This window comes from Hylobates moloch, unplaced genomic scaffold, assembly GCF_009828535.3.
Source record: "Hylobates moloch isolate HMO894 unplaced genomic scaffold, HMol_V3 SCAFFOLD_7, whole genome shotgun sequence".
Taxonomy (NCBI): Eukaryota; Metazoa; Chordata; class Mammalia; order Primates; family Hylobatidae; genus Hylobates; species Hylobates moloch.
Genome location: NW_026652282.1, coordinates 49,073,276 through 49,201,331, shown reverse-complemented (window position 1 = coordinate 49,201,331; position 128,056 = coordinate 49,073,276). Strand labels below are relative to the sequence as shown.

The following is a 128,056-nucleotide window of genomic DNA, read 5'->3' as shown; positions in this document are numbered from 1 at the left end:
GTCATTTTCAGGTACACTAGTCAGACGTAGGTTTGGTCTCTTCACATAGTCCCAAATTTCTTGGAGGCTTTGTTCATTTCTTTTTATTCTTTTTTCTCTAAACTTCCCTTCTTGCTTCATTTCATCTTCCATCAGTGTTACCCTTTCTTCCAGTTGATCGCATCGGCTACCAAGGCTTCTGTAATCTTCGAGTAGTTCTCGATACTTGGCTTTCAGCTCCATCAGCTCCTTTAAGTCCTTCTCTCCATTGGTTATTCTAGTTATCCATTCTTCTAATTTTTTTTCAAAGTTTTTAACTTCTTTGCTATTGTTTTGAATTTCCTCCCGTAGCTCAGAGTAGTTTGATCGTCTAAAGCCTTCTTCTCTCAGCTCATCAAAGTCATTCTCTGTCCAGGTTTTTCCGTTGCTGTTGAGGAACTTTGTTCCTTTGGAGGAAGAGAGGCACTTTGCTTTTTAGAGTTTCCAGTTTTTCTGCTCTGTTTCTTCCCCATCTTTGTGGTTTTATCTACTTTCGGTCTTTGATGGTGGTGATGTACAGATGGGTTTTTGGTGTGGATGTCCTTTCTGTTTGTTAGTTTTCCTTCTACCAGACAGGACCCTCAGCTGCAGATCTGTTGGAGTTTGCTGGAGGTCCACTCCAGACCCTGTTTGGCTAGGTGTCAGCAGCGGTGGCTGCAGAACAGCAGATGTTCATGAGACCACAAGTTCAGCTGTCTGATAGTTCCTCTGGAAGTTTTGTCTCAGAGGAGTGCCCGGCCGAGTGAGGTGTCAGTCTGTCCCTACTGGGGGGTGCCTCCCAGTTAGGCTGCTTGGGGGTCAGGGACCCACTTTAGGAGGCAGTCTGTCAGTTCTAAGATCTCCAGCTGTGTGCTGGGAGAACCACTACTCTCTTCAAAGCTGTCAGTCAGACAGGGACATTTAAGTCTGCAGAGGTTCCTGCTGAGTTTTTCTTTGTCTGTGCCCTGCCTCCAGAGGTGGAGCCTACAGAGGCAGGCAGGCCTCCTTGAGCTGTGGTGGGCTCCACCCAGTTCGAGCTTCCTGTCTGCTTTGTTTACCTAAGCAAGCCTGGGCAATGGCAGGCGCCCCTCCCCCAGCCTTGCTGCCGCCTTGCAGTTTGATCTCAGACTGCTATGCTAGCAGTCAGTGAGACTCTGTGGGCATAGGACCCTCTGAGCCAGGTGTGGGACACAATTTCCTGGTGTGCCGTTTTCCAGGCCCATTGGAAAAGCGCAGTATTAGGGTGGGACGGACCCGATTTTCCAGGTGCCATCTGTTACCCCTTTCTTTGACTAGGAAAGGGAACTCCCTGACCCCTTGCACTTCCCGAGTGAGGCAATGCCTCGCCCTGCTTCAGCTCATGCACAGTGCGCTGCGCCGACTGAACTGCACCCACTGTTTGGCGCTCCCTAGTGAGATGAACCCAGTACCTCAAGCAGAAATGCAGAAATCACCCGTCTTCTGTGTCGCTAAGGCTGAGAACTGTAGACCAGAGCTGTTCCTATTCGGCCATCTTGGCTCCACCATTTTTTGACTTTTCTAATTATAGCCATTCTTACTGGTATAAATGATTTTGTGGTTTAAATTTGCATTTCTGTGATGTTTAGTGACGTTGACCATTTTGCATATGTTCATGGGCCATTTGTATGTTTTCTTTGAAAAAATGCCTACTCATGTCCTTTGCTCACTGTTTAATGGGGTTGTTTTTGTTGTTGGGTTCTTTATAAATTGTAAATATTAGTCCCCTGTTGGATGGATATTTGCAAATATTTTATCTCATTTTGCAGGGTATCTGTTCACTCCATTGATTATTTCTTAGGCTATGAAGAAGCATATTAGTATAATTAAATCCCATTTGTCTGTTTTTCTTTTTCTTGCATTTGATTTTGGCATCTCCATTATAAATTCTTCACCTAGGCCAATGTCCAGAAGTTTTTCCTGGGTTTTCTTCTAGGACTTTTATAGTTTCAGGTCTTATATTTATGTCTTTAATCTATCTTCGTTAATTTTTGTATATGGTGAGAGATAGGGATCCAGCTTCATCCTTCTGCATATGGATATCCAATTTTCCCAGGAGCATTTATTGAAAGGATGTCCTTTACCCAGTATGTTTTTGTCAACTTTGTGAAAGGTCAGTTGGTTGTATATATGTGGCTTTATTTCTGGGTTCTCTATTCTGTTCCATTGACCTATATGTCTATTTTTATACCAGTACTAGGCTGTTTGGGTTACTATAGCCTTGTAGTATAATTTGAGGTCAGGTAATGTGATGCCTCCAGCTTTGTTCTTTTGCTTAGTTTACTTTGGTTTCAGCCTCCTTTCTGGTTCTATGAAAATTTTAGGATTTTTTTTCAATCCTGTGGAAAATGATATTGACATTTTTATAGAGATTGCATTGAATCTGTAGATTGTGTTGGACAGTGTGATCATTTTAACAATATTAATTCTTCTAATTCATGAGCATGGGATGTTTTTGCATCTTTTTTGTGTTATCTACAGTTTCTTTCATCTGTGTTTTGTAGTTTTCCTTGTAGAGATCCTTCCCCTCCTTAGTTAAATATATTCTTAGGGTTTTTTTTTTTTGGCAGCTATTGAAAATAGTATTGCCTTCTTGAATTGGTTCTCAGCTTCATCATTATTGGTATATAGAAATGCTAGTAACTTTTGTACATAGATTTTCTATTCTGAAACTTTACTGAATTAATTTGTTAAATATAAATGGTTTTTGGTATAGCATTTAGGGTTTTTTAGATATAAGATCATGTCATCAGTGGACAGCAATAATTTGAATTCCTCTTTTCCAATTTGGATGCCTATTATTTATCTTGTCTGATTTCTCTGGCTAGAGTTTCCAGTACTATCTTGAATAGAAGTGGTGAGAGTGGGCATCTTCTTGTCCAGTTCTTCAGATGAACTTTTCCCCATTCAGTGTGATATTGGCTGTGGGTTTGTTCTATATACCCTTTATTATTTTGAGGTCTGTTCCTTCTATACCTAGTTTGTTGAGAGTTTTTATCATGAAGGATGTGAAATTTTATCAAAGGCTTTTTTTGCATCCATTAAGATGATATGTTTGGTTGAGACAGGAACTGGCTCTGTCACCCAGACTGGAGTACAATGGTGCAATCTCAGCTCCCTGCAACCTCCTCCTCCGAGGCTCAAACCATCCTCCCAACTCAGCCTCCCAAGTAGCTGGGACTATGGGCATGGGACACTATGCCCAGCTAATTTTTGTGTTTTTTTTTTTTTTTGTGGAGACGGGGTTTCACCATGTTGCCCAGGCTGGTCTCAAACTCCTGGGCTCAAGTGATCCTCCCACCTCAGCCTCCCAAAGTGCTGGGATTACAGGCATGAGCCACCACACCTGGACAATTATATGGTTTTTTGTCTTTTATTCTGTTTATGTTTAATTACATTTATTGATTTGAGTTTTTTTTTCTTTCTTTAAGAGACAAGGTCTCACTATGTTGCCCAGGCTGGTCTTCAACTCCTGAGCTCAAGTGATCCTCCTGCCATGGCCTCCCAAAGTGCTAGGATAACAGGTGTGAGCCACCACGCCTGGCCTGATATGAGTATGTTGAGCCATCCTTGCTTCCCTGGAATACAATCCATTTGATCATGGTGTATTATCTTTTTGATGTGCAGTTGGACTCAGTTTGCTAGTACTTCAATTGAGAAGCCAGGTCACATGGGTTCCAACTAAGGAAGACACTGAGAAGACATTGGTGCAAACCTAGAAGGATTATAACATCTATGACTGCATCAATAACCTTGCTTGGGCTTGGGATGATGTGACCAAGGAGTGTATGTATGGTATCTAGAAGAAGACACTCAAGAGATTCACCTATGACTTCAAAGGATTTTCCAAGAATGGGGAGGCTGTAAAAATCAATAAGGCTATAGTTGAGATAGCAAGAAACTTTAACTTGGATGAGGATGAGGATGAGGATGACTCTGAGCAGCTCCTAGAGTGGTTCCTGAAAAACTGACTAATGAGGAGTTATTAGAACTGGAACAGAAATGCATAGCTTCAGAAGAGGCAACAGAAAAGGAAACTGCAGGAGAATAAAAAGAAAAAGAACCCTCAAGAAAATCCACAGTGAAAGGTTTATCATAAGCTCTTGCAAACCTCAACAAACTCATTAAAGATTTTGACAAGACAGAGAAAAATGTCCATGGTGCTCTATCTGCTTACAAATTTATGATGGAAAAAAAAGAAACAAACCAAGCAAATAATCACAGACATATTTCTGAAGAGTGACAACTTCTCAAGAGCCTTGGGCAAGTACTTCAGGAGACATTCTAGAAGAAGCATTATTGTCATCGACGATGACATCTCCATGCATGTTTTTGATCCTGAAGATCTTCCAATGGACAAGATGTGGTGGTGGAAGACAGTGATATTGATGACCCTAATCCTGTGTAGACCTAGGCTAATGTGTGTGTTTGTGTCTTCGTTTTAAACAAAAAAGTTTTTAAAGTTAAAAAAATAAAATAACAAAAGCTTATAGAATAAGGGTATAAAGAAAGCAAGTATTTTTGGACAGCTATACAGTGTTTTGTGTTTTAAGCTAAGTGTTGTTACAGGAGAGTCAAAAAGTTTAAAAAATTAAACAGTTTATAAAGTAAAAATGTTACAGAGAGCTAAAGTTAATTTATTATTGAAGAGAAAAATATTTTTTCATAAATTTAGTGTAGCCTAAATGTATAGTATTTACAAAGTCTACTGTAGTGTGTAGAATGTCCTAAGCCTTCATGTTTACTCACCACTCACTCACTGACTCACCCAGAGCAACTTTCAGTTCTTTCAGTTCAATTTCCAGATTGCTAATACCACACATGGTAAGTGCCCTACACAGGTGTACCATTTTTTAACTTTTATACCATATTTTTACTATGTTTAGATATGTTTAAATGCACAAATACTTACCATGGCATTACAATTGCCTACCGTATTCAGTACCATAACATGCAGGTTTGTAGCATAGAACAATAGGCTGTACCATAAAGCCTAGATGTGTAGTAGGCTATTGTATCTAGATTTGTGTAAGTACACTTTATGAGGGTCACATAACATAATTGCCTACTGACACATTTCTCAGAATGCATCCCTGTTGTTAAGCAACATGTGACTGTATAGATGAACAATGAGGGAAAATTTGCCCCACCAGATATTAAAACATATCAAGAAGATATAATATTTATTTTTGGTGATAACACTTAAAATCTACTCTTTTTATAATTTTCAACTATACAATACATTGTTTTTAACTATAGTTACCATGTTGTACCATGATGGATCTCTTGAATTTATTCTTCCTGTCTAACTGAAATTTTGTATGCTTTGATCAATATCTCCCCAGTATCACTCCCTAGTCCCTGGTAACCACCATTCTACTCTCTACTTCTATCAGTTGGACTTTCTTAGATTCCGCATATAAGTGAGATTGTATGGTATTTATCTTGAAAAGGTATAATATTTAAGAGAATTAGAAATGAATGCATAATCAAAGAAAAAAGCTCATCATAATTCCCACTCTATGTGGTCAGTAACTTTTCCCAGTTTTACTGTTGAATTCTCATCCCCTAGATTAGATATCAACCTCACACTATAAGCACACATGAATTCCAAAGTTTTAAAGAACTGAACATAAAAAACAAAACTATAAAAAATTAGGAGAAAATAAAGGATAACTTTCTAATAATCTGATAAACCTTGGCATAAGGACAGCCAGCCTAAGGAAGATGTAAGATATAGACACCATGATGAAAAGATTTATACATTTGACAACTTTAAAGTTAACTTGTATACACCCATACATACAAATGCCACATGCCACAGACTCATTGAAAATATTTGTGACATGTACTACAGCCAAATATTGATATCAAAAACACAAAGAAAGACTACATTAAATAAGAAAAAGACAATCTCATAGAAATAGGTAAAGTATATGAACAGACAATTCATAAAAGAAATATAGATAGCCAAATAGGAAAATTTAAAAATTCCACCTTAGTAGAGACCAGAGAAAAGCAAATCAAAAGTACAATGAAATACCACTTTTCTCTCATAAGACCGACAAAAATTACGTAATTAGTGAAATGTAATATTGGTAGAGTAGGAAAAACAGTTACTGTCGTCTGTTATTGGCACATATCCAATTCGGTTAAGCATTTTTGGAAGTTAATTTGGTAGAAATCAAATAAGATTGTTCACTTTCTTTAATCCAACAACTCCACCTTTATGTATCTATTTTAGAAAAAAAATGAAAAATAAATGAGTTAGGTGGAAAAACTGAGAAGAGGGGCATTACAAGCAGATTGAAACAGCATGAACAGAAGCCCACATTGAGTGCACAGAAACTTAGAAATGCTCTGTGATGGTTGGGTGCGGTGGTTCATGCCTGTAATCCCAGCACTTTGGGAGGCTGAGGCAGGCAGATTGCCTGAGCTCAGGAGTTTGCAACCAGCCTCGGCAACACAGTGAAAACCCGTCTCTACTAAAATATAAAAAATTAGCCAGGCATGGTGGCGTGTGCCTGTAGTCCCAGCTACTTGGGAGGCTGAGGCAGGAGAGTTGCTTGAACCCAGGAGGCGGAGGTTGCAATGAGCCGAGATTGCACCACTGCACTCCAGCCTGGGCAACAGAGTGAGTCTCTGTCTCAAAATAAAAAAGAAAGAAAGAAATGCTCTGTGATACAGAATGTAAAACTCAAGGCAAGGGTATTGCATTAGAGGAAACTGGTATGAGGCAGGAAGCAGATATGAGGGCCTTATATTCCATTCACAAGTACTGTAGGCAATGAGACATGTGTAATTATGAGGGTGAGAGAACTTTCACAAAGGAACCATGACAATAGGGACTTCACCAAGCTGGGTAGAAAAGGCATCAAACTAATGGTGTTCAGCTGGGCAACCCCTGACAATGTTTCCACTTCAATGATGACACCGTTCTCCTCCTTCATTCAGTACTGAGATTGCTAATTCAAATTACTGACAGTATATTGGATTAAAACAAAGAAGGGCAGAGTGTAGTCAGAAAAACATAATGAGGCAAAATAGAATTCACAGATCCAAAAAGGAAGCCCATTTTTCACAAGGTCTAGCAATCTGATGATATGACATTAGTGTTTAAGTACCAAGACTTCTTCTGTTTACATGGGAGATTCTTTCAAAAATAACAACAGTCCTTGTGGAGATGGCAGGGATTCCTGTGGTCCTAGACCCCTTGGTGACACTTCATCATCCTCAAGTTCAAGATCCCATCCTAACCGGATAAGCCAACATTTCCCAGGAGGGATGTGAGAAAGCATAAGTAACAAGAACCACTGAGATCTCAGCTTGGGGGAGGCACATGAACTCGTGTTTAGGAGATCAGAGTAGGAGTATCTCAAGGAAAACTGAATAAGCACTTATTGAGAGCCTGTTATATAACATTTCATTTGAAGAACGTGTTCTGCTAAAAAAAATATATAAACAAAATAAGGCTATTACATAAACCACTGTGGTATAACATTCTGACAGTTGGAACAACTATTTTTTTTCCCAAATTCTGACATGGTCTATGAGCTAACCAGGAAAGGCAGTATAGCTGCAGGTAAATGCACGGACTTGGGCCAAACAGATCTGGTTTCAGTTTCCAGTCATCCTAGCCACGTGATCTTGCCCAAGTCACTGTAAGCCTCTTTTTCATCATCTGTATAATGCAGGGGGTGGGAGGATAGATAATACTTAACTCACTAGTGTGACTGTGAGGATTATAAGATATATGTAGTGTCTGGCACACATTAGACACCCAATAAATGTTAACTGTTAATACAAATATTTATGACACAATTAATGCAAATTATTTTAGAGAAACTAGAACATAAGTATATGTAAATGTTAGAGGAAACAATATTCATAATCCCACAGCCTTTAAATATTTATCGTGTATCCATCTACACTACTTTTATGTATATATGTATAAACTTATAAATAGATGTGAATATACGATATATACACTTACATAATCTGACTTTTCCTTTAATAATTTACATACTGAACACTACTTCATATTAAGAAATGTGTGGGCTGACTCCTTTTTTGGACTCAGCCCGCCTGCACCGAGGTGAAATAAACAGCCTTGTTGCTCACACAAAGCCTGTTTGGTGTTCTCTGCAGATGGATGTGCGTGATATTTGGTGCCGAAGACCCAGGACAGGAGGACTTCTTCAGGAGACCAGTCCCCTGTCCTCACCCTCACTCCGTGAGGAGATCCACCTATGACCTTGGGTCCTCAGACCAACCAGCCCAAGGAACATCTCACCAATTTCAAATCGGGTAAGCGGTCTTTTCACTCTCTTCTCCAGCCTCAATCTCCCCGTCCTTCCAATTCCAGTTATTTTCCTCTCTAGTAGAGACAAAGGAGACACATTTTATCCGTGGACCCAAAACTCTGGCACCGGTCACGAACTCGGGAAGACAGTCTTCCCCTGGTGTTTAATCACTGCAGGGATGCCTGCCTGATTATTCACCCACATTCCATTGGTGTCTGATCACCGCGGGGACACCTGCCTTGGTCATTTACCCACATTCCATTGGTGTCTGATCACCGCGGGGACACCTGCCTTGGTCATTCACCCACATTCCCTTGGTGGCAAGTCAATTGCGGGGACACCTGCTTTGGCTGCTCACCACCCCCTTCTCCGCGTCTCTACCTTTCTCTTTAAACTTACCTCCTTCACTATGGGCAACCTTCCACCCTCCATTCCTCCTTCTCCCTTAGCCTGTGTTCTCAAAAACTTAAAACCTCTTCAACTCACACCTGACCTAAAACCTAAGTGTCTTATTTTCTTCTGCAACACCGCTTGGCCCCAATACAAACTCGATGATGATTCCAAATAGCCAGAAAATGGCACTTTCAATTTCTCCATCCTACAAGATCTAGATAATTCTTGTCATAAAATGGGCAAATGGTCTGAGGTACCTGACGTCCAGGCATTCTTTTACACATCGGTCCCTTCCTAATCTCTGCTCCCTATGAGACTCATCCCAAATCTTTCTTCTTACTCTCCTGTCTATTCCTTCAGTCTCCACCCCAAGCTCTGAGTCCTGTGAATCCTCCTTTTCTAGAGACCCATCTGACCTCTCCCCTCCTCCCCAGGTTGCTCCTTGCCAGGCCAAACCAGGTCCCAACTCTTCAGCCTCCACTCCCCCACCCTATAATGCTTCTATCACCTCCCCTCCTCACACCCGGTCTGGCTTACAGTTTTGTTCCGCAACTAGCCCTCCCCTACCTGCCTAACAATTTCCTCTTAAAGAGGTGGCTGAAGCTGAAGGCATAGCCAAGGTTAATGACCCTTTTTCTTTAGCCAACCTCTCCCAAATCAGTTAGCATTTAGGCTCTTTTTCATCAAATATACAAACCCATCCCAGTTCATGGCCCATTTGGCAACAACTCTTAGACGTTTTGCCACCCTAGACCCAGAGGAGCCAGAAGGCCATCTTATTCTCAATATGCATTTTATTACCCAACCTGCTCCCGACATTAGAAAAACTTCCAAAAATTAGATTCTGACTCTCAACCCCACAACAGAACTTGATTGACATCACTTTCAAGGTGTACAATAATAGAGAAGAGTTGCAATTACTTGCCTCTGCTGTGAGAGAAACCCCAGCCACATCTCCAGCACACAAGAACTTCAAAACGCCTAAACCGCAGGAGCCAGGCATTCCTCCAGGACCGCCTCCCCAGGATCTTGCTTCAAGCGCCAGAAATCTGGCCACTGGGCTAAGGAATGCCCACAGCCCGGATTCCTCCTAAGCCATGTCCCATCTGTGCAGGACCCCAATGGAAATTGGACTGTCCAACTCGCCTGGCAGCCACTCCCAGAGCCCCTGGAACTCTGGCCCAAGGCTCTCTGATTCCTTCCCAGATCTTCTCGGCTTAGCGGCTGAAGACTGACACTGCCCGATCGCCTCGGAAGCCTACAGGACCATCACAGACGCTTTGGGTAAACTTTGTAGTGGAGGGTAAGTCCGTCCCCTTCTTAATCAATATGGAGGCTATCTACTCCACATTACCTTCTTTTCAAGGGCGTGTTTCCCTTGCCTCCATAACTGTTGCGGGTATTGATGGCCAAGCTTCTAAACCTCTTAAAACTCCCCAACTCTAATGCCAACTTGGACAACATTCTTTTATGCACTCTTTTAGTTATCCCCACCTGCCCAGCTCCCTTACTAGATCAAGACATTTTAACTAAATTATCTGCTTCCCTGACTATTCCTAGGCTACAGCCACACCTCATTGCCACCCTTTTCCCCTAGCTCAAAGCCTCATTCACATCCTCCCCTTGTGTCTCCCCACCTTAATCCACAAGTATAGGACACCTCTACTCCCTCCTTGGTGACCGATCATGTACCCCTTACCATCCCATTAAAACCTAATCACCCTTACCCTGCCATGCTTTAAAAGGATTAAAGCCCGTTATCACTCACCTGTTACAGCATGGCCTTTTAAAGCCTATAAACTCTCCTTACGATTCCCCATTTTACCTGTCCAAAAACCAGACAAGTCTTACAAGTTAGTTCAGGATCTGTACCTTATCAACCAAATTGTTTTGCCTACCCACCCGGTGGTGCCAAACCCATATACTCTCCTATCCTCAATACCTTCCTCCACAACCCATTATTCTGTTCTAGATATACCTAGCTGACCCCATAAATCCTAAATCCTTTCCCCACTCCCCTTTCCATTCCTTAAAATACAGCCCTAAAATCTACTCCCACACTAGCTTTCCCTAACTCATCCCAACCCTTTTCATTACACACAGCCAAAGTACAGGGCTGCGCGGTCAGAATTCTTACACAAGAGCCAGGACCGTGCCCTGTAGCCTTTCTGTACAAACAACTTGACCTTACTGCTTTAGCCTAGCCCTCATGTCTGCATGCAGTGACTACCACTGTTTTAATACTTTTAGAGGCCCTCAAAATCACAAGCTATGCTCCACTTACTCTCTACAGTTCCCATGACTTTCAAAATCTATTTTCCTCCTCATACTTGATGCATATACTTTCTGCCCCCCAGCTCCTTCAGCTATACTCACTCTTTATTGAGTCTCCCACAATTACCGTTGTTCCTGGCCCAGACTTCAATCTGGCCTCCCACATTATTCTGGATACCTCACCTGACCCCCATGACTATCTCTCTGATCCACCTGACATTCACTCCATTTCCCCATATTTCCCTCTTTCCTGTTCCTCACCCTGGTCACACTTGGTTTAATGATGGCAGTTCCATCAGGCCTAATCACCACTCACTAGCAAAGGCAGGCCATGCTATAGTATCTTCCACATCTATCATTGAGGCTACTGCTCTGCCCCACTCCACTACCTCTCAGCAAGCCGAACTCATTGCCTTAACTTGGGCCCTCACTCTTGCAAAGGGACTACATGTCAATATTTATACTGACTCTAAATATGCCTTCCATATCCTGCACCACCATGCTGTTATATGGACAGAAAGACATTTCCTCACCATTCAAGAGTCCTATCATTAATGCCTCTGTAATAAAAACTCTTCTTAAAGCCACTTTACTTCCAAAGGAAGCTGCAGTCATTCACCACAAGGGCCATCAAAAGGCATCAGATCCCATCGTTTAGGGTAACGCTTAGGCTGATAAGGTAGCTAAAGAAGCAGCTAGCATTCCAACTTCTGTCCCTCATGGCCAGTTTTTCTCCTTCTCATTGGTCACTCCTATTTTACTCTCCAAATGAAGTTTCCACCTATCAATCCCTCTCCACTCAAGGCAGATGGTTCTTAGACCAAAAAAAAAAAAATATATATGTATCTCCCTCCAGCCTCACAGCCTATTCTATTCTGTTGTCATTTCATAACCTCTTCCATGTAGGTTACAAGCCGTTTAGCCCGCCTCTTAAAGCCTCTCATTTCTTTTCCATCGTGAAAATCTATCCCCAGTCTGCCACTCTTGACTCCCTCTTGGAGTGGATAGATAATCTTTGCTGACAGGACACATTCCAATACTTTCACCCGATTGAAGTCCTATTCTTTACTTTCATACTCATTCTTATTCTCGTTCCCATTCTTATGCCACCCTCTACCTCTCCCCAGCTATCTCCACAACACTATCAATCTCATTCACTCTCTCCTAGCCGTTTCTAATCCTTCTTTAACAAACAATTGCTGGCTTTGCATTTCTCTTTCCTCCAAAATAGCCGAGGCCTCGATTTACTCACTGCTGAAAAAGGAGGACTTTGTATATTTTTAAATGAAGAGTGTTGTTTTTATCTAAATCAATCTGGCTTAGTATATGACAACATAAAAAAAACTCAAGGATAGAGCCCAAAAACTCACCAACCAAAATAATTATGTTGAACCCCCTTGGACACTGTCTAATTGGATGTCCTGGGTACTCCCAATTCTTAGTCCTTTAATACCTATTTTTCTCCTTGTTTTATTCGGACCTTGTGTCTTCCGTTTAGTTTCTCAATTCATACAAAACTGCATCCAGGCCATCACCAATAATTCTATATGACAAGTGCTCCTTCTAACAACCCCACAATATCACCCCTTACCCCAAAATCTTTCTTCAGTTTAATCTCTCCCACCGTAGGTTCCCACGCTGCCCCTAATCCCACTTGAAGCAGCCCTGAGAAACATCGCCCATTATCTCTCCATACCACCCCCCCAAAATTTTCGCTGCCCCAACACTTCACCACTATTTTGTTTTGTTTTTCTTATTAATATAAGAAGAGAGCAATGTCAGGCCTCTGAGCCCAAGCTAAGCCATCATATCCCCTGTGACCTGCACGTATACATCCAGATGTCCCGAAGCAACTGAACATCAACAAAAGAAGTGAAAATAGCCTTAACTGATGACATTCCACCATTGTGATTTGTTCCTGCCCCACCCTAACTGATACAATATAGTTTCCCCTGCCCTTAAGAAGGTACTTGGTAATATTCTCCCCCACCCTTAAGAATGTACTTTGTACACCTATCCCAAACTTGTAAGAACTAATGATAATCCCATCACCCTTTGCTGACTCCTTTTTCGGACTCAGCCCACCTGCACAGAGGTGAAATAAACAGCCTTGTTGCTCACACACATACACACACACAAAGAAATGTGTATACATTACTGTTCCTACAGGTGTGAAGGATAATTTAATAAATTCTACAGTTGAACTTCTATATTGCTTCCAACACTTTACCATCATAATCAGCACCTGAAATAAACATATTTGTACACATTTTAATTAATATTTTATTATCAATAAAATACATTCTTTACAATGAGAAAGACTAAGAAATATTTCTTACTAGCTCTTTTGCTCATTCTAGGTAAATTTTGCAGGCCTTTAATTCCAGTCTATTTTTACATGTCCATTAAAAATAATCTGCTCTCTCATTGTCTTATTTTGTGCCTCCCTGCTACATAGGCTCCCAGAAAAGCTTATTTCTCTCCTATTCCTAACCTACTCCTTTTTCAGTCTATTTCTCACTCCTTACTCCTTGTTACCCTTGCTTGGTCAATTTCTGGTTATTGCATCTATCAGAAGCCCCCCTGAGGAAGTGAAAAAGGTCGAATCAGACCTCAAAGGCAAATTCTTTCCAAATATTGCCATCAGGGGAAAAGTTGTTCTACGTAAGATCTAAGATTAACACAAAATAAACACTTCTTTATGCCATAGATGATGAGCATGAGGATGATAATAAAAGAAGCAAGCATTTATTACACATTTGCTATGTGCCGAATGCTGGTGTGAAACACTTTATATGCCTCATTTTGTTTAATCCATACAACAACTCTGTGAGGTAGATACCAATTCAACAGACTAGGAAACTGAGGTGTCTAGAGGGTTAAGGAACTTGTCTAAATTCAATTAAGGCAGAGCCAGGATTAGAAAATAAATATTTATTTGATGCAAAGCCTATTATCTTAACCTTTACCTCACACAGTCTTCCTGGATTTGTCCACAAGTCATGGTGAACAGCTTTCAGGAAAATTGTCTTTGTAGAGAGAGCTTTAGTGCAGTGGTTTTCTAATTATTTTCCCCCTTTTTGTCATCAGAACTATTTTTATCTAATGAAAATCTTATTCTTAACTGCTGAATCCATGACCATTATTTATTTTATGTTCATTAGCTCAAATAGCACCATTTGGACACTAAGTGTAGAGAGGGCACATAAATGAGTCACACATACCTCTCTCTCAAGGAGCTGCACTCCAGTGGGAAATACCAAAGTGAAAATGAAAATCATTCTAATAATGTAGGGTAGGAGTTATGTTAAATATAAGTATAGGATGCTAAAGGAATAAGGGTGGAACAGGGGCAAAGCCTGATTCTCTGTGGCAGTGTCATTCAAACTGAGTCTTAAACAGCAGTAGGTGTGAGTCAAGCAGAAAATTGGAGGGCATGTCTTTTCACTATCTCACTTTGCTCCAATCATATTGTTGTTTCTTAAAGCAACATGATGTCTCACACCTCCAGAACTCTTCTTACCAGTGTGCTGGTCTCTTTGCTTGGAATGCCCTTATTTTCTCATTTTTTGAGGTGTCACTGACCTAGTCCTCAGTATGTAACTCAGAAGCCCCCCATCTTGGAGGCCTTCCTCAATGCCTCCAAGCTGCATTAAAGGTCCCTCCTCTGAGCTTTCTGTTTCCTTCTAGCACAGTGCTGCTCACTCCCTGGTCTAATGTCTGCCTTTCTTGTAAAACCACAGAAATTTCAAAGTCCATGTCCTATCCAATCTGTGTACTCCCAGTATCTGGCATGGCATGTAGAAAGTGTTGAATAAATGTTTGTGGGGTTTGCTCATTCATTAAACAAGTATTTACTGAGTCCTTTACTGTATGTCAGATTTTGTTCTAGATGCTGTGGATATAGTGGTGAACAAGGTCCCTGCCCTCATGTGGACCTACAATTCTAGTGAGGGCCAACAGAAAATTATCAAATAAATAAAATAATAATTTCGAGTAATGATAAGTTTTATAAAGAAATTAAAACAGGATACTATGTTAGAGCATAACAGGGGGTGAGATAGGAGTAGTTATGATGAGGTGTTCATGGAGAAGATATCTGATGTGGTAATGTGAACAGGGACTTGAATAATGAGAATGAACAAGTCATGGGAAGAACATTACAAGTAAGAACAGCTAGAACAAAGATCCTAAAGTAAGAATAAGCTTGATATGTTAAAATTAGCAAGGCCAGTTATGGCAGGAGCAGAATGAAGAGAGAAGTAAATGGTAAGAGATGATGTTGAAGAAGTAGATAGAAGGCAGATCACATAAGATCTTGTAGGCCATGGTCAGGAGACTGCTTGGTGTAAGGGAAAAACATCTGTGGATTTGAGAAGTAGTATCAAGACGTGGTTAAGTACACAGGCTCCAGTATAAATTTCTTAGATTCAAATAACATCTCTGCCATTTTATTGGCTACCAAATAAAAGACGCTTAGTCTCTGTGATGGTTAATATTAGGTGTCAACTTGATTGGATTGAGGGATGCCTAGATGGTTGGTAAGGCTTTGTTTCTGGGTGTGTCCGTGAGGGTATTGCCAGAGAAGATCAACATTTATGTCGTTGGACTGGGAGAGGAAGACCGTCAATGTAAGTGGGCACCATGCAATCAGCTGCCAGCATGGCTAGAACAAAGCAGGTGGAAGAAGGTGGGATAAGCTTGCTTGCTGCATTTTCTGGCTTCTCGTGCTGGACGCTTGCTTCTGTTCCTCCTGCCTTTGGACATTAGACTCCAGGTTCTTCAGCCTTTGTACTGTGGGAGTTGTACCAATGGCTTGCAGTGTCTCTCAGACCTTCAGCTGCAGACTAAAGGCTAAAATGTTGGCTTCCCTGGCTTTGAGGCTTTTTTACTCAGACTGAGCCACTACTGGCTTCTTTCTTCCCCCGCTTGCAGGTGGCCTATTGTGGGACTTTACCTTGTAATCATGTGAACCAATTCTCCCTAATAACCTTCCTTTCATGTACATATACATCCTATTTGGCTCTGTCACTCTGGAACCCTGAATATAGCCTCTTCGTATCTCATATAGAAATAGAGGATAATAGTAGCATCAACAGCAAAGGTTTCCTGGGGCAGATTAGATGACACAGTCCAGATAAAGTGCTTAACCAAATGCCTGGCAGAGTGAATGCTCAATAAGTATTAACTATTATTTTAAGCAGAGAAGTGAACACAGCCACCAGACCATTGAATGCACTGAGAACCAGACTAAGGTTGTGGATGCCTCTCCCACATTCCATTTCCTCCTGGTAGATACAACACAGAATACACACACGGAGAGTATATCAACACAGAGAAGAATGACTCAGAGTAAGTGCCCATCTCTCAGACAGCATGACTGTGACCTCAGCCAATTAGTAGAAGCTGCTCTTTCTCAATAACACTGATCTCTGTCAACTTAACAATGAGGTAAGTTTTGCCTCCTGATACGCTCACTGAAAGCAAACCAAAGGCCCATCCTAGTGCAGCAGATACCTCGGGGGAATGATGAAGGGATCCTTGGTCACTTCCAACAGATTTCTCCTCTACACAGTGGCCCTCCTGTTGGCCTTTCATTCTGGTTCAGTATGCCAATGTATCTACACTGACGCCAGTGCCTGATGTGTCATAGGTATTAAATAATCACTTACTAAATTAATAATTCATATTTCCTCTATGTGATGGTGTATTGCTAACATCCTGTGTAGAAGAGCATGGTTGGGAGGGAGACCACTAGGGAAGACAACCGCTATGGTAATATTAGTAACAATTTAGTAAGTATTATGCCCACTAAATCTCCAACTTTTCCCCAGGTGGTTCTCTCCCACTCTGAACAATGGCTATTTAAACCTTTTCTACCCATCTTAAACCTCAATCTCACCTTTAGGTAGAAACTCAATTCCTTGCAATAAAACTTTCAAATATATCTGCAGACTAAGGATTCCAATCTCAGGATTACACATTTATGTTGGCTTACTACATACTGTTTTCTTGCCTCTTTGCTCCTGATTAAGGTCTGAGTGGAGCCAGACCCTCTCAGTTCAAATCCTGGTTCTACCACTTACTTGCTGTTGCAAAGTAAAGGCAATTTACTTGTTTTCTGCCTTAATTTTCCCATCTGTGAAATGGAATTTAACAAAACTCAGCTCACATAGCTACATATGCAAAAAAAAGACATAATGACATGCAAATTATTTAGCATAGGACCTGGCACAGAGAAAACAGTCAAACACATAGCTGTTAATAAAGAGAAAAAATAGAGCAATTAGAAGTTCACTTGTGTGAAGAGGTCAACAACTAAGCCACAAGAGAGGGACAGGAAAATAGTTCTTGAAAATCTGCTTCAGAATACTACAGGTCTCAGTCTCATTCTCCTTCTTCATACAGCTGAATCAGGTGTGGGGCCACATGTACCACAGCACAACACCAGAGATGCAGCATAGTATAAACTCACTTCACGTTGAGCCAGACACAAAAAGCCACTTATTGCAGGGTTTCATTTCGCATTGTTTGGCCTTAGGCATTAGACAGAGAAGCTAACCATTAAACTGGATCGTGAAGAGGTGAGAAGTACAAAAGAGACCTGAGCTAATATGCTAAGATCCATATAAGAAACTAAGATGACTATTGCGGATATGAAACTATCCATAAGGTGCAGGGAAGTGTGTATGGTGTGATATTATTTGTGCAAAAATAAAAACTAAAGTTGAAAAAGGACACTTATACATAATTAAATGTAAATGTATGAAATGTCTCTGGAAGGGTACATAAGAAACCATTAATAGGAGTTGCCTCCTGGAAGAAGAAATGGGCTGCTAGGAACAGATGTGTGAGGGCAATTTAGTTTTATTATATTTTCATTCTTATGGCATGGGCATATAAGACATTTTTGGCAAAGAAGTTTTAATTTAAATTAAACTAAAAAATCCCATTTCTTTTGGGAGAATCCAGGGAAATATAAGGATATATTCAACGCCAGTTACTGTACAAAGCCCATGATTGAGGATAGGTAGTAGGTGATGTGTTAGAAAAAGAAATAAAAGACAGTCCTCTGCTTGAGGGAAGGATTCTGTCTTAAGATCTTGGAAAGTTAATGGCCCAGATGATGACCTTCTTTGATGCTTCTCTTCAGAACAAAAGGCAGTACTATGAGAAAACCCTAGTCCAGGGGCTCAAGAATTATGTTCGGGAGTACCTGAAGCACCTGGAGACGGAAACTGCAGCGGACTAATGAGGCCAGGATCTTGACATTGAGTGACTGCCTCCAGGAATGGGGTTGGGATGAGAAGCGACAAAAAGGCATTTCTGTAAAATATGGCCTTTACAAATTTTTGCTCACATACCTACCCTAATACCAGAGCTCTCTACTTTAGCTATTAGATTTACCTGGGGAGCTCTAAAAACTTCTGGTGCTCAGCCTGTACCACATACCAATTCCGTCAGAAACTCTGGAAGTGGGACCCAGTCATTCATGTTTCAAAGTTCCCCAGGAAACTCCAATGTGAAGCCAAGGATGAGAACCATTACAAAAAAAGTTTGCAAACTATATAGGCCCTCATATACTTTTAGGTTGACATCTAAAAATGTTTAAGATAATTTTAAATACTTGCAAAAGATATAATTTTGGGTGTGTTATAAATGCTGACATTTTAAAATTGTTACTTCACGCTTTTGACTTTCACTAAGAGAACTAAATACCACAGAATATTTTTTTCCCATAAGTTATTGGGGTACAAGTGCTATTTGGTTACATGAGTAAGTTCTTCAGTGGTAATTTGTGAGATTTTGGTGCACCTATCACCCGAGCAGTAAACACTGCACCATATTTGTAGTCTTTTATCCCTCACCCCACTATCACTCTTCCCTCCAAGTCCCCAAAGTCCATTGTATCATTCTTATGCCTTTGTGTCCTCATAGCTTAGCTCCCACATTTCAGTGAGAACATACGATGTTTGGTTTTCCATTCCTGAGTTACTTCACTTAGAATAATAGTCTCCAATCTCATCCAGGTCACTGCAAATGCTGTTAATTCATTCCTTTTTATGATTGAGTAGTATTCCATCATACATATATATATCACATATACATATATGTGTATATATACATATATGTGTGTATATATGTATATGTACACATATAGATATGTGTACATATAAATATATATATATATATCTATATATATATATATATCTATATATATATATATATCATGGTTTCTTTATCCACTTGTTGATTGATGGGCATTTGGGTTGGTTCCATGATCTTGCAATTGTGAATTGTGCTGCTATAAACATATGTATGCAAGTATCTTTTTCGAATAATGACTTCTTTTCCTCTGGGTAGATACCCAGTATTGGGATTGCTGGATCAAATGGTAGTTCTACTTTTAGTTCTTTAGGGAATCTCCACACTATTTTCCATAGTGGCTGTACTAGTTTACGTTCCCACCAGCAGTGTAGAAATGTTCCCTGATTACCACATCCATGCCAACATCTAGTGTTATTTTGAGTTTTTGATTATGGCCATTCTTGCAGGAGCAAGGTGGTATCACACTGTGGTTTTGATTTGCATTTCCCTGATCATTAGTGATGTTGAGCATTTTTCCATATGTTTGTTGGCCATTTCTGTATCTTCTTTCGATAATTGTCTATTCATGTTCTTAGCCCACTTTTTGACGGGATTGTTTTTTTCTTACTGACTTGAGTTTGTTGTAGATTCTGGATATGAGTCCTTTGTCAGATGTATAGATTGTGAAGATTTTCTCCCACTCTGTGAGTTGTCTGTTTACTTTGCTGACTGTTCCTTTTGCCATGCAAATGCTTTTTAGTTTAATTAGATCCCAGCTATTTATCTTTGTTTTTATTGCATTTGCGTTTGGGTTCTTGGTCATTAAATCCTTGCCTAGGCCAATGTCTTGAAGGGTTTTTCCAATGTTATCTTCTAGAATTTTTATAGTTTCCGGTCTTAGGTTTGACTACTTAATCCATCTTGAGTTGGTTTTTGCATAAGGTGAGAGATGAGCATCCAGTTTCATCCTCCTGTGTGTTGCTAGCCAATTATCCCAGCACCATTTGTTGAAAAGGGTGTCCTTTCCCCACTTTACGTTTTTGTTTGCTTTGTCAAAGATCAGTTGGCTGTAAGTATTTGGGTTTATTTCTGGATTCTCTATTCTGTTCCATTGGTCTATGTGCCTATTTTTATACCAGTACCATGCTGTTTTGGTGACTATAGCCTTATAGTATAGTTTGAAATCAGGTAGTGTGATGCCTCCAGATTTGTTCTTTTTGCTTAGTCTTGCTTTGGCTATGTGGGCTCTTTTTTGGTTCCATATGAATTTTAGAAATTTTTTTTCTAATTTTGTGAGGAATGATGGTGGTATTTTGATGGAGATTGCACTGAATTTGTAGATTGCTTTTGGCAGTATGGTCATTTTCACAATATTGATTCTACTGATCCATGAGTATGGGATGTGTTTCCATTTGTTTGTGCCATCTATGATTTCTTTCAGAAGAAACATTTTAAGTAACACTATGGCTTATGGAGGTATCATTGAATAGGCAGGTTCATGACCATCTTATGTGTTGGTGTGGATATTATTTGCCTGGAAAAAGCAATTCAATACTCAATTTAAAGAGCTTTAAAAATGTTTCTATCCTTTGATCCAGCCATTTCACTTCAAGAAATCTTCACTAAGAAGGTACAGTTAGATAGACAAAGATTTTTGTTCAAGGAATGTTCATTTCTGTGTATTAAATTTCTGTGGTGGAACTGGAGGCCATCACCCTTAGCAAACTAATGCAGGAACAGAAAACCAAATACCACATGTTCTCACTCATAAGTGGGAGCTAAATGATGACAACACATGGACACAAAGAGGGGAACAACAGACACTGGGGCCTACTTGAGGGTGGAGGGTTGGGGGAGGGAGAGGATCAGAAAACATTAACTATTGAGGACTAGGCTTAGTACCTGGGTGATGAAATAATCTGTACAACCAACCCCTGTGACACAAGTTTACTCATAAAACAAACCCACACGTGTACCCCTGAACCTAAAATAAAAGTAAAAAAAAAATTAAGCTGCTTTTATGTCCAAATTGTCCATTTACCATGCCCCTCCTGCACTAAAAACTCCTTCTCTTGAGAAGCTGAACTGAGTAATACTAAAAGCCAATTAGAGCTAGTTCACTGCACGCTACCAGGAAAATGCCTTATTTCTTTTAGCAGTAGGCAATCCCTGCTAAAGAGGCCCCAGGCTATAGATGTGAGGGCAAGAGCCAGGAATGTGAGAGCCCTGTGCTACCAGTATACTCTGAGGGCTGGAGTTCCAAAGCACTGTGGGATGAAAACAGATAGCTTGCATATTTTACTCTAGGCACTGGAGGTACTTTTCTTGTGTTAACTCTTTTAATCTTCAAATTACCCTAGGAAGTAGGTACTGTTACTGTCCCCATTTTAAGATAATGAGGGTAAAACCAAGAGATGGGAAGTGACTTGCCAACATCACACATCTATTCAGCCTTAGACAATCCATCCCCAGAGTCCTTGTTCTTAACCACTTTCCTGCCTGCATTTTTATGCCAAATAGCATAAGAGAAATAACACAGGTTTTGGATTTGGAAGGATGTGGTTTGGAATTTCACTTTCTGGCTCTGTGACCTGGGGAAAGTTACTTTGCCTCTCTGGGCTTCTATTTTCTCATCTTTAAAATGGGAGATATTTAATATCCCTATATCATAGGATTGTTGTGAAGATAAAATGAAATCACATAATATTTGCTTATGAAATAAATGTTAATTCTCCTTCCCATCACTGCTCCTACTGAAATTATCCAGCACAGCCCCATTGAAGCAACCTATCAAGGTTTCCAGACAGGAGCCTTGTATTGTTTGCCCAGGGGAGTGAGGCTAAGGCCAGATCACCATTCTCCACACATAAGGCATAATCCATAGAATTTGTGTCTGGAATGAGAAGTGTTACGTGGCAATCACACTGACTCTTGACTGATCACCACCCTCTCAGCCCACACTCCAGTTGCTTTTCTAGATCTTCCTGTTTGGCAGTGAGAAGCTGGTCCCTTGTTCCAAGACAGTGGGAATGGAATAGAGGAAATCACTTCCTTGGTCAATTAGATGACAGCCTTTTAAAACACTTTGCCTCAGGATATTACTAAACATACTATAGTAATTCTATAATTACTATGCAATTATTACAAACGTGTGTATGTGTGTGTTTGTGTGCATTTGCTAAAGGGATTATAGACCTCACTTACATGCAGACACACACATACACACCAAATATTGGTCCCTATATACCTTGCCAGACACACTGAAAAGTACCTAAAAGAGAGTGGAACATGGTCATTAGGGATCCAGAAAAAAATATTCACATATTACAGAAAAGTGTTTCACTGAACTGCAGAGCGATCTAAAGATTTAGGCAGAATCCCATAGCATATAAGTAGCAATGTTGGAATTTGAAACCATGATGCCTTGGCCCTCCATGTGGCACACTGAGCTTGGGAACTGACACAGAAATGCATTTTCTTAGGTTCTCAGGTGATATTTCCCTGTCCCTTGAATGGCCGCAAGGTTTCTCCATTCATGCTGAAAGGACTTAAAGGACAATCCTCAGTGGAAGCTGTGAAAGGATAATATCTTGCACCCCCCAAATCACTAAGGAAAATTCAAGCTGGAAACTGCTTAGGGCAAACCTGCCTCCCATTCTATCCAAAGTCATTCCTCTACTCACTGAGATAGATGCATATCTGATTGCCTTCTTTGGAAAGGCTAATCAGAAACTCAAAAGAATGCAACCATTTGTGTCTCACCTGTGATCTGGAAGCGCCCACCCAGCTTCCAGTCTTTCTACCATTGCTTCAAGATGTCCCGCCTTTCCAGGCCAAATTAATGTACTTCTTACATATATTGATTGATGTTTCATGTCTTTCTAAAATGTAGAAAACCAAGCTGTGTCCCAACCACCTTGGGCATATGCCTCAGGACTACCTGAGGCTGTGTCATGGGTGCATCCTCAACCTTGGCAAAATAAACTTTCTAAATTAACTGACACCTGTCTCAGATTTTCTGGGTTCACAAAGCAAAAGCACTTGGTCAGAATGTCCAGGACTGCACAACCTCCAAGAGCTGGGACCATAAGCACCTCCCTGTCTGAGCAAACCCAAAGGGATAGCACAGAACCAAAAGAAGGCTCAGATCAGAACAAGTGACTACTTATCTGTAAGATCAGTTGGAAGCCTTGAAGTGTAAAGTAAAGTTAACATAGAGAGATCCTGGTGCTTTTTTTTAAAAAAGAGTAAGCCATGGTCTACTCCAAAAGACATAAAGAGTCAGTCTATCACAACACATTTCCTGGCCCCAGCCCTTTCCTGACTGCTGTCCATTGTGACAGCTGTTTCTAACAGGTACTCAGTCTAGTCTCTGCCTTCCTCCTGTACTTCGTAAGTGCCTCCAGTTTTTCTAGTCACTTTGCTGAGGTTATCCATGAGTAAACGATATAATCCTTGCTTTTAGTAACCCTCCAATCCTCACACAGTCAAATGTTTATGCATTCCTAGGGCCCTGCCTCGACAACTTCCATCTGTCATGTTTTTTGTTCTGATTTTGGACATAATTTTTTGAAGGTGACTATCTGACAGAACACAAAAACCAGGACAGAACCAAAACTGAGAATGACAAACTGCGTAAGAACAAGATTAGGCAACAAATGGCTCTTCTAAATGAATAGGTTCAGTTTCTACCTACAGGTTCAGCATGCCCCATGCTTCAAAAAGTAGTCTGAGAATATGTCTGGTATTACTTATTCTCTGGCCAGGTTTGCCTAATTTCACTTTTTTAAGTCATGGAGGCATATATGTTTGGACAAAGAATAAGGGTAAATCAGACTACACTTGAGTGCGTAATATAATACACAGAAGAAAATACAGACCACTAATTGTGCGTTGAACACTTACTGAAAGCCTACTACTTGCTAGGCACTATGTTAGTACTAAAGATACAACAGTAAGCAAAACAGGCATAATTCCTGTACTTATCAAGCATATAGATAAATGTAAGAGATAGATTTTAATCAAATAATCACACTAATGAATGTATAATTATGTCACAGGTATGAATCTTATTCCACAAAGTTAGATATGTAAGAAATGTCATATATCTTTTATTTGCTTTAAATCAAAAGAAATATGACTTTGAGCATCCCATCCCATGCCCCATCCTATCAGAATGGTAGGAACATCAACACAAATCATTAGTAATGCACCACATCTACATTCCATGCTCTCCTTACTTCGTCAGCATTGCATAAAGGCATAATATACCTTTAATTAATTCAGCCCCCTAATGCACATTAACAAAGCCCCTGCTAGACTCTGTTCCATAATGGTAAACCTGTATGATCACTTGATATTAACATTTTAGGGAATGATCATGGATTTGTTTCCAGACTTAGAAAATTTGAGGTGTGCTGAAGATAATCCTAGTGGAGATATCATGTAAGCATTTGCACATATTACATAGGAAGCTGTAGAGGTCATATAGGCATTTGGAAGGCTTAGCATATAATGGAATTTGAAGCATATAAACTTCTCTAGGTAAATAGTATAGCTGAGAGAGGCCTTAACATTTTTGCAAAGGATACTGACAAGAGCAGCCAAAGAGGTGGGGACAACTATGCTATCAAGAAAGATAAGGGAACAGAGTGTTCCAAAAACAAGTGAGTGCTCAGTTGGCCGAATAGAAACAGCTCTGGTCTGCAGCTCCCAGCATGATCAACGCAGAAGACGGGTGATTTCTGCATTTCCAACTGAGGTACCTGGTTCATCTCATTGGGACTGGTCGGACAGTGGGTGCAGCCCATGAAGGGCAAGCCAAAGCAGGGTGGGGCAACGTCTCATCCGTGAAGCGCAAAGGGTCGGGGGATTTCCCTTTCCTAGACAAGGGAAGATGTGACAGACTGTACTGGGAAAATCGGGACACTCAGGACACTCCTGCCTTAATACTGTGCTTTTCCAGTGGTCTTAACAAACGGCACACCAGGAGATTATTTCCTGTGCCTGGCTTACTGGCTCCCACACCCACGGAGCCTTGCTCACTGCTAGTGCAGCAGTCCAAGATCGAACTGTGAGGTGGCAGCCTGGCTGGGGGAGGGGCATCTGCCATTGCTGAAGCTTGAGTAGGTAAACAAAGCAGCTAAGAAGCTCAAACTGGGTGGAGCCCACCACAGCTCAGTGAGGTCGGCCTGCCTCTGTAGACTCCACCTCTGGAGGCATGGCATAGCTGAATAAAAGGCAGGAGAAACTTCTGCAGACTTAAGTGTCCCTGTCTGACAGCTGTGAAGAGAGAAGTGGTTCTCCCAGCACGGTGTTTGAGCTCTGAGAACAGACAGACTGCCTCCTCAAGTGGGTCCCTGACCCCCATGTAGCCTAACTGGGAGACACCTCCAAGTAGGGGCTGACAGACACCTCATACAACTGGGTGCCACTCTTCAAGTGGAAGAAAGGGTATCAGTGATTGCAGATCAAATTAATGAAATGAAGTGTGAAGAGAAGTTTAGAGAAAACAAAGTAAAAAGAAACAGACAAAGCCTCCAAGAAATATGGGACAATGTGAAAAGACCAAATCTACATCTGATTGGTGTACCTGAAAGTGACGGAGAGAATGGAACCAAGTTGGAAAACACTCTGCAGGATATTATCCAGCAGAACTTCCCCAATCTAGCAAGGCAGGCCAACATTCAAATTCAGGAAATACAGAGAACGCCACAAAGATACTCCTCGAGAAGAGCAACTCCAAGACACGTAATTGTCAGATTCACCAAAGTTGAAATGAAGGAAAAAATGTTAAGGGCAGCCAGAGAGAAAGTTTGGGTTACCCACAAAGGGAAGCCCATCAGACTACCAGCTGATCTCTTGGCAGAAAGGCTACAAGCCAGAAGAGAGTGGGGGCCAATATTCAACATTCTTAAAGGGAAGAATTTTCAACCCAGAATTTCATATCCAGCCAAACTAAGCTTCATAAGTGAAGGAGAAATAAAATCCTTTACAGAAAAGCAAATGCTGAGAGATTTTGTCACCACCAGGCCTGCCTTACAAGAGCTCCTGAAGGAAACACTAAACACGGAAAAGGGACAACCAGTACCAGCCACTGCAAAACTTGCCAAACTGTAAAGACCGTCAGTGCTAGGAAGAAACTGCATCAACTAACAGGCAAAATAACCAACTAACATCATAATGACAGGACCAAATGATCAAATTCACACATAACAATATGAACCTTAAACGTAAATGGGCTAAATGCTCCAATTGAAAGACACAGACTGGCAAATTGGATAAAGAGTCAAGACCCATCAGTGTGCTGTATTCAGGAGACCCATCTCACAAGCAGAGACACACATAGGCTCAAATTAAAGGGATGGAGGAAGATCTACCAAGAAAATGGAAAGCAAAAAAAAAAAAGCAGGGGGTGCAATCCTAGTCTCTGATAAAACAGACTTTAAACCAACAAAGATCAAAAGAGACAAAGAAGGCCATTACATAATGGTAAAGGGACCAATTCAACAAGAAGGGCTAACTATCATAAATATATATGCACCCAATACGGGAGCACCCAGATTCATAAAGCAAGTCCTTAGATACCTACCAGGAGACTTAGACTCCCACACAATAATAATGGGAGACTTTAAGACCCCACTGTCAACATTAGACAGATCAATGAGACAGAAGGTTAACAAGGATATCCAGGACTTGAACTCAGTTCTGCACCAAGCAGACCTAATAGACATCTACAGAACTCTCCACCTCAAATCAACAGAATATATACATTATTCTCAGCACCACATCACACTTTCCAAAACTGACCACATAGTTGGAAGTAAAGCACTCCTCAGCAAATCTAAAAGAACAGAAATTATCACAAACTGTCTCTCAGACCACAGTGCAATCAAATTAGAACTCAGGATTAAGAAACTCACTCAAAACTGCACAACTACACGGAAACTGAACAACCTGCTCCTGAATGACTACTGGGTAAATAATGAAATGAAGGCAAAAATAAAGATGTTCTTTGAAACCAATGAGAACAAAGACACAATGTACCAGAATCTTAGGGACACATTTAAAGCAGTGTGTAGAGGGAAATTTATAGCACTTACTGCCCATAAGAGAAAGCAGGAAAGATCTAAAATTGACACCCTAACATCACAATTAAAAGAACTAGAGAAGCAAGAGTAAACAAGTTGAAAAGCTAGCAGAAGGCAAGAAATAACTAAGAGCAGAACTGAAGGAGACAGAGACACAAAAAGCCCTTCAAACAATCAATGAATCCAGGAGCTGGTTTTTTGAAAACATCAAGAAAATAGATAGACTACTAGCAAGACTAATAAAGAAGAAAAGAGAGAAGAATCAAATAGATGCAATAAAAAATGATAAAGGGGATATCAGCAATGATCCCACAGAAATACAAACTACCATCAGAGAATACTACACACATCTCTATGCAAATAAACTAGAAAATCTAGAAGAAAGGGATAAATTCCCAGACACATACATCCACCCAAGACTAAAGAGGAAGAAGCTGAATCCCTGAATAGACCAATAACAGGCTCTGAAATTGAGGCAATAATTAATAGCTTACCAACCAAAAAAAGTCCAGGACCAGATGGATTCACAGACGAATTCTACTAGAGGTACAAAGAGGAGCTGGTACGATTCCTTCTGAAACTATTCCAATCAATAGAAAAAGAGGGAATCCTCCTTAAGTCATTTTATGAGGCCAGCCTCATCCTGATACCAAAGCCTGGCAGAGACACAACAAAAAAAGAGAATTATAGACCAATATCCTTGATGAACATCGATCCAAAAATCCTCAATAAAATACTGGCAAACCGAATCCAGCAGCACATCAAAAAGCTTATCCACCACGATCAAGATGAGTTCATCCCTGGGATGGAAGGCCGGTTCAACACATGCAAATCAATAAATGTAATCCATCACATAAACAGAACCAATGACAAAAAACACATGATTATCTCAATAGATGCAGAAAAGGCCTTGGACAAAATTCAACAGCCCTTCATGCTAAAAACTCTCAATAAACTAGGTATGGATGGAACGTATCTCGAAATAATAAGAGCTATCTATGACAAACCCACAGCCAATATCACACTGAATGGGCAAAAACTGGAAGCATTCCCTTTGAAAACTGGCACAAGACAGGGATGCCCTCTCTCATCACTCCTATTCAACATAGTGTTGGAAGTTCTGGCCACGGCAATCGGGCACAAGAAAGAAATAAAGGATATTCAATTAGGAAAAGAGGAAGTCAAATTGTCCCTGTTTGCAGATGACATGATTGTATATTTAGAAAACCCCATCGTCTCAGCCCAAAATCTCCTTAAGCTGATAAGCAACTTCAGCAAAGTCTCAGGATACAAAATCTATGTGCAAAAATCTCAAGCATTCCTATACACCAATAACAGACAAACAAAGAGCCAAATCATGAGTGAATTCCCATTCACAATTGCTTCAAAGAGAGTAAAATACCTAGGAATCCAAACTTACAATGTACGTGAAGGACATCTTCAAGGATAACTACAAACCACTGCTCAACGAAATAAAAGGGGACACAAACAAATGGAAAAACATTTCATGCTTATGGATAGGAAGAATCAGTATCAGGAAAACGGCCAAACTGCCCAAGGTAATTTATAGATCCAATGCCATCCCCATCAAGCTACCAAGGACTTTCTTCACAGTATTGGAAAAAAACTACTTTAAAGTTCTTATGGAACCAAAAAAGAGCCCACGTTGCCAAGACAATCCTAAACAAAAAGAACAAAGCTGGAGGCATCACAGTACCTGACTTCAAACTATACTACAAGGCTACAGTAACCAAAACAGCATGGTACTGGTACCACAACAGAGATATAGACAAATGGAACAGAACAGAGTCCTCAGAAATAATACCACATATCTACAACCATCTAGTCTTTGACAAACCTGACAAAAACAAGAAATGGGGAAAGGATTTCCTATTTAATAAATGGTGCTGGGAAAACTGGCTAGCCATATGTAGAAAGCTGAAACTCGATTCCTTCCTTACACCTCATACAAAAATTAATTCGAGATGGATTAAAGACTTAAATATTAGCCCTGAAACCATAAAAACCCTAGAAGAAAACCTAGGCAATACCATTTAGGACACAGGCATGGGCAAGGACTTCATGACTAAAACACCAAAAGCAATGGCAACAAAAGCCAAATCAGACAAACAAGATCTAATTAAACTTAAGAGCTTCTGCACAGCAAAAGAAAGTGTCATCAGAGTGAACAGGCAACCTACAGAATGGGAGAAAGTTTCTGCAATCTAACCATCTGACAAAGGGCTAATATACAGAATCTACAAAGAACTCAAAGAAATTTACAAGAAAAAATTAAACAACCCTATCGAAAAGTGGGCAAAGGATATGAACAGACACTTTTCAAAGGAAGACATTTATGCAGCCAACAGACACATGAAAAAACGCTCATCATCACTGGCCATCAGAGAAATGCAAATCAAAATCACAATGAGATACCATCTCACACCAGTTAGAATGGCAATCATTAAAAAGACAGGAAACAACAGGTGCTGGAGAGGATGCAGAGAAATAGGAACACTTTTACACTGTTGGTGGGACTGGAAACTAGTTCAACCATTGCATGGCGATTCCTCAAGTATCTACAACTAGAAACACCATTTGACCCAGCGATCCCATTACTGTGTATACACCCAAAGGATTATAAATCATGCTACTATAAAGACACATGCACACGTATGTTTCTTGCGGCACTATTCACAATAGCAAAGACTTGGAACCAACCCAAATGTCCAACAACGATAGACTGGATTAAGAAAATGTGGCACATATACACCATGGAATACTATGCAGCCATAAAAAAGGATGAGTTCATGTCCTTTGTAGGGACATGGATGAAGCTGGAAACCATCATTCTCAGCAAACTATCACAAGGACAGAAAACTAAACACCACACATTCTCACTCATAGGTGGGAAATGAACAATGAGAACACTTGGACACAGGGCAGGGAACATCACACACCGGGGCCTGTCATGGGTTGGGGTGATGGGGGAGGGATAGCACTAGGAGAAATACCTAATATAAATGATGAACTAATGAGTACAGCAAATCAGCATGGCACATGTATACATATGTAACAAACTTGCACATTGTGCACATGTACCCTACAACTTAAAGTATAAAAAAAATTTAAAAAAAAGGAGTGCTCACCAGAGCCAGATATTGCTTTAATAGTCAAATAAGATGAATACTAAAATGTGTCCATTGAATTTCATGGCATAGATGGCACTGGTGTCCTTAACAAGAGCTATTTTGGTGGAATGGTGAGGACAGAAGCCAGAATGGAGTAGGTAGAGGAATGAATGAGAGTTGAGGAAAGAGAATTGCTTTTCAATAAAACTAAAAATAAGTTAGCAACTTAATAATGATGGCTTTTAAAAATAATTATTCAAGTCACGTTTTGATCTTTCTCAATGTACACACTTAGGTGTAATTAGTATTTTCAACTCCCTGAAAGTCTAAGACTTAGTAATTGGTCATTTTCCTCTGGTACAAATTTGAATTATACAAAAGCAAGTTACCCTCCCCTGTTAAAAATAACCAGCATCCCTAATTCTTTTTTTTCTCTGTACTTGTTATTACATAGGCAGCACTCTTATCAAGCAAGAAAAATAATTCTTTATGAAAAATAATTATCAAGGAAACTTAACGAAATTGAAAGGAATTAACTTGTGTTGTGAGACAAAGCATAGGAAATACATAACTCAACAGAAATGATTCCAGAAAAAAGCCAGGCACTTAAATCAACACTTTCACTTTTACAGATCTAGAATTTTTAAGATCTCTGATGATACCCCCTCATAAATGCCAAGAGTCAGCTATGCATATCTCCATTTATCAACTCAATCCATAGACATAATTATAAGTAGCAGCTTGTGGCAAAATCTGTTTTCCTACCACAACATCCATTCTTCCCTTGCTCCTTAGTAACAAAACATTGTTTCATTTGGGAAGGCAATGTACCTAACTAAAAGATGGCAGCCGGGCACAGTGGCTCACTCCTGTAATCCCAATACTTTGGGAAGCCGAGGCAGGTGGATCACTTGAGGTCAGGAGTTTGAGACCAGCCTGGCCAACATAGTGAAACCCCACCTCTACTAAAATACAAAAATTAGCTGGGTGTGGTGGTGCATGCCTGTAGTCCCAGCTACTTCAGAGGCTGAGGCATGAGAATCGCTTGAACCCAGGAGGCAAAGGTTGCAGTGAGCCGAGATTTCGCCACTGCACTCCAGCCTGGGTGACAGAGTGAGACTCTGTCTCAATAAATAAATAAATAAATGAAATAAAAGATGACATTTCTGAATCTCCCCTGTAGGTACATATGATCGTGTGACTAGATTCTGGACAGTGAGATATGAATGACTGCTGTATGTGGTTTTCAGGAAGTCTGCTAAAATATTCTGCTGGCTGAAATGTGGATGTGATGGCTGGAGTTTAAATAGCCATATCGGACCATGAGGTAACATTTTAAAGATAACAAAGCAACAACTAGAAGGAGCCTGAGTCTCCGATTTTACCATACAGCCAAATCTTAGAGGATCTATCTCCAAACTTCTATTATTTGAGAAAAAAATAAAGTCTTATTTAAGCTACTCCATTTTGGGTTCTTTGGTTATCTGTAGCCAAACATAATCCTAGATAATATGATACTCTACTGTATTCCATTAAGTTGCTGCATCAGATGTACATCTTTAATCCACTGTTAGGTATTTGAAATGTTCCTATTGTTTGCTATTATTTATAGTGCAGCATTAGTCATATTTAAAAAATTTTCCCTTTAAAACCACATATACTTTGGATATTTTCTTAGGATATCTTGCCAAAAAGGAATCATCACCACATCAAAGGGTAAGAAAAATTTTGTAATATTATTTTTACCAGATCCCTTGTCAGAAAGGACCGATTTGGAGCTTTCAGCAATATACAAAGTATATTTCAGCAATATGCTGACAATAGCCCTGTCATTTTTTGCATTTGAATGGTACATAATGGTACCTTAAAACTGTATTTTTGATGGCTACATAGGCAATGCATTTTTTCCTACTTCAGGATCTACTTTGTGTATCACCTCATGCATTCTCCCCTACTTGAAAGGAAGCTCCCTAATGAGGCTGAAGCAAAGCCAGTGCATCTTTGATTTCCCTAGTATATTAGATTTTATTTCTGTGTAACAAATTATACTAAAACTGAATGGCTTAAAACAATAAGCATTTATCATTTCAGTTTCTGCAGGTCAAGAAACTAGGTGAGGCTTAGCTGAGTGTCTCTGCCGCAAGGATTCAAGATCTCTTACGATCTGGCAATCAAGGTGTTGGCTGGGGCTCTGGTCTCATCTGAAGGTTATACTGATGGAGGATCTGCTTCCAAGCTCACTTATGTGGTTGTTGGAAGAATTCAACAACCTTGTGAGCTATTGGACTGAGGGCCTCAGCTTCTTGCTAGTTTTTGGCCAGAGGCCATCCTCAGTTCCTCAGTTCTTAATGCTAAACATGCAAGAAAAGGTAAACAAGACAGAAGCCAGAGTCTTTTTGTAACCTAATCTAAGTGACATCTCATCATTTTTGCAAAATTCTGTTTGTTAGAAGAGAGTCACTAAATCCAGTCTACACTTAAGGGGAAGGGATAACACAAATGCATGGAGACTGTCTATCACAACTACTGAGGATCCTGGAGTAAGCATTTGTTTTATTTGTAAACTGTCAAGTAAAATTTGGATATTAAACAGAGGTGACCATTTAGATTGTTAACCTACTCTTTTACTTGTGTCATACATTATTTGTCCTTTTGGTGTTTTTTTTTTCTATATAGCTAAATTTATATTTATTTTAATAAATATATTTATTATATATTTTAAATAACCACTCTCTTATAACAATTTTAAGCTGAAATTTCTACTTGATGGTCATGTGGAATACTTGCAATGTGTGGTTTGCCAAGTCTATTTAGAATGACTGATGTTCATAAGTTATGATCAGCCTGAAATTTTCATTTGTGGTAAAGTTATTTTGGGGTTTGGGGATCAAAACCTTATTTGTCTCATCAAGCTAGACAGCATAGCATCCTTTTCTGTATTTTGAAATAGTACAATACAGGATTAACTCTTCTTGAAACAGTTGGAAAAAATTCATCAGGGTCTGTTTGTGACACAAAGAGATGTGGAATTCCATAGTAACATTTTCATATAATCTTCATTTGCTAATGATTATTCATATTCTTCAGCTGCAATGTCCAATATGGCAGCCACTAGTCACATCTGGCTATATTCATTTAAATTTAATTAAAATTAAATAAAAAAATTATTTGCTTAGTTTTGTTAGCCACATTTCAAGTGTTCAATAGCCACATGTGCTGAGTGGCTACCATACTGAACAGCACAGATTAGAATATTTCCATTTCCATCATCACAGAGACCTCTATTGGACAGTGCTGTCTTAGAGCAAGTTTGTATGGCAGGTATAGGTGAGGTTGGCTTGGAATCAGAACTGGGGTTTAAGTGCCAACTACACTCTTCACTAATTTGTGATACTGGATAAATCACAACCTTGTTGATGCTCACTTGCCTTATCTATAAAACTGTGCTACTACCTTTCCTATCCATTTCACAAGATTGTTGGGAAGAACAAAAAGGACAATGTGTGAGAAACTAATGTGAGAACTATAAAATATATTTACAAGACAGAATTATAACTTTAGAGGGATTTCTGATTAAAGTACAAATTGGTCTCTTCATACAAAATCAAGAAATAACAATACCCATTTCATAAGGCTACTGTGACAGTTAAGTGAGTGAACACATGTAAAAACAATTAGATCCTATGCCTGGCACGTCTTAACAGATCAGTAAATATTATTTGCTATTCTTGTTGTAGGCATTCAGCCAATCAATATTAAGGACATATACAGGCCTGAAAGTAAGCTTAAGGAGTTATCCATTTCAATCCCTCAGTTTTTCAGAAAATGACAATATAGTTTTGCATTGCTTAATGATGATATGTTCTGGGAAATGGATCGTTAGACAATTCTGTTATTGTGCAAACATCATAGAGTATACTTACACAAACCTAGGTGGTATAGCCTAGTATACACCTAGACTATATAATATAGCCTATCACTCCTAGGCTACAAACCTGTACAGCATGTGACTGTACTGAATACTGTCATTGTGTACTAAAATAGAAAAATGTGTTGGCCGGGCCGTGGCTCACCTTGTAACCACACTTTGGAGGCCGAGGCGGGCGGATCACGAGGCCGGGATCGAGACCACGGTAAACCCCTCTCTACTAAAAAACAAAAAAATTACCGGGCTGGTGGCGGGCCCTGTATCCCATACCTGGAGAGGCTGAGGCAGGAGAAGGCTTTGAACCGGAGGCGGACTTGCATGACTGAGATTGCCCACTGCTCACCTGGACGGACGAGACCCCTCAAAAAAAAAAAAAAAAAAAAAAAAAAAAAAGGTTAGATGGCTATAATGCCACTAGGCAATAGGGAATTTTTCAGCTCCATTATAATCTTATGAAGCTACCATCATGTATGTGGTCTGTCATTAACCAAAATGTCATTATGTGGTGCACGACTGTTTATGTTCAAGAGTCTGAGATTCTACAACATAAGCTATCTATTCTAATGTTTGTGGCAAGCTATTTCCTCCTTTATACATGTTAAATAACTATTTAATTATTTTCTTTATCTACACCCGCCGTTGAGTTGATCTCATCCAATGTCAAAACTAAATTTGAATCCGTAGCTCAATCTCTCCTCTGAGTTTGACACTTATGCATCATACTCATATTCATACTCATACTCAGCAACTCCATTTGTGTATTACAGGTATCTCAAGCTTACCATACCATGTGCAAAACTCCCAACCCTTGTTTTCTTCTTCAAGCCAGGTTCTCCCTCAACATTCTCAGTTTCAGGCAGCTTCATTAATCCAGTTGCTCAAGCCAAAAACTTTGAAGTTATCTGATTCCTCTTTCCCCTACACACTTCATTAAGAAACCCTGTTGGCCTGACATTAGAAACTTAGCAAGAATCCTACCATTTCTCATCACTTCCTCGGGTACCATTCTGACCCAAGGCAAGCCAGCATCATCTCTCACTTATTACTTTAATAGTTGTATTAGTCAAGGTTCTCCAGAGGGACAGAAACAACAGGAGATACACACACATACACACATGTACTCCCCTGTGTATATGTGCATACACACACACATATGCTCCCTCATGTGTGTATATATGCTCCCCACATACATGGGGGAGCACGTTAGGGAAAATTGGCTCACACAGTTACAAGGTGAAGTCCCACAATAGGCCATCTGCAAGGTGGGGAAAGAGAGAAGCCAGTAGCATGGTTCAGTCTAAGTCTGAAAGCCTCAAAACCAGGGAAGCTGTCAGTGCAGCCCTCAGCCTGAGGCCAAAGGGCCAAGAGCCCCTGGGAAGCTGCTGGTGCAAGTTCTAGAGTCTAAAGGCCAAAGAACCTGGAGTCTGATGTTCCAGGGCAGGAGGAAAGGAAGCCAAGCATCGGGCATAGCATGCGAAGAAAGAACAAGCAGACTCAGTAAACAAGCTGCTTTTATCCTCCTTCTTCTGCCTGCTTTGTTCCAGCAATACTGGCAGCTGACTGGTTGGTGCCCACCCACACTGAAGGTGTCTTCCTCTCCCAGTCCACTGACTCAAGTGTGAATCTCCCCTGGCAACACCCTCACAGACACACCCAGAAACAATACTTTACCAGATGTCTAGGCATCCCTCAATGCAGTCAAGTTGATACCTAATATTACATATCACAATGGCTTCTTCACTGGTCTCCCTGCTTTTACTCTTATCTCCAAATTGTCTATTCTTTAGCTGTGACCTTTTTTAAAAAGTAAGTCTGATCACATCACCCCTCTGCTCAAAACTTTCTAGTGGCTTTCCCATCTTACTTGTAGTAAACACAAACATCCTTACAATGGCTTAAAGGGCCCTACAGTCTTCTCTTCCACCCCATCTTTATCTAATTCCTCACCTCAGTCTCCTATTCTTCTTACCACTCTTGCCTCCAGTCCTGCCACATTGGCCTTGCTGCTGCCTCTCTAATATTCTGAGAACCCTCCCACTTCAGGGACTTTGTACTTGCTGTTTTCTCTGCCTAAAATGTCTCTCTTTTTTAACATGCTACACACATGGCTCTCTCTCACATTTTATTCAGTTCTTTGTTCAGATGTCATCTCATGTTAAAGGCTATCTCTGATCTCCCTAACTAAATAAATCCTTGGTTAATTTTACATGTTGACTTGACTAGGCTGCAAGGTACCCAGATATTTGGTGAAATATTATTTTAGGTGTGTCTGTCAGGGTGTTTTAGATGAGACTAACATTTGAATGGGCAGACTGAGTAAAGCAATTGCCCTCTCTAATGTGGGTAGGCCTCATCCAATCAGTTCAAGGCCTGAATAAACAAAAAGACTGACTCTCCCATTAGTAAGAGGGAACTTCTCCTGCCTGACTGCCTTGAGCCAGGACATCAGTCTTTTCCTGCATTCGGACTTAAACTGAAACACTGGTTCTTTCTGAGTCTCAAGCCTGCCAGCTTTTGAACTGGAACTTATATTATCAGTTCTCCTGGTTCTCTGGCCGTTGGACTCAGACTGTAACTACATCATTGGCTCTCCTGGGTCTTTAACTTGCTGACTGCAGATCTTTGGACTTCTCAGCCTCCAGAATCATGTCGGCCAATTCCTAATAAATTTTTACACGTACACACACACACACACACACACACACACCCTATTGGTTCTGTTTCTCTGGAGAACCCTGATTAATAGAGTTTCCTATTGCTTCTCTAACAAATTACCACAAACTTAGTGTCTTACAACAATAAAAATTTATTATATTATAGTTCTTGATGTCAGAAGTCTGATGTGGGTTTCACTGGGCTAAAATCCAGACGTCAGCAGGGCTCTGTTTCTTTCTTGAGACTCTAGGAAAGAATCAGTTTCCTTGCCTTTTGCAGCTTCTAGGCTGCTCACATTTCTTGGCTCATGGCCCCCTGCCTCCATCTTCAAAGCAAAGAACAGCAAATTGAGTCTTTCTCATGGCAAGTCATTCTGACACTGACTCTCTTACCTCCCTCTTCCACATTTAAAGGGCCCTTATGATTACATTAGGCCATTTGGATAAACCTGGATGATCTCCTTATCTTGGGCACAGCTGATTAGTAGCCTTTATAAATTCCATCTGCAACCTTACTTCCTCATTGCCATGCAACAAAACATATTCATAGGTCCAGGGATTAGGATGTAATCCTCTATGGGGCCGTTACTCTGCCTGCCCCCAGCCCTTTCCCACATTACTGCTTAAATTTTCTTCATATACCTGTCTTTCCTAATATATTTTGTTTACTTAATTGGTTGTCTGTCTCCTCTTCCTAGAATATAAACTCCATGAGTACAAGGGCTTTATTTTGTTCACTTTCATATCCTGGGCTTCAAAAACAGTCTCTGAAACATAGTAAGTATTGAAAAAATATCTTTTGACTAAACTAATGAGGCTAGAAATTTTGTTAGTGAGGGCTACAGGAGAGCCCTAACTACTTCTTGCTTTATAATGAACAGTTAGGAATTTGAGCGGGAAATATTAAACTGGCCTATGCAAAGCACTGTTGTGAGAGACCTAAAAAAGTTACAAAGTTACACGCTTTCTCCCTCCTATTTTTATTAACAAATGGCCCCAGAGAAGTAGAGGCTATAACTGCTTACAGTAACCCAATTCAGGGACAAAACTTCTAAATATTAAAAGACTGTTTAGGTTTGACCTAAATCCTTCAAGCTGGAGGGATTTTTGCTTTGTTTTCCTGGTGACTGCTTTGTACTGCCTACTGTGGTAAGGCTTCCTATGCTCCAGTAAAACCAGGAGTAAGATAGGTTCATGAGTGTTTGCTTTACTATTTCATAGTAGCCGAAGAGTGGTGGTCTCACAGTGAGGTACCACACCTGGGTGCACCTCATACTCTCCACCCTGAATAGGCCCTTACATTCAGGAAGGCCATGTAACTTCAAGGTTAAGAATAAGTACATGAGCTCCAGAGTTAGACTGAATTCAAATCCCAGCTTTGCCATTACTACAATAACTATTAGCAAGTTTCTTATCTACTCTGAGCCCAGTTTCCCCATCTTCAAAATGGAGACAGTGATAGTACTTATGCCATGCAGTTCTTGTGAAGATTAACTGAGATAATCCTTACAAAGCACTGATACTTGGTAAGTACTCAACTAAAGGATAGCACCATTTTCATTTGGCAATCCACCTAACTTTTCTTGGTATACTATTGAGTTAGCAAATAAAGCTGGATGAAACTGCAACAAGCTAGGTTGCCCCGATACAAATCAGTACCCATAGTCTCTTTATACTAGCAAGGGTTTCCATTTGAACATATTACTTATGAAACACAAGCTTCCCAGGCATTGCTTTTGTCTACAACAGTGCTTCTCAAACTTATAGATCACTTTGAGAATTAGTGGTTTAAAACATATATATCGCACTTGGTATAATGCCTTCACTTCATTATTGCCAAAGTGGTGAACACACGTTTTTCCATACTTGTTTCCATGTCTACATTTCGTCTTCCCTTCCCTAAAGCAGTGGTTTCCAAAGTGTAGTCCCTGGACCAGCAGTATCAGTGTCATCTGGGAACGTGTTAGAAGTACAGATTCATGAGCCTCACCCCAGACCTGCTGAATCTGACACTTTTGGGGTGGGGCAGCAATCTGTTTTAATAAGCCCCCCTCCAAGTGATTCTGAGGCATGCTCAAGTTTGAGACCCACTGGCCCCTATCCTACTGATATAGGTAACATGGCCTATAAAAAGCATTATTTCATTGTATCATTTCATTTCATCTCTAATTTTGATTTCTTTTCTCCATCTGTTTCTGTGTGCACGCCTTCACCATCCACCTGATTCCACTTCTGTTTCTAAGTGACTCTATATTTGGATAAATATATATCTCAAAACTCTTTTGTCTTCAGTGACAAAGACAGCTATCTGGCCACCACCATAAGAAGGATTAAGTCTAATCAGAACCTCATTTGTCTAACCTTTCAAAACATCCATGTCCAAGTTATAACTATAAACTGAGCAAGGATTGAATGAACTAAGGGCAAATAGGATAAAGACATAACTTTATGATTTTTCTGGGCTCATCTAATTTAATGTCTCTATATGTATCAATATCTATCCACCTTATAAAGAACACATTCAAGTAGTGTGAATATCTGATTTAGAAGTGAATCCCACTTCTAAATCCCACCGCAGACATTGAAAATAATAACATGCCAAATAATGACTCATTACTAGTCACAGAATACACCTCTGTTCAATGACTCTTCACTTTCCTGAACTCTTCATTTTCCTAGATGCTAATAGGATAAAGACTCTGGAACACTTAAATCTCTCCTTCTGCAGAAGATTAACACAGCTGTTGATAGAAATATTCCCATAAAATTGTTTTACAAGTTGAGAGTTTTAGTCTACATAACGTAGGTCACGTAGCAAAAAAACATTTTTTTGCTGCTCAGTGAAAACTCTACTTATCCCTCAACTAGGACTATTAAACTAAGATGAGAAAAGGTGAGAGACCAGTGGTTTAGAAGAAGTTCCTTAATGACATGCAGAAGGAGAAATGAGATGAGTCTACTGTCTACTGTGCTATAGATTCCCTAAATGGTTCTGTCTTCTCTTTTCGTGCAAATGGAAAGTGAAAAGGTTAGGGCTTTGTGTTAGGAAACTCCATTTCTCACAGTTCACAGTGCTTCATTTTTTCCTTAGCAGACAAAAAGACAACTGCCAGCTTGAAAAAGGTTTTAATACTGTTTGATAGAATAATGAAGGTACATCTCATTAGGTGTTATGGAATTACACCTAATTAACCACTCCTGGACCTCATAAATCCTATTTTCTCTCCACTTTTTATGCATTCCTTCTCCAGTTGCATCCTGAATAGACTTTCAATATACTTCAGGCATGGATTATTACCAGAGTTTCCCCAGCTGCCATCAGTCAGTACATATGGTCTAGCTTAACTTTCTTTCAAAATTGCTTTCACATAATTCCCTTGCTCAAAGGCCCACAATGCTTTCCTACATCCTATCACATTTAGATGTCTTATATCTGAATTCTTCTGCCTCGCTTTAAGGCCATAATCTGGCTACATTCTTCCCATGCAATTTTATTTTGTGCCTTCCCAACCAGAAGGTCCCCTTCACCTAGGATAACTGTGAAATTCCTTTACTCTTTCTTAGGACAAAGTTGAAGAAATAAGGAAAAGAAAAATAGACACTGAAATCCCTAACACCAAAAGTTTATTTACAATTGAAGTTAAGGAATATTTTTAATGCATGCTGGGAAAACAGTAATACTCAAAACTTACAGGTTACTTACTATCTGATAAGGAATACAAGATGATGCTGAGAAAGGCTTTGGCAAACACAACTATTGGAACCAGGTTGCCAGTACATTTAAACACTATTAGAACCTTGTTATCAGAAAACTTACATATCACCTACTTTTATGTAACACCGACTTCATGAACAATTCATCTTCTAACTCCTCAGTGGCTATTAAGTTAAAGCATTCAAGGTTAAACATTAAGACTAGGAAGTAGAGAAGAAATACAGAAGCAATAAGCATCACAACATTTCAGAGCCTACATATATGAATACATTAATTAGGAAACTTTTAATTTTTGTGTGAAACAATATTCATCAATGTTTAGCGCATGAGAAGACACTGCTTTGGTCCATCCACTCTTTCCAGCTTTTCAAAGTGTTTCCTGGCATTGCGGATGTTGATCAGAGTAGCTGCAGAAGCTGAGGGTGGGGGCGGAAACACCCAACAGAATTAAGTATGGGCAGCCAAAGGAATGTCTGACTAGTAAAACAAATAAAAGAGAGCCAAATCCCTCAATGTATGTCAGAGAACATACAGGAATAGGAGGTCCCAAGTTATCAAGGTTTAATTTTTCTGAATAAGCAGATTTATTCATATTCTAAACACAAACTTTCCAAAATAAATTTCTAAAATCTTTTGGTTTGGAGCTAACAGCATAAACCCCATAAATGTATGTTATATTTTAATATTAACCTAAAGTAGCAAAAGCCAATGGATGAGAGATTAATTTAAATTTCTGGGACCATCCTGAAAATATTGCAAGAACCTTTATTTCAATGGTTGTGATAGTCATGGTTATTATGGTATGGAAGTGTCAAACACCCCTTCATGCCCATAACAGAAATATGAGAATGTGGTACACAGGAATATGCAACGACATAAAAATGGTTTGTCATTTAATAGTTTAGAGCTTAGATTGACTAGTCTTTTAAAAATCTATATCAGATGCAGTATTTGGGTTTTTTCTTTAAAATTATTGGATTTAGTGACTTGCTTTTTGAAGTTCCCATGAAGAAAAATGTAATACCCTAGAGGCTAAATTATTTTTAAGCTTTAAAATATAAGTCTATTAAATAAAAACTATTTACCACTAGTACTAAAATAGTTTTTTTATTGTGGTAAAGTGTACATAACACAAAGTTTATCATTTAAATTATTTTTAAGCATACAGTTCATTGGGATTAAGTGCCCTCACACTGTTGTGTAACCATCCCCACTATAAAATAGCTTTTAAGTATCTAGTATTGTTTAAAGAGTACATATGTGGCTTTGAACCTAGGTCAGCTAAGTTTAAACTTACGAATGGATGGATCAGACATCACAACCATCACATAAGTGTTGGATGTAAAGATGTCAATGAAAGCAGCAAAGTTAGAGTTCCTGACTTCCATACTCTGGAAAGAGGCAGCCAGCTTGCTATAGGAAAAAGAAGAAAAGAGGTTAAAGAATGAAATGATAACACGATAACAAGCTCTTATTTATGTTAAACATCTTTTTTATAGCATTATACCTCAATTCACCACTTCATTAAGATTATTAATCACTAACTCTACTTTTTCCAAGGAAACTCTTATACTGAATTTAACATGTTTTGAAAAGTAACTGGGACAAAAGTGGGCTAGGACTTGATTTTTAAAATTTTTTAAATTTCATTTTTTTTTTTTTTTATGAGTCAGAGTCTCGCTCTGTCACCCAGGCTGGAGTGCAGTGGTGCCATCATGGCTCATTGCAGCCTTGAAATCCTGGCTCAAGTGATCCTCCTGCCTAAGCCTCCCAAGTAGCTGGGACTACAGAGGTGCATGCCACGTCTGGCTAAAGCACTTGAAACTGACTGTGAAATGAAAATTGGCTTAGACCTAGATCCATGTTTAAAATCATGTTTCGGAAGACTTCTTAAATATTTAATAAGCATCTTAAGGTGAAATTTACTTATCATTGAGATTAATATCTATATCTTTTCAGTGTTACATTTAAATTCAAGAAATGATCTTTTTTCTTTGAAAACAAGGCAACTATATTTGCTTGTCATTGGCTATTTCTTCTTCAAAATGTTAGCATAAACATTCCAGAAAGTCTCAAAGTGTGCTAAGGCATAAAGAGAGTAAACTTATTCCTGATGTTCTGGAATCAAACTTTTATCAGGGTAAGGATTTTGATTATTAAATCTTTGCTAAATTATGACGTTCAGCCATTCCTTTTTCCTAGATTCACAATGCTATGATTTAAATTTTATTTAACGATAGCTGACACAACGTGATTAAACATTTCTAGGCTCTCCAATCTGTACCATTTCTGAATCAGTACCTCACTATTTTAATTAAGTTAAATAGTAAATACTTAAAGTAGTAGTTTTAGAGTAAATTTTGGTATTCAGTAAGGCAAATTCTCCTTCCTCCTTCTTTTTCAAAACTCCCTTGGATATTCTATTTATTTCTTCCCAAATAGTATCAATCATCTCAAAAGGATATTCTGTTTGGATATTTTTCATATGCTTCTGTACCAGCTGAGTTTGCATTAAAGGACAACGACCTGCATTTCAGTCAACTGGAGGCCCCTTAGAATTTAGCTTTGTCTTTGATTGAAGGAACTATTCTGGATATAGAAGTACAGTTAACTATAGTTATTTGAACTTCTAAAAAATGACAATAATTTTTTCAAGAGATAAACAGATCATGCCTACTAGATCTCTTACCTGCAGCTCAGCTTGAACTGCTTAATAATGTTGCTTATTTTCTCAAATCTATGGGCATCACGCTGCTCTTTACACTGATAGTGAGAAATTACCTATGAAAAAGAATATTGTCCTTTGAATCCATGCAAAATAGTCATATCATCCTCTGCTACTCCTCAAAGCAGACATTTGTCAGTCCCTTGGTCACTGGTTTTTAGGGTAGACTTGGCACCTGGCTTATTGTCTCTTTTCCTCTCTCCTATATCTTATTAACATTCTGTGTGATTTCAACGTCCATTCAGATGGCCCATCTAGTACCATTTGGTTATAATTTATTAAATCATTTACGTATTGCCTATTTTGGTTCACTGCTATTTTTTCTAACTTTAATCACTAAATTTATTTCAATATTTCGCATGATGGTCTTCGATTTTTAAAAAGTACCAATCAAAAAGAAAAACAAATAGAAATTCCTAGCTGTTCTTAAGGTATACTTCATGTGTTTAATTTTAATAAAGGCCAAGCTAACCAAATAGCTTTTGGAATTATATTTTAAAAGCTTAACTGGTTGATTCCAATCCCTGAGGAATATTTACAAATGAACTTATTCAGGATGGACACCCACACCAGCTGAAAATACTTTTTCTAACTTTTTCAGATTTTAATAAAACCACACAAGTATTACCTATAGGCTGAATATACAGATGCAGAGTGTCTAGTAGGAAGCAAAACTGAGTCACTCACCAGAAGAAAACTCACAGGGAAATTCCATGAGACAATGTGAAAATGTCAAAACATAATTTCTATACCAGTGGAAGAACAAATCCCCCTTGCTTGACTTCACCCCGCTCAGTGAAAATGTTCAGTCACATCTAAACTTGGTCTCAAGAGAAACAAAAACTACCTGTTACTATTAGTAAGGAACAGGGAGTTTATATTAGGTTAACCTCTACAACCATGTGTGGCAGACATAGTAGGGGAATACTGCTGAAGCAGGTTTCGGTCCTGCCATGTACATCAAGACAAAATAGCTTTCTTGCTCACTGTTACTCACACTAGCAGGAAAAACAGGCTCAGGGTAGCACAGTTCCAAGCAAGTGACCTCTGCCAGTGGGCTGAGACAGAAAGATACTCTAATTAGGACTCCTTGCCCCATCTATACCAGCTAGAAGGATGGCTCCCAAATACCTCTGGGGTTACAAATAATATTTCCACAAAGGAAGAGGGAAAAATTGTACTTTGGATTCTCTGCCCTGTTGCTATAGTAGCAAAAGGAATCAGTATTTAATAGTTTGTCAACTAAATGCCAAGGCTTGCTGGGTGCTCAATGTTCCTGTGTCCCATTTTCATCCACACAATAAACCTATGATATAGATATCTGTAGAAGGAAAACAAGCCCCTAGAGATTAAGAATTGTTTCTAAAATCACCAAGCATTGGCAGGGCTCAGAAACAAATTATTTACTGGGAACTGCTCTTACAGTTACATTTACCAAGGCTAATTAGCAATTACTTATGCAGTGTGTTGTGACATCTTAAATTAGTTTCTATTATTGCTATTTTAAAAATGTATTTACAGATACAATACTGGTTTTTGCATCCCCCTTTCAGGGTTATACAAACAATAGGCTCTAATATAGTTGCTAAGTTCAATTTACAAGAAAAATAAGAATACCAACATGCCTCTTTCCCTCTCCACTTCTTCATGTGAACTCCTGTGTCACTGAGATGACCATAACGTCTCTTCTACATTAAAAGTTTTCAATGAGTCTTTTAGAGAAAAGGATAGGATGTGAGTTTTCTCAAAAGGAAAATATCCCACATTTCATAATAAAAGTCCACAGGAAATAGGAATCCTTTAACATAAATCAACAGTTACTAGCATAAATAATCTGAACTCTCTTTTTTTTTGAGACGGAGTTTCGCTCTTGTTGCCCAGGCTGGAGTGCAATGGCATGATCTCGGCTCACCGCAACCTCCGCCTCCCGAGTTCAAGTGATTCTCCTGCCTCAGCCTCCCAAGTAGCTGGGATTACAGGCATGCGTCACCACACCTGGCTAATTTTGTATTTTTTAGTAGAGACGGGGTTTCTCCATGTTGGTCAGGCTGGTCTCTAACTCCCGACCTCAGGTGATCCGCTCGCCTCGGCCTCCCAAAGTGCTGGGATTACAGGCGTGAGCCACCATGCCCAGCCAACAATCTGAACTCTCTAATAAGACATACCTGCAAAAATCTAAGTTTCACTAACTTCTAAAGAGCTACACACCAAAGCGCTTCTTTCAGGTCACTTGCTGACAATACTATTTTATAAATAACGCTGTACATGCTAAAGTTGACAAGAGGGAAAAAGGTTCTTCCTGAAAGTAGTAACATGCTGTTCTCTGTTGCTGAAAACAAAGAAGGTACGGTGTGAAGTACATCTGCAAAGCAGAAAGTTCTTACCAGAAAAGTAGCTCTCTCAAACAGAAGTACTTCATCAGCTTCAATAATTTCAGCAAAATTCCTTAGGTTCATTTCCAGCTGCTGAACGTTGGGAATCAGCTGATAAACTATGCTGGACCAAGCCTAACAGAACAGAAACACAGTGTACTATTATGAACAGCTAGTCAGTCCCAGACCTTTGAAATTAGTAAGTACACTATAACATGTGGACAGCAAAATATGATGATAATCCAGTCCCAAACAAATACTGACATTAAATATGATATAACACAAATGAAATGAGAAAATGAAGCTAGCATCTGATTTTTATCCTTGAGTTGAATTTTTTTTTAAGTGCAAACACTTTTGTAAAATGCTGGAGAAACTTCTTTCCATTGATAATTGAAAGCAAACAAATATTTAATGCCATCATGTTGCCTTAGGAAAAAAGTTGAAAAATATGATCTGCTTTGTTAAAAAGCTCCTAATCTAGTCACAAATATTTAAGTCCAACAGTGTAGATTTCTCTAAAGATCAGAACCTAATTATGCTATATTTAACATATACCTAAGAATCAATTTTATGAAAGTAGCAGAGCCACATAGACAAATGGCCCCTCCCCTCAATAGAATAATATACCATTAAAAGAGAAACTAGTGGCATTATCATTCCCAAAGGTTTGTTGTTATCCACATAAATTATTGATCCAATTGAATTCAAAATGGTCTACTGTGTTTTTGCCTAAAACTGACTTCATCCAGGAGTATGACTAATGTAAGCAGTTGAAATTAACCACACTCTCCCTCTATTCTTGTAGGCTCTTTTATTTGTATTTTCATTATAATACTTCCTTCACTCTCACTCCAACTTGTCTGGTAAGGTGTACTTTGTTCTTCTCTCCCCTACAAGAGGGCAGGAACCTGGTCTTAGTCATTTGTGTATCCAACAGCATCAAGCAGGTATGTAATGAGTGCTTGTTGAATAAAACTTAATATAAAAATTTAAGTTAGCTCTATGCAACATTGATGTAAGAGATAGAAGTGCCATGTCTCTGTTCCAATCAGTTTTATTACTTAGGCATGAGGGTTCAGGTTCCAAGTTCCCAGGTCGGTGTTAATGTCACTGCTGAATTTACCTTGGAGAAGGCACCAAAGCTAACCACAGCAGAGACATTGTCACTCACAGCAGTGTTGTGATTAGCCAATTGTCTTTGGTCGTGTTATGTATTGCCATCCTTCACACCGCAGTTGGTTCTTATCAGTGCGTCATGTCCATCCTTATTCACGGTTACCTGTTCTATGGGAATAAGGCTTTGAGAGAAATTCGGCCCATATTAATCTAGAACAGTATTTCCTAGACAGGTATCTCAAAATGATCTGTTATTAGAGTGAGGCTGGGTCAACATAATATTGGGGAAAATGAATTAGTTAAAAAAAAAAAAGCAATGGCTATTTAAAAGTCCAATGGTTTTTCTCCTTGCCACGTCAGGTTTCTGTGCTTCTGGTTGTAGATACTTGTCAGATGCTGTTGATACTGAGGCTCTAGCTACCAGTGACAGAGAAGGGTGCTTTCCTAACCAGAGTCAGACTTGTCAATGGATACCAGAAGCAGTCTGAAGGAAAGGGCTAACTATAGGAGAATACAAAAGGACCTAGTCCTTCAAATAACTAGATCAGTAGGAGAAAGGGAGGAATCAGAATAAGGAGCCTATGTGCCAATAAGGTAATTTCAGCTTCATCCATAACAAAGCTATTGTTGTAACCTCCATAATTAGTATAAGCAGTGTGGTATCCATTCCAGCAATGGGAACAGTATTTCTGGTTGAAAGAATGCTTGTCTCCAATTTGGCATGAAAGTTGAAGCTATTATACCATATGCTAGGCATAACATGTCTGATTCTAAGACTCCTTCTCCAATCTCTTCCCTAAATATTTTCATTTTATTGCCATCCAAACTTAGGCAGACTAGCTTATATCATGTAGAAGTACCTGAATACTAGATACAACTCCAATCAGCATTGAGACCACAACAGGTCAAAATGGATGATGGCCAGTAAGTGAAACCTCTGCTATCACAAAGACCAGTATCAAACTAATCATGACCAAACTGGCTAATTCAGTGTGACTTGGTAGCTATGTCGACCCAATCTAAGATCAAAACCCAAGTCTCTTAATGTTAAGTTTGATATTCTTCAAACAATTTGTTGCAGATTATTTTTCTTTTTAGTACGACAAATCTAGATGGCTATGAAATAGTTTAAAATCTTTTAGTTTTGTTAATATCCGTCTAGGTTTTTTTTCATGCTCTTAAAATGAGGGAACTCAGGGAGACATACACACCTTATAGAGGGTTTCATCCCAGATAGATGTTCGGAAACAAGAACATTCCAATGGGCGAGACAAACGCCTCAAATCTTCTTCTCGCTCTTTAAAAATCTAAATTAAAAAGCCCAACATACTTATCAACATATAATTGTTCTCATCTTTCAAGCTAAGATGTAGTTATTTTATCATATTTTAACCAGGAGCTTCTGTTCCTTTCTAAGAGGAATTTTAAGTATGTCTATTTCACAAACTAGGATGGCAGAAACTGTTTCAGGTCAGGTCTAAAAGCGCAACAGTTAGAATTCTTCAGGTCTATCCTGCTTATGCTGAATACTCACTACGAGCACTATGTTTATAAATAAAACATCACACAGAGGAGTCTTAATAAAATACATCAAACACTCCAAAGCACCAAATCTGGGTCATTTTAAGATAGTTATACACATACCAAGAATATATAAATGAAAATATTTTAACCCTTGTATAGATCTTTCTCAGACACATATATACATATGGAAAAATATCTATATAAATATATATACACAGATATTTTCCCAGGAGTCAGTGGATTGTTGTTAAATATGTACATACACACTGTTATGGTTAATTTTATGTGCCAAGTTAGCTAGGCCATGATACCCAGACATTTGGTTAAACACCAATCTGTATGTTGTTGCAAAGGCATTTTTTAGTTAAAATTAACATTTGAAACAGTAGACTCTGAGTAGTTTATTCCATATAATGTGGGTGGGCCTCATCCAATCAGTTGAAGGCCTAAAGAGAAAAAGCCTGTCATTTCCCCAAGGAAAAAGAATTTTGCCACCAGATTGCTTTCTGACCTGAACCACAAAATTAACTCCACATTAACTCTTCCATGGGTCTCCAGTCTGTCAGCCTGCTCTACAAATTTTGGACTTGCTAGTCTCTACAATTAGTTGAGAAAGTTCCTTAAAATCAATCTCAATCTTTATCAATCTCTCTAAACACACACACATACACACACACACACATACGTATGTATGTATGTATATGTATATTCACATAGTCTATTAATTCTGTTATTCTGGAGAACCCTAACACAGACTTTAGTACTGAGAGTGATTCTAGAGAATAATCTTAAGGATGAGTTTTCTTTTTTTTTTTTTTTTTTTTTTGAGATGGAGTCTCGCTCTGTCGCCCAGGCTGGAGTGCAGTGGCGCGATCTCGGCTCACTGCAAGCTCCGCCTCCCGGGTTCACGCCATTCTCCTGCCTCAGCCTCTCCGAGTAGCTGGGACTACAGGCGCCCGCCACCACGCCCGGCTAATTTTTTGTATTTTTAGTAGAGACAGGGTTTCACCGTGGTCTCGATCTCCTGACCTCGTGATCCGCCCGCCTCGGCCTCCCAAAGTGCTGGGATTACAAGCGTGAGCCACCGCGCCCGGCCAAGGATGAGTTTTCTAAATTGGTTCTGGGGTTGGTTCTCTAATCTTATTAGATTTAAAGTCCCTAATGACTCACTTTCCAGTAGAAAAGAGAGTACTGATAATCTATAGTGTGATGTGGCAGCAGAGATACACAAAATACCACCACTGGATATTCCTAATAAAATACTTTTAAGAGGCAAGGTTCCAGGTGACCACATACATAATTTCGAACATTTTTGTCAAAATAACAAATATGAGATTGGCCGGCTGATCCTAATTGTGCTGAACAAAGCAGAGAAAGGATGAGCTCAGAGATCTGAATTATCAGTATAAGTATTTTATAAATGACCAGAAAGTTTCTATGACTGCCCTGAAAAAAGACTCTTACCCCCTATAGCTGCAGAGCTGAGAGTGACAAAAACCAAATTCGGAATATCATCCTTTAAGTGGATGAATTACAATGCAAACTGAATTCACAACCACACAGGGCATCTGCTAATAAAGTGAGGGCATTGACCAAGAAGAAGTAGGATTCTAAAATTTGGAATGGAGGTTATTTGGGAAGATCCTGATGGAGCTGGCAAAATTGAACCCTTAAATTCTCAGTCTTCTTTGCCAGTAGAAGCAGCCACTCCATCTATATCTGAGATTAACTCTATTTGGCCTGAGAAAACTGCAATGGTCTCCTCTGAGGTATCTGCCATGCAAGACACTCCTGATTCACCCCCCACTAACCCTCTTTGCTTCCAGACCTATAACTAGTTCAAGTCTCAGCAGGCTCCTAAAGGTGAGGTGTGAAGTATGACCCATGAGGAATTATGCTATACTCCAAAGAACTAAATAATTTCTCCAATTTACAGACAAACAACAAGGAAATATGTATGGGAATAGATATTAAAGGTATAGGATAATAGTGGAAAAAATATAAAGTTGGATCAGGCTAAATTTACCAATAGGAGCTCATTAAGCAGAGGTTCCACACTTAATGTTGCAGCCCATGGGGTAAGAAAGAGCTTTAACAGTTTGTTTGGACGGTTGGATGAAACATGGACCAAAAGGTGGCCTAAATGACATGAAGTTGAAATGCCAGAACTGCCTTGGTATACTCTAGAAGAAGAGATCCACAGAAAAAGAGGCTTTAGGGACATTGTAATGTTCAAGTATTAACAGATTCATTTAAGGCCTACTCACCAAAACTGCGAGGTTCCAGAAGACACACCTTTCTTTCATCATGACTATGAAAAATAAATTTGTAAGGGCAGCCCCAGCTTCTTTCCCCAGTTATGTGATCATTCTTCTCTGTAGGCTAGAACTTTCAGTGGGAACTGCTGCCACTGAATTGGGAAAACTAAATGCGACGGGAGTAGTTGGATCCTAGAATGGCAGGAACCAAGTGGGGGCACTTAATCACCAAAGACAAGGTGGTCATAGTACCATAATTGAAGCAGAGTCAAAGCATTAATCAGAATAGTCTGACTTGTAGAGACCTATGGTGTTGGCTAGTTATCATGATGTTCCTAGAAGTGAAATGGATGGGAAGTCTACTAATTTTTTACTTGATCTGTATACGTGGAAGAATTCTAGGTCAAGTGATAAAAAATTTGAATTATTAAATTAGAGAGTCACGGCTTCTCAATCAATACCCAGACTTGTACCAGTTTACAAACCCAGACTCCTTGAATGAAGGGGAGCCTGGGTCCCCTTGAGGAAAGACACTGCCAAGTATTTATACCGTTAATCTTCTTCCCAGCCTCCTCCAAATGGACCTATGTGGCCTTTTAGCAGGGTGACTGTGCATTAGGGAAAAGGAAATAATCTACTACTGAGCATTAGCTCTGAATTGACCCTAAGTCCAGGGAGACCTAAAATGTAACTGTGGTCCACCAGTCAAAGTAGGGCCTTATAAAGGTTAAGTAATCAATGGAGTTTTAGCTCAGGTCTGTCTCATGTAGGCCCAGTGGGTCCTTGCAACCTTCTTGTGGGTTATTTTCCCTTTTCCAGAGTACAAAATTGAAACAGACATGCTCAACAACTGCCAGAATCCCTCATTGGTCTCTTGACCTGTGGAGTGCAGGCTGTTGTGGTGGAAAAGCCAGGTGGAACCCATTAGAATGACCTCTACCTAGGAAAATGGTAACCAAAAGCAATATTGCATATTCCTGGAGGGACTGCAGAGGTTAGTGCCACCATCAGACTTGAAAGATGCAGAGTTGGTGATTACCACTATATCCTCCTTCAAATCTCCTATTCAGCCTGTGTAGAAGAAAGATGGCTCCTGGACAGTGGACTGTCATAAACTTAACTAGATGGTGACTACAATTGTAGCCGCTGTGCCAAATGTGGTTTCATTGCTTGAGCAAATTAACATATCCCCTGGTACCTGTATGCAGCTAGTTTTCTAACAAATGCTCTTTTCTCCATACCTGTCTTTATTAAGGCCCACCATAAGTACACTGTAAGTTGTTTGCTTTCAGCGGGCAAGGCCAGCAATACACTTCACTGTCCTGCTGCAGGGGTATATCAGCTCTCTAGTCTTATGTCATAATTTGCTTCACAAGAATCTTGACCACCTTCACAAGAATCTTGACCACCCTTTTACAAGATATTAGGCAAGTCCATTACATTGATGACATTATGCTGATTGGACCTAATGAGCGAGAAGCAACAACTACATTACTTACTGGTAAGATAGCTGAATGTCAGAGGATGGGAAATCTGACAAAAATTCAGGGGCCTGCTACCTCAGTGAAATTTTTAGGGGTGCAGTGGTATGGAGAGATACCCCTTCTAAGGTGAAGGATAAGTTGCTGCATCTGGCCCCTCCTACAACCCAGAAAGAGGCACAACATCTAGTAAGCCTCTGAATTTTGGAGGCAACACAGTCTTCATTTAGCTGTGTTACTCTGGCCCATTTACCAAGTGACCCAAAAACCTGACAGTTTTGAGTAGGTCCCGGAACAGAAGGTTCAGGCTGCTACTCAAGCTGCTTTCCACTTGGGTCATATGATCCAGCATATCCAATGGTGCTTGAAGTGTCAATGGCAGACAGGGATGCCATTTGGAGTCACTGGCAAGCCCCCATATGTGAACTGCAGCACATGCCTTCAGCATATTGAAGCAAAGCCCAGCTGTTGTTCACAGATAACTATACCCCTTTTGGGAAACAGTTCTTGGTTTGCTATTAGGTTTTAGTATAGACTGAACACTTAATCATGGGCCACTAAGTAACCATGAGACCTGAGCTACCCATCATGAACTGGGTATTATTTGACCTACCAAGCCATAAAGTTGTGCATACACAGTAGGACTCCATCACCAAATTAAAGTGGTATATATGAGATCAGGCTCAAGTAGGCCTTGGATGAACAAGTAAGGAACATGGCCACAGTCTCCATTCCTGCTATACTACTCTTTTTTTTTTTTTTTTTTTTTGACTCACTCTGTCACCCAAGCTGGAGTGCAGTGGCACAGTCTCAGCTCACTGCAACTTCCACCTCCCGGGTTCAAGCAATTCTTGTGCCTCAGCCTCCTGAATAGCTCAGACTACAGGCGCATGGCGCCCACCACCACACCTGGCTAATTAATGTATTTTTAGTAGAGATGGGGTTTTGCCATGTTGGCCAGGCTGGTCTTGAATTTCTGACCTCAAGTGATTTGCCCACCTCGGCCTCCCAAAGAGCTGGGATTACAGGCATGAGCCACCATGTCCGGCCTATACTACCCTCTCTTCTCCAGCCTGCAACTATGGCCTTATGGGGAGTTCCCCACAATCAGCTGACAGAGAAAGAAAACTCAGGACTGGTTTACAGATAGTTCTGCATGATATGCAGGTGCCATTTGGAAGTGGATAACTGCAATACTACAGCCCCTTTATGAGACAGTCCTGAAAGAAAGTGGTAAAGGGAAATCCCCCCAATGGGCAGAACTTTGACCACCTGGTTGTTCACTTTGCTAGGAAGAAGAAATGGCTAGATGTACAATTAGTTATCAATTCATGAGCTATGGCCACTGGTTTGCTGGATGGTCAGGGACTTGGAAGGAACATGACTGGAAAATTGGTGACAAAAAGGTCTGTGGAAGAGGTATATAAACAGATCTTTCTGAATGGGTGAAAAATGTGAGGATATTTGTGTCTCATATGAATGCCACCAAAGAATGACTTCAGCAGAAGAGGATTTTAATAACCAAGTAGATAAGACGACCTGTTCAGCCTCTTTCTCCAACCATGCAGGTAACTGCCCAGTGAGCTCATGAATAAAGTGGCCATGGTGGCAGGGTTGTTATGTATGGGCTCAGCATCATGGACTTCCACTCACCAAGGCTGATCTGACTACAGCCATGACTGAGTGTTCAATCTGTTAGCAACAGAGACCAACACTGAGTCCCTGATATGGCACTATCCCCCAAGGTGATCAGCTAAGTACCTGGTGGCAGGTTGATTACACTCATCTGCTTCCATCATGGAAGGGACATGATTACTGAATTACACATTCTGGATATGGATTTGCCTTCCCTGCATCCATTTCTTCTGCCAAAACTACCGTACGTGGATTTACAGAATGCCTCATCCACCATCATAGTATTGTACACAGCATTGCTTCTGATCAAGGAACTCACTTCACAGCAAATAAAGTGAGGCAATGGGCTCATCCTCATGAAATTCACTGGTCTTACCATGTTCTCCACCATCCTAAAGCAGCTGGATTGACAGAATGGCAGAATGGCCTTTTGTTTTGTTTTAATTAGAGATGCATCTCGCTATGTTCCTAGGCTGGATTTCAACAAGGCTAGGCAACCCTCTTGCCTTACCCTCCCCCAAGGAGATAGAACTACAAGCATGAGCCATCGTACCTGGTTAGAATGGCCTTTTGAAGACTCATTTACAGTGCCAACTATGTTGCAACACTTTGCAGAGCTAGGCAAGGTTCTCTAGGAGGCTGTATGTGCTCTGAATCAGCTTCCAGTAAAGGGTGCTTTTAATTTTATAGTGAGGATTCATGGGGTGGAAACTGGAGTGCCACCACTCACTCCAGTGACCCACTAGCAAAATTTTTGTTTCTTGCCCCTGTGACCTTATGCTCTGCTGGCCTAGAGGTCTCAGTTCCAAAGGCAGAAATGTGTCTACCAGGAGACATAGTGATTCCACTGAACTGGAAGTTAAGACTGCCAACCAGCCACCTTGGGTCCCTCAAGCCTCTGAATCAACAGGCAAAGAAGGAAGTTACTATGCTGACTGGACTGACTGATCCTGACTACCATGGGGAAACTGGATTGCTTCTCCAAAATAGAGATGAGGAAGAAGAGTATTTCTGGAATATAGGAGAGCTCTTAGGATATCTCTTAGTAATACCATGCTCTGTGATTAAACTCAATGGAAAATGACAATGCCCAATTCAGGAAGGTCCACTAATGGTCTTTGGGTCACCCCACCAGAGAATACAACAAGCTGAGGTGATTGCTGTGGGCAAAGGTAATCTGGAACTGAATAAGGCAGTTATAAAGACCAGCTAAAAATCACGTGACCAGATATACAAATGAGAATTGCAATTGTCATGAGTTTGATTTTGTTATGAATATGTATATATGTATATAAAGTAAATGTCTGTTTTTTCCCTTTTAATCCCTTATCATGAACATATCGTATGATATATCATAATATTTAAGTATTGTTAATTTTACATTATAATGTAAAAGAAGAGTAAACATTAGTCAATAACTTTACATCCTCTTCTGGGAAAATGATTATTGCATTTTTGGTTGTATGCAGGATTACTGCATCGTGTTAAATGGAAGTATGGCCTTGTTAGTGTTTTTATTTGAAGATTAGGTATGGTTTCAGTAGATGTGTATGAGTGTCAAGTTGACAAGGGGTGTGACTGTAATATTTAGTTTTATGTGTTAACTTGACTAGGCCACAGTATCCTGACATTTAGTCAAAGAGCAGTCCAGATGAGATTTTTCAGATGAGATTAACATTTAAACCAGGAGACTTTGGGTAAAGATTACCCTCTATAATGTAAGTGGGCCTTATTTAATCAGTTGGAGGCCTTAAAATAAATATCCCTCTCTCTGCGTGTGTGTCTCTTCCTGTCTTTCTATGCACGCGCACATACACACACACGCACGATTAGTTAGTTCTGTTTCCCTGGAGAACCCTAAGATACACAGATAGAAAATAACTAGGTGCGGTTTTTGTATTGTTGAAATTTGCCATTTGACATTGGAATACATTCTTAAGTAAATGTGGTTATGTTAGACATCATTTTAATGTCCATTTCTCGCTTTATGCTTTTTTGCTAATGACTTATTACTTGCTGTTTATTTTATATTTATTTTAGACTATGGAAATGATGTTAGACAAAAAGCAAATTTGAGCGATTTTCTTATTCGAATTCAAAACGGGTTGTAAAGCAGCGGAGACAACTCACAACATCAACAACGCATTTGGCTCAGGAACTGCTAACAAACGTATGGTGCAGTGGTGGTTCAAGATGTTTTGCAAAGGAGACACAAGCCTTGAAGATGTAGAGCATACGGACTAGCCATCAGAAGCTGACAAGGATCAATTAAGAGCAATCATCAAAGCTGATCCTCTTACAACTACACGAGAAGTTGCCAAAGAAATCAACGTCGACCATTCTACGGTTGTTCAGCATTTGAAGCAAATTGGAAAGGTGAAAAAGCTCAAAAGGTTTGCTCATGAGCTGAGCAAAAAAAAAAAAAAAAAAAATTCATGATTTTGAAGTGTTGTCTTCTCTTATCCTATGCAACAACAAATGATCTCTCAATTGGATTGGGATGTGCACCGAAAAGTGGATTTTATACAACAACTGGTGACAATTGGCTCAGTGGATGGACTAAGAAGAAGCTCCAAAGTACTTCCCAAAGCCAAACTTGCACAAAAAAAGTCATAGTCACTGTTTGTTGGTCTGCTGCCGGTCTGATCCACTACAGCTTTCTGAATCCCGGGGGAACCATTACATATGATAAATATGCTCAGCAAATCAACGAGATGCACCAAAAACTGCAACGCCTGCAGCCAGCACTGGTCACAGAAAGGGCCCAATTCTCCATGACAACACCCGACCACACATTTCACAACCAACACTTCAAAAGTAGAAGAAATTGGGCTATGAAGTTTTGCCTCATCCACCATATTCACCTTACCTCTTGCCAACCAACTATGACTTCAAGCATCTCAACAACCTTTTGCAGGGAAAATACTTCCACAGCCAGCAGGATGCAGAAAATTCTTTCCAAGAGTTTGTCGAATCCCGAAGCACGGATTTTTGTGCTACAGGAATAAACAAATTTGTTTCTTGTTGGCAAAAATGTGTTGATTGTAATGGTTCCTATTTTCATTCAGAAAGATGTGTTTGAGCCTAATCATAATGATTTAAAATTCATGGTTCAAAATCACAATTATTATTATTATTTTTTGAGATGGAGTCTTGCTCTTTCGCCCAGGCCAGACTGCAGTGGCACTATCTGGGCTCACTGCAAGCTCCGCCTCCCAGGTTCACGCCATTCTCCTGCCTCAGCCTCCTGAGTAGCTGGGACTACGGGCACCCGCCACCGTGCCCAGCTAATTTTTTGTATTTTTAGTAGAGACGGGGTTTCACCATATTAGCCAGGATGGTCTCAATCTCCTGACCTTGTGATCCGCCCGCCTCAGCCTCCCAAAGTGTTGGGATTACAGGCATGAGCCACCGCGCCCAGCAAAATCATAATTATTTTTGCACCAATCTTAGCCGAAATGGATATTTAGGGAAGTACACTAACCATTTTACCTTAAAACTTCTAAGCCTACATTTTTAATAAAATAAAGAATATACTTTTCTTAACTAAGCTTAAAGTATCTCGAAGAATATTAACCTATCTTTGGAAATCTTTATATATGCATTTAGAAAATAATAAGATGATTAATCAAAAGTGATTTTTTTTCCAAGATGGTAGACTGAAGGCTTTGTTAGCGGGCCTCACCTGCTTGGAAATAGCAGAGTGATGTGTAGAGATTCACAGTGTAAATTTTTATCCAAGAAGGAACACAGGAACTCAACAGAAAAACTGAAAGAAGCTTCAGACACTTTGAAAGAAGCGGTGGGCAGCAACCTACACCATAAGCCAGGCAGACCACTGTGAGTCTCCAGAGCATGAAAGGGGGAAGAGAATGTCTCCTTGATACACATTCCCACTGAGAAGCTGAGCAAGCCAGGCCACAGGGGAGCACTTTAACCCTACCCAGCACTGGAGTTGATTTGGTGAGCAGTGGGAAGTATACCAAAAAGAGCGGTATTGAGAAGTACTTTGCATGTACCCTGAAACCCCAGTGGGGACAGAAGGAAACCATTCCTGATAGAGGAACCTCACAGCTAACTCAGGCAGTGGTCACAGGATGGGAGAAGCTCCCAACTGAGATCTGCAGTCTAATCTCTCGAGTGGGGACAAACTCCCTCGGCCAGAACTGAGGGGCGAGTGGGAAGTACGCTCTTGCCACAGGAGCAGTAGCCAAGTGCCCCAGCTTCGTGAACAAACAGGGAGAGGTGAGGCCTGAAAGCCATAGTTTCTGTCTCAGGCAGCAGGAAGGCTTATGGCCTGGGGCAGTTTTGCATTCTTAACATAGACTGCCTGGGATCCAGCTAGCTGCTGCAAACAGAAGACTGTGGATGTGATACCCACCTTGTCAAGAGTGTGGGAGTTGGGTGGGTCTCACTGACACCTGCTACTCCTTCTCCCAATGTGGATTCTTTTGTGCAGCAGAGTCAGTTGTGCTTCTCCCTGGAACATTACCCTAGTGGCCAGGGAACTGCCCTCCAAGCCCCATTGGGACCACTGCACATGGGAAGCCAGAGTGCAAATCTGTTTGACCCAGCCCAAACCCGGTTTTGCCCCACCACCTGCCCTGGTAGCATAACACAACAGACAGGGACTTTTGGGAGTTCCATGGCCTTACCCATCGCCTGAGACACAAGTTCTTCCCCTGGGTATCATAAGCCAGGCACAAACCCCATGGCCATCATCACAACTGGCTCTCTCCTACAAACGCCACCTCCTGGCTAGAGGCCAACTGGTGTAGCCCATTACATCTGCTGACACAATAACACACCACTTGAGAAGGAGAAAACTTCTGCATGACCTCAGCTAACATCATTTACCCACACCATCCCAGCTAATCAGGAGGTCTTGAGCCTATTCATGTGCCCAGTACATTACTACTATAGCTGGGACTTGAGAAAGCCATCACACTAAGGCTGTTTTTAGCCAGGGAAATCTTTCAGAGTCTATGTCACTCCCCTGCTACCCTTATCATAGCTTGTGCTTACACCTGCTGGGAGACCAGAAGGCAGGGCAGCTTGGTCCAGATCTACCCAACATTGTCCCCCTCTGAAGTTCAGAGCAGAGCCTAAGCCACTGCACATCCTGCAGACCTGTCCACAGCCTTTGGCATCAGAGAGCTTCTCCACTTGGCTGATAAGAAGCATCAGTGACCAATTCTCCTCAGAAGGAAGAACCAAAATTACAGGTGAATAATCATAGCCCAAATGGAATGTTAAGCGGAGAGTGCTGGAGCTTATCAGAGAGTTCAGTGGAAGAATCTGTGACACACCAAAAAGAAAAAAGAAAGTAACAAGAAGCTGGCAGAGATCAAACCCTCAGAGACTTAGTAATCTGCAGACAGAGGAGGTGGGAGTGCTCTTGGCCTCTCTGGCCCTTGCAGCAGACTGCTGGTATCCAAGCTCAAAGAGGACTTCTTTGCACTCATGAGCACAAGTACCAGAGTGGGTTGTGATTTAGGGACTCCTCAAGGGCATTACCTTGCTCGCACAAGGTCCCTTCACACTTTCCCCCTGGACCTGAGCTATAGCAGTGGGTGCCATGCTAGATGTGCACCCATTGTGAGACTTTGTTTTGCTCAGGGACCTTCAATCCTTCTGTCTTCACATCACCGGATGCCTTGCACATATTCCCCCAGCACCAGCTTAGAGTGTGGAAGCCTCACAAGGTGGCTAGACCAGATGGGCAGCAGGATTTGCAGTAGTCTGGCCCTGAAGGACTGCCACACCTATGGGAACAGGGAGTGCACCACATCAAGGGAGCACCCTGTGGGACAAAAGAAACCAGACTGCAGGCCTTGAGTCCCAGAAGTTTCCACTTGTGGGAAGTTTCCTTCAGCAGAGGCACAGGTGCAAGGCCATGCTCAGTGGTGAAAAACTGCAGTTCTACCCCAGCAGTCAGGCAGCTCCAGTGCTCATGAAGGGACCCAGAGAAGGAAACTTCTCCCCCTTGCCCATCACTTGCAGATACAGCTGGGGCTTCTCTTCCAGGAACTCGGCATGAGTGTCCCTATAGACAGTCTTTCTAGAGCACTTCAGGGTGACTACATCTCCACAAAAGGAGTGCCCTCTGGGTTCAGGCTTGCACAAGAAGTAAAGTCACAACCCCTCTTTACATGGAATGTCAGCATTCCTGCAGATGAACAGAGGTGCTTGTCTGATCTGAATATCCAGAACACTGGGACAAGGGCATGATGGGGAAGCAGATGGCTTTCCTGCTGGCCTGGGAGAGGAGCTGAGATGGCTCCCTTCTGCCCCCCTGTAAAGACCTCAGTACATTTCACTGAGAGCTCCCCCAGCCAGCTCAGTCAAGGCTGGGCCTTCTGCCCACAAATGGGGTACTGCATATACCCACCTGCTTCAGCTGCAGCTGGTTTTTACCTGTGGGTGCCTGTACTAGCATGAAGGCTGAACTATTCAATGGCAGAGGTCTCATGAAGGTTATCTCATTCCCCAGTGGTATGCACTTTGTTATTTTTTTCCCCAGTATATTTTTCACAAAAATAACAAAATGTACACCATGGGGAAATGAGATAAGCTTCATGAGACCTCTGCCATTCTGGCCCATGGGAGACAGTGAGCCTTCTCACACACCCAGCACACTGCTACTACAACCAGCAGCTAAGAAAGCCATTGCACAAAGATTCTCTAAAACCAAAGAGCTCATACACAGTCTTTGCCACTGAAAGCACCCAGAGCCAAAGCTAGGTGACCATACACTACACACATTAAAGTCACATCCTCAAGGGGAGAAAAACATTTAAAAACCCAGTAAAATCAGAAATAAATTCAAAAATAATAAGAAGAAATTGTCTACCCAGATGAGAAGGAACCAGAAAAATGATTCTGGCAACATGCAAAAACAGTTCTACAACACCCCCAAAAAGATCACACTAACTCTCCAGTGATGGATCCAAACCAAAATGAAATCTTTGAAATATCAGATAAAGAATTCAAAATGTTAATTATTAGGTTGCTAAATGATATCCAAGAGAAAGTTAGAAACCAACATAAAGAAATAACTGGACCAAGTAGAAGAAGAATTTCAGAGCTTGAAGACAAGGCTTTCAAATTAACACAATCAGATAAAAATTTTAAAAAAGGAATTAAAAGAAATGAACAAAGTCTCCAGTAAATATGGGCTTAGGTATAAAACATCCAAATCTAAGAATCACAGGTGTTCTTGAGGGAGAAGAAAAAGCAAAAAGCTTGGAAAACCCATTTGAGGAAATATTTGAGGAAAACTTTCCTGGTCTTGCTAGAAATTTAGACATCCAAATACAAGAAGCTCAAAGAACTCCTAGAAGATTCATTATAAAAAAGACATTACCAAGTCATCAGGCTATCTAAAGTCAACATGAAGGAAAGAATTCTAAGAAGAGTGAGACAAAAGCATTGGATAACTTATAAAGGAAAACCCATCAGACTAACAGCAGACTTCTCAGCAGAAACCTTACAAGCCAAAAGGGATTGAGTCCTATCTTTAGTCTCCTCAAACGGAATAACTGTCAGCCAAGAATTCTGTATCTATCAAAACTAAGTTTCATACGTGAAAGAGAAATCTCTCCCAGACAAGCAAATGCTGATGGAATTTGTCTCCCAGAACCAGACCTATAAGAAATGCAAAAGGAGTTCTAAATATCTAAATGAAAGGTCATATGCGCCAGTATAAAAACACTTGAAGGCAAAAAATTCACAGGACTTATAAAACTGTAACACATTGAAGAAAACCAAGCAACTAGGTAGCAGCACAATGACTGCAACAGTACATCACATGTCAATATTAACATTGAATGTAAATGGTCTAAATATGCCACAAGGAAAAAAAAACAAACAAAACTCTGTCTTCAAAGAGCCATTAATTGTAAAATTTTATAGACTTAAGGTACATCCTGGGTAGGAAAATTGTCACCCAGGCTGGAGTGCAGTGGCGCAATCTCGGCTCACTGCAAGCTCTGCCTCCCGGGTTCACGCCATTCTCCTGCCTCAGCCTCTCCGAGTAGCTGGGACTACAGGCGCCCGCCACCACGCCCGGCTAATTTTTTGTATTTTTAGTAGAGACGGGGTTTCACCATGGTCTTGATCTCCTGACCTCGTGATCCGCCTGCCTCAGGAATAACTATTCTTAGATAAAACAGACTTTAAATCAACAACAGTTAAAAAAGACAAAAAATGTCATTATATAATGATAAAGAAATCAATTCAACAAGAAGATATAACAACCTAAAATATATGCATGCCTAACTCCAGAGCTCTCAGATTCATAAAAACAGAAACTACTAGAGCTAAGAAAAAGAGATAGAAAGCAATACAATTATAGTGGAGGACTACAACACCCCATGGACAGCACTGGATAGATCACTGTGGCAGAAAGTCAACAAACAAACACTGGACTTAAACTGGACTCTAGAACAAGTAGATTTAACAGACATTTACAGAACATTCTACCCAGAAACTGCAGAATATACATTCTTATTGTCAGCATGTGGAACTTTTTCAAGATAGACCATATGCCAGGCCACAAAACAAGTCTTAATAAATTTTAAAAAATTAAAATCATATCAAGTATTGAATCAGCCCAAAGCAGAATAAAACCAGAAATCAATTCCAAGAGGAATTCTCAAAACCATACACATATATGGAAATTAAATAGTCTATTCTTCAATGATCTTTGGGTCAAAAATAAAATCAAGATGGAAATTATAAAATTTTTTGAAATGAAAATACTGACACAAGTTATCAAAATCTCTGGGATATAGCAAAAGCAGTGGTAAGATCAAAGTTTATTGCACTAAATGCCTACATCAAAAGGACAAAAAGATCACAAATTTACAACCTAACATCACACCTCAAGGAACTGGAGAAACAAGAACAAGCCAAACCCAAAGCTAGCAGAAGAAAAGAAATAAGAAATAACAAAGATTAGAGTAGAACTCAAGAAAATTGAAAATAAATTAAAAAAATACAATGGTCAATGAAACAAAAAGTTGGTTCTTTGAAAAGATAAACTAAATTAATAAACCACTAGCTAGATAAAGCAAGAAAAGAAGATTCAAATAAGCTCTATCAGAAATGAAAATGGAAACATCATACTGATAACACAGAAATACAAAGGATGACTGAGACTACTATGAACACTTCTATGCACTCAAAGTACAAAATCTAAAGGAAATGGATAAATTCTTGGAAATATACAACCACACAAGCTTGAATCAGGAAAAAAAATAGAAATCCTGAACAGAGCACTAACAATTACTGAGACGTAATCAGTAATAATAATAATAAAAAAAAAAAAACCCGGCCAGGCACGGTGGCTCAAGCCTGCAATCCCAGCACTTCGGGAGGCCGAGGCAGGCGGATCACGAGGTCAGGAGATTGAGACCATCCTGGCTAACGTGGTGAAACCCCGTCTCTACTAAAAATACAAAAAATTATCTGGGCATGGCGGCGGGCACCTGTGGTCCCAGCTACTCGGGAGGCTGAGGCAGGAGAATGGCGTGAACCTGGGAGGCAGAGCTTGCAGTGAGCCGAGACCGTGCCACTTGCACTCCAGCCTGGGCGACAGAGCGAGACTCCATCTCAAAAAAAAAAAAAAAACACCAAAATTTCCCAACTAAAAAAAAAAAAAACCCAGGACGAGACAGATTCATAGCCAAGTTCTATGAGACATTCAAAGAACTGATGCCAATCCAACTGAAACTGTCCCAAAAGATTGAGAATGAGGGAATCCTCCTTAACTCATTCTACAAAGCCAGTGTCATCCTAACACCAAAGCCACGAAAGGACATAACAAAAAAAGAAAGCTGCAAATCAATACACTCAATGAACATAAATGCAAAAATCTTCAACTAAATATTAGCAAACCTAATCTACCAGCATATCAAAGAGATCATTCACCAAGATCAAGTGGGCTTCATCCCAAGGATGCAAGCATGGTTCAATATACACAAGTCAATAAATGTGATTTGCTATATAAACAGAATTAGAAACAAAAACCATATGATCATCTTAATAGATGCAGAAAAAGCATTCAATAAAACCCAGCATCCCCTTATGATAAAAAGCCTCCAACAAACTAGGCACAGAAGAAACATACCTCAAAATAGTAAGAGCCCTTTATGAGAAACCCACAGCCAACATCAAAATGAATGGAGATAAGTTTAAAGCATTCCCCCTAAGAACTGGAAAAAGACAATTATATCCACTTTCACCACTTCTATTCAACATAGTACTAGAAGTCCTAGCCAGAGCAATCAGGCAAGAGAAAGAAATAAAGGGGATCCAAATTGAAAAAAGGAAGTCAAACTATCTCTTGTTTATAACTCAGGAATGGAAAACCAAATCCTGCACATTCTCACTTGTAAGTAGGAGCTAAGCTATGGGTACACAAAAGCATACAGAGTGGTGTAATGGACACTGGAGACACAGAAACGGGGAGGTTGTGGGGGCTAAGGGAAGAAAAATTACCTATTGGGTATAATGTACACTATTCAAGTGTTGAATGCACTAGAAGCCCAGATGTGACCATAGTAAAATTCATCCATGTAACCAAAAACCACATACAACCATAAAGTTACTGAAATAATAAAATAAATAAAAAATACTTAAAAAACCACAAAATTACAAGTGAATAAAACACTTCTAAATGTTTAAAGGAGCTCATTTATTGGAATGCTGTAAGTTTTTTTACTGCAATTTTGACTAGGAAATAAAGTGATTTTTAAAGCAAAGGAGAATAAAACAGCAAGAGCAATAACAAGGACCTCACAAACTCAAGACCCAAGCTACATACATGATTTTCTGCTGAAGTAAAACCATATTATTAGGTATTAAATAGTAATTAATACTTAATGACAGAAGTTGAGGGAGAAAGAGCTAAAAAGACTACTAAATAATCAAAAGCCTATAAGCTAACCTATAAATACCAAAACACTAGAACAGTGGAGGCAATCCTGTAACTAGTCATATAAAAAAGTATTCCTTTCCACAGCAATTACCAAAAAATCCTTTCATTAAAGGATTTCCTTAGATTCTTATACTCCAACTCAAAGAGAAACTGTATTCCTCTATATGACCAGCATATCCTAAAACTGCTTTCCTTAGTTTTATACCCTTAGAAATAGAGGAGGATCTTCCCATTCAGCATAGACCTTAAAATCCAATCCTCTTATTTTATATTGAGCAAACTAGACAGACTGTATTGAAGCTAGACTATATGACTTGCCAATCCTGGAGTCTCACAGCTAAGCAGGAGTTTACCCATTTTACTATGTCTTTCTATAATGGGCCTTTGAGCCTTCTCGGGGCTATTTTGGTTTGTCGATAGCTATCTATATTTGTTTTTTTGTAGGGGAATGAAGACTGGTTATCTCCTACTCCACTATCTTGGTGACATCACCGCTACTGTGCCTTCTCTGGTTTAAATTTGTGTGTACTAACTCCCATGTCAGAAAAGAGAAATCTAGTAAATCAGTTAAATTACAAGGGACCTGGCATAGTGCCTAACACACTGTGGTTGGCACTTGAACTGGTACATACCAGTTTCCTAAGTCAATCTAATGAAAGCAGCAACCTCTCTTCATCTCACTCCTAGTGGGTCTTAACCTTGACACTATCTCCCTGCTTTGAAGGACAATAAAACTGGGGCAGCAAATATATTTTAAAAATAAATAAATGCTGCTTAGTGAGATCACTTGGACAGATTCCTTGCCTAATTCTGAAAATTATTTACTAATAAATCTTTCCCTTATTGAAAATGTGTTTAAAAGAGTGTTTAGTTAAAGTAAATGACAAAACTTTACTTTGAAAACTTCTGCTGACTTTTTATTCCTGAAAAAAATGGTATAAATTTACCTATACCTCTACAAAGTAAGTTTGCAAAGCATGTCAAGCATTTGGTGCAGCACTTTTTCTGTTTCTTACCAGGTCCCGTTGATCCTCCTGTACCAGATCCATTTTGTGTACCAAGCAAAATATTTTGGCATCTGGAGAATTCTGCAGAATGGCCTCCAGGCATGACTGGTAATAGTGCATGTCCTTTTCCAGTTCGCGGCTCTCCACATCAAAGACATAAATCAGAACCTCCACATTTCGGAAGATGTTGTCCCGTTGGCTAGTGAAATAATTTTCCATGAAGGTGTCTTGCCTGATAGACAAAATATATATATATATATAGTAAGCAAATCCTCAATTCAATCACTCCTCCTTATAACCTATTTTTGTTGGCTTGATCAATGTGAAAGATAATCTTAAGGCTTCAATTTAAAGGGCAAATCATAACAAATAAGTCTGGCCTTACCTTCTCACCTCTTGAGCCACAACTTGAGCCAACAAAAGAAGTTTGCAAAGCATGTCAACCATTTGGTGCAGCCCCTTTTCTGTTTCTTACCAGGTCCCATTGATTCTCCTGTACCAGATCCATTTCTCTGCCCCTCTCCTTGTGTTCTAAACACACTGACTTTTTCTCAATTCCTCAAGTGGCACATGGTTTATCCACTATGTGGCCTTTACACATGCTGTTCACTCTGTCTCAGATGCTACCCCCCACCACCTCATCTAGTTAACTCCTGCTTGTCTCTTTAGATTTAAGTTCAATCCATATTTCCTCACAGAAACTACCCATGGCCTCCTGACAGGTCAACCCACTAAGCATAGGCTCTTATATTAATACATTCCTCTTACTTCTAACATTTACCACAAGTTATTACACTTGTTTGTGAGTTTTTCATTAATACCATTCACTTCCCTAGACAGCAAGTTCCACGTCTGTTACTATTCTTCATTGTTTCCCAGCTTCTAATAGAGTGTTATGTACTCAATGGAAATTTGCTGAATGAATAACTCAATAGTCAAATATTCTAAACTATATTAAAATGACTCCAATGGTAACTTTTTAACAGAATGTTGCTCTTTGCTCGTTAGGCTAAGTGCTGCTTTCCAGGAAGTTCTCAATTACCACTTGGCCAACAGAAAACAATAGCACCCAGTAGTAGGAGAAAAAAGTCAGGAACCTAGGTTCTAGTCCTGCACTTTGCTATTAATTAGCTGTGTGAACTCAGCAGAATCATAATCTCCCTGGACTTCAGTTGCCTTATCTGTAAAACTGAAGATCATCACATCTTAGTGCCTAAAAGCAAGGGACTTGGGACTAATGTCTTAACACAGATTAGAAAATTAGAACCAATGATAATGAGGAAGGATTTGTATGGAGATATGTGCTAGGATGTTAAGTGATCCATCTGCTAGCAGGAATGGAGTCATTTTCTTAAAGAGTATTTAGCTATTGCATTATTCTTTCAACAAATATTCACTGAGCACCCACCCTATGGCTGGCTCTATACTAAGAGCGGAGATACACTGAGCTAACAATATCTATGTATTTTGTGAGGCACTCTGCTATGCAACTTTGTATAAATTATCTTACTAAATCATCAAAACAACCCTATGAGCTGGTACCATTGCCTTCACTACTGTACAGATGAAGAAACTGTGGCTCAGAGAGTTTAAATGATTTACCCAAGATAACACAGCTAACAGAGCTGAGGTACAAACCCCAATCTGACTCCAAAACCTATGCTCCTATCCACTGTGCAGTGCACACTGCTCCTTCAGCACAGAGATGCACCATAGCCAGCATACATCCACAGTGTGTGTACATTTGTGATGGAATATGTGGTGAATACTTTGCTCATAAGAGGAAGAGCTAACTCCTACTCTTCCAAAAAGTAGGTAACTTAGCTAGAGAATGTTACTCAGTGTCTGATCTACAGTATTGAGACTACCTGGAGAAAATTACTGACATATTATAACTAAGAACAAAGTAGTATGGTGTGACAGCTAAGAGCTCAGCACTGGTGTCAGGCTGCCTGAGACAGAAACCTAATTTATTCCTCCACAAAAGGGGATAATCTATCCCAAACTACAGATACCTAGATGGAGCTTGGATTAGTGCTATTTAAACACGTCACATACAGAGGGCATTTTCACAACTCCATAAAAGTCAGAGATGTTTATTGACTCAAGTGTCAATTTTAAAGTAATTTCTATACAATCTATTACAAATGATAGTTACTCTAGGTGTACTCGCCATGCTGATATACTAGATGCCATGATTACTGACATCAGCTTCACAAACAAGTAAGCAGATGGTACTTACCCACCACAATCCCACAGGTTCAACACCAGGTTTCCCAGAAATCGAACATGAGAATGTTCTACATCAACTGGAAGACAAATATGACAAATCTAGTAATTATAGCAGGTGAAGTGAAATTCAAAATAAGCAAAGCACTAACCCATGAAATTTAGAAGGACCAAAGTGGAGTGAAATGCTCAAAGCCACAACAAGAAGGTGATTTTCAGCTGAGTAGTGCGGTTTAGTGGCAAGGTAGGCACCTAAACTACCCTGAGCTACAGAACTGGCTCTCATGTAAGTCATTTTACTTTTTAGATTAATACTTAGAGCAGAAACAATCTCCAATTATAATACTGTTAAAATTTCAACATGTAATAGATATATACCATATAATCAGTCTTCCCTGTCCCACTTGCCCCCACCAACCTCACATACACACAAAATTTAAAAAAAAACAGTAACAAAAAGCAAACATAAAACATAACCAAATGAACTCCTGCTATTGATTTCCTTTCCAGTTAATGACCCTAACTTTTTCCCACTTTTGACTCCTCTATCCACATTCAGTACATTGCTAATCCTTTGTAATCTCTCTCAAATCCATTCCTTATTTTATAACCCACCACAAACATTAAGGAAGTCCCTTATCATCTCATGTCTACACTACTACAATAGCTCCATAACTGACCTCCCCACCAAAAAGCCTTACTCAATTTTACTTCATCCTACAGGCTACTGCCAGGCTCATCTTCTTAACACTACTTTGAACATGTCACTCCCCATTCAAAACACTTTCAATGGCTCCTCCATGCCTATGGGGAGGCATTCAAGGTCCTTCACAATTTGGCTTCCAATCTACCTATACATTCCCCAATGATCCACATTAATAAAGCCTTTCACTCCAGCCCAATTTGGTTTATTCACAGTCCTCCCAAACCCCACTACCTCCCCAACCCCCAAAATACTTTACACCAGGGGTCGCAAACTTGCTAACAGGGGCCAGGCCAGTAACCGTATATGAGCAAAGTTGGCCACATATGGAGTGTAAACATCTACCCAATGAGATAGTAGAGTGAGCAGCAGTTACTCAGCTCTGGTTCATTTGCCATGCAGGAATGGGGGCTCTGGGTTACCAGATCTTTATGTTTTTCAGCAGTAGTGGCAAATCCACATTTTTATGAAAACTTTTACATGTTGATAACTAATTCCCATTTTTAGAAAACATCACATGGGCCAAACAAAACACATCTACAGGCCTTATCCAGGATATAGGCTGCCTGTTTGCGACCTCTGAGTTACACTTCCCTCCCCTCTGTTCTTCACCTATTCTGTTCATCTGCCTGGAAAGCCCTCCCCATCTTTCTTTCAAAATATATTCATCTTTTAAGAGCCAGCCTAAATCCCACCTCCTCTAAAAGCCCTGCCTGGCTACCCCTACTTACCGTCATCTCTCCCTCTGAATTCATTCAAACACTTATTAAGCATCTACTCTCTGCCAGGCACTAAAAACCCCAAGGAGTAATAATGAAAGATTTTATCCTGAAAATTTATCAAAGTCTAGGAATTATCATATCACACAGTGATATTTCTCCTATGACTATCTCAAAGCTGTTGCTTAAATTGACTGCTATCTAACTTTTGTGCAATTTTATCTTCTTATAAACTACATCACAAGCAGCAGAGCATTATTTTAAAAAGCACAGGCTTTGGAATCGAACAAATCTTCATTCAAATATCAGCTGTACCTGTCTGTGTGACCTTGGGCAAGTCACTTAAGCTCTGAGTATTAGTTTCCTCTTCTATTAAAAAAGAAAGGGGGGGGGCGGGGCACAGCACTGACCTCACAGGATTACTATGAGGATTCAATGAATTATCATACATAAAGTGCCTGGCACGTAGTAGGTGCTCAAACTACTTCCCTTCTCCCCTTTACTTCCCCCTCCTTGGAAAAGGAATCATATCTTACATGTCTTTGTATTTCCAACAGAGTCTACGAGAGAGTAGGTGCTCAAACTGCTATTAATTTGAAGACTATGTATACGGTCTAGTACTAAAAAAAAATGGAAAGAAGTGCTACTGAGAAAGGGAAAGACAATAACAAAAGAAGTGACAGGAGTCAGTGACTGTTTAGACGTGGGGCACATGGGATAGAAATCAGGTTTCTACTCCCGTATCATAGAAATTATTCTCATCAAGCGACCAATGGCCCCATAACCAAATCCAGTGGACTTTTTAGTCCTTGTCTTACTTTCTGCAGCATGACACTGTTGACTACTCTCTTCTCAAAAAATTCTCTTCTCTTGGTCTCTGATTATCATACCTACAACTTCTCTGGCAGATCCTCCCTTACAATTCCTATTCTTCTTTCTGTCCCTTAAATGTTGGAGTTCTTCAGGACTCCATCCTTGGCCACCTTCCCCAAGGCAAGCTAGTCTACTCTTATTATTTTATTTGCCATTTGGACAATGACGACTCAGAAACAGGTATCTCTAGGACAGATTTCTCTCCTACCTTTCTGACATATATTACAAATCTCCATTTGAATAAACCACAAGTATCCCAAACTCAATGTATCCAAGTATATGTAACTCATCATCTCCCCTTTCTTCCTACAAAATCTATTCCTCTTTCAGTCTTCTCTATCTTAGTGAATTCAACCAGTTGCCTAAGCCAAAACCTCAGTTTCATCCTTCAGTCCACTTTTTTCCTCATCATTCTCCCTAAATCTACCAGAAAGCCCGGCTGACTCTATCTCTTAAACAGGTCTCAAATCCATTTGCTTCTCACCATATCCACTATCATCACCCTAGCCCAAATCAAGCCCCCATCATCTCTCACCTGGTCTATTAAAATAGTTTCCTAACTTATCAACCTGTTTCTAGCCTTGCCTCCCTCCAATCTATCCTCCATATTACAGATAGAGTGATCTCTCTCCAAAATGCAGATTTTTATCCTTCTTTAAAAGAAAAAAACCACGTCTCTCTGCATATGCACGATTGTATACACCCAGAAAAGAAAGGGCCAGCAGGATAACCTCAAAACTACTAATTGTGGTTGTCCCTAGGAAGCAGGCCTGAGAGTGAGGGAGAAAAGAGGCTTTTTACACGTCTGTAATGTTTGAATTTTTCACAAGTACTACTTTTGTAATTAAAACTGAAAATTAAAAATAATAAAATATAAATCTGCTCATGTTGCTTTTCTTTTTTTTTTTTTTTTTTTAACATTTTCCCTAATCCCTGGGACCTGTAAAATATCGCTCTTCTGTTTAAAACTCTCTCTACGCTCAGTTCCTACTATCTAACTTGGCTTACAAGACATTTTATGATCTAACCACCCACTTCCTGCTTCCGTCTTTAGTCTCATGTCTTCCATATATGGCTCTCTAGCTCTCCTAGTCTTCCTACCCTATTATCACAAGAACAATTAAAAAGAACCAAGAACAGAGCTTTGGGGAATGACACACACTTACGGGGCAGAAAGAAGAAAATACTATGATAAAGATTTTTTTTAAAGAGGGATGGGATGGTTAAAGATAATGGAAGAAAACCAGGGTAATAGCGCATTAAATAAAAGCCAAGGGAACAGAGAATTTTGAGAAGGTAGGAAATCTTGGAGCCGTCAACAGTGTTTAAGACTAAAATACTTCATAATCATTTTTATTGACAAGTTTACTGTTCCAACAAATACATTTTAGCAGCCCCCTAATAAATTAGTAATATCACCATCATGTATTCTTACTTCAAATTTCAAAACACAGTAGGCTCTAAGTTAAACAAAATAAAACTGGACTATTTTCAGCAATGAGAAACTAGAAAAACACTAAAACATTAAAATCAATGTAATATTTTAAAAGTACTCTTACTACTTTTAAAGAAAATCAGCAACTACATAAAGAGGACTATCAAGTAAAAAGCAATGCACTATATATGTATTTTGAACTTGTCTGTAAGTTTAGCAATAGAACGCAGGTATTTCTTTAGCAATGACAAACTAGCTAATGATGATATCCTAAAGCCTTAAGACCAACGTAATATTTTAAAGTATACTTTCACTACCTGGAAGGAGATACAATGATTACTAACAAAGTATTAGTAATAAAGGTCCTGCTTGAGATATTCTTAAGGGCAAGAGCTCTGTCCCGTTCTCTGTGCCTGCTACATAAAAAGTTCCAGAAAAGTACTTGCTGAATAAATGGTTTGCCTTAATGTATAGGGTTCATATAATTTGCAAAATTCTGTTCACAATAAGGCTGCTAGGTTATGTCAAAACTATTTCAAGCAGTTTGAATAGCTCTGAAATGGTTGCAAGACTGTTCTCTGGATTCAGGGTAATAAGTCAACTCTGATTAGCTATATAAAAACAGCAACAGCAATTGGACTAGAAAAAGGTGCTTCAACAAAGTGTGCAGAATTTAAAACAGAAATAAAAATAAGTCTGCCAGGAATTGTTAGCACAGGGTAAGCTAGATAGAATGTGGCATAAGGAATAAAGGAAGAGCATAGATTGACATTCCAGCTCTGATACTTCCTAGCTGAGTGGTATTAACTTCTCAGTTGTACCTCCTTCTTTATTCTCTATAAAAATGAAGTTAACATGAGAACTAAAGTAAATAAAACAGTACACAAAAGCCTGACAAATAACAGTTGTTCAATAACCATTAGCTTCCTCTAATCCACTGAAACCATAAGGGTAATTAGGCCCAGATATTTAACTTGAAAGAAAAAAAAAGTTTTAATCTATCAAATCAAGCAGAGAGAAGTTTGGACAGGTAGACTTTCCAGAGGCCAGAGCTACAGATGTCAATTATAGAGGCCACAGGACACTATCCTGACCAAAACTTTTGATCAATGACTTAGATGAAAACTAGATGAGATATTCATCAAATGTACAAACTCCATGGAGTTAGGAAAGATAGCTAATGTATCAGATATTAGAGTTAGGAAAGATAGTTAATCTATCAGATAAGAGAATAAGTAGCTAAAATGAAAATAGGATCCAATCCCTTTCTTTATGGATGAGGAAAAAGGATTGGACTTTTTCTGGATTTCACAGTCAATAAACAAAGGGTACAGGAACATATCATAGGCTAAAACAAACAAAACTAAATGATTTAATAGAAGTAAGCATTTATTCTTTGGTTCAAAATATTAACTGCACAAGAGCCAGAAGGGTATGTGTTTTAATAACAACATATCTGAAAGGGAATTTGAACATATTTGAAAGAGTTTTTTAGTAAGACTCCTCATAACGAAAGTTACTCCAAAAAAGGAGGATACATGTTAGACTGTGCTAACAGCAATGTAATGTCCAGAATAAGAGATGTGATAGGCCCACTCTGCCCTGATCAGACTCCACCTGCATCTAACTCTCAGTACCATAAGAAAAATGTAAACAAGTTTGAACAAGTCCCCAAAAATGTTTCAAAATATGTCAAATGAGAAATAGACGGAAGAGCTGGACATTTTTAACTTAAGGAAGACATGATTTGTGAGGCAAGATGGCCAGGCATGGTGGCTCATACCTGTAGTCCCAGTACTTTGGGAGGCCAAGGCAGGCGGATCACCTGAGGTCAGGAGTTCGAGACCAGCTTGGCCAACATGGTGAAACTCCATCTCTACTAAAAATAAAAAAAATTAGCTGGATGTGGTGGTACACACCTGTAGTCCCAGCTACTTGGGAGGCTGAGGCAGGAGAATCCCTTGAACCAGGAGGTGGAGGCTGCAGTGAGCTGAGATCATGCGACAGACAAACTCACTAAAAAAAAAAAAAAAAGATTTGTGAGGCAAGAGATGGCTAGGACAAACTGAGACACTGACTATCCTCAAAATTGAAATAGGCCAGGCACGGTGGCTCACACCTGTAATCCCAGCACTTTGAGAAGCCGAGGCGGGCAGATCACTTGAGGTCAGGAGTTAGAGATCAGCCTGGCCAACATGGTGAAACCTCGTCTCTGGTAAAAATACAAAAATTAGCTGGGCGTCGTTGCGGGTGCCTGTAATTCCAGCTATTCGTGAGGCTGAAGCACAAGAATCACTTGAACCCAGGAGATAAGACTGCACCACTGCACTCCAAAATGGGCAAGAGAGCGCAAGACTCCATCTCAAAATATATATATATATATATATATACATTCAAGAAACAGCTTTCTAGTCAATAAAGCTGACCCAATTATGAGAGTCTACACTTACACTCCAAGCACCATAAGAACAGAAATGAGGTTTCCTTCTCCTTTATTTCCTACGGTCTGAAACATACTGTGTTTTTAAAATGTTGTTCTTGAAACTTCAGGAACTGTATAGAGTAGTGGGTGGCCTTTCCCTAAAAATCAAGGACCAAGCAGAATCCAGAAATGCTTGAATGCTGCAGAATGAAATGGCAGTACAACCCAGAGACAGAAGGGCTCTCCCAGGATCCTACATTCACTGTCCATGGCAGCCCAATTAGTACATACTAACACTCAAACTATAAAAGGCAACAACATATTCCCTAAGTCAGAACCAAAACTCTAATGAGATCATCTATGTGTATCCAGGAAAAGAAGTAGCAGAGTACAGATCAAGTTAACTTCTTTCCTTCCCACCACCGTAATTTACCTTTCAAAGAAGACAAGGTGTAACTACTGCTTTAAAAAAATCTTAGGATATTTTACTGTTATGCTTGTTAATACCTATGGATTTCCCTTTGTATAAGAGTTAAAAACACTCTCCCCACAAGACGAACAAACAATGCTTGTTTAAGAAATAGCAGGATAAACAAAAAGTTGGACAAGGGCAATCCACTTCATAAACCTAGAAAGAAAAGAACCTCCCCCAAGACAGCAAGCAGTAGTAACTGGAATTAGGCCACACCTCTTTGAAAACAAATGCAAAAAGGGTAAACATGCTCCATAACAAATCCCCCAACCTCTCTGCATCCCCAAGGTACTGCAACCAAGTGTGTTATGCAGATTATTAATTGTTAAGATCACCTGACTTTACAATAAGATAAAACATCTTACTTGTTGCACCAAGGCGACGTGTGTCTCTGGCAATATAATTTGCAAAGATAATAGACCTCATGCTGGTCTTACCAGACCCACTTTTACCCATCAACAGCACCTAAGGACAAAGTAGGGAAAAGGAAAGGAAAAAAGTTAGCAATCTAGAGCAAATCAAGTCTAAAGGGATCTACTTCTCTCCTGGATTTGATATTTTCCTGAACTGACAGTACCAACAACCTGGTGCGGACACTCACAACTAACTAAACTCTTCCCAACCAAGGGTGAATGCAGAGATACTTAGAATTCCAGGAGCCAGGCACTTACTTGTCACAGGACACACATCCTTTAGGTGACAGAATTACACTGAATTTATGCTATTAAGATGCACCGTTAATATGTTCAGAAACAGGTTAGAAAAATACCACGTTTAGAAGAAACTAAACCCTGTTCTATCATAACCCAATGTTTTGTTAACTGAATTACCTAGCAGAGGATTGCAATATAACTGAAAGTTCTTCCTCCTTCTGTTCAAGGTCAATCTTTCCACCTCTGCCTTTGATCTCACCCCTTCCACTTACCTCTATGCTCTTATTCCATTTATTACTGCCCCTCCTTTTTCTTTCCAAAAGCTTCCCATGGCCTGCAGGATGAAGTCCTTAGACTACATATAAGACCCTCCTTGATCTAGTCTATTTACTTCTTATCCCTCATCTCCTGTCCCTCCTGGCCTGAAACTTTTAGCTTACAGCCACACTTAATTGAACTGCTGGTAGTCCCTCTGATTGTTCCCAGCCCTCTGGGAGGTCCTGCATCTGTGCCATTGTTTCACGCAGTACTCTCTGCCAGTAAACTATCCATTCTCTTTTCTTCCTTCAGCTAAATTGCAGTTATCCTTCAAGACTTGGTTCAGTAATCATTTTTGCAAGAAGATATTCTGAGTCTAACGCTCTAGGCTGACTTAAGTGTCTTACCTCGGTCCTCGCATGGCACTGTTATTTCATTGCAAAGACTATAATGCATTGCAGTTACTTATTTTGGGAGGTCTGTCCTTCTCTCTCAGAAGACTCTGAGCTCTGGAAGGGGAGAGAGAGTCCCCTCATACCTCCAGTGCCTAACATACAACAGATGCTCAAAGTATGTACATCAAAAGAACAAGCAAGTTATCAAAACAAATATAGAAAGCAAGAGAGTATCTGACAGTGAGAACTGTCCAAGGGAAAGGGTAGCCTCATGAAGGTAAGCAGCCTTCCTGTCAGTGTCAGCATCTCACAAGAGAGCACTTGTCAACGATGTTGTATACTCTCGTACTAAAAGGGAATTTAGTAAAGTGACTTTTGAGAGTCCTTTCAAATCCAGAATTTATGAAATATAGTTCCAATTACCTTGCTTTCCTTTTCTTTCTTACTTTTTTTTTTGAGATCAAGTCTCGCTCTATCATCCAGGCTGGAGGGCTGTGGCATGATCTCAGCTCACTGCAACCTCCGCCTCCTGGGTTCAAGTGATTCTCATGCCTCAGCCACCCCACCTGAGCCCCCCACCTCAGCCATCCCATGCTTGGGATTACAGGCATGCACCATCATGTCCGGCTATTTTTTTTTTTTTTTTTTTTTGTATATTTAGTACAGACAGGGTTTTGCCATGTTGGCCAGGCTGATCTTGAACTCCTGGCATCAAGTGATGCACCTGCCTCAGCCTCCCACAGTGTTGGGATTACAGGCATGAGCCACCATGCCCAGCCTTACCTTGCTTTTCAAATGAAGGGAACCTATGTTCTAGCTTCAGTCCCAAGATATTTCTAATTACTAATTTCTAATTACTAATATAAGGAGTATTGATGAAAATATACTACACTCGGACTTGATTTAATCTAAAAATTTAGCTATATAACTTTATCTCACTAAGGAAATGTCACTGCTGAGCCAGTCTAAAGTTGCTACAAAAAGTCTGCTTTTGTACTTTAAAATTTTTTTTTTTTTTTTTTTTTTTTTTTTTGAGAGGATCCCCCTCACCAGGATGGATGAGGGGATTACCGTGGTCTCGATCTCCTGACCTCGTGATCCACCCGCCTCGGCCTCCCAAAGTGCTAGGATTACAAGCGTGAGCCACCGCGCTAATTGAAAAACAGTAATTCTTTATATTTAGGAGGTACAATGTGATGTTTTGATATATGTATACAATGCAGAATGATTAAATCAAGCTAATTTTTGTTCTTAATCATGTAGAAATTTCTGTATTTTTAGGCATTCTCAATGAAAGCAACTTCAGACAGGCTCATCAAGAACATTCCCTTAGCAAACTGTAGTTACAGAACTGAATTATTAGATGAAGCTAAGGCTAAATATGGTACATTTCCTTCGGTTATTAATTTATACAATGTACCTCTTTCAATTGCCTATGAAAGACTTACCAAGGCTAATCATGTTAGGTACTGATCTAAGTGTTCTACAGGCATTTACTAATTTAAACGTCACAACAATCTTATGATACAGTTAATATTGTTACTACCATTTTACAAATGGGGAAACTGAAGCCCCAAAAGGTTAAGAAATTAGCTTGAGCTGCACTCAGCAATTCTGCCTAAACCCCAACGTAGGGCACAGTACTATGAGAGCACAAAGGAAGGTGTGTCCAATTCCATCTGAAGAACTCAATAAGACCTTATAGTGGTAACATTTGAGTTAGGTTAAAATAAATGTGCAGACAGAGGCCTATATGGTGTGTGGTATATGGCTTACACAAAGTGCAAATTAATTTGTAAATCTGGAGAACAATAAATTCCGTATGGCTGTGATAGGGTGCATAAGAGTGGCAGAGGGTTTGGTCAGGAACAGATTTTAAAGGGCCATGAAATCATTTGGATTTTATTCCATGGGCTTAAAGAAGTTACTAAACGTTCTTAAGTATGTAGATGACTCAGTCAGATTTTCATATTAGAAAAATTAAATCTGATAGCATACAAGGAGAAGAGAGTCAGACAGACCACACAGAAGGCTCCTGCAATAGTCCAGAAAAGATGGTGTATATATGTCACAAAGTTCCCGAATATCAACTTCTTACCTTTACCTTCATGGTTTTGACGTATCTAACACGTCTTACCTTTTTCTTCATGGCTGTATTTGGTAGCACCCACCTGCAGATATAAACCAAAAAAGTTTCCATAATCCAATTCCCTTAGAAATTGAAATTAATGAAGTATAAATAAACATGGAGGTACAAAAGAGCATGTTTAGTACAACGGCTGAGTACAGCTGTGTGTGTGGGACCTCAGATGAATAGAGGCCCCATTTTCCTAAATTATAAAACTGTGTGTATGCTATCTCCTAATTAGAAGTTCAAGAGAGAACTCCTAGGAAGATTTATTTAGGAATACAAATGAGCCATTAAAATTCAAGATTCAATTTTTCATCATCTTAAATTAACCAAAGCAACACAGCTGCTTTAATCAAACAATATCTTCTATTTCTAAAAAAATAGAGTATACTGATATCCTCTACTTGAGGACTGAGTATTGAATATCCTCTATTTATAAAAAACATTCAGCCTCCTAATTTTAAAATCTGGAAGTATCTTTTTAGTCCTTCAGCTGTCCTTCCAAGCCCTATTTCACTCATCACAGGCACAAAGTAGATGTAGGTCTCAAATTCAGGTACAAATTGGCACAGAAAGCACCCTCAAGCTCTGACCTGGAAATGCAAATCTTCTTTCTAGTCTTTCCATCCCCAACCTGGTGACAGCAAATCTCCTTTACTGATAATTCAAAGCAACTCAGAACTGCTTTAATTAGAACACTCCCCCAGCACCACCACCAGGAATATCAGCCCCTTCCCAAGGGTTGTTTCTGCTCAGTTAGCACCAATTCGCTTTCCAGTTTATCCTGTCGTCCAAAGCATAGTACCAATCAACATTACTGGTAAATCAAAGCAATTTATCATGGAGTGGGGTGGGGAGAAGTGTTCTAATTCACAATACTCTCTTCAATTTGAACACCCCCACTTCCAGGTTTGACATAATACTCTTCACCCACCCAAGCGATCCTTCCGGTTCCCCTAGTGGTGGATCCATTCTCGGCCCCAGATTTTCTTTCTCCATCGTTTTCTCAGAGTCAGATTCTTCCATTGCGCAACAAGTCCTTTCCAGTCCCTTCTAAATCTTCAGTACTCTTCAGGGTTTGTTGTTGTTGTTGTTTGTTTGTTTTCTTTTTCACCCCTCAACCGCCTATTCTCATCGCCTATGGCCCTCAGGCCTGCTCTATTCTTGCCTCCGCCTTTGTCCACTGGGGGGCCGCTTTCCCCACGGTTACCTTTATCTCCCGAACCTGGCCTCAAGGCAGGGCCGAGCTGGCTAGCTCTAAGGCCAAGTGATTCCGTGGTACAAAGTAAGAGTTGGAGAATGACAGGAAAAGAAAGGTGGATTAGGGGTCCGTCCTGAGTTTTGGCCTCAGGCCCCAAGGTCTGGAAACCCAAAGGTAACTTCACCCGCAAAGAGGTGAGGACCGCGAAGGCGGAGGTGGCAGAAGGAGCTGACCCGTGCGGTAGGCACTAAGCGGTGAACGCCTCAGCTGGCTCGTGGCTTCCGAGCCCGGCCGCTCGGAGAGTCAGCCGGCAGGGCAGTAGTTACGACCTAACCACCCGCCCTTCAGGAACCCAGGTATCTCACCGCAGCCACCCGACTGCAGGCCAGGATCACGTGGGCATCTGCCGTAAACCCGGAGTCTGTCACGTGACTGCCGCTACCAAAGGGATGGGTGGGCTGAGAAGAATACCATAGAGACTGCTCCAGGAAAGCCAGAGTGCCGTCTGTCATCGTCACGTGGCCTTGGTTCAGGCTCCGCGCCTCGGGCAGGGTAGGGCGCTGGGAGCCTTCAGCCTTTTTAATGAGGGTGGGCCTGGCCCCACCCATCCGCTATGGAGAATTAAAGGAGCCGGTTGCAATTTCAGTGCCTCTGAGCTTCTCTTTTTTACTGCTGGTTACCGGTAATGGTTTTTGACTGGGAAGACAGTGCATTGTCTTTGCCTTCCTGCTTTTTATTGTTAATTCTTGCAATCGAGTTTGTAATTAAATGATTAATACATCCAAAGCACTTAGAACTGTGTCTTCCACATAGCAAGTACTGTATAAATTATCGTTATTGCTGAAACGAAGGATTCATCAGGAATTTTAACACACACATTCATCTTCCCACTTGTTTAAAACAGGAAGCGAAGGCAGTACCATAGTAAGAAGTCAATAAATAAAGTCTAGGGCTGGGAGTGGTGGGTCATGCCTTTAATCCCAGCACTTTGGGAGGCTGGGGAGGGAGGATCAACTGAGGCCAGGAGTTCAAGACCAACCTGGCCAACATAGCGAGACCCCCATCTATAAATAAGTAAAGTCTAGAATTGAGAACAGAAAGACTACTGGTAGGGATATGCACACCAGGAAAAATGCCCAGAGGGGTTCAGAGATGTTGCTTCTGGAGAGTGGGGTAGGGGATAGGATGTGATATGTCAGGGGACTATTATTTTTTATCTGAAGCCCTTCTGTGCTATATATATTTCTATAATGTATAAATGATATATAATAAGATATTAATATGACATTTAATTATATTTAATATAATCAATTAATACTTAAATATGTTATAAATATGTTGTTATTTTTAATACATGTGTAGTTTAATTATATTATTTATAATTAATATATGATATACTACATGTATTATTTACACGTAAGTGTGTACATATATTACTTTGATAAGAAAAAAAGGGAAGGAAGGAAGAGAAACTGCAGGAAGCAGGGTACTATTATTGAAACTACCTTTGCAAAAACTGTAACTGAGGAAATTATGACAGTGAAACAGATCAGACCTAACCAACTCCATCTTACATCTAACCTTTAAGGTGTCCTTGTTCATTCCTGGGCGTAGGCCAAACTAACCTTGGGAAGGAATTTAGTTTATAGTTTAACTCTGATACAAAATTTATAATAGCCCTTTCCCCTTCCCCCCCCCCAAAAAAACCTTCTTACCTGGGAACCAGTCGGCCTTTGCAGGACTAACAAATTAGTTACAAGATTAGAAATTACAATTTAGGGGCCATGCAGCCTCCAGCTGCAAGAGTCTGAACCTCCCCAAATTGCTCCTGGGAATAACATCACTGTTTTAAAACCTAAGATCACTGTTTGATATGTTTTGCAGACCCTGCATTCAGATGCACCAGCTTATGATACAGGAGCAGGGCAGGGAAGTGCTGGGCAGAGAAAGGCAGGTCCCTGGCTAGGGCTCCACCCTGGGGCCTGTGCCCATGGACCTAGGTGAGGATAGGCACTCCTGCCTTCCCACCCAAATGTTATATTCACCCCTAGACGTTGCCATGGGGTCAGAGCCCCACAGCCTGCCCGTCTGCTTACTCCCCCTAGAGGTTGTGAAGCAGTGAGCCATTCCCACTGTGGCATGCCCTGCAAGGGGGATAGGGGAACTTTCCTCGTTTCACTTGCAGCACCCAGACCAGTAATCTGGCCCAGCCAGTTCTGTGATCCCACCCAGGAACAGAAGATAGCAAGAAAAACTCACTTAGAGCTCCCTATGATTCCATATCCAACTTGACCAGTCAACACTCCCCACTTCCCAAGCCGCTACCCACCAAATTATTGTTAAAAATTTCAATCCCCCGAGACTGATTTGAGTAATAAAACTGCAGTCTCACCCACAGCTGGCTTTGCATGAATTACTCTTTCTCCATTGCAATTCCCCTGTCTTGATAAATCAGCTCTGTCTAGGCGGCACGCAAGGTGAACCCCTTGGGCAGTTACACTGTCTGCTCCCACACTTTCCACTTGAGATCCTGTGTGATTCCATTTCTCCACAACTGCCTTGCCTCAAGAAAAAGTTATTCTACTCTGATTAGTGATCCTTTGCTCTATCACTAGCTAATCTTTTGTCTCCTTCCAACCAACTATCCCCAAACAAGCTTCCATTCTGGCTTTCCTTGTCTGATGAAAGATCCTGAGTCCCAAACCAGGAAGTCACTTTAGATTCACTGCCCTCCATACGTGTCAACGAGACCAGGTCATGATCAGTCTATTTTCTACTACCTGCCTGCTCTTATTCTTACTGCCGCTCTTTTTGTTCCAGCTATCATAATCTCTGGCCTAGATATCCACAATAGCCTACTAAGTGATTTTCCTACAGTGGCAGCTCCAAAGGGGTTGGGAGTGAGTGAGTTGATCTTCATTAGTCATCTCATCCCCCAAAACATTTGATGTAATTAATATGTGCTTGCTTTCTAAAGGCAGCTTTCAAATGTGTCTTCCAACACCTACTGCCCCCAGGCTTCACCAGCCAAATTGACCCCTTAAACCACTGTTTTATAAAAATTTACTGTCTCGGCCAGGCACGGTGGCTCACACCTGTAATCCCAGCACTTTGGGAGGCCGGGGTGCGTGGATCACCTGAGGTCAGGAGTCCAATACCAGCCTGGCCAACATAGTGAAACCTCATCTGTACTAAAAATACAAAAATTAGCCAGGTGTGGTGGCACACACCTATAATCCCAGCTACTCAGGAGGCTGAGGCAGGAGAATTGCTTGAACTCAGGAGGCGGAGGTTGCAGTGAGCCAAGATCGCACCACTGCACTCCAACCCGGGCGACAGAGCAAGTTAAAAAAAAAATACTGTCTCTCTGTTGCTGCTGGTATCCTTTTCCCCCTCCTTCAAACCATCCATCCTCCCTAAAAGCTGCTCAAGTGATCCTTTATTTTAATTAATTAATTAATTAGTTTTTGTGGAGACTGGATCTCACTTTGTTGCCAGACTCAAACTCCTGGCCTCAAGGGATCTGCCCGCCTTGGCCTCCCAAGGTGCTGGGATTACAGGTGCAATCAAATTTCTTTCTATCGTCGTTGTAGTTGTTGTTGTTGTAGTAGTAGTAGTTGTTGTTGTTGTTGTTGTTGTTGTTGTTGTTTTTGAGACAGGGTTTTGCTCTATGACCCAAGCTGGAGTACAGTGGCACAATCATGACTCACTGCAGCCTCAACTTAAGTAATCTTTTAAACTACAAACCAGAGGAGACTACTTCCCTACTTTAAAATCCTCCCGTAACTTAAGGAAAAAGTGTGTCAATACAAGGACCTTCAAGATCTGGCCTATAGCAACTCACAAGCTATATTTCTCTACCCACATTCACTACCTCACAAGCTTCATAAGGAATGCTGATGGCTGCCTCAAAGTGCCAAGAGGCAAGAAGTAAGAAGAGGAAGGAACAGATAAAGAAGAGGAGGGGAGGGATGAAGAAGAAAAGGGGGAGAAGTGGGGAAATGGGAAAGAGGGAAGGAATAGAGGGGTAAGGAGAAGAGGAAAAAGGAGGAATAGGGGTAGGAGGAAGAGAATGGAGGAAAGGTAGTGGAAAAGGATTGGGGGACTAAATCAAATAAGTATAGATTCCAAATAATGGTGAATAGGGCCAATGTGTAGTGCATTCCTATTGTAAATCAAAAATAAAATACCAAGATTCCTCAACCATTTGAATGTGCTTTCTCCTCAGCCAGGGCACTCTTTAAAAATGTATCCTGACTGCATAGTATTCCATGGTGTATATGTGCCACATATTCTTAATCCAGTCTATCATTGTTGGACATTTGGGTTGGTTCCAAGTCTTTGCTATTGTGAACAGTGCCGCAATAAACATACGTGTGCATGTGTCTTTATAGCAGCATGATTTATAGTTCTTTGGGTATATACCCAGTAATGGGATGGCTGGGTCAAATGGTATTTCCAGTTCTAGATCCCTGAGGAATCGCCACACTGACTTCCACAATGGTTGAACTAGTTTCCAGTCCCACCAACAGTGTAAAAGTGTTCCTATTTCTCCACATCCTCTCCAGCACCTGTTGTTTCCTGACTTTTTAATGATTGCCATTCTAACTGGTGTGAGATGATATCTCATTGTGGTTTTGATTTGCATTTCTCTGATGGCCAGTGATGATGAGCATTTTTTCATGTGTTTTTTGTTTGCATAAATGTCTTCTTTTGAGAAGTGTCTGTTCATATCCTTCACCCACTTTTTGATGGGGTTGTTTGTTTTTTTCTTGTAAATTTGTTTGAGTTCATTGTAGATTCTGGATATTAGCCCTTTGTCAGATGAGTAGGTTGCGAAAAATTTGTAGGGATATGGATGAAACTGGAAACCATCGTTCTCAGCAAACTATTGCAAGGACAAAAAACCAAACACTGCATGTTCTCACTCATAGGTGGGAATTGAACAATGAGAACACATGGACACAGGAAGGGGAACATCACACTCCGGGTACTGTTGTGGGGTGGGGGGAAGGGGGAGGGATAACATTAGGAGATATACCTAGTGCTAAATGATGAGTTAATGGGTGCAGCACACCAACATGGCACATGTATACATATGTAACAAACCTGCACATCGTGCACATGTACCCTAAAACTTAAAGTATAATAATAATAAAATAAAAAAATATATATCCTGAGTGACTTTCTGGCCATGACAGGAAGTAGGGTTCGAACATGCCTCATTATATTTCTCCAGTTTTAACATCAACACAGACCTTTAAATCTGAAAAGAAGCATTTACATTCTATTCTCTCTGAACCTGCAGGCTTCATCTGCATGATTAAACTTTAGTCTCCACAACCTCTTATCTTAACCCAAACATTCCTTTCTATTGATCCCAGGTCTTTTAAACTCAACCAATTGTCAACCAGAAATTTTTTCAATCTACCTATAAGCTGGAAGCTCCCCTGCCACCCCCACTTCGAGTTGTCCCACCTTTCTGGGCCAAACCCATGTATTTCTTACATGTATTTGACTGAAGTCCCTTGTCTCCCTAAAATGTATAAAACCAAGCTGCACCCCAGGCACCTTGGGCACTTGTTTTCAGGATCTCCTGAGGACCATGTCACAGGCCATGGTCACTCCTATTTGGCTCAGAATAAATCTCATCAAATATTTTCCAGAGTTTGACTCTTTGTTGACACTATATAGTCTAGTAGTTCAGATTCTGGTTTCTACCGAGGTACCTTTGGCTGCTTATTTTTCACATTTTTATTCTTAAAAAAAAACAAAAACCCTTACATACATAGGAAGCAGAGGTCACTTTTTATTTTTGTCGAATTAATTTTTTTTTATATTTTATTATTATACTTTAGGTTTTAGGGTACATGTGCACAACGTGCAGGTTTGTCACATATGTATCCATGTGCCATGTTGGTTTGCTGCACCCATTAACTCGTCATTTAGCATTAGGTATATCTCCTAATGCTGTCCCTCCCCCCTTCCCCCCACCCCACAACAGTTCCCGGAGTGTGATGTTCCCCTTCCTGTGTCCATGAGTTCTCATTGTTCAATTTCCACCTATGAGTGAGAACATGCAGTGTTTGGCTTTTTGTCCTTTCGATAGTTTACTGAGAATGATGTTTTCCATCAAAAAGTGGTCGAATTAATTTTTAAACATTTAATTATAGGTTCTTTACAGAAAGTGTGAACTAAGCTCTATTGCTCACACATTCATTCAACAAATGTTTATTGAGCAGCCATTCGGTGCCAGGAACTGTGTTGGACAACAGGGATACAAACATCACTCTATTTCAGGTTCCACTGCCTGTCAGATGCTTCTGTCTTAACACCTCAGCTCCACTATACACACACAAACATCAGCATTCCCTTTGTCTAGATCCCAACACATATATTTTTTTAACCATCCATCTCAGCAAGAAAAAGTAATACAGGCCCCCAACAAATCCTTTAATAAGTTTCCTGTTATGCCCTAAATTCAATCTAGCTACCTGTATCTGCAAACATACTCCTGGGTCTCCAATACTCAAACTGTCACTCGTAAGTTGCCTGCCCTTCTCCTACTCCACCCTTCCCTACTTCCTCTTTTTCCATAGCTCACTGCTACTTCCCAGAGTTCCTTAAGTTTACTCCTACATACTGCTAGCAGGTCTTTTCTCCCCATTCGCACATCATGGCTTAAAATATCACAAAATGTTCTGTTTAACAAGATTTAATGACTTGATGGATGAAAACTTAATGTAGGGACTTTCAGTTTCCAATCCTACATATAAGGAGCTTAAAAGTCACCACTCCATGTTAACAATAAGTAAAAAACTCAACAAACTGAAAAATCAACAATTATTCTTAAATCCTTTAGAGAAGTGAGGCCACAGGACAAACAGCTGCTGCCAGAATTGGGGAGAGAGGCAAATACAGATAATGACAAGTTTCCAGAGCAAAATTCCATGAGCAGAAGCCTCCCTGGGAACCATTACCTAGGTGGAAAAACCTGAACTCTCAGAGGTGTTTGAACCAGAGCAACTCCATCTTTAGTAGGGGCTGGCTAAAATAAGGCTGAGACCTGCTGGGCTGCATTCCCAGACGATTAAGTCATTCTAAGTTACAGGATGAGATACAAGGTCAGCACAAGATACATGTCATAAAGACCTTGCTGATAAAACAGATGGCATTAAAGAAGCCAGCTAAAACTCACCAAAACAAAGATGGTGACGAGAGTGACCTCTGGTTGCCCTCACTGCTACACTCCAACCAGCACCATGATAGTTTACAAATACCGTGGCAATGTCAGGAAGTTACTCTATAAGGTCTAAACAGGGGATGCATGAATAATCCACCCCTTGTTTAGCATATCATCAAGAAATAACCATAAAAATGGGCAACCAGTGCCCCTTGGGGCTGCTCTGTCTATGGAGTAGCCATTCTTTTATTACTTTACTTTCCTAATATCTTGCTTTCACTTTATGGACTCGTTCTGAATTTTTTCTTGCAACCACCAAAAGGACTATACTGCAGAAACACCTAACCCAAAGACTAATTTTGGGTAAGTGGTGGGGTCTAGTAACATCTTTTCGACAAACCTCGAAGGGACAATACTGAAGAAACACCCCAACCCAAAGGAAATAAACTGCAGCACTGATTGTCCCATTTTGGGTAAGTGATGGGGTACCCAGGTAAAGGATGCGATTGGGTTAGAAGCCCAGTTTAGAGGAGTTAAAGTCTCTCGTAAGACAGAGTGGGTTAGAGGCCCCTCTTAAGAAAAGGCAAGGACACTTGACCAACCTTGGGTTAGAGGCCTAACTTAGGAGGATTAGGGTCCCTTCTAAGACTTAGGGGGTTAGAGGCTCCTCTCAGTAAATTCTCTTTTGGGTAAGAATGGGTTTGGCACTACAGGATGTTAACTGCTATTATCTTTGTAATAATCTGCCTTGCACCCTTTACTGTGGGTAACAGGATTAGGCATGTACAGGATAGTGGGATATGGGGAGCTTTTTTCTCCCCAGAAACGGGAAAGTTGAGAGCTGATGGGACTGCTGGAAAATATCCCTTCACAACTGAAAAGCACCCATCTGAACTTTTGATTCAGTGTGGCTGCAAGGGATGGGTCTTTTGCTTCACCTCCCTGAGTTCTTCACCTTCCCCACCCTGCCACAGGCAATGCTTTTCTTTCTCTCCTTTCTCTTTCCTATCTTTTCTATTACTCAGGGTGACCATCTTGCCCAGAGACCACAAGTTGGAACTCCTGGTCAGAGGTTGGATTAATGATAATGGGGCCCAACCAGGGGCAAGTTTGGGCGTTGCCAGTTTGATATTGCATAGTGGCTAATGTCTATGTTTTGTCATATGTATTTTGCGCTGGCCAGAACAGAAAATGATAATTTTCCTTTGTGTTGCAGCTTGGCCCCCAGGGCTATGGTGCAGCAAGCCAGGTCACTAGGTTGAATCAGGGAAAGGAAACTCAGAAGCCTGGCATGCTGGCAAAAGGGCAAGAATTTCTTATAAGTCAGACTTCTAGTCTCTCTCTCTCTCTCTCTCCCCTGCCCCTGCCCCATGCAAACCAGTTGAAAGAATGGTAAAAATCACTGTTTATTTCCTGTGTAATGTTTGATTAATGGATAAAAAGGATTTATGAGGATTTGTGAGGCTAGTCTTAAGCTGTAGCAAATCTGGCATTCTTCGTATGTCTTTCTGTATTGTTCTGTCATAAAAGAGGAGTACCTTAGGATAGAACATGGGCCTAGGACCCCAGAACCCACTATTCAAGATGGCCCAGAAAACTGGTTACAAACTTTGCTGCAGTTCCTTGAAAAAAAACTGGATGAGGTATCCCTCTTGCCTTGTATGTCCTTGGAAGCTTGACATTATAACCATGTGGCCATGATTTCTCTTTTTACAATAGTAGCCCAGGTTCAGGTTTTAATTCCTGGCTTGCAGAATGAGTCCTTTATCTTCTGTCTGTCTGTATAAGTATATGTGTTTTGTGTGTGTAATATAAAAGAGCTTTAATTAATTGGTTTAATAATAATGAGCTTAAATTAAATATTTTGTCAGAAAAGTGAAAGTGTAATGCCTTTTATTTAGTTCATGTGACTTAATCTTTGGGAAATAAAGACAATTTTAAAGATTATTGGTAAAATAAAAATATCTTCAAAAATGTAAGCATTTGGTCTAAATTAAACAGGTTAGATAAGTTTGCTAAATGCTTTAAGTCCATAAACTGCTTCTTTGACTTTTGAAAATTGTTCAATTTGCCTAACTTGGGCATTAGATTCTAGATAAGGCCTGGGGACAAGTTGAATTAGCCATGTTCCCTAGCTATGCAAAGAAGTTTATAAAGAAAATACATTTTATAAAACAAAGGATGTTATATGGTAAATTCTTGTCCTAAAGTAAAATGAATGGTTGTTTAACAAGAGCAATGTTTAGGACAAGTCAGAAAGTCCAAGCATGTCATAGATGGTCCGTATAAGTCATGAAAGAATTTACCAAAGGGAATTTATGCAAGAAATGTGCGATTTAAAGGTGATTAGCCCTCCTAAATACTTCATAAAATGCCACTATGACTCTTAACTGTACAACTTGCCTGTTTTAAAGCTAGGTAAGGCCTGGGACACATGAAGTTAGAGACTAGAAAGAGTCATACCTTATCTACACTTCTGAGTCCTAGGCTCCACACCTAGTACATAGTTAAAATCCTAAACTTACCAAGGTTTTCATCAAAAGTAAAAATTGTCAAAAGTTAACATTGTAACATGTAATTAAGACTATTAAAGAAACAGTTCTACATGTAAGGCTTGTAAGGAAAGTGAATTGTGTTTTTGGTAAAAAAAAAATTATAAAAATTCATGGGAATGTGGATTTTATTTTTTTTTTGCCTAAAGGGTTAAAGGATTGTTTTAAGTTATGATAAAGCTAAAGGTTTAAGCAAGTTGTGGAACGTTCATGAAAAACTAATTGTAAAAGAGATTCTGTATGTGGACATTGCCTAAAATTAAAGGAGTATTATTCAGTTTTTCTGTAAATTTAGCATTGGAATAAAAGCACAACAGGTTTTTCTTAGAGCAAAAACATGCTTATGATCTGCTCTTAAACAAAAATTTGAAAAGGGTTTTAAAAGGTTTCTGAAAATCTTACCTTATGGTCAAACTGATTAAGATTGATTATATTTGTCTATAAAGTTTTATTAAGAATTGGGTTTGCATCATTTTCAGCAAACTAACATAGGAAAAGAAAACCAAACACCAAATATTCTCACTCATAAGTGGGAGTTGAAAAATGACAATGGACACAGGGAAGGGAACATAACATACTGGGGTTTGTCAGGGGGTGGGAGGCAAGGGGAGGGCTAGGATTAGGACAAATACATAATGCTCGCAGGGCTTAAAACCTAGATGACGGGTTGATGGGTGCAGCAAAGCCCCATGGCATATATATATACCTATGTAACAAACCTGCATCTTCTGCACATCTATCCCAGAACTTAAAGTATGTTAAAAAACAATATAAAGTAAAATAAAATAAAATAAAATAAAATAAAATAAAATAAAATAAAATAAAACTGGGTTTGACATCAATAATGCACAAATGCAATAGTGACATTTGGCTTATTTGGTGTAAAACTTATACAAGAAGCATTGTCAAATATGAAATGGTATTTGGTTTTCTTTGGGCTGTATTTCTATAAATGTGTTTTTGACATATGTTATAAAATTATGGAAAACTAATTCTGATATGACTTTGTATATGTTATTAATAATTATATTTGTTACATAAAATCATTGTACATCACAGAAGTAATCAAATTTCTTTGTGAATTGTGTTATTGTATTGTATTTTATTTTTATTTTTTAAATATACATTAAGTTCTGTGGTACATGTACAGAATGTGCAGTTTTGTGCAACTTTACAGAATTTGTTTATCTGTTCTAAGAATTTTTTGATGGTGCCTTCAGGTTTTACCAAATACAAGATTATATTATCTGCAAACAAGTATAATTTGATTTCTTCCTTTCTAATTTGGATGCCATTTATATTTCTCTTGTCTGACTGCTCTAGCTAGGACTTCCAGTACTATGTTGAATAACAGCGTTGACACTGGGCATCCTTGTCTTGTTCCAGATCTTAAAGGAAAGGCTTTCAGCTTTTTTCCATTCAACATGATACTATCTGTGGGTCCATCAAACATTGTTTTTATTATGTTGAGGTATGTTTCTTCTATACCCAGTTTTTTGAAAATTTTTATCATGAAAGGATGTTGAATTTTATCAAAAGATTTTTTTGCATCAATTGAAACTATCATATGCTTTTTGTCCTTTATTCTGCTGATACGATATATCACATTGATTGATTTGCATGTGTTGAATCATTCTTGCATCCCAAGAAGAAATCCCACTTGGTCACAACGAATAATCTTTTTAATGCATTGTTGAATTCCGTTCACTAACATTTTTTTGAGAATTTTTGCATCAATATGCATCAGAGATATTGGCCTACAGTTTTCTTTTTTGATGTGTCTTTACCTGGTTTGGGTATCAAGCTAATAGTGGCCTAACAGAAGTTTGAAAGTATTCCTTTCTTTTTTATTTTTTGGAATAATTCGAATTGATTGCTCTTAGCTCTTCTTTAAATGTTTGGTAGAATTCTGCTGTGAAACCATCATGTCCCAAGCTTTTCTTTACTAGAAGACTTTATATTATGGCTTAGATTTTGTACTTGTTATTGGTAGAATTTGGCTTAAATTTCTTCTGCTCCTGGGCTTTGTTTGGTTGGTAGGCTATTAATTACTGCTTCTACTTCAGAACTTTTAAAATTATTATTATACTTTAAGTTCTAGGGTACATGAGCACAGCGTGCAGGTTTGTTACATAGGTACACGTATGCCATGCTGGTTTGCTGCCCCCATTAACATGTCATGTACATTGAGTATGTCTCCTAATACTATTCCTCCCCTAGCCCCCCACCCCATGACAAGCCCCGTTGTGTGATGTTCCCCTCCCTGTGTCCAAGTGTTCTCTTTTTTCAATTCCCACATATGAGTGAGAACATGCAGTGTTTTGTTTTCTGTCCTTGTGATAGTTTGCTCAGAATGATGGTTTCCAGCTTCGTCCATGTCCCTGCAAAGGACACTAATTCATCTTTTTATGGCTGCATAGTATTTCATGGTGTGTATGTGCCACATTTTCTTAATCCAGTCTATCATTGATGGACGTTTGGGTTGTTTCCAAATCTTTGCTATTGTGAGTAGTGCTGCAATAAACGTACATGTGTATGTTTCTTTATGGTAGCATGATTCATAATCCTTTGGATGTATACACAGTAATGGGATCGCTGGGTCAAATGGTATTTCTATTTCTATCCTTGAGGAATCACCACACTGTTTTCCATACTGGTTGAACTAATTTACACTTCCACCAACAGTGTAAAAGCGTTCCTATTTCTCCACATCCTCCCCAGCATCTGTTGTTTCTTAACTTTTCAATGATCACCATTCTAATTGGTGTGAGATGGTATCTCATTGTGGTTTGATTTGCATTCCTCTGATGACCAGTGATGATGAGCATTTTTTCATGTGTCTGTTGGCTGCATAAATGTCTTCTTTTGAGAAGTGCCTGTTCATATCCTTTGCCCAATTTTTGATGGGGTTGTTTGTTTTTTTTCTTGTAAATTTAAGTACTTTGTAGATTCTGGATATTAGCCCTATATCAGATGCGTAGATTGCAAAAATTTTCTCCCATTCTGTAGGTTGCCTGTTCGCTCTGATGGTAGTTTCTTTTGCTGTGCAGAAGCTCTTTAGTTTCATTAGATCCTATTTGTCTATTTTGGCTTTTGTTGACATTGATTTGGTGTTTCAGTCATGAAATACTTGCCCATGTCTGTGTCCTGAATGGTATTGCCTAGGTTTTATTCTAGGGTTTTTATGGTTTCAGGACTACATTTAAGTCTTTAATCCATCTTGAATTAATTTTTGTATAAGGTGTAAGGAAGGGATCCAGTTTCGGCTTTCTACATATGGCTAGCCAGTTTTCCCAGCAACATTTATTAAATAGGGAATCCTTTCCCCATTTCTTGTTTTTGTCAGGTTTGTCAAAGATCAGATGGTTGTAGATATGTGGTGTTATTTCTGAGGGCTCTGTTCTGTTCCATTGGTCTATATCTCTTTTGGCACCAGTACCATGCTGTTTTGGTTACTGTAACCATGTAGTATAGTTTGAAGTCAGGTAGCATGATGCTTGCAGGTTTGTTCTTTTTGCTTAGGGTTGTCTTGGCAATGTGGACTTTTTTTTGGTTCTATATGAACTTTAAAGTAGTTTTTTCCAATTCTATGAAGAAAGTCATTAGTAGCTTGACTTGGGCAGTATGGCCATTTTCACGATATTGATTTTTCCTACACATGAGAATGGAATGTTTTTCCATTTGTTTGTGTCCTCTTTTATTTCGTTGAGCAGTGGTTTGTAGTTCTCCTTGAAGAGGTCCTTCACATCCCTTGTAAGTTGGATTCCTAGGTATTTTATTCTCTATGAAGCAATTGTGAATGGGAGTTCACTCATGATTTGGCTCTCTGTTTGTCTGTTATTGGTGTATAGGAATGCTTGTGATTTTTGCATATTGATTTTGTATCCTGAGACTTTGCTGAAGTTGCTTATCACCTTAAGGAGATTTTGGGCTGAGATGATGGGGTTTTCTAAATAAACAATCATGTCATCTGCGAACAGGGAGAATTTGACTTCCTCTTTTCCTAATTGCATACACTTTATTTCTTTCATTTGCCTGATTGATTGCCCTGGCCATAACTTCAAACACTATGTTGAGTAGGAGTGGTGAGAGAGGGTATCCTTGTCTTGTGCCAGTTTTCAAAGGGAAGGCTTCCAGTTTTTCCCCATTCAGTATGATATTGGCTGTGGGTTTATCATAAATAACTCTTATTATTTTGAGCTATGTTCCATCAATACCTACTTTATTAAGAGTTTTTAGCATGAAGAGCTGTTGAGTTTTGTCAAAGGCCTTTTCTGCATCTATTGAGATAATCATGTGGTTTTTGTTGTTGGTTCTGTTTATGTGATGGATTACATTTATTGATTTTCATATGTTGAATCAGCCTTGCATCCCAAGGATGAAGCCGATTTGATTGTGGTGGATAAGCTTTTTGATGTGCTGCTGGATTTGGTTTGCCAGTATTTTATTGAAGATTTTCGCATCCATGTTCATCAGGGATATTGGTCTAAAGCTCTCTTTTTTTGTGGTGTCTCTGCCAGGCTTTGGTATCAGGATGATGCTGGCCTAATAAAAAGGGTTAGGGAGGATTCCCTCTTTTCCTATTGATTGGACCAGTTTCAGAAGAAATGGTACCAGCTCCTGTTTGTACCCCTGGTAGAATTTGGCTGTGAATGCATCTGGTCCTGGACTCTTTTTGTCTGGTAGGCTATTAATTATTGCCTCAATTTCAGAGCCTGTTATTGGTCTATGCAGAGATTCCACTTCTTTCAGGTTTAGTTTTTTGAGGGTGGATGTGTCCAGGAATTCATCAATTTCTCCTAAATTTTCTAGTTTATTTGCATAGGGGTGTTTATAGTATTCTCTGATGGTAGTTTGTATTTCTGTGGGATCGGTGGTGATATCCCCTTTATCATTTTTTATTTCATCTATTTGATTCTTCTCTCTTTTCTTCTTTATTAGTCTTGCTAGCAGTCTATCTATTTTGTTGATCTTTTCAAAAAACCAGCTCATGGATTCATTGATTTTTTTGAAGGGCTATTTGTGTCTCTATCTCCTTCAGTTCTGCTCTGATCTTAGTTATTTCTTGCCTTCTGCTAGTTTTTGAATTTGTTTGCTCTTGCTTCTCTACTTCTTTTAATTGTGATGTTTGGGTGTTGATTTTAGATCTTTCCTGCTTTTTCCTGTGGGCATTAAGTGCTATAAATTTCCCTCTACACATTGCTTTAAATGTGTCCCTGTGATTCTGGTATGTTGTGTCTTTGTTCTCACTGTTTGCAAAGAACATCTTTATTTCTCCCTTTATTTCATTATGTACCCAGTAGTCATTCAGGAGCAGGTTGGTCAGTTTCCATATAGTTCTTTGGTTTTGAGTGAGTTTCTTAATCCTGAATTCTAATTTGATTGCACTGTGGTCTGAGAGATAGTTTGTTGTGATTTCTGTTCTTTTACATTTGCTGAAGAGTGCTTTACTTCCAACTATGTGGTCAATTTTGGAATAAATGTGATGTGGTTCTGAGAACAACGTATATATTCTGTTGATTTGGGGTGGAGAAGTCTGTAGATGTCTATTAGGTCTGCTTGATGCAGAGCTGAGTTCAAGTCCTGGATATCCTTGTTAAACTTCTGTCTTGTTGATCTGTCTAATATTGACAGTGGGTGGGGTGTTAAAGTCTCCCATTATTACTGTGTGGGAGTGTGATTCTCTTTGTAGGTCTCTGGGGACTTGCTTTGTGAGTCTGGGTGCTCCTGTATTGGGTGCATATACATTTAGGATAGTTAGCTCTTCTTGTTGAATTGTTCCCTTTACCATTATGTAATGGCCTTCTTTGTCTCTTTTGATCTTTGTTGGTTTAAAGTTTGTTTTATCAGAGGCTAGGATTGCAACCCCTGCTTGTTTTTGCTTTCCATTTGCTTGGTGGATCTTCCTCCGTCCCTTTATTTTGAGCCTATGTGTGTCTTTGCATGTGAGATGGGTCTCCTGAATACAACACACCGATGGGTCTTCACTCTTTATCCAATTTGCCACTCTGTCTTTTCATTGGGGCATTTAGCCCATTTACATTTAAGGTAAATATTGTTAGGTGTGAAGTTGATCCTGTCATTATGATATTAGCTGGTTATTTTGCCTGTTAATTGATGCAGTTTCTTAATAGCATCAATGGTCATTACAATTTTACATGTTTTTGCAGTGGCTCCTACCAGTTGTTCCTTTCCATGTTTAGTGCTTCCTTCAGGAGCTCTTGTAAAGCAGGCCAGGTGGTGACAAAATCTCTTAGCCTTTGCTTGTCTGTAAAGGATTTTATTTCTCCTTCATTTTTGTAGCATAGTTTGGCTGGATATGAAATTCTGGGTTGAAAATTCTTTCCTTAAGGATGTTGAATATTGGCCTCCACTCTCTTATGGCTTGTAGAGTTTCTGCCAAGAGATCCACTGTCAGTCTGATGGGCTTCCCTTTGTGAGTAACCCGACCTTCCTCTCTGGCTGCCCTTAGTATTTTTTCCTTCATTTCAACCTTGGTGAATCTGACAATTATGTGTCTTGGGTTGCTCTTCTCGAGGAATGTCTTTGTGGTGTTCTCTGTCTTTCCTGAATTTGAATGCTGGCCTGCCTTGCTAGGTTGGGGAAGTTCTCCTGGATAATATACTGCAGAGTGTTTTCCAACTTGGTTTCATTCTCCCCATGACTTTCAGGTACACCAATCAAACATAGATTTGGTCTTTTCACATAGTCCCATATTTGTTGGAGGCTTATTTCATTTCTTTTTACTCTTTTTTCTCTAAACTTCTCCTCTTGCTTTATTTCATTAATTTGAACTTCAATCACTGATACTCTTTCTTCCACTTGATCAAATCGGCTATTTAAGCTTGTACATGGGTCACATAGTTCTTGTGCCACGGTTTTCAGCTCCATCAGGTCATTTAAGGTCTTCTCTACACTGTTTATTCTAGTTAGCCACTCATTTAATCTTTTTTTTTCAAGGTTTTTAGCTTCCTTGGCATGGGTTTGAACATCTTCCTTTAACTAGGAGAAGTTTGTTATTACTGACCTTCTGAAGCCTACTTCTGTCAAGTTGTCAAAGTCTTTATCTGTCCAGCTTATTCCATTCCTGGTGAACAGCTGTGATCCTTTGGAAGAAAAGAGGCCCTCTCGTTTTTAGATTTTTAAACTTTTCTGCTCTGGTTTATCCCCATCTTTGTGGTTTCATCTACCTTTGTTCTTTGGTGTTGGTGATCTACAGATGGGGATTTGGTATAGATGTCCTTTTTGTTGATGTTGATGCTATTCCTGTCTATTTCTTAGTTTTCCTTCTCACAGTCATGTCCCTCAGCTGCAGGTCTGTTGGAGTTTGCTGGAGGTCCACTCCAGACCCTGTTTGCCTTGGTGTCACCAGAGAAGGCTGCAGTACAGCAAATACTGCAGAACAGCAAATAGTGCTGCCTGATCCTTCCTCTGGAAGCTTTGTCCCAGAGGGGCACCTGCCTGTATGAGGTGGCAGTGGACCCCTACTGGGAGGTGTCTCCCAGTTAGGCTACATAGGTGTCAAGGACCCACTTCAGGGGGCAGTCTGTCCATTCTCAGAGCTCAAACACCATGCTGGGGGAACCACTGCTCTCTTCAGAGCTTTCAGACAGGGACGTTTAAGTCTGCAGAAGTTTCTGCTGCCTTTTGTTCAGCTATGCCCTGCCCCCAGAGGTGGAGTCTATAGTGGCAGCATGTCTTGCGGCGCTGCAGTGTGCTCTGCCCAGTTCGAGCTTCCCAACAGCTTTGTTTACCTACTCAAGCCTCAGCAATGGCAGACGCCTCTCCCCCTGCCAGGCTGCTGCCTTGCAGGTCAATCTCAGACTGCTGCTCTAGCAGTGAGCAAGGCTCCATGGGCATGGGACCCACCGAGCCAGAGGCAGGATATAATCTCCTAGTGTGCCTTTTGCTAAGACCATTGGAAAAGTGTAGTATTTGAATGGGAGTGTCCCATTTTTCCAGGTACAGCCTGTCACAGCTTCCCATGGCTAGGAAAGGGAAATCCCCTGACCACTTGCACTTCCCGGGTGAGGTGATGCCCCACCCTGCTTCGGCTCATCCTCCATGGTCTGTACCCACTGTCCAACCAGTCCCAATGAGATGAATCAAGTACCTCAGTTGGAAATGCAGAAATCACCCGTCTTCTGCATTGATCACACTGGGGGCTGCAGACTGGAGCTGTTCCTATTTGGCCATCTTGGAATGGACCCAATTTCAGAACTACTTATTGGTCTATTCAGGAATTCGATTTCTTCCTGATTTAGTCTTGGGAGGGTATATGTGTCCAGAAATTTATCCATTTCTTCTACATTTACTAGTTTATTTGTGTAGTTCTTAGAGACCAACAAGAAGGCTTAGACTCCCACACAATAATAGTGGGAGACTTTAACACCCCATGGTCAATATAAAGCAGATCAATGAAACAGAAAATTAAAAAGGATATTCAGGGCTTGAACTCAACTCTGGACCAAGCAAACCTAATAGACATCTACTGAACTCTCCATCCTAAATCAACAGAATATACATTCTTTTCAGCACCACATCACACTTATTCTAAAATTGACCACAAAATTGGAAGTAACCACTCCTCAGCAAATGCAAAACAACAGAAATCATAACAGTCTCTCAGACCACAGTGCAATCAAATTAGAACTCAGGATTAAGAAACTCACTCAAAACCACACAACTACATGGAAATTGAACAACCTGCTCCTGAATGACTACTGGAGCATAGTAATGAAGGCAGAAATAAAGATGTTCTTTGCAACCAATGAAAAGAAAGACACAACGTACAAGAATCTATGGGACACATTTAAAGCAGTGTGTAGAGGGAAATTTATAGCACTAAATGCCCACAACAGAAAGCAGGAGATATCTAAAATCGACACCATAACACCACAGTTAAAAGAATTAGAGGAACAAGAGCAAACTAATTCAAAAGCTAACAGAAGACAAGACATAACTAAGATCAGAGCAGAACTGAAGGCGACAGAGACACAAAAAAACCCTTCAAAAAATCAATGAATCCAGGAGCTGGCTTTTTGAAGTGATAAACAAAATAGATAGACCACTAGCCAGACTAATAAAGAAAAGAGAGAAGAATCAAATAGAAGCAATAAAAAATGATAAAGGGGATATCATCACCGATCCCCAGAAATACAAACTATCATCAGAGAATACTATAAACACCTCTATGAAAATAAGAAAATCTAGAAGAAAAGTATAAATTCTTGGACACATACACCTTCTCAATCAAAATCAGGAAGAAGTCAAATGCCTCAATAGACCAATAACAGGTTCTAAAATTGAAGTAATAATTAATAGCCTACAAACAAAAAAAGTCCAGGACCAGATGGATTCACTGCTAAATTCTACCAGAGGTACAAGGAGGAGCTGGTACCATTCCTTCTGAAACTGTTCCAATCAATAGAAAAAGAGGGAATCCTCCCTAATTCATTTCATGAGGCCAGCATCATCCTGATACCAAAGCCTGGCAGAGGCATAAGAAAAAAAGAGAATTTTAGTCCAATATCCATGATAAACATTAATGAGAAAATCCTCAATAAAATACTGGCAAACAGAATCCAGCAGCACCTCAAAAAGCTCATCCACCACGATCAAGTCAGCTTCATCCCTGGGTTGCAAGGCTGGTTCAACATATGCAAATCAATAAACATAATCCATCACATAAACATAACCAACGACAAAAACCACATGATTATCTCAATAGATGCAGAAAAGGCCTTCGACAAAATTCAACAGCCTTTCATGCTAAAAACTCTCAAAACTCTCAATAAACTAGGTATCGATAGAATGCATCTTAAAATAATAAGAGTTATTTATGACAAACCCACAGCCAATATCATACTGAATGGGCAAAAACTGGAAGCATTCCTTTTGAAAACCAGCACAATACAAGGATATGCTCTCTCAACACTCCTATTCAACATAGTATTGGAAGTTCTGTCCAGGGCAATCAGGCAAGAGAAAGAAACAAAGGATATTCAAATAAAAAAAGAGGGAGTCAAATTGTCCCTGTTTGCAGATGACATGATTGTATATCTAGAAAACCCCATCGTCTCAGCCCAAAATCTCCGTAAGCTGATAAGCAACTTCAGCAAAATCTCAGGATACAAAATCAATGGGCAAAAATCACAAGCATTCTTATACACCAATAACAGACAAATAGAGAGCCAAATCATGAGTGAACTCCCATTCACAATTGCTATCAAGAGAATAAAATACCTAGGAATCCAACTTACAAGGGACGTGAAGGATCTCATCAAGGAGAACTACAAACCACTGCTTAAGGAAATAAGAGAGGACACAAACAAATGGAAAAACATTCCATGCTCATGGATAAGAAGAATCAATACGGTGAAAATGGCCTTACAGCCCAAAGTAATTCATAGATTCAATGCCATCCACATCAAGCTACCAATGACTTTCTTCACAGAACTGGAGAAAACTACTTTAAGGTTCATATGGAACCAAAAAGGAGCCAGCATAGCCAAGAAAATCCAGGACAAGAAGAACAAAGCTGGAAGCATCATGCTACCTGACTTCAAACTTTACTACAAGGCTACAGTAAACAAAACAGCATGGTACTGGTACCAAAACAGATATGTAGACCAATGGAACAGAACAGAGGCCTCAGAAATAACATCACACATCTACCACCACCTGATCTTTGACAAACCTGACACACACAAGCAATGGGGAGAAGATTCCCTATTTAATAAATCGTGTTGGGAAAACTGGCTAGCCATATGCAGAAAACTGAAACTGGGTGCCTTCCTTACACCTTATACTAAAATCAACTCAAGATGGTTCAAAGACTTATACATAAGACCTAGAACCATAAAAATCCTAGAAGAAAACCTGGGCAATACCATTCAGGACATTGGCATGGGCAAAGACTTCATGTCTAAAACACCAAAAGCAATGGCAACAAAAGCCAAAATAGACAAATGGGATCTAATTAAACTAAAGAGCTTCTGCACAGCAAAATAAGCTATCATCAGAGTGAACAGGCAACCAATAGAATATGAGAAAATGTTTGCAATCTATCCTTCTGACAAAGGGCTAATAGCCAGAATCTACAAGGAACTTAAACAAATTTACAAGAAAAAAGCAAACAACCCCATAAAAAATGGGCAAAGTATATGAACAGACACTTCTCAAAAGAAGACATTTATTCAGGCAACAGACATATGAAAAAATGCTCATCATCACTGTTCATTAGAGAAATGCACACAATGAGATACCATCTCACACCAGTTAGAATGGCGATCATTAAAAAGTCAGGAAACAACAGATGCTGGAGAGGTTGTGGAAAAATAGGAATGCTTTTACAGTGTTGGTGGGGGTGTAAATTATTTCAACCATTGTGGAAGACCGTGTGGCTATTCATCAGCGATCTAGAAATAGAAATACCATTTGACCCAGCAATTCCATTACTGGGCATATACCGAAAAGATTATAAATCATTCTATGACAAAAACACTTGTACACGTATGTTTATTGTGGCACTATTTACAATAGCAAAGAGTTGGAACCAACCCAAATGCCCATTAATGATAGACTGGATAAAGAAACTGTGGCATATATACACTATGGAATACTATGCAGCCATAAGAAAGGATGAGTTCATGTCCTTTGCAGGGGCATGGATGAAGCTGGAAACCATCATTCCCAGCAAATTATCACAAGATCAGAAAACCAAACACTGCATGTTCTCACTCATAAGTGGGAGTTGAACAATAAGAACACACAGACACAGGGAGGGGAACACCACACACTGGGGCCTGTGGGGGGTGGGAGGCTAGGTGAGGGGTGACTTTAGGAGATATACTTAATGTAGGTGATGAGATGATGGGTGCAGCAGTCCACCATGGCACATGTATACCAATGTAACAAAACTGCACGTTCTGCACATGTAACCCAGAACTTAAAGTATATATAAAAAAGAAAATCAATAAATGTGATATATCACATTAACCGAAGCAAGGGCAAAAATGATGATATCATTTCAAGATGCTGAAAAAGCATTAAAGTTCAACATATCCTCATGATAAAAACCATAAAAAACTAGGTGTAGTAGAAACATACCTCAATACCATAAAGGCCATATATGACAAACTTACAGCTAATACCATATTGAATGGGAAAAAATTGAAACTTTTTCTCTGAGATTTGGAACAAGACAAGGATACCCATTTTCATCACTTGATTCAGCGTAGTAATGTATGTTCTAGCCAGAGCATTTAGGTAAGAAAAGGAAATATAAGGCATTTAAATTAAAAAAGAAGAAGTCCAATAATTCCTGTTTGTAGATAATATTATCATATACATAGAACACCATAAAGACTCCACCAAAAAACTATTAGAATTAATCAGTGTATTTAGAAATTTGCAAGATACAAAATCAATGTACAAAAATTAGTAGTGTGTCCACACTGGAATAGCAAACTGTCTGAAAAAGAAATCCAAACTTTGTCATGAAATCCTTGCCAGGTCCTTTATTGAGAATGACATTTCCTAGGTTTTCTTCTAGGATTTTCATAGTTTTAGGTTTCATATTTAAGTATTTAGTCCACCTTGAGTTGATTTTTGCATATGGTGTCAAGAAGGGGTCCAGTTTCAATCTTCTGCATATGGCTAGCCAGTTATCCCAACATCGTTTATTGAATAAGGAGTCCTGTCCTCATTGCTTGTCATTGTCAGCTTTGTTGAAGATTAGATGGTTGTACGTGTGTGACTTTATTTCTGGGCTCCATAACTTGTTCTATTGGCCCATGTGTCTGTTTTTGTACAAGTACCATGCTGTTTTGGTTACTGTATCCTTGTAGTATAGTTTGAATTCAGGTAGTGTGATGCCTCCAGCTTTGTTCTTTCTGCTTAGGATTGCTTTGGCTATTCCAACTCGGTTTTGGTTCCATATGAATTTTAGAATATTTTGTTCTAATTCTGTAAAAAATGTAATTGGTAGTTTGATAGGATTGCATTGAATTTGTAAATTGCTTTGGGTATTATGGCCATTTTAACAATACTGATACTCCTACCAATGAATATGGAATGTTTTTCCATTTGTTTATGTCATCTCTGATTTCCTTCAGCTGTTTTGTAATTTTTGTTTTAGAGATATTTCACCACCCTGATTAGCTGTATTCCTATGATTTTTTTGTGGCTATTGTGAATGTAATTGTATTTTGATTTGGCTTTCAGCTTGGACTTTATTGGTGTATAGAAATGCTACTAATTTTTGTACACTGATTTTGTATCCTGAAACTTTATTGAATGATGAAGAGTCCAAAAGCAATTTCAACAAAAACGCAAGTTGACAAGTGGAACCTAATTGCACTAAAGAGCTTCTGCACAATAAAAGAAATAATCAAGAGACAGACAACCTAAAGAATGGGAGAAAATATTTGCAAACGATGCACTTGACAAAGGTGTACTATCCAGAATCTATAAGGAACTTAAATAAATTTACAAGTGAAAAAGAAACAACCCTTTAAAACTGGGCAAAGGACATGAATAGACACTTTTCAAAAGAAGACATTCATACAGCCAACAAACAAATGAAAAAATGCACATCACTAATCATTCAGAGAAGTGCAAACGAAAATCACATTAAGATACCATCTCACACCAGTCATAATGGCTATAATAAAAGTCAAAAAATAACAGATGCTGACAAGGTTGCAGAGAAAAGGGAATGCTTGCTTATACACTGCTGGTGGGAATGTAAATTAGTTCAGCCATTGTGGAAAGCAGCTTGGCAATTTCTCAAAGAAATCAGTTTTATTCTGGCCCAAGAAAAAGATATCTTCTCTCACCACTCCTATTGAACATAATATTGGAAGTTCTGGCCAGGGCAATCAGGCAAGAGAAAGAAATAAAGGGTATTCAAATAAAAAGAGAGGAAGTCATATTGTCTCTGTTTGCAGATGACATGATTGTATATTTAGAAAACCCCATTGTCTCAGCCCAAAATCTCCTTAAGCTGATAAGCAACTTCAGCAAAATCTCAGGATACAAAATCAATGTGGAAAAATCACAAACATTCCTATGCACTAATAATAGACAACCAGAGAGCCAAATAATGAGTGAACTCTCATTCCCAATGGCTACAAAGAGAATAAAATACCCAGGAATACAACTTACTTGGGATACGAAGGACCTCTTCAAGGAGAACTACAAACCACTGCTCAAGGAAACAAGAAAGGATACAAACAAATGGAAAAACATTCCATAGTCATGGATAGGAAGAATCAATATGGTGAAAATGGCCATACTGCCCAAAGTAATTTATAGATTCAATGTTATCCCCATCAAGTTACCATTGACTTTCTTCACAGAATTAGAAAAAACTACTTTAAATTTCATATGGAACCAAAAAACAGCCCGTATAGCCAAGACAATCCTAAGCAAAAAGAACAAAGCTGGAGGCATCACACTATCTGACTTCAAACTATACCACAAGCCTACAGTAACCAAAACAGCATGGTACTGGTACCATGGAACAGAACAGAGGCCTGTTCCATATAGACCAATGGAATGGAACAGAGGCCTCAGAAATAACCCCACACATCTACAACGATCTGATCTTTGACACACCTGACAAAAACAAGCAATGGGGATAGGATTCCCTATTTAATAAATGGCGTTGGGAAAACTGGCTAGCCATATGCAGAAAATTGAAACTGGACCCCTTCCTTACACCTTATACAAAAATTAACTCAAGATGGATTAAAGACTTAAATTTAAGACCTAAAACCATAAAAACCCTAGAATAAAACCTAGGCAATACCATTCAGGACATAGGCATGGGCAAAGACTTCATGACTAAAACACTAAAAGCAATGGCAACAAAAGCCAAAATTGACAAATGGGATCTAATTCAACTAAAGAGCTTCTGCACAGCAAATGAAACCATCATCAGGGTGAACAGGCAACCTAGAGAATGGGAGAAAATTTTTGTAATCTATCCATCTGACAAAGGACTAATATCCAGAATCTACAAAGAACTTAAACAAATTTACAAGAAAAAGACCAACAACCCCATCAAAATGTGGGCAAAAGACATAAACAGACACTTCTCAAAAGAAGACATTTATGCAGCCAACAAACATGAAAAAATGCTCATGATCACTGGTCATTAGAGAAATGCAAATCAAAACCACAATGAGATACCATCTCATGCCAGTTAGAATGGCAATCACTAAAAAGTCAGGAAACAACAGATTCTGGAAAGGATGTGGAGAAATAGGAATGCTTTTATACTGTTGGTGGGAGTGTAAATTATTTCAACCATTGTGGAAGACAGTGTGGTGATTCCTCAAGGATCTAGAATCAGAAATGCCATTTGCACCAGCAATCCCATTACCAGGTATATACTCAAAGGGTTATAAATCATTCTACTATAAAGACACATGCACACGGATGTTTATTGTGGCACTGTTCACAATAGCAAAGACTTGGAACCAACCCAAATGCCCATCAATGACAGACTGGATAAAGAAAATGGTGCACATATACACCATGGAGTACTATGCAGCCACAAAAAAGATGAGTTCATGTCCTTTGCAGGGACATGGATGAAGGTGGAGACCATCATTCTCAGCAAACTAAGTCAGGAACAGAAAATCAATCACTGCATGTTCTCACTCATTAGTGGGAGTTGAACAAAGAGAACACATGGACACGGGGAGAGGAACATCAGACACTGGGACCAGTCGGGGGGTCGGGGGTTAGGGGAGGGATAGCATTAGGAGAAATACCTAATGTAGATGATGGGCTGATAGGTGCAGCAAACCACCATGGCACGTGTATACGTATGTAACAAAACTGCATGTTCTGCACATGTATCCCAGAACTTAAAATATAATAATAATAAAAAACTGCATCTGTTCTTTTAATATTATACCAAAGCTATTTCCCATAATGACAGTGACAGGGATGTTGCTGCTAACGTCCATGGTAGCAAACACATACAGAAAGCTTAATATGGACCAGAGACTGCCTTTGTGCTTTCCTGGTATTGACTCGCCACCCTGTATTATCGAACACACTTAAGAGACCTCATGTTCAATCCACACGCAGATAATGTAATCTCATAAATGCTGCTGGACACTTTCACCTGTCTTGTGATCTGGAGGACCATTCCACACTGCAGCAGCACATTTTAGAGTGTCAGGGTCGGATTGCATGTGTCTGTACACCCCTCTCCAGCCTGGGTACCAATCTGACTCTGCCCTTGCTGGCAAGGTGACTTTGGGCAAGTTCCTTAGTCTCTTAATGTGTCTCTGTTTCCTATTCCATAATAAGAGATGATAACATTAGTAACACACACCTGACAATGTTTCTATGAGGACTAAGTGACTGTTATTATATATACATATATATAATTTTAAAATATAGTATATATAAGAGAGAGAGAGAAAGTGTGCTAAAACATATGGCTTAGAGTAAGTGTCCAGAAGTGTGAGCTTCTATTCTCACATCTCTGAACTTCTGCTTTCTGCTCTTCCCCATTATTCCTCACCCCTGTCTGCCCCAGACCTCTCTCCCTGCCCCGCACACCTTCACCTCCCCTCCACACTCCACTCTCTTTCCCTATTGTCCATTTCCTCTGACTCTGGATCTGAATAAATTGATACCATCTTCTCATGATTTAGCTCAGAAAATATTCGTATCATTTGTCTTTTATTAGGTCACCAATGAATTTATTTTTTTGAGACAAAGTCTCGCTGCCTCACCCAGATTGGAGTGTAGTGGCATGATAACAGCTTCACTGCAGCGTCTACCTTCTGTGGTCCAGTGATCCTCCTGCCTCAGCCTCCCGAGTAGCTGGGACTACATAAGAGTGCCACCATGCTAAACTAATTTTTAAAATTTTGTAGATGTGAGGTCTCGCTATGTTGTCCAGGCTGGTCTCAAACTCCTGACTTCAAGTGATTGTCCTGCTTCAGACTCCCAAAGTGCTGGGATTACAGGTGTGAGCCACTGCACCTGGCCTGTTTTCCCCCTCCCTGTTTTTCCTTTATCTAGTCTTTGCTCCAGCCCAGAAAACTGATTTTTTCTCTTCCACTTGGAGGAAAAGAGCAATCAAACTTTCAGGATTTTTGCCTACTCAAAGCTCAGCTTTGGCAACATTCGAGTAGTTTCTCCTTCTGCCTGAAGGAGAAAACAAAAGCCAAAGGCAGCACCTGGCTGCACCTCCCCCACCCCTGCATAGAACGGTGGCGCAGGGATCCAGTGGGCCAACTCTCTTGCCGTTGGAGGGATTGCTGTGAAATGCTGTGAGTACATGTATTTTTCACAACAGACGAGCTCGGCTGCTGCTTCCTATTATGGGCAAATCCACAGTCTCCCAGGTATTATAGCTTCATCATGTCTGCTTCTTCATTCTTTATTCAAAGAAGTCTTTCATCATGTTTTAGTGAGTCAGGGTCTTGCTGGTGAATCACACTATTGCTGCCAGTGTGTCAGGGATCCCCAAGATCACCCTCACTTCCAGTGATTGCCTGTGAGGACCCAATGTATAGGTGTGCTCATGACTAAGACTTATTACAGCAAAAGAATACTGAGCTAAATCAGTAATGGGGAAAGGCCACTGGGCAAAGTCTGATGGGAACCAGCAAAAGCGCCAAGAGTCCCTTCCCAATGGAGTCACACAATTTGTCTCTCCAGCAATGAATCATGACAACATGCGTAAAATGTTATCTACCAGGGAAGCTCATTAGAAACTCAGTGCCCCAGGTTTTTACTGGGGACTTGTCACAAAGGCACTCTCTGCCTAACAGGCAACAACATTTCAGATACCCAGAAGGGAAGCTGGTGTTCAGCATAAAGCATATTCCTTGAACAAACAGTTTCAGATGAGTAAACCACTCTTATCAGATGGATAATGGTGGGAAATATCCCAAAATCAAGTTTACAGATGCCAGGCAAGGGCCAGTCTTGCAAGCTGGCCTTTCTAAGGATAGTAGTTTCAGACCTGCTATATTACCTCTTTTTTGCACAGAACTCAACTACAAAGCTTTAAAATACATAATCAAATCAGACAGAACCAATGGAAAAATGTCAGCAACATATAGATGAACTGAATGGTACCATGGACTAATTGGATCTAAGTGACACGTAAAGAAAGCTCCATAATGACAGCAGACCATGTATTCCCTCACGGGTGGTTTTGAGGGGTCCATGGCTCCAGTGGATGAAGTACCTGCCGACATGGTGGAAACAGGAAGAGAACAAGGGTGGAGCGTGAAGAGGTGACTCAACTGCTGCCATCTCATGATAAAACTTTAACCTGTGAGGAGTTGCTTCTTATGGATGAATGAAGAGAATAGTTTCTTGCGATGAAATCTACTCCCGGTGAAGATGCTGTGAGCACTGTGGAAATGACAGCAAAGGATGAGTTGATTAGGTAATGGCAGGATTTGAGAGATCTGACTCCAATTTATAAAGGAGTTCTACTTTAGGTAAAATGCTATCAAGCAGCATTGCCTGTTACGGATAAATCTTTCGTGAAAGGAAGAGTACATCAATGGAGGACATTTCATTGTTGTCTTATTTTAAGAAATTGCCACAGCCCTCCGTGTAGTATTAGCTTGTTAAAAAGCAAATAAAAAAGAAAATAAATTGCCACAGCCTCCCAACTTTCAACAACCAGCACCCTAGTCAGTCAGCAGCCATGTACATCCAGGCAAGACCCTCTACCAGCCCAAAAGTTACAACTCAGTGAAGGCTCAGATGGTCTTTACATGTTTTAGCAATACAGTATTTTCCAATTAAGGTGGCAAACATATACAGAAAGCTTGATACATTGTACTTTTTTGACATAATACTATTGCACAGTTAACAGACTATAGTGTAGTGTAAACATCACTTTTATTTTAATTTTTTATTATTTCTAAAATATTTTATTTCAATAGGTTTTTGGGGAACAAGTGGTATTTGGTTATATGAGTAAGATCTCTAGTGGTAATTTGTGAGATTTTGGTGCACCCATCACCTGAGCAGTAAATACTGAACCCAATTTGTAGTCCTTTATCCCTCACCCCCATCCCACCCTTTCCTATTGATTGGAATAGTTTCAGAAGGAATGGTACCAGCTCCTCTTTGTACCTCTGGTAGAATTCGGCTGTGAATCCATCTGGTCCTGGACTCTTTTTGGTTGGTAAGCTATTGATTATTGCCACAATTTCAGAGCCTGTTATTGGTCTATTCAGAGATTCAACTTCTTCCTGATTTAGTCTTAGGAGGGTGTATGTGTGGAGGAATTTATTCATTTCTTCTAGATTTTCTAGTTTATTTGCAGAGAGGTGTTTGTAGTATTCTCTGATGGTAGTTTGTATTTCTGTGGGATCGGTGGTGATATCCCTTTTATCATTTTTTGTTGCATCTATTTGATGCTTCTCTCTTTTCTTCTTTATTAGTCTTGCTATAGGTCTATCAATTTTGTTGATCTTTTCAAAAAACCAGCTCCTGGATTCATTAATTTTTTGAAGGGTTTTTTGTGTCTCTATTTCCTTCAGTTCTACTCTGATTTTAGTTATTTCTTGCCTTCTGCTAGCTTTTGAATGTGTTTCATCATGCTTTCCTAGTTGTTTTAATTGTGATGTTAGAGTGTCAGTTTTGGATCTTTCCTGCTTTCTCTTGTAGGCATTTAGTGCTATAAATTTCCCTCTACACACTGCTTTGAATGTGTCCCAGAGATTCTGGTATGTTGTGTCTTTGTTCTCGTTGGTTTCAAAGAACATCTTTATTTCTGCCTTCATTTCGTTATGTACCCAGTAGTCATTCAGGAGCAGGTTGTTCAGTTTCCATGTAGTTGAGCAGTTTTGAGTGAGTTTCTTAATCCTGAGTTCCAGTTTGATTGCACTGTGGTCTGAGAGACAGTTTGTTATAATTTCTGTTCTTTTTTTTTTTTTTTTTTTTGAGATGGAGTCTTGCTCTGTCACCCTGGCTGGAGTGCAGTGGCGCAATCTCGGCTCACTGCAAGCTCCGCTTCCCGGGTTCACGCCATTCTCCTGCCTCAGCCTCTCCGAGTAGCTGGGACTACAGGTGCCCGCCACCACGCCTGGCTAATTTTTTGTGTTTTTAGTAGAGACGGGGTTTCACCGTGGTCTCCATCTCCTGACCTCGTGATCCGCCCGCCTCGGCCTCCCAAAGTGCTGGGATTACAAGTGTGAGCCACCGCGCCCGGCCCAATTTCTGTTCTTTTACATTTGCTGAGGAGAGCTTTATACTTCCAACTATGTGGTCAATTTTGGAATAGGTGTGGTGTGGTGCTGAAAAGAATGTATATTCTTTTTATTTGGGGTGAAGAGTTCTGTAGATGTCTATTAGGTCTGCTTGGTGCAGAGCTGAGTTCAGTTCCTGGATACCCTTGTTAACTTTCTGTCTCGTTGATCTGTCTAATGTTGACAGTGGGGTGTTAAAGTCTCCCATTATTATTGTGTGGGAGTCTAAGTCTCTTTGTAGGTCACTCAGGACTTGCTTTATGAATCTGGGTGCTCCTGTATTGGGTGCATATATATTTAGGATAGTTAGCTGTTCTTGTTGAATTGATCCCTTTACCATTATGTAACGGTCTTCTTTGTCTCTTTTGATCTTTGTTGGTTTAAAGTCTGTTTTATCAGAGACTAGGATTGCAACCCCTGCCTTTTTTTGTTTTCCATTTGCTTGGTAGATCTTCCTCCATCCTTTTATTTTGAGCCTATGTGTGTCTCTGCACGTGAGATGGGGGTTCCTGAATACAGCACACTGATGGGTCTTGACTCTTTATCCAATTTGCCAGTCTGTCTTTTAATTGGAGCATTTAGTCCATTGACATTTAAAGTTAATATTGTTATGTGAGAATTTGATCCTGTCATTATGATATTAGCTGGTTATTTTGCTCGTTAGTTGATGCAGTTTCTTCCTAGCCTCGATGATCTTTACAATTTGGCATGATTTTGCAGTGGCTGGTACTGGTTGTTCCTTTCCATGTTTAGTGCTTCCTTCAGGAGCTCTTGTAGGGCAGGCCTGGTGCTGACAAAATCTCTCAGCATTTGCTTGTCTGTAAAGTATTTTATTTCTCCTTCACTTATGAAGCTTAGTTTGGCGGGATAGGAAATTCTGGGTTGAAAATTCTTTTCTTTAATAATGTTGAATATTGGCCCCCACTCTCTTCTGGCTTGTAGAGTTTCTGCTGAGAGATCAGCTGTTAGTCTGATGGGCTTCCCTTTGTGGGTAACCCGACCTTTCTCTCTGGCTGCTCTTAACATTTTTTCCTTCATTTCAAGTGTGGTGAATCTGACAATTATGTGTCTTGGAGTTGCTCTTCTCGAGGAGTATCTTTGTGGCATTCTCTGTATTTCCTGAATCTGAATGTTGGCCTGCCTTGCTAGATTGGGGAAGTTCTCCTGGATAATATCCTGCAGAGTGTTTTCCAACTTGGTTCCATTCTCCCTGTCACTTTCAGGTACACCAATCAGACGTAGATTTGGTCTTTTCACATAGTCCCATATTTCTTGGAGGCTTTGTTGGTTTTTCTTATTCTTTTTTCTCTAAACTTCCCTTCTCACTTCATTTCATTCATTTCATCTTCTATCACTGATACCCTTTCTTCCAGTTGATCGCATCGGCTCCTGAGGCTTTGCATTCTTCACGTAGTTCTCAAGGCTTGGCTTTCAGCTCCATCAGCTCCTTTAAGCACTTCTCTGCATTGGTTATTCTAGTTATATATTCGTCTAAATTTTTTTCAAAGTTTTTAACTTCTTTGCCTTTGATTTGAATTTCCTCCTGTAGCTCGGTGTAGTTTGATCGTCTGAAGCCTTCTTCTCTCAACTTGTCAAAGTCATTCTCCTTCCAGCTTTGTTCTGTTGCTGGTGAGGACCTGCATTCCTTTGGAGGAGGAGAGGCGCTCTGCTTTTTAGAGTTTCCAGTTTTTCTGCTCTGTTTTTTCCCCATTTTTGTGGTTTTATCTACTTTTTGTCTTTGATGATGGTGATGTACAGATGGGTTTTTGGTGTGGATGTCCTTTCTGTTTGTTAGTTTTCCTTCTAACAGACAGGACCCTCACCTGCAGGTCTGTTGGAGTTTGCTAGAGGTCCGCTCCAGACCCTGTTTGCCTGGGTCTCAGCAGCAGAGGTTGCAGAACAGTGGATTTTCGTGAACCAGAAATGCTGCTGCCTGATGGTTCCTCTGGAAGTTTTGTCTCAGAGGAGTACCCGGCCGTGTGAGGTGTCAGTCTGCCCCTACTTGGGGGTGCCTCCCAGTTAGGCTGCTTGGGGGTCAGGGGTCAGGGACCCACTTGAGGAGGCAGTCTGCCCGTTCTCAGATCTCCAGCTGCGTGCTGGGAGAACCACTACTCTCGTCAAAGCTGTCTGACAGGGACATTTAAGTGTGCAGAGGTTACTGCTGTCTTTTTGTTTTTCTGTGCCCTGCCCTCAGAGGTGGAGCCTACAGAGGAAGGCAGGCCTCTTTGAGCTGTGGTGGGCTCCACCCAGTTCGAGCTTCCAGGCTGCTTTGTTTACTCAAGCAACCCTGGGCAATGGCATGCACCCCTCCCCCAGCCTCGCTGCCACCTTGCAGTTTGATCTCAGACTGCTGTGCTAGCAATCAGTGAGACTCTGTGGGCGCAGGACCCTCCGAGCCAGGTGCGGGATATAATCTCCTGGTGTGCCGTTTTTTAAGCCTGTCGGAAAAGCGCAGTATTAGGGTGGGAGTGACCTGATTTTCCAGGTGCTGTCTGTCACCCCTTTCTTTGACTAGGAAAGGGAACTCCCTGACCCCTTGCACTTCCTGAGTGAGGCAATGCCTCACCCTGCTTCGGCTGGCACACAGTGCGCTGCACCTGCTGTCCTGCACCCACTGTCTGGCACTCCCTAGTGAGATGAACCCGGTACCTCAGATGGACATGCAGAAATCACCCGTCTTCTGCATCGCTCATGCTGGGAGCTGTAGACCGGAGCTGTTCCTATTTGGCCATCTTGGCTCCCTCCCCACATTGTATCATTCTTATGCCTTTGCATCCACATATCTTAGTTCCCACTTATGAGTGACAACATACTATAAACATCACGTTTATATGCACTAGAAAACCAAAAAATGTGTGTGACTTGTTTATTGTGGTGGTCTGGAACAGTTTAGTATCTATGATGTATGCATGAATAAATTTCTGAGGGGGATATGATTTAACATGTAAAAATCCATGAACTGGCACCTCAAAATTCATGTCTTTTCACATCTAAAATGCATTCACTTCATCTCAACATCCCCAAAATTCTTTCTAGCATCAACTGTAAATCCCAAATCTCATTCAAATATCAAAATCAGGAAAGGGTGAGATTCAGAGTATGTTGTATCCTATGACAAAATTTTTTCCGTCTGTGAGCTTTTGAAAGCAGACAAGACATTATCTGCTTCCAAACAGCATGAAGGTGCAGGCATAGGAGAACTATTCCCATTCCAAAATGGAGAAGATGGAAGAAGAAAAGGAGTCATGGGGAACAAGCAAGTCTGAAACGTAGCAGGGCAAATTCCATGAGATTTTAAGGCTTCAGAATGGTCCTCTTTGGCTTGATGCTGTGTCCTCTGGGCCTAGTGTGGTGGCAGCTCTGCCCTCTTGGACCTGAGTGTTAGCCCTGCTCCCTCGACCCTGGGCAGAAGCCCTGTTCCCTGAAATCGAGGAGGTGGCTCTGCCATCTGGAGCTCAGGAGGAAGTGTCTGTATTCCTGTTCCCCAGGTCGCTGCTCTCTGGGCCTACAGAGGCAGTGGCAGCTTGCCAGCCTCTGCATCTGTAGCTCTCCTCTCAAAGTCACTCTTCCTTTATTTTGTCCCATTTCTGTTCCTTTTATTCCAGGCTGGCTCTGCTTCTTTTGGTATAAAATCCTCAAAGCATGTTGGCCTCTGATGCAATTCATGGTATCCATGCCAACATGTTGGCCTCTGATGCAATTCATGGCATCTGTGCCAACAGACCCTGAGTCCTCCATAGATCTTTCCTGGATATATGCATCTCCTTCTCTGCATTCTGCTGAGATGGTTGACTGGATCCATGACTCACATACCTCATCTCTTTAGCAATCAGTTGTCCCACTACACCCTTGGCCCTATTTCCAGAGCTTGCTATCTGGATAGGCTGAGAATCTTCTAAATAATCAAGGTCTGATTCCTTTTTGCTCAGCAGTTCTGTCGTTGATTTATTTCTCCTCCCTTGCATTTTGCAACCAGCAGAGAGGAGAAACCAGGCCACAACTTCAATACTTTGCTTAGAAATGTTCTTAGCTACATATGCAATTTCATCACTTACAAGTTCTAATTTGCATCTAAGAGAATGCAATCTAACCAAATTCTCTGCCTCTTTCTTACAAGGACTGTGTGTCCACATGTTTCCAATAACGTGTTCCCCATTTCTGTCTGAGTGCTCACCAGAAGCACCTTCAACATTCATATTTCTAGGAATATTCTGTTCATGACGATGGTTGTATTCTCTGACAGAAACTTTCTCTATAGTTATATAAACACCCACACAATGCTGCAAACTCTCCTCCATTTGAATGACCTCCCATAATGATTCATTCAGAGGAAAGAAGCGATCTGCTGGGAACTCTTAGAGCTTCCCAAACCCAGTTTGCCCTAGCTTGCCCTGGCATTCTCCACGGCCTTTCTGCATACAATGCTCCTAACTGATGCCAGCCCCTTACCTCAGCTCAGGATCCCATGCCTCTCACCTTCTCAGGGGCTTTGTTCCTGCAATGATCATTCCTCTACCCTGAACCACCAACTGCTCCCTCTAAATGGGATAATTCCTCAAGCTAAGGGGGAACTCACCTTCTTCTCCCATGTCCTCCTGTATCTACTAACACATTTATCTTCTGCCCTTCAAAGGGAAACTGCATGAATTTATACAACCCACTTCATTGGAGTCATTTTTCAAAATTATATAGAAAGGAAAATGAACCAGAACAGCCAAAACGATTCTGAACTATAACTTTGGGGAACTCACACTACCTAATATCAAGAGTCATGCTAATTCTATAGTAATCCAGAGAATGTGGTACTGGGGAAAAATCAACAGATCAGAATGGAGTCCAGCAATAGGTTCACAGACATGATAAACTCATTTTCAGAAAAGGTGCAAAGGCAATGGAGAAATATTATCTTCTTGAGAAATTGTGTTGTTTCGCCCTGCTTCTTGGCCACTACATTCATTGTTCTTTACTCCCCTGGGTCTGTTCCCCATGTTTCTCCTTTGCAGTTCAACTGCTCTTCTGTTTAATTGTCTGTCTTCCCTACCACAGTGTGGTAGCCTCCATGGGACATACCACATGTGGTTCATTGGTCTTCACATTTCCAGCATCCCAGATATTTCCTGCAACATGGCAGGCACCCATGCATATATAAATGAGAAAAAAGCATGTATAAATAGAGATATTAAAGTAATTTATTTCTGTCACAAAAGGTCTTTCTGAGCCACATCCTCCACTAACGGTGACATGGGACTGTCTGTTCCCAGTGTTTCTGGATGCATGAGAATGGTAGGGCAAGAGAGAGAACAAAGCCTCTTAGTCTCTTCCTTTCTACTACAAACACCTTAGGGATGCGAGCCTGGGGAGACAGGGAAAACCCTGGCAGGCCTTGCATGTGCCTGACTCAGTGTGCACGCTCCTTGCTGCCCAAGTCCCTTATTGTCCATGTGCCTTGCTGTCTGCCTTCTGTCCCTGCAGAGCTGTGCAAGGAGACATCGTGACTTCCTTCTGTGCTGTTGACTAGGAGTCAGCCAGTAGGTCCGCAGATCAGTCCTCCCAGATTTGACGTGTGAGAGAGTGTGAGGAGGAGACCGCAGGTGCGGTCTATGGCCTCCTAGGGGGAAGGGCCTTGAGGTTCCCGTCCTTCTCCTAACAGGCAGTGAGATGCAGCCATGGCCTTGCTGTCGTGGGGGTCCCAGACAGGGGAGGAAGTAGGGCCATAGAGGGGAGGAGGACCTAATGAACATGGAATGAGTTTTGAAGGGGGAAACTATTTGTGGTATTTGAGTCCCAGAGGCATATGAAACCCTCCACGGAAGACACATTCCGAAGCCTTCAGTGGAAACCTGGAAGAAGGCAGAGGACTACGCGGTGCAGGATGGGGTGGGGCGAGGAGGGGCGCCACAGCCCACTAGGCAGGCACATTTCTGCTGTCGGGACTTTTTCTGTCCTGCTGAGACGCAGCTGGTAGGTCCGCAGGCCAGTCTTCCCAGGGCTTGAAGTGTGAGTGAGTGTGAGGAGGAGCCAGGGGCCGTCCGGAGCGTGGGGTAGGGTGGTACGTGGCCTCAGAGGCCGAAGGGTCTCAAAGTGCTCGTCCTTCTCGTGAGGTGGCACCGCTGTGGGCCTTGTTGTGGTGGGGTCAGAACGAGGGAAGAAGGTGGACCGAGTAGTTGAGAGGGGTCAGATGAAGATGGGGTGAGTGCTGGGGGTGCTGGGGCAGGTATCTGAGTCCCTGAAACCCTCGACAGAGGACAGATTCCAAACTCCTCTGTGGCGACCCAGGAAGGAGCGAAGTGGGCATTAAGGAAGGGAACTGGGAACACGGCGGGTTGGTGACCATGGCCCTGAGGTCTGTAGAGCGCCTGGCAGAGGTGTACAGTGAGGAGGGCCCAGTGCTGTGTGGCAGCTTCTCAACTCCACTGTGGAGATTTGAATGGGTGGGGCTCTGCGTTCCAACAAAACTTGATTTTAGGGGGGAAGTGGGCCTAGCAAATGGGTGTGTAACAAAAGCCGTGGTCACTGCAGTTTTAATTCTCTGGCTGTATTTTCCTAAATGCCTCCACGGAGGAGAGTTCAGTTGTGAAACCAAACCTCATCGGAAATATCCTGTGTCTTTTGCCAGGAGCTATAAGGCATTGCTCAGCTAGCTTGCCCAACTTAAGTGGCTTTGCAAGCATTCGGAAGGCACACATACTTACACTTACCCTGAGACTTAGTTCGAAAGTCTTTACAAACTTTTAAAAAATGACAAGTTGACATTTGGTCATGGAAGTGGTCAAATATAGCTGTCCTTTCAAGTGCATTTACCAATTCACAGTATTCTGTTTACTGTGTGAAAAATGATTTGGAGAGTAAGATCAACATATAGGCCTAGACCAAGGAGAAGCGTACCACCTCCTGAGCTGATTGGGCCTATGTCTTAACCTTTGATGTTTTCTTTTTTTTTTTTTTTTTTTTTTTTTATTATACTTTAGTTTTTAGGGTACATGTGCACAATGTGCAGGTTTGTTACATATGTATCCATGTGCCATGTTGATTTCCTGCACCCATTAGCTCGTCATTTAGCATTAGGTATATCTCCTAATGCTGTCCCCGCCCCCCCCACCCCAGCAGAAAGTTATTTTTGTAACTTGTTGTTACAAAACTGTGTTTTCTAATTGTTGTTGAACCAGTATGGATTCACTAATAAAGGTCTCCATGCTGATAAAAATGATCATGGCATCTCATGAAGGAAAGACTAATCCAAGAGGATTAAGTTCTTCTGTTGTCTGGATGGATGATCTTGTGTTCCCCAGATTTTGCCCATGATTTCCTTCTCATGCTTATTTGCAAAAGATTACACACGTTCATCCCAACATAGATTAAAACAGCTTCCAGAGCCCTTGAGGGCAACTGTCTTAGAGTAACCTCTCTGTGGGAAGAGTAACTTTATGAAGTATAAGTATGTGGAAGAGTGTTGGAGAAATGTCTTTAGACTTATGATCAGAAATATCTATGTATTCTGTATATTTACATTATCGAAATATATTGATAACAAATTATCTGCACACACACCCCTGGTTCCAGGAGCCCAGTGATGAGGAAACTCAGCAAGAGGAACTACTAACTGAAAGTCAGGATCCTACACCTGGTGAGGAGAGAGAAGATCGGGGTGCAGCTGAGATTCAAGGTGCTATGGTGGGGGGGTGGGCAGAAGAGGCCTATATGTGCATCATGCATTATGCCATAAACAGTAACAGGAGGAAAGAAAACATTAGGAAAGGATCTCAAACACTTGCTGAAAGTTGGCTGGAAAAGTGAAGAGTATAGTTTGCAGCTTCATGCAGTCCCTGGATACAATGAATCTTCTCTTTTTCTTCGACGTTTATTTTGCATGCTTGAAAATACAGTCCTTGCTAAATCAGATGAAACTGTTTAATGTGGTGTACAAAATTTCACTAGTTTGATCTTCTTAGAATGTTGTCTCATCTTCTCAGCTGTGGTGTCCACAGTATTGTATGCACCCTTTAATAGCATGTAGAATGCCAAGTCACCCTACCTTATAATATCCTGAATAAAGCCCATTTGCATAAGGATATTAGCCCCATTTTATAAATAAGAAAACTGAGGCTCTGAAATGGAGGCTTACCGAGAACACTTGACTCATGGAGAAGGAATTCATATTTCATTCCAAGGTTTGTGTTCTTCCTACCAACTGTGTTAGAAAATTCGAATTATTTTGCTTAAAATGTTCATACTCGAATGTGTCTGTACTGTAATGTACTTCAGTATTGGCTCAGGACAAAACACAGTTCAATGAAGCAGGATAGCAACTCCAGAAAAGAGCTGGATGAATGACAGCCACTGTTTCCTTTGCTCTGTATTTTTGACAGTATGTTTGGTAAAAGCTGGATAATTTAGGACATTGGCACGCAGGTAGCTATATTAGTATGATTTTAAGGGACTTTTTAACAGTTGTTTAAATACTTTTATAATTAGAAAACTCAAAGTATGATAAGATTATCATGAAACAGAAATTATTTCCTCAACAGATAGCATTTTGAAGTTAAACATTGACAGAATTTGGATCATGGATTATTTTAGCAATTCACTGTTAAGGGGTTTCCAGAATATGACTGTCAACAATACTCATTAATTTCTTTTCACTCAAGTTCCTGTACTCTCATGGAAGACAGTGATTTTGCTGTTATATTTGGTACTTTTTTCTGAATGGGATTCATTTATGGAAAGTTACATATAGGGCCTTTGGACCTAAGTTTGTTTAATTTTAACCAAAAAATTTTCAAGTTACCTCAACAGGTGATGAGTGTCAGGACTGTAAGATTTGTCATAGGTTTACCAATACATTCATCTAATGTTTCAGAAAATTACATTTAAGTTATGATTAAAATGCTACTCATTGAGCAGTCTTTAGATTTCCTAGATAGCTGATACTCACTGTTTATAATACACAATGGTAAAGTATAGGAAATGTGTGATCTGATTTTTCCTCAGGTTGTCATTTCAGATAAGATTTTATAATATAGGAAAACAAAGGTGGGACATCTTTGCATCACATTTATTACCACAGTAGCCTACAGCCTTTTATTTCATAACACTGAGGAAAAGAATATTATCAATTCCTTATTTATCTTTCTTGTTTGCCTGCTTCAATCGATAACCTTTGTATTTTTAAGTACCTGACCTGGAAGCTGATCTCCAGGAGCTGTCTCAGTCAAAGACTGGGGATGAATGCAGAGATGGTCCCGATGACGAGGGGAAGATTCTGCCAAAATCAGAGCAATTTAAAATGCCAAAAGGAGGTATGCTATCCATTAAGATGCAAAATTATATGCTTTCTGTTTTCCACAATATTATACTTTCGATAGTAAGACAGAACGTTACTACCCCTTTAAAATCAGAGTTCAAATGCAGACTTCTTTGAAAGGTTGTTCAGACTCCAGTTGCCTGACTGCAAGACTTAAACACTGTCAGATACAGACACAAATTGGGTCAAAGCCATATTTAATCATCAAATATGAAAGCATATTCTTACTTCTGATTATACCCAACAACTAACAATTTTCAGATTCTTTTCTCATTTCTGCTTTTAACAAATACATAATGCATTTCTAATACCAGTTTGTGTGAAATATCCTGAGCACCTTAAGCAGATTCTAGTACCAGCTCTAACATTATTCATGAGATTCTGGATGAATTCCATAAATTCTACACCCATCTTTTGCTGTTGTTATTGAAAATAGTAAATGCAAATCAGATATATTAAAATCTGTTTTAAACTTGATTTCTGTATCCTCATGTTCTGTTGGATAGAATACAAAGATATGACTTGTTTTTCATAACAATCCGTTTCACTCCAGTTATAATAGCTGAGTTGAGATTTCATGGTTCCTAAGAAAATGAGTGGGCAGGCCGGGCGCAGTGGCTCACGCCTGTAATCCCAGCACTTTGGGAGACCAAGGAGGGCAGATCAGAAGGTCAAGAGATCGAGACCATCCTGGCCAACATGGTGAAACCACGTCTCTACTAAAAATACAAAAATTAGCTGGGAGTGGTGGCGCATGCCTGTAGTCCCAGCTACTAAGGAGGCTGAGGCAGGAGTATCGCTTGAACCTGGGAGGCAGAGGTTGCAGTGACCCGAAATCACACCACTGCACTCCACTCTGTCGACAGAGCAAGACTCTGTCAAAAAAAAAAAAAAAAGGGACAGAAAGAGAAAACGAGTGGGCAACTTGCTTGATGAAAGTATCTTTTCCACACATTTTTCAAATTGGCGACTGTTAATCAGAAGAGCTTCTGAATTTATAGGAAGCATTCCATGTTTATGGAAGAAATTACCTAAATGATTTTACTCTACACTGCTGAACCATTCCATTAGACTATTTACATTGAAAGATAGTTTTCAATTATTTCCAGGAGCCCGTTGAACAAGCCATAATTTCATTCTTAGGAAGCTTATAGTCTTAAATGGTTATCTTGTTAAAATAGTTAGCAAATTACATGAGAAAGGAAAATAATAAAAAATGAAAATAATAAAGAGCAATAGAATAAATCTAAGGGAAAAGAGGTACTTACTAAGAGACAGCTATGAATCACTAGTAAAAGGAAATGTAATCCAAAAATAATAAATTTAAAAGATTGTTCTTTTGAAAAATACGTGTGTGTGAATAGCATAATAGTTTACATACTCTTGAAGAAAATGGAAAAAGCTCAACGTGGAATATGAACAAGACCCTAACAGATACTGAATGTATGGTATAATCGAAAGTGAATACATTCTTGAACTCTAATATTTTCAAAATATGAATGAAATGATTGATATGCTAGGGACACATACATTTAGTTAATCTACTCCAGTAATACCTGAATATCTAAACATCACAAAGACTGTGGAAGAACTTCTGAAACTTACCACTTATCCCTCAAAAACACTTAACTTTTAGAAACAAATATTTGGCTTTTCCAGATATTTTACTCTCCTTTTCTATTTTCCTCTCCCTCCATATCTTTTTTTTTTTTTGCCCCACTGTTCATGATATGTGCGTCTTTCCCATTTTGATGTTAAAAATAATAGTGATAGATTAAACCAAATCTGACCATGTAAGATTTTATTTTACCAATGGGAATACTTTCAAGTGTAAAAAAAAGACTCTTTATATTGATATCAGGATGACAGGTGAAAATCTTGGACAAATGGCCACACCTGAAAGACTACAGAAGGTAAACTAGCCCCAAGCAACATTTTTGCAGTTGTGTGCAACAGAGAAAAAACAAATGCAGTGCTGGGCTTTCCATTCACTGCACTTACGCAATTCCTAATGTGACATTAACTGTTTCCTGGGAGCTTGTTGAACATCCAGGCTATTATTTCAAGCCAAAACATTACATTACATTATACATTGTTTGTAAATTCCTTTTATTTCTTAGGTTTGTTGTGCGTTGGTTATATTTTTATTAAAACTATACACAATGTTTGCTTTTCACTTTCAGACACCTTTTAATAGGTTCACTTGATTTAATGTGTTCTGAAGTTAGACAGTTTTTGGTTTCTTTGAACTACAGGAAGCAGGGTGTTTTAAAAATGTTGCTAATGTATATGCTTGGGAGACTATCTTCAAGTCTCTACAGAGGTTTAACTGAATGTTAGCCATCAGGTTACTCTTAGGCTTCTGGTTTTAGTCCATGGTATAAAAGCAAAACTTTGGTGTCCTTCGCATACTTTTAATGTCATCTGAATACAGTTCTGCTACTAATATTCCCTCCTGTCATGTTTCTATTATAGGTGACAGGTCACCACAGGTTTAAACGAAGACAAGCTGAAACAACACAAACTGTTTTTATCTAAAATATTTGACTTAAAAATATCTAAATAAACTTTTGCAGCTTTCTCCAAAGAAGTCTTGCACATCTTTTCATTTTATTCCAAAATATGTGAAACTATTGAAAATGGTGGCCACGTGTGGTGGCTCAAGCCTGTAATCTCAGCACTTTGGGATGCTGAGGCAGGAGGATTTTTTGAGCTCAGGAAACTGACACCAGCTTGGGCAACATAGTGAGATCCCCTCACTCCAAAAATAAATGAATGAATGCATGAATGTATGCATGTACACATGTAGCCTTAGTGCCAGCTACTCTTGAGGTTAAGGTGAGAGGATCCCTTGAACTCAGGAGGTCGAGGATGCAGGTAATTATGTTCAGGCCACTGCAACTCCAGCCTGGGTGACAGTGAGACTCTGTTCAAAAAAAAAAAAGGAAAAGTATCATTTTTGAAATTTTGTATTCTGATTACACTGGTATACACACTTGTGATATTATGAAATATATAAATATATATTTGGTCCTCTACCCTCTATACTGGCATACAACTCTTAATATTTTTAGAATCTCCACAAAGTGATGTCTTTTTGTATGCTAATGAGTTGACTGATGCCTAGCAGCCCCTAGGTAGCTTTATGATGGGAGGTTAGAGGGCTGGGACTTTCAGTCCCACCCCAAACCTTCAGGAAAGGGAGAGGGGCTGAAGGTTAAGTTGATTACCAGTGGCCAGCCAGTGGTTTAATCGATCACACCTGCATAATGGAAACCTCCATGAAAACCCAAAAGGACAGGGTGCAGAGAGCTTCTGGATAGCTGCACACATGGAGGACAGCATTTCCACAGAAGGCATGGCTCCCTGCCCCTTAACCCTTTCCTTATCCTATGCATCTCTTTAACTGCGTCCTCTCTAATATCCTGTTTTGTTGTTGTTGTTGTTGTTTTGTTTCTGTTTTTGTTTTGTTTTGTTTTGTTTTGTTTGAGATGGAGTCTCGCTCTGTCGCCATGCTGGAGTGCAGTGGTGCGATCTTGGCTCACTGCAACCTCTGCCTCCCGGGTTCAAGAGATTCTCCTGCCTCTGCCTCCCAAGTAGCTGGGATTACAGGCACGTGCCACCACACCCAGCTAATTTTTGTATTTTTAGTAGAGACAGGATTTCACCACGTTGGCCAGGATGGTCTCCATCTCCTGACCTCATGATTTGCCTGCCTCAGCCTCCCAAAGTGCTGGGATTACAGGCGTGAGCCACCGTGCCCAGCCCTAATACCTTGTTTTAATCAATCCATAAACGTATATGTTTCCCTGAGTCGTGAGATGCTTTAGCAAGTTAATTGAACCCGAGTAGGAGTCATGGGAAATTCAATTTATAGCTGGTGGGTCACAAACACAGTAAAACAACCTAAGGCTTGAGGCAATTGGCAGGGCCCTCTTGTGGGACTGAGCCCTCAATCTGTGCGATCTGATGCTATCTCCAGGTACATCCTATTGGAGTTGAATGAGAAGATACCCAGCTGGTGTATGCTGCAAAACTGATTGCTTGCTTGGTGTGTGGAGAAAAGCCCCCACGTATTTGGTCACAGAAGTCGTTCATGTTATTGGCTGTAGGGCAAGAACAGAGAAAACACTTTTTTCTTCCACTCAACCCACAGGTATCATGTTTGTATATTGATTTACTATGCACTAACCTTGCTAAATATCTTTATTCCAAATTTATCTCTAAATCCTTTCTGATTTTCAACATACACAATCATATCATCTTTGAATAACAACAGCTTGTTTCTGACATTTCAAACAGTATACTTTTTCCTTTTTCCTATTTTACAACATTGAACAGACCCACCCAATACAATGCTGATTAGAACCAGTAATTGTGGCCATCCTTCTCTTATACCTAGTAGGCACTGGAAATTTTTTTTTAACATTTTACTATGTTTGCTGTGCTTTTTAAAATAGATACATTTTATTAGAATAGGAAGTTCCATTTTATTTTCCGTTTGCTAAGACTATTTATCTTGAATATATGCTGAGTTTCATGAAGCACTTGTAATGCATCCATGTAGGTGATCACGGGACTTTTTCCTTTATTAATCTGTTAACATTGTGAATTACATTGGTAAGTTGCTATGTTTAAACCAACGTTGCATTCCTAGGAGGAACATTGGGTCATGACACATTATCCTTTTTGAATAATCTATGTATTACTAATTTGTTTAGGATTTGTTTGTGTGTTCTCAGAAGTGACATTAGCCTATATTTTTATTTTATGTAGAGCTGCTTCTCAAGTTATCATAGAATTATGTCCCAATAAATTGATAATTTACTGAAAATTTTGTAAGTTGAAAAGGCATTCAGTACACCTAACTTAGCAAACATCACAGCTTAACTTAGCCTACCTTAAATGTGCCCAGAACACTTACGTTAGCCTACAGTTGTGCAAAATCATCTAACACAAAGTCTATTTTACCATAACTTTGAATATCTCATGTAATTTATTGAATACTATCCTGGAAGTGAAAAACATGATTATGGTTATATGGCTACTCAAAGTACTGTTTCCACTGAATGCATTTCTTTTATCTGCCGTTGTAAAGCTGAAAAATTTTAAGTGGAAGCATCATAAGTCAGGGGCATCTGTATTCTCTTTGTTGGACTTTGGTATCTAGGTTACACTAGCTTCATGAAATGAATTGGGATATAAGTCCTGTTTCTATTCTCTGAAACTGAAATTTCTGCAAGACTGAATAACTTGGGGATAGCCTTTACCATGTTATTTTGTTTCTGGATTGAATCTCCTTTTTACCTTTGGACCCTACTTAAAAGAAAGACAGAAGGGGCAGCTCTAGGTTCCCATGCCTTTGAACTTTATAATGCTGCAGACCTTGCTGGACTGAACAAAGGAGGATGAACACAGGCGTAAAGACAAAGACAAAAGAGTATGTTTGGAAGAAGGGGTAAGGGGCTCCTTGCTTTTAGTGAACAAGGGCCCTGAGCTTCTAGACCCTTTGTATTTATTGAGTAAAGGAGATAGGGAGAAGTGGGTGGTTGTCAGTCAGCTGCTTGACTTAGTGCGGGCCTCCATGACTGCATTCTTTGAACAGTAGGCTCCAGATGTTCCAGTAGATGACCTCAAGGAGCACGGCGCCAGGGAGTGACTTCCCTCAGCATACCTTCTGGTGGCAGGTGCACTTTGCTGTTTGATCATATAGCCTCCAGTGGAATGCTGAGTTGCTCACGACTCTCAGGCTTTCGGCTCCCAACATTATAAGGCAGCTGTCTTTCCTCCAATGATGCCTCTAATGATGCTGTCACTCTGAAAACTACCTGCTCCTTTTTCTGTACTGATATTAACCTCTGTGCAAAAAAAGTTAAAAGTTGCCATTCTATTAATTTGCCTACATAAGTTTTTTAAGATGGGTTCTCGCTATGTTCTCCAGGCTCATCTTGAACTCGTGGGCTCAAGTGATCCTCCCTCCTTGGCCTCCAAATGTCCTGGGATAACAGGTGAGAGCCACTGTGCTGGGCCTGCCTACATGATTTTGATCTGTGGTATGTGGTCGTGAATGAGTTGACTAACCAAAGGTGTGTATATTTATGACAATAGCTCCATTTATTGAGTTCTTTAAGAAAAACAGGAATAATAATAAGTCACATTTATAGAGTATGTGTTAACCATTAGCCACTTCTCTGAGCTACGTTTCATTGTTTCTGACCTCATTTAATCCTTTAAAAAGGTGAGTCAGAGTTTTCATAAAATTTACAATAAATGACTCTAGTAAGAAGCAGATATGGAGATTCAAGTTCTAAGTTCACAGTCTGCGCTTTCTCGAAACAAATGCTTCTGACAGCATTGAATGTAGAACTGGTGTTGTGTATGTTGACTTTAGTGGTAATCTCATTTTTTATATAAGTCTGTGGTGATATATAAGATGTGTATTTTTTCATTGTTAAAGATGAAAGGCTTTGTTCTTTTATTGAAGGAGGGGTTTTCCAAAATATGGCACATAGAGCTAACAAGTGTTCCGAGATGAAACCATTGGTACAAAAACATTTTAAAAAGTAATGATAACATACCTATTTTACTGTGCTACAGAACAATAGAACTTGAATACTAAAGTCATTTGGAATAGTTTGTGGGAGAATGGAGAGAAGAACTGATGCCTCAATCCCTGTGGAAAATGCCAGAACATCTCCTGCAAACACATCTGACCTTTCTTTAAAAGTTTTTAAGAGCCAGGGAAGGAGAAGCACCAAACCTCATTTTTTTAGAAAAACACACACATTTATTTAATATAAGTTTTACATAGGGAAAGGAAAACACAAAGAAGCAGGAAAACTTGTGTATATTTATTCTAGATTTGATGGAGAAGTGGACAGTGATGGAGAAGTATGATTGGATAAAAACACATGATCTAATGATAGTTAACTGGGGAGAACTCAGCTATGCCTGTTTGTTTAGATTGCTGTCAGTGACCTTGTGTTTTTGGAGATATACAGATGTTCATTTCCTCTGGGTATAGAGACAGCACCTGTCAAATGAGGATTTTATGACCTGCTTCAGGGGAGAAGAGTCGGGGGAAGGTGAGAGCTACCTTCCTGTTTCTGCTGTTTTCTAAATACCCCCATATTCTGGGGTAGTGTATCCTGAACCCCACCACTCAAAACTTAGCACTGATTTTATATCTCTGTGTGATATATTCCAAGTTTTCAACATGACATACAAAATTTCCTATCTTTCCCACCCTCCTGTGATCTTTCTAGTTTCAATCACCACCACTTTCCACCTTTCATTTTGCATTCTATTGTCAAGGACTGCTCATACTTCTCATCCACATACAATGCTATTTTATTCCTCCCTGTCTGTATGTGTGTATATATATATATATATAGTCTTCTCTGCCCAGAATGTGCTTACCCCTCTTTCTTTACTTGAGTAACTCCCATTTATGCTCCCTTATTCTGCTCAGGTGTTACCTTCTCTATGAAGCCTTCTTTAATGTAGTTAGGCTGCTGAGCTTCCTCTTCTGTATTTCTAAAAGAAATTCTGCTTCCTCTTTAAATAACTTTTCATTTTTTTAAAATTTTACTTTAAGTTCCAGGATACATGTGCAGAATGTGCAGATTTGTCACATAGGTATACATGTGCCATGTGGTTTGCTGCACCTATCAACCCGTCATCTAGGTTTTAAGCCCTGCACGCATTAGATATTTGTCCTAATGCTCTCGCTCCCCTTGCCCCCCACCCCCCAACAGGCCCCAGTGTGTGTTGTTCCCCTCCCTGTGTCCGTGTGTTCTCATTGTTCAACTCCCACTTATGAGTGAGAACATGCGGTGTTTTGTTCTCTGTTCCTGTATTAGTTTGCTGAGGATGATGACTTCCAGCTTCATCCATGTCCCTGCAAAGGGCATGATCTCGTTCTTTTTTATGGCTGCATAGTATTACATGCAAACCTTATTTTTCATCTACATAAAACTCCATCAGTCTGACAGTCACCACATCTCATTCAGAAGCCCTTGAAGCTTCCTCGATCCAGCCTGATACCCCTCTTACTATACGTAATACAGGAATTTCAACTCTGAGCTCCATTTGTATCTTCATATCCACAAAGAGAATTCTGCAACAAAGGGCCCTACTCAGAATCCATACTGCTTAAGGAGGGGAAGGAAATTATAATAAGCAATTATTTCTCCCTATTACAGAAATTGTAAAATATTTTTTTTATCCAAAAGGACTGAAAAGCTAGGATTCAAATAAAAAGTGAGATTAAATGTAGGGGATCCCATTTGCCACAAAGTATGTGAGAAGTTCCTAGGCTGCAGAGCTGGATGAAAGAATTAGGGCCTAGGTAGTAGACAGGGGAAAGTAACCAGGGCAACTTGCTGATGAGAGATGACTTGGGTCCTAGCAACATTGTCTCTTTATTGGCTATGGCATGAAATTGCCATGGGTTTCTATCCTGCCTCTCACGCACTGGCCTTGAGAGGGTGGGCAAGATACTTATATCCTGTGGGACAGTCTCCCCATTTCTAAAGTAGAAATTAGAATATTTACACTAAATACTTGCTATGAAGAATAAATGAAATAATATAGGAAGTAAGCATTACATTGCAGACAAATTTGGTTTACTAGTTACATTTCTGCTTTTTCTTCAAAATCTATTTTTCATTCAATTTACCTTTACAACTACATCTATAATAAAGTAATAACTGTTTTTGGGATGCAAGTAAAAATACCAAGTTACCTTTCAAAATGCATTTGGCTTCCAAAACTTATTTGATTTAAATAAATATGTTAATTAATTGTATCAGATGTAGAATGAATTCTAAAATCTGTTTGTGAATACCCAACTGTGAAAAGGCCAAACCTAAGTCAATGGTATGTGCTGAAAACTGCTTCTTGCTCTGTGTGATGCCAGGAGGAATTAGTCAATGTTCTGGCCAGGCAACACTACACACAATTCAGAACAATAGTGTGTCAATTGCTCAAGCATTTCCTAAACAGCCCTGTTGTGGCTAATGTAGCTACAAGGTTCACCAGTGCTGTTAGTTTGCCTTGTCACATATCCATAGATTGGCCGGTAAGAAGAAAATGAGCCCAAATTGATCCAAGTGGTTGATTGCTTGCATACACAGCAAAAGTAAGATCGGCATTGTGTAAGCACTGTGTCCCTAGTCTCACGGTATGACACTGAATCAGAGGTACTCAGTGACAGCACAGATGGTGGGTCTCTCTGCCTGTGAGGAGACCACAGTCATACCCTGTGGCCAAGGTTGAAATCACACTGAATACTAAACCCAAGATCACACCTAACACAGCTGCAACTATGGGACAGCAGAGGCAACCCAGCTCCTGATCATCCCAGGCACAACACCTGGGGATGTCATCCACGCTTTTGAAGTAGAGGAACTTGTGTCAATGACTACCCTGAACTGACTGCCTTCTGACAGTTCCCCTAAGGCAAAGATGCAAATGAATTGTTTGGAGTGGATAAGGAACCCTAGAGAGAAAGGTCGCACAGTGGGAGGCCACATTGGGAGGTTGGACAGCTCCTGCCTAACTAATGTACGTCCTGCTGGGGGTACCCTAACAAGGGTAAACTCTTTTTTTTTTTTTTT

General features: G+C 40.0%; 1 protein-coding gene across 5 annotated transcripts; it reads right to left on the bottom strand.

Moving 5' to 3' along the window:
• Nucleotides 1-39,427: 39,427 nt before the first annotated feature.
• On the bottom strand, nucleotides 39,428-79,550 carry RRAGB (Ras related GTP binding B). Of its 5 annotated transcripts, none has more exons than XM_032757032.2 (11): nucleotides 79,511-79,536; nucleotides 77,951-77,984; nucleotides 74,873-74,972; nucleotides 69,842-69,925; nucleotides 67,897-67,963; nucleotides 65,664-65,886; nucleotides 48,019-48,114; nucleotides 45,701-45,823; nucleotides 43,281-43,372; nucleotides 41,889-42,004; nucleotides 39,428-41,007 (listed from the first exon to the last, which is right to left on the bottom strand). In XM_032757032.2, exons 2-11 carry the CDS (start codon nucleotides 77,960-77,962, stop codon nucleotides 40,910-40,912), a joined length of 1,011 nt encoding a protein of 336 aa, XP_032612923.1. In that variant the 5' UTR covers nucleotides 77,963-77,984; nucleotides 79,511-79,536; the 3' UTR covers nucleotides 39,428-40,909. The 5 variants fall into 5 exon arrangements, with proteins under 5 accessions (XP_032612923.1, XP_058297572.1, XP_058297573.1 ...); XM_058441589.1 differs by having other exon boundaries at nucleotides 77,912-77,984; nucleotides 78,879-79,534; XM_032757030.2 differs by having other exon boundaries at nucleotides 39,429-41,007; nucleotides 78,879-79,550.
• Between the last annotated feature and the right edge of the window lie 48,506 nt (nucleotides 79,551-128,056).

Excerpts from the sequence above, each read along its gene's own strand:
- RRAGB (XM_058441589.1), bottom strand. The coding sequence starts at position 78,970 with ATGGAAGAATCTGACTCTGAGAAAACGATGGAGAAAGAAAATCTGGGG. Across the intron at positions 74,973-77,911 it reads TCAAAACCATGAAGGTAAAG|GTGCTGTTGATGGGTAAAAG; the intron begins GTAAGAAGTTGA and ends CTTTGTCCTTAG. Across the intron at positions 67,964-69,841 it reads TGTTGGAAATACAAAGACAT|TTGATGTAGAACATTCTCAT; the intron begins GTAAGATATGAT and ends TTTGTCTTCCAG.